Source organism: Watersipora subatra, chromosome 7 (genome assembly GCF_963576615.1).
Source record: "Watersipora subatra chromosome 7, tzWatSuba1.1, whole genome shotgun sequence".
Classification (NCBI taxonomy): Eukaryota; Metazoa; Bryozoa; class Gymnolaemata; order Cheilostomatida; family Watersiporidae; genus Watersipora; species Watersipora subatra.
Window position 1 is genome coordinate 64,233,338 of NC_088714.1, and position 144,179 is coordinate 64,377,516.

Here is a 144,179-nt window from a genome sequence, read left to right on the forward strand (position 1 = left end):
TAACTGACCGTAGATACTGAATTAATAAGGTTTATCACTTAACTTACAGTAGATACTGAATTAGTAAGGTTTATCACTTAACTTACAGTAGATACTGAATTAATAAGGTTTATCACTTAACTTACAGTAGATACTGAATTAATAAGGTTTATCACTTAACTGACCGTAGACACTGAATTAATAAGGTCTATGACTTAACTTACAGTAGATACTGAATTAATAAGGTTTACCATTTAACTGACAGTGAATAATGAATTAATAAGGTTTATCACTTAACTGACAGTAGATACTGAATTAATAAGGTTTATCACTTAACTGACGGTAGATACTGAATTAATAAGGTTTATCACTTACCTGACAGTAGATACTAAATTATTAAGGTTTATCACGTAACTGACCGTAGATACTGAATTAATAAGGTTTATCATTTAACTTACAGTAGATACTGAATTAATAAGGTTTATCACTTGACTTACAGTAGATACTGAATTAATAAGGTTTATCACTTGACTTACAGTAGATACTGAATTAATAAGGTTTATCACTTAACTGACAGTAGATACTGAATTAATAAGGTTTATCATGTAACTTACAGTAGATGCTGAATTAATAAGGTTCATCACTTAACTGACAGTAGATACTGAATTAATAAGGTTTATCACTTAACTGACAGTAAATAATAAATTAATAAGGTTTATCACTTAACTTACAGTAGAAACTGAATTAATAAGGTTTATTACTTAACTGACAGTAGATACTGAATTAATAAGGTTTGTAACTTAACTTACAGTAGATAATGAATTAATAAGTTTCATCACTTAACTGACAGTAAATACTGAATTAATAAGGTTTATCATGTAACTTACAGTAGATGCTGAATTAATAAGGTTCATCACTTAACTGACAGTAGATACTGAATTGATAAGGTTTATTACTTAACTGACAGTAGATACTGAATTAATAAGGTTTATCACTTAACTTTCAGTAGATACTGAATTAATAAGGTTTATCACTTAACTGACAGTAGATACTGAATTAATAAGGTTTATCACTTAACTGACAGTAGATACTGAATTAATAAGGTTTATCACTTAACTGACAGTAGATACTGAATTAATTAGGTTTATCACTTAACTGACAGTAGATACTGAATCAATAAGGTTTATCACTTGACTTACAGTAGATACTGAATTAATAAGGAATATCACTTAACTGACAGTAGATACTGAATTGATAAGGTTTATTACTTAACTGACAGTAGATACTGAATTAATAAGGTTTATCACTTAACTTTCAGTAGATACTGAATTAATAAGGTTTATCACTTAACTGACAGTAGATACTGAATTAATAAGGTTTATCACTTAACTGACAGTAGATACTGAATTAATAAGGTTTATCACTTAACTTACAGTAGATACTGAATTAATAAGGTTTATCACTTAACTGACAGTAAATACTGAATTAATAAGGTTTATCATGTAACTTACAGTAGATACTGAATTAATAAGGTTTATCCCTTAACTTAGAGTAGATACTGAATTAATAAGGTTTATTACTTAACTGACAGTAGATACTGAATTAATAAGGGTTATCACTTAACTGACAGTAGATACTGAATTAATAAGGTTTATCATTTAACTGACAGTAGATACTGAATCAATAAGGTTTATCACTTAACTGACAGTAGATACTGAATTAATAAGGTTTATCACTTAACTTACAGTAGATACTAAATAATAAGGTTTATCCCTTAACTTAGAGTAGATACTGAATTAATAAGGTTTATTACTTAACTTACAGTAGATAATGAAATAATAAGGTTCATCACTTAACTGACAGTAAATACTGAATTAATAAGGTTTATCACTTAACTTACAGTAGATACTAAATAATAAGGTTTACCTCTTAACTTAGAGTAGATACTGAATTAATAAGGTTTATTACTTAACTGACAGTAGATACTGAATTAATAAGGGTTATCACTTAACTGACAGTAGATACTGAATTAATAAGGTTTATCATTTAACTGACAGTAGATACTGAATCAATAAGGTTTATCACTTAACTGACAGTAGATACTGAATTAATAAGGTTTATCACTTAACTGACAGTATATACTGAATTAATAAGGTTTATCACTTAACTGACAGTAGATACTGAATTAATAAGGCTTATCACTTAACTGACAGTAGATACTGAATTGATTAAGGTTTATTACTTATTTGACAGCAGATACTGAACTAATAAGGTTTATCACTTAACTGACAGTAGATACTGAATTAATAAGGTTTATTACTTAACTGACAGTAGATACTGAATTAATAAGGTTTATCACTTAACTTACAGTAGATACTGAATTAATAAGGGTTATCACTTAACTGACAGTAGATACTGAATTAATAAGGTTTATTACTTAACTGACAGTAGATACTGAATTAATAAGGTTTACCACTTAACTGGCAGTAGATACTGAATCAATAAGGTTTATCACTTAACTTACAGTAGATACTGAATTAATAAGGTTTATAATGAAGTTTCCTCAACTACCTTACCATGTTAATAAAGTGTTGGAATTGCAGGGCAATATCCTATTTCTACCACTGGCATACGCTGCACAGCGACCAGCGTATTTTTACCAACATGACCGTTGAACAAATGAATGCCAAGTTTATGGATGGATTATTACGGCGGCTGCTCAAAGACCTAAAAGACTGTATCGCTGAACGAGGAGATTTTTACTGCGCTTTTAGGACCACAGGCCGTGATGGTGATTTAGATGTATGTGTTAGTTTAAAACAAATACTATTAGAATGTAAAGATGCAAAATAGGTTTGTCTTTTTAGGTATATGTAGAGTTGTTTTAAAGCTTTAAAAATGGATTCATTTCACCTCGTTTTAAAAAGGTAACTATTTCATTCCTAATTTTTTTGGCATCATCAATCATGTAAGCATTGATTAAATTCAATATTTCAGCACAAAACATTACAATTTAGTTCCTAATTCTTTAGCTATTTTAATTTCAATGAATCTGCTCAATTCAATTTATCTAAATAAATGAAATCAATTCTTTATCAATTTTACCAAAGAATTGACTTATGACAATCTATCCAAATAACAATCAACCGCAATCACTTAACTACCCGTATTAGCTCAGCCACTAGACTGTTTGACACATATACACACATTTGACACTTCTTGACACATATACACATGTTTGACACTCCTTGACACATACGCACACATTTGACACTCCTTGACACATATATACACACTTAACATTCCTTGACACATATACACACATTTGACACTCCTTGACACATATACACACATTTGACACTCCTTGACACATATACACACATTTGACACTCCTTGACACATATACACACATTTGACACTCCTTGACACACATACAGTATATGTGAAAGAACTACAGAAGAAATGAGTTCAGTGTATACAATTCTAATAATTAACAATCTAGTGGGAGACTAAATGATATGGTTTTTTCCTAACTTATTTTAGATCGATAAGTTTTCATCAAAGCTGATAGGCAGCGAAATGGCTGAAGTCTTTGATTTAGCTAGTAATATTCAGCATTTCTAATGCGTCGAACATTTGCGTAATAGTATAAGCATACCATAGACATCAACTGCAGGGCAAGTGGTCAGTTCCCCAAATGAATACAACGTATGCTGTGACCTTTTCAGTACAAACAACTATCTCTTTACTACTTGGAAACTTTTACCATACAAAGTCTTGACAGCATTGCAAAGCTTTAAAGAGCTTTCAGTGCAGTCATGATGTAGTTATATTTAAATGCATATATATTTGTTGATTATTGTGTTGAGCTACTGAAATTAACATAGGTGTATTGGTATGTGTTTGGCTAGTGTACATTCTGATATGTTGCCATACATATAGAAATGTTGTTGTACACACAGATGTGTATATTTAGATAGATTTAGATATTTAAGTCTGTAATAAATGAAGATATGTTATTTGTTGTAAGACAGATTTTTGTGTACCTTTGTGTATTTATGTATGCATGCAGGTATTTGCGTTTGCATGCAGGTATCTTGGTTTATCTGTAGGCATCTTGGTTTACACATAGGGTGTCAGGGTAGTGCAGTGGTAGCACCTTTGACTTCAACCATGGGATGGGTGGTTCAAGTCCTGCTTAATGCCGATCTGACAAAAAGCTCTCAGCAAGCTTTCAACCCTAAATTGCTGGGCCTTTCGGATCTAGACCATATCTAGGCCCGTCAAACTAACAATGTGGGCACATTCAAGATTCACCTCTGTCTTTCACACACTGGGCAAGTGAAATGGCTACCCGGCTTTGTCAGACTCAACGTGTTGCCCTGGCATCCCTTCAGATTAATCTGACAATTTCGGAACTGGTAGATACTGAGAACTGGGCCACCTTTTCTCTACCATGCTGCTCGACACAAGCATGCATCGCTAAGAAGCAAGTCATTGTCGATTTCTGACAGACAGTGATACTATTATCGTATGGTTTTAACATAAACATATTGTAATGAATGTATGTATTTTGTTCATGTAATTATAATGAATATTTTTGCAGTGTCTGCTTCCCCACAGCATGTACTCAGTTTACATCAAAGAAGCCTTCAAGTTCATTCCGCGGAGTCAGTTCAGGTTTAACACAACAGATGAGTATAGTGTAGACCCAGTGAGTTGGTACACAGATGTATTACTAGGTGTACATATATAACACAACAGATGAGTATAGTGTAGACACAGTGAGTTAGTACATAGATGTATTACTAGGTGTACATATATAACACAACAGATAAGTATAGTGTAGACCCTGCACTATACTTACAGTTACAGATGTACTGTTATATATATTTTGTTATACATGGGCATTAAAATATTGCTTCCTCACTTCTGTTTACCCAATCAGGTGGCAATGTCTACTTAAGTCAGAGAGGTCTCCTGCTAGAGATTTGAGAGTTGGAGAACTCATTGCTTCAATATATTTAAGCTATATATTTCTCAAAGTATGTTTTATGTCTGCATGTCGTTTGTCTGCATTCCGACTATACCTATTAAAATCTTGGAATAAAGAATCCGTACTGAAGAAGATTAGATCTCAGACCCTAATGTTCACCAGTTCAACACCCTACCCAATTGGCCACAGAGAATATAGTCACTATATCAGAGCACATACCCAACGGCTTTGCATACCAAGCAGGGTGATTTCGTAACTAAGTGATTGTCATTATGTAATTATTTTACTAAAATTTTCCATTGGCAATCTGCCAGGCTATTAGCAAGTGTAAGGCAACTCCCATTACTTCTCATTGTTTATAAGCTGTTTTTTGATACTCGATCAACGCCGGGTAGCACAGCTATTTACATTTATAACGTATAGGCAAACTGTTATGTGAGTTCATGTATATATGCATACATGTGAATCTTTGCGTGTGCATGCGGTGAACATTCTTGCAATTGTGTGTAATTCATACATAATATTAAAAATCTGTTTTAGGCTGGTTTTGCCAGACAATTTGCTCAAAAGTACTTTCATGTCGGTATCCCGGAGAAACTCACACAAGAAACATATTCCAAAAAAAAAACGGGAAAAGGAACGTGTTGTGGATATCAACTCTGAAATTGCTTGATGACTTCTATGAACCATACAGCCGAGAACTCGCTCAGCTATTGGGAGATAGCAAATACCTTTTTCCTGTCGATAGGGACGCACAATCATAGTCAACTTGAGTCGAGAATCAACTTACGCCCGCTCCTGATCAATCTAGATTGCAAGATTGCTGCTATACGAAGATATGTATTTTGCGTGATAAGCATTTGTTAAGCACTTGATAAGCATTTTTTACTAGTTGTTTGGGCAAAAGGCAGAAGCTCGCAAAAACTTAAGGGATAGTTCACATTTGAGAGGTTAGAGAGGTTTGAGAGAGTGAGCTAACACTGCCAGGCTGTCTACTTTTATCTCACATCAGAAATTGCTTGTTATGTGTGATGTACAGCGGTGATGAAAGTGCATGTCTGATGCTTCAATGCTTATTCAATATTAACATGTTTACACCTGGTTGGTTATAATTATTTTTTGAATGAAGTATAACATAAAAAACGTGTTTTCCATTCTGTTCAATAATAGTACCATTTCTGATTATCACTGTCAACCACAGTTATAAAATAGGGCCAGATCAAAAAATTGTTCATATGTTTGGTTTCCGTCACTGATGACTGCTGACTACCGTGTGACTATTTCTATTGTCAGGTTCTTACGCATTCTAACAGGCATTAGAGTTGTCTGCCCTCAGAATTATGCAGCTGTCAGTAAAAACCGTAAGTGAGTTGTGGAGTTGTAACATTCACCAACACGGGCAGTTTCAATACAAGGAATACATGATTCGCAGGGTGAAGCTTCTCAGATTTTTTCTCACAGCGTTGACACAAGTCGTAACTTAGACAAATTCTAAAACATAATATGGATAGGGGATTGTTAGCTGTCCTTCCTAGCAAGGATGTGTGCATATACATGTATTTTGGGCTAAATAATTGCATTTATAGTGTCCAATATTTACATGTAGAAGTGTTCTAAATGTACTTTATTAGTGTTTGTAGCCTTTCTAATGGTGCTTACTACAGGATTTTATTCAATTTTCAATTAAATTTAATTTTTTCAAATATCAAATTAATTTCATTTCAATTTAAGTTAAAACCTTTGTAAGGGTGTTTGCTAAAAAGTTTAATTTATTATAATTATTAAATTATTTTCAATTTAATATTTTATTTTCAATGTTTCTAATGGTTCTTACTAAAGAGTCTAAGTTAAGTTATAATTCAATTTTTAATTTAATTTTTGCTTTTATTTAATTTCTCATTTAATTTTCAATTTAACTCTAACAAGGTGCTTAGGTACAATTTAACTTTTCAAGGAACTTGCAAAAGGTTTTCATTCAATTGCTTTGAAAGGATTACAAATCTGAAATAATGAAACCTGAATGTTCACAAAACCAAACACCATGATATTTTTTAGACTGGCGTATTAGCAAGCAATGCATTAAATGGAGCAACAAAAGACCAAAATACATGTGTTAAATTGTATCAAATAAATAGCAGATAGGCAGTTTTGCATTATAATGATATGTAAAGTTTTATTTCAACAGTACCGTCTAAATTTAAAAAAAATAAAATTAGCGGTACATAGTGTACAATGGTATGTTGAAACTTTCTATTTAACTTCATGGTTTATCCATCATGAATAAAACAAGCAACCATTTTGGTAGCAAAACGGAACAAAAGAGAACTTCTTGTGAATAAACTACTTGACCAAGTTTTAATAGCCACTATGGTTAAAGACATAACAAGAGCACACAACTACGCAATACTAATAGTTGCTATTCTCAGTAGACTACATTAGGCCTGTGAAACAGGATAAGGTTACTCACCCACACTTATACCTTGTACCTTTTATTGGATTTTTACCACACGCATCACAGGCGAATGATATTGTGTACTTTTTTTTCTGGTGAGGGATGATATGAGTGGTTTCTGCTAACATCTGGTTGTGGCCCATCACAGTTGACTCCTGCATTCAAACATATCGTAATTCAAGTTTATCAGCATTGATCTGTGGTAGTTGTTGTGATCATTTATATTCCACAGTCATAAACACACACAATAATGACATAAATATAAGATAATAAAAATAATAAATATAATATGTAATTGTTTCTATTCATTGTATTATTTATTATATTATATTATTTATTATATTTGATTATATAAAATATAATAATTCCAAAGGAAATGTAGTGCTGTAATTATAATATTTATGCATATGAGTATACCTACAAATAATTTGTATCAGTGTAATTAATTAGTTTCTGTTGTGTGCAGTTAGAATCTTTATAAGATGCAATGCAGGTCTTTTTTGCAAGTTATTACTATACGTGTAATTATATAAATACATACATATATATATATATATATATATATATATATATATATATATATATATATAGGTGCCAGCACATTGACTTTCTTAAAGTCTGCGAGGCAACTTAGTTGTTTCGTGGCAGGAAGTCAACTCTCATGGGTAATGGGATTTGTGTCCCTTGCCTAAGCTCTGAGCTGCACTGATGAGACTTCAATAGCCGAAACAGTACTGTCTGTAGCATGAGTATATGCTCCCTCACTTCGGTTTGGTTGAGCACTCTGTGAGAGGTGCGGCACTATTAGCCTTTGTGCAAAGCTCATCACTTTTGTGATTTGAGCACTCTGATGCCAGCACATTGACTTTCTTAAAGTCTGCGAGGCAACTTAGTTGTTTCGTGGCAGGAAGTCAACTCTCATGGGTAATGGGATTTGTGTCCTTTGCCTAAGCTCTGAGCTGCACTGATGAGGCTTCAATAGCTGAAACAGTACTGTCTGTAGCATGAGTATATATATATATATAAAATTTATTCATGTAAAACCTTAGATAAAAAACAACTTCATTACTATTAGTTTCATGTCTGTTACACAGACAATCATCAGATAAAATTGTTTTGGTCCAACTGAGTTATATATGTAAGAGAGGTGTAATTACTATAACGACTGATAGCTATGTAATTGCATTTCGTAGTGTTTATTTAGCAGAATGTCGGCATGTGGAAGCTAGCTCGTTACGCTTGTTGAGTGAGCTCATTTCTGGCTTTGTGAGGATGATGTACTTTTCTGATAAGCACAGGTTACAACGCTTGGTGGCTGGGTCGTATGGCCTTGCGTGTTGAACGATTTTCCATTTAATTGTATACGGTGTGTTCAGGCCTTTTAGCTGCCAGATGTAGTTACTAAGCTCTGTGGCAGATTGCTTGTCCTGGTGCCTGAAAGATGATATGTGGCCGCTGAATCGTGTCTTAAAGGTATTTTCTGTGAGGCCAATATAACTTTCTATAGGTTTGCTACCGTCGTCTGCGGTGACTACAGCTTGGTAGATGAGCGACTTGCTAAGACAGTTTCCTTCGAGAGGGCATTCATTTAGTGCGCGACAGTTGCATGTATTGTTGTTTGCTGGGTGCGTCGAGGCGTTGTTCAAAAGCTTCTTATTGTGATTGTTGATGGTTTGTTTGATGTTAGGCATGCAGCTGTAGCCAATCTTTGTGTTGTTTCTATTAAATAGCTTCACAAAGATTGGCTACAGCTGCATGCTTAACATCAAACAAACCATCAACAATCACAATAAGAAGCTTTTGAACAACGCCTCGACGCACCCAGCAAACAACAATACATGCAACTGTCGCGCACCAAATGAATGCCCTCTCGAAGGAAACTGCCTTAGCAAGTCGCTCATCTACCAAGCTGTAGTCACCGCAGACGACGGTAGCAAACTTACAGAAAGTTATATTGGCCTCACAGAAAATACCTTTAAGACACGATTCAGCGGCCACATATCATCTTTCAGGCACCAGGACAAGCAATCTGCCACAGAGCTTAGTAACTACATCTGGCAGCTAAAAGGCCTGAACACACTGTATACAATTAAATGGAAAATCGTTCAACACGCAAGGCCATACGACCCAGCCACCAAGCGTTGCAACCTGTGCATATCAGAAAAGTACATCATCCTCACAAAGCCAGAAATGAGCTCACTCAACAAGCGTAACGAGCTAGCTTCCACATGCCGACATTCTGCTAAATACACACTACGAAATGCAATTACATAGCTATCAGTCGTTATAGTAATTACACCTCTCTTACATATATAACTCAGTTGGACCAAAACAATTTTATCTGATGATTGTCTGCGTAACAGACATGAAACTAATAGTAATGAAGTTGTTTTTTATCTAAGGTTTTACATGAATAAATTTTATATTTAAGCTCTGATCACTCATTGAGCACTATTTGGCAGCTTTAACACACTACTTTGGAATATATATATATATATATATATATATATATATATATATATATATATATATATATATATATATATATATATATATATATAGATCATTCTATGCTCACAGATGGCCTAAAAATGCCAAATGGTACAATCAAAGACATAGAAGAAGGGTACAAGTACTTAGGTATTATGCAAAGCAACATCAACGACGAAGCCGAGGTACATCACATAGCCATAACCGAATACAAGAAACACCTCTGGCAGGTCCTACAGAGCCAGCTTAATGCCAGGAATCAAGTCATGGCAATAAATACCTACGCACTGCCAGTAATAAGATATTCAGCAGGCATAATAAAATGGACCGAGGACGCCATCAAGGAAACAGATATAGCAACTCTTAAACTGCTGACTATGCATGGAGCACTCCACCCAAAATCTGATACTACTAGGTTGTATCTCGATAGGAAAGATGGCGGTTGGGGACTCAAAAGTGTACAGCAGACAGTGAAAGAGGAAGAACAAAGCATCAAAGCCTATGCAGCTTCCATGGCCACTTCAGATAAGTTGCTAGTTGAATTTCAATCGGCTGCTCTGACATTGGACCTTCGCCCTGATGATGAGGAAATTGACTGGCACATGAAACCTATTCATGGTGCTTACCACCAACAAGTATCTAAGGTTGGTGATCTTCACCAGACATATATGTGGCTAAACAAAGGAAACCTAATGACCAATACAGAGTCGCTACTCATGGCAGCCCAGGAGCAAGTGCTCCCAACAAGGCAACTCTAAACAAAAATCTATCACACTAGAGACGGCATAATCATGTGTATAGAAGTCTATGTAATGAATATGGCCTTAATAAACCACAACACTGGTGGGAAGCTCCTGGAAAGGTCAATGAAAATGACCGCGCTAAGATCCTCTGGGACTTCTACATCCAAACTGACAAGCATGTCCTAGCAAACCAACCAGATATAGTGGTGGTGGTCAAGGAGAACAAGAGATCTACTATAATAGATATAGCAGTACCCAATGACTACAATATAGCCAGCAAAGAAAAAGAAAAAGTAGAGAAATATCTCCCTCTTGGAGAAGAAATTGAAAAATGCTGGAATGTAAGAACAACTGTAATCCCAGTAGTCATTGGGGCACTGGGCGCAATAACACCGGCGCATAAAATGTGGCTTGCCCAAATACCAACAACAATCAACTCAGGTGAGTTGCAGAAAAGTACGTTATTGGGAACAGCTAAGATCTTAAGGCGAGTGCTCAAACTCCCAGGTCTCTGGTAGGAGATCTGAGTTAGAGCAGAATTTACCACCCATACGGGGTATCCGGGGTGAGGAAACAATTTATATATATATATATACTAATATATCTAGTGGAAATCTTCTGACTAAAAAGTTCTCAATGCCATAAAGGCAGTGCATATAGAATAATTTAAAAGAAGATAAAAATTTTGACTATTATATTTACACTACTAATAGTTGCGTGTTAAAAAGATCTGATGAGTGTTTTTAACACGAAACTATTAGTAGTGTAAATACAATAGTCAAAATTTTTATCTTCTTTTAAATTATTCTATATATATACTATATATATATACTCATGCTACAGACAGTACTGTTTCGGCTATTGAAGCCTCATCAGTGCAGCTCAGAGCTTAGGCAAGGGACACAAATCCCATTACCAATGAGAGTTGACTTCCTGCCATGAAACAACAAAGTTGCCTCACAGACTTTAAGAAAGTCAATGTGTACAAATTTAATTGACTTTAAGAAAGTCAATTAAATACAAATCAAGCTTCTGTCCAAAGACTTTTCTATATATATATATAAATATATATATATAAATATATATATTTATATATATACATATATTTATATATATATACATGTATATATATATATATATAAATATATATATATATATTTATATATGTATATATATATATATATATATATATATATATATATATATATAGTCAAATTAGATTGAATAGGAGGCCACTTTGAAAAATATATCCACGATATAGGGCTTTCGGATAATAGGAGGCTTCTGATAGGAGGCTTCGCTAGAAACATGCTTAAACAACTCTACTCGTCATGCTGATCGCATACGTATCTATTTTGCATTTTGCATAAATTTTGCCGGAGAGTTCAACATTTTAGAAAATTTTGCAGGTTAGGAGGCTCTGTAGTTTGAAATGGAAGACCTCCCATTAGCGTAAAATTTGAAAATTTTTATACAAAATTCTGAGTTGTCTTCTCTTTTGCAAGAGAAGTTATCTTCTCATTAAATTCAGGGCCTCCTATTATGTTTTTATATCTTGAATTAGATAGTCCTAGTTCCAAGCTCTACTTCTTCTTTTTATATAAATTTAGCTAACTATGATATTTAGTTTGGTTCTTTTTACTTGTAATGAACCTTTATTGCATCATTTAATTTTCTATCAATTGGTTAAAAAGGCAAACTAATCCCTGAAACCCCATTTCAGGGATTTTGCCAACAGAATCTAAGAAAACCGATTTGCAGGCACATCTGTGTGTGCTTTGATCTAAAGTTTATCATACGTATTATTCATAAAATTGAAAACTTATGCTTTCCCTTAATACCTTGTTAGTGGGCATGCATGGCAAAAACAAGCACTTTGTCCATTTAAAAAAAGTTGTAATAAGTTGCAATAAACGCTAGGATGGTATTGACATCAAGTAATTGGTATTGAACCCATCCTAGTTGTCAAATAGAAAACTTTTAAAACGTATATTAATTAAAACAGTGCATATATTCATGCTGCCAAATATGCCTGGTAGAGTCAGAGACACCCAATTTTTAAAACATAAATGTCAAGCATGGGAGATTTGCATACCTGTGGCCACATTTATTACTTATAAAATTTGATTTAGTCAATTCATTGCTACTGAGGCAAAACTGGGAAATATAGCATATGTGGGGCCCTTTGGATTATAAAAGGTTTCAGATAAGAGCTTTCGATGAAACCATGCAGTAACATTGAACACACTGTGCAGATTGCATGCATGTATATCTAACTCGCATTTATCAACATTGGTCAGCATATTTCTTTAAAAAAGCCCAAACTTACTCAAAAGGAAAAAAATTGACTCTTTAAGCAACCCCGTCAAGGAGTTGAGTTTACAGAAAAGGAAAGCTCAATATAAGTACGTCAAACAAATTGCTCAAGTGAGTGCAACGGTGACAAATAAAATATTCTTAAAACACAATGAGTTTGTATAAATCTAAAAGTCTTTAGTGCAAATGGAGCAACCTATCAAAAGTAGGCCAAACAGCTGTTACATTACCAAAAGATTAAAAATCAAAGCATTCACAAGAATACCATAAAACATTTATCAACGAAAGTGGACTATTTTATTTCTGTCAAATAAAGCTGTAGAGCTTCAAAACACTGAGCTCTATAATTGTCTTGCAAATTGTGCGACCATCTCCTGGCACCTCGAGTATAATGTGTGAAGTTGTGGTAGCTGTAACTAATGGCTCTGCACAACGTTTAAAATATGATTTTAGCTAGAGATCTTAGAAGCGATTCGCAAGAGAACTTTGTTGATTGTAGACACGCCCAGCTACAGAAAGAACTTTAAGGTTGGATGTCATTCCAGTCACTTGATGCCTTTTTGGAAATTGAACATCAACTTGTTGTTTGAAGGTTAGGTAATCTAGACCACTTTGCCTCCACTGGTAAATATGCTGCTCTACCTGCAAAGAAACCAGTTATTAACCTGTTAGTATAGTTAAAAATTAGGAGAATGTTGAACACTACTCATTTTACAGACTTTCCCAAGATATCAAACCAGCTTTAAAACAATACTGACTAAAAAGTGTGCTCCATCATGTTGTTTTAGAACGCTTAGGAGATTGGCCAGAAACTTGAAGAGTAGGCTTTTGCAGCTAGCTATATTGGTGGCTGTACTAAATGTAGGTCACACAGAAGATGCTTTCCTACTGAAACTCTGCATAATTATGTTTGCCCTAAAGAGATTGCAGTTCTCACTATGTTGATGTTATGCCTAAAAAAAAATTAACCTAGTAAGCCTTAAAAAATTCTTGTTTCGATGTTGTTAACACAAGTTAACTCAATAAAAGTAAAAAACAACAAACATTATCATTAATGCTTTCTTTTAAGCTAAAGCTTTTTTGTCAAACTATTAGGTAAGAATGGTATCTTTTAAATATAAAATGTAATGAATAGTTGGGTTAAGAAAAGCTTTATTTTACAAACTAATAATTACAGCGTTACCATTCCTCTTATTTTTAAGCAAAATGCACCAAAATCTACAAAATTTTACACATTCAGCCTGTACTGTGATGAGAACCGTGTCTGTCCATATAAAGCCACCGTTGGATAATGGAAAAATATTGCATCCCGCTGGATTTGAACTTGCAACATTTACCTTGCTAGACTGACACTACAAAAACTATGCTAATTAACCTTGTAATAATTTGCAATATTTGAATGCATAATTATTGCAACTGATAATCTTTTACAGCACTCTACACTGCCAGGGTATTTGTTGGTACAAGCCAAGTTGATTCAAAATCTTGAGCTGAGTAAAATTCCTAACTGTCTACACGGTCAATTTTTTCCATGCACAGATTGACTATGAATTGTATAAAAGTCCCTTTTTATTCAGTTGGCCTTTAACACTGTAAGGTTGGTGTGTATGAATATGCCTTTCACTGCAATGCATACATGTACAAATTAAGCATAGGGTTACTGCCAGGTTACTCTGCAAAGCAGAGTTGTCCTCTCGTGCACTCCAAACAAATCCTAAATATTTAGGATTATACATTAATCATTAATTATATAGACATTATTGAAATTCTTTAAATAGTTTAGAAGTTTCTATTAAAACAGATTTTCAGCTTTTGTTTACACCATTTAGTCTCTGCTTATATGATAAAGCTACTCTTTGCCATTAGCATGTCTGTGCAAATGCACTCGTTTATAACAGTTCATCTTCGTAGACTATTTGAGATGACCAAAATAAATTCTAGGTCAGCAAAAAATTTAACTCTGATGCTCATATCAACTGATTTGACAATTAAAAAACATTCAGTTTTGAAGGTAGTAAACATGAATTTGGAGATCAAACAGAAGGTGAGGTGAATAAAAGCCACAAAAGACAGGCTGATACTTGTTGCGGCTAGCTAACAAAGTAAAATCAGTGTCTGTATGACTTATCATTTATCCATCGTCGGGAAGAGCTTGGGAGCAAGATAGATTTTGATGAGACTAGATATCATGACATTCAGCTTGGTATACAGACGGTCTCCAACCTACGAACGAGTTACGTTCCGAACAATTGTTTGTACAGTGAATTTGGTCGTAAGTTGCTTCAGTGCTATATTTTGTATTATACCTTATGCTTAAAGCCTACATGTATATAAGTATGTTGAAGGTTTATATTAGTATGTTTAAGGCTTGTATAAGTAACCTGTAAATTGGTTTGTACTAAAAAAACTTTTTAATAAAATGGAGAGAATACTGTGGTGGACGCCAGGCTATGACACAGCATTTCTTATTGATCGTATGTGTTGTCCTTTTTTATTATATCGTTGTTTTAATCGTTATGCTAGAACTTATCTTTGTTGTCCTTTTTTATGTGTCGTCCTTTTATTATACCGTTGTTTCACTCGTTATGCTATTGTTATATCTGATATCATGTTATAACACTATCATTTATCGTCACTTCTATTGTTGTCATACCAACTCGCTAGCGATCCTATTTATTCACCTTGTTAGCCGGTGTTCTCACCGTTTGCCGTTAGGACGGAACAGTTGATATTACTGAATATAACGGAGCGCTCTCATTTATTTGAGCAGAGCAGATAGATGTACGCTCCTCGAATAGTGAAATTTCCTTCGCTAATAAAAAAGCTGAATGAAACTACACACACTCTCTTCTTTTTATTTATTAGTCTAGATCGTGCCAAGTAAAGGTCGGCAAACTCCTTTACAATACATACAGGAAAAATAAAAAAGTTCTTTACGCACTGGAGATACGTTCACACACTAATGCCCTGCAACGAACTGGGCAGAGGAAGGTGGATGCTGGGTGATGCTTCTATGTAGCGCCTCTTTCTGCCGCTAATAAGTCGGTAATACCGTCGGTATTATCGATGAATATACGCGCAGACCTGTTCGTATGTACCGTTGTGTGTAACTCGAATGTTCGTAAGTAGGAAACTGTCTGTATTAACACTCCAAAGCTTTCACTGATAGATCCCCTTCAAATATTTCTGATTTCTTGCGAGGCGAATCATTTTACATATTTTTGACAAAAATGACAATCTCTAATGACAAACTAGTTTAACAATGTATTGGTATCTATAATAGCGAACCCTATGCATCTCCCATGCCAAATGTAAGCGATATTTTTAAGGACAACTATGAAAATTTTGTTAATAATTTTGGGAACTTTCACCAACTTGACACTTTACCCTATATGGCATTACTTATGTTGGTCAAACAAAAGCTTTACATAAATTATTTACATTGAGAGGAATTTGCGTTATAATAGGTATACATGTACATTATAGCAAAATTTGCTGTACAGCTATTCCAACCAGATAAAAATCTGACCTATGCCCATACTACAAAAAATTCATAATTTGAGTTAAAATACTTGGATTTAAGTTAGAATATGACCTAAAAGTCAATGAAAGGAACTTAAGTTTACTTTTCACATAGGAAACAAATACATTATGCTTATGAAACAATGCAAGTGTTTTGGCCTTAAAGTTTGGCTTATTAATGTATATACTTAAAAACATTACTTTTTATTTTGTGGGTTTTCACTGTCCACAAAAGACCCTGGTCCCCGTTAATCCCGAAAATTGAATGGTGACTGCAAAAACAGCTATGACAGGCCAAACAGGATTTGGAACAAAAGGTACATTTCTCACAAACAGAGATTGTAAATGGTACAAAAATGCAAGTTAAGCAATACGAGTGTCATTCAGAGTTAAAAAAAGCTATAGCTTGTTGCATACTATTAGATACATCGTCCAAATACATATTATTGAAATTTTCGGACTAGCACAAAATTTTTCATCTCAATATTTGTAAAATACATCTAAAAAAATATTGTTTTTCACCAAGGTTCATTCTATGTCACTCAATATTTTGGTGTTTTGACACTCTAATTTACCTTCACTAAGTTCCTTTGTCCGCTCTCCTCTGACCAGAAACCTCCCCAAATATGTAAGCTTTTGTAACCTTGAATCGCCAATTCTTTAGATAACTTGTCTAGCACCAGAGTGGGTGCAGAACATGTTATAGCAACACCCTGCAATTAGTAATAACAAAATAGAAATATCACATTTTTTGAATGAATGATTTTCCGATTTAAATTAAACTCTTTTCATAGCTAATCAATTGAAAGCTCATTGCTTGCTGCAAAAAACGGAAAAAACTGAGCAAGCAGAAGTGCATCTGATATTTTAGCTTATGACTCTCAATCCCAGCTTTGATATTTGTCACCATTGTGATTTGTAGGCAATAGAAGAACGCGAGTTAAGCAATGTAAAAACTTATTCATATTCTATTAAAAAAAAAGGACTTCAAATATTGAAGTGGTATTTCAAAAGCAATTACTCATTCGTAAAATTGATAGTCAGTAGTCTGACCCTGATCTGGACTTGGCTTTTAGATATTATTGCAAAGTAAAGTTTAGAGCTGGTCACCATAGGTTTTAACTGTGAGTTTCAGTTCCTATCCCAGACACTATGCTTACATATAGTCTGTACAAGTGCTATCATCAGTGGACAGGCAACCAGAATGCAAGAACATGACAACTATAAACATGCAATAATACTTAGACAATACTAAAAATGATTATGAAGTTTAAGAATATTAATCAAAATTACGTACAGTGGCACTCGCATACCGTTGTTGCTTGAAAGGTATGTTTCCAAAAGAAAATCTTGTCATTTTTCTAAAAGATTACTAATGCTTAAAGGTTGACTTGCAACAAAATTCACGCTACAGTTATTTGGTATCAAAAGATTCACCATGTCTTACTCTGTTGTTTTGCATGTGCAATATATGTAGAAATGTGATAACATACTCTTAAAAGCTCAAAAGCGAAAAGTTAATCGCCGCCATCACGAAATTGCCGAAGATTAGAATCCCGTTCCAAACATGGGTCAAATGGAACGTAGCTCAACAAGATGGCTTCTGTTTACACTTTCATGCAACCTCATTCATTCAAATATTTTCACAATTACACTTCACGCATTCAATGAAACGATGTCTATTGTCCTCAAGCATCTGTTTCCTCATCACTGTATTGATGTCACTTTGAGCACTGATATCTCAAAACCTACCGTAAAAAATGGTTTAATTTTTAACCTTAGCTCGAAGGAATGCATATCATCATCTGATAAGCATGACAAGCCTGTTGGTCACCTGTGATAGTCAAAAAATGCTGCGGAAATTATGCGCGCTGTTTGGCAGGAAGCATGGGTCACATGATCAGATTGCGACTAGACGATTAGATCAACCCAAAACAAAATTGTAAACTAGCGAGCATCTATATTTGGTAAGAGCTCTTTGGCAAAACCCAAAGTTTATGTCATAAATTAGTGCTACAAGAAGTTTTATATTGAGCCTTTTACGGAACTTACAATTCATGTGAGAAGATCACGTGTCAAAACAATAACCAAATCATTTTACTATGTCAGAGAAATGAATTGATTCCAATCTACGGCGGTTTAGGGATCGCGGAGATTAACTGTTTCTTTTTTAGCTTTTAAGAGCTTGTAATCACAGTTCTCCATATTTTGCACACACAACACAGCAGAGTAAGCCATGGTGAATCTTTTGAAACCAAATAACCGTAATGAAATTTTGTTGCAAGTCAACCTTCAACAAGCAAAATGATAACAAGCTCCAGTACCATGCATTGACAACTTGGGCAGCTAAGTCGTACATGCAAATCAGATGAGTATTTTACGGTATTTTGGAAAGGCCAATAATTAACCAATATTTGAGTTTTCATCAAATTAAAGTACATTTAATGGGCCATTTTAGCAGCGCAAAGAAAGCACATTTCTGATGACCATTTGCACCAATTTAGGGCAGGTAGTAGGAGTGAAACAAATTGGTTCGACTTATTTTAGTCAAAAATGGATACAAGTATTAGCCAAATGAAAGTTTGTTACGGAAAGTTCTATCATAAGAACATAATTTGAAATAAATTCTATAATAAACCTCTTGCAGTTGCTTCATTTTGTCCTGCAAACACATTAAAATCTGTAATAGAAAACAAGACACCTATACAAAATCAAAACTGGTAGTTAATTTCTGTTAGTGATGACATATTTTTTATTGTAGTTCTACAATAGCACTATAAGTTCAAAACAGTGCATTAACTATTAATATGTGTCATGATCACAGAATTCATGGTAAGTCGGGATTACAAGATTTAGCAAACACAATTTTGATTCTAGCCTAATTGCAGCAGATTATATGGTCAAAAAACTGAAGCACGTTTACCATTAGTGCAAAAACATAGTTCCAAGAAAACTGGTATTAAAGTTTGAGAAACGAAAACCAATGTAAAGTTTTGTTTACATTTCAAAACGACATAGCAACCAATATCAAGATATTGTGATATTTATCTAGATTTCTGTACTTGGATCCAAAAAACTATGCTGAGTTTAAAAATCTAAACAGATTTTAGCTGGTTGTCAAAGAAATAGCTGTATATTTATAAGAAAGTGTATTACTTATTTTTGCAGATATTAAAAACAGCTTGATTGTATCGCGATATTGGGCACACCCAAATCATCAACCAAATCTTTAGAAAATTAACAACAGTAACATATTGCACACCATCGGTCACTATATACTTCGACCTTGCAAACTCGAATAATTATTCTCATAACTAAATCTGATTATAATTTTATAAAAATTGAATAATTATTCTTATTATTAAATATTGTAGTAATCTTGTAAGAATCGTTAGGAAAATATCACCACAACTCCCTTTACTTTCACTGCTTTTGACATCAGTTAGAATACCAAAGTACTCATTACAAGCATCCAAAATGTCAAAGTTACCTTTAAAATCGGCAAAAAAGAAACAATTATTTTTAGCGGACACCATTTTTCAGTACTTTTTGTTTAGCATAGCAACGGTTTTAAGTTTTTTTTCGATGGTAAAATACTTTTATTGGCTAAACTGACTTCAGATTCAGAAAGATCATTATTTGATTGGTCCAGACCTACAGGTTACAAAATTTGTTACCAATATTATAAGTTCAGTTGGTGCAACTTCAAAGTCGAATAACTCAACTTCGTGATTTGCGACTTAACCATGTTTTCTGTGACCGCAACCCATATGATCTACCTGCTGATAACTTCAACTCCTTTACTACCAAATGAATCTCTCTACCGCGACATAAGTGTTTCGTGAAACTTAATTTCTAAAAGAGTGTATAAATGGTTATAACTTTACACCCCAATTGTTTATTAACAATATTTTTATAGCAAGTTTGTCAGCATAAGTTTTTATGTTAGTTCATGCCCCCAAAAATATTACAAACGAGTTGTCGAGTGAGAGGGACCACTTTTCGTCCATTTTGAAATTACTGTGAGGTAAGCACAAAACTCTAGTCGGATGATTTATGAATATTATTAGTTTACATGTTAATTAATCTGATGAACATAATTACTCTCATTAGTACTATTGCTCAATAAAGTTGCTCAGTCTATAGATCTGAAGTTAGTAACCATTTATGGATGTATTGCTTCTGAAATTACTGGTCATCAGTAAGAAGATTTCATAAAACAAGTTTTTGCAAAGCAAAATTATGCTCAGGTTGTAAACGCATTCTTATTTGCTCAACATATGCAAATAATAGCTTTTTTCAATCAGGTATAGATGTAATAAGATAATTTACTAATTAATCAGTAATCGGAAACAATTTGTACAAAAGCTTGCTAAAGCCGCATCATGCAGCACTTGGCCATACAGAAACACATTGCCAAACGAGCTGTACTATTGGTAGTTTAAGAGTTCACACTGAAACAGCTTCAACATAAAAATAAGACATAAGAAATCAGTGCAAAAACTGCTTCGTATTACATTTACTTCATGCCTTGTTGTAATTGAGCATCATACTGTGTGCACAATTAGGCAAAATGGCTGCAAGATCAAAATTTACCAAGTCTTTAATTTGTTAATGAAGCCGTAATAAAAAACAATTTAGACAATTTATGCAGAACTTAAATGCAACTGCATTTCATCAGCATTTTTATAAGCAGGCTTAGTGTAAAAAAACAGAGTAAGAGCCATACTACAAGTTCATGAAGTTTTGAACAAATTGTTACTTTACCCTTCAATATGTTGTAAAATCCTAAGACAAGGTTAAAAAATTATGGACGCTGTTGGAAGAGAGAACGTTTCAAATGCCTCTAGATTTCATAAAAAAACAGCTAAAAATGATGGCCAGGGTTCTTGAGGACACTTTTATTTGTATGAAAGATTGGTAGATAGAACATTATTACACAGACAATTCCAGAATTAAAGCGCAAACATTGTGGCCATAAAGGGTAAATAAAAATTGTTTCAAAGTAAAAGCTAAAAGGCTATTGTGCCTGGTAGTAGTAGCATCATTACCATATCATTTTTCTATTGAATAACGTAATACACTTTTTATTAGAATAGAACAGACTTTGGTACATTAATTTGTCCTACATGTGATGGCTCTTATTAAAGACCTAATTTTCACCAATGAAGTGTGCCCTCAGATTAAGGTGACCCTATTTATGAACCACACCGCCTATCAGAGTTTTTTAACATACACATTAATCAGCAGAAGGTTTTACGCCTAATGTTACCGACAAAAAATCTAAAAAGTGTGTTGCAGTATGAGCTTGGTCAGGTTCTCATCCTCTTTTGCTGATACAATAGGTAGCAATCAGTAGTCCATTTTCCAAAGGTTTATTTATTGCCCATTTCTAAAACCTTGGTAGCTGTAAAGGTCTAACACAGCTGTTTATTGCAATAATAAACTGTAAAAACAAAAATAATGATTCTCAAAAAACTTTGGTCGCTGTTGGCTGTTAACATGTTTTCTATTAGTTAGATGCAGGATGGCGATTGGTTTTTTCCTATTAGGTACACATATGACCGGCTAACTAATTGCCTACTCACTAATAAGAAATGTTTTGTACAAATATTTTTTAGCGCATTGCTCTTGGTTATAAGCGTACATTGTGCTGAGCTGCACTGCGCAGCCTGTTGTACGCACTCAGTTAATGGACTAGACCAAAATCTGATTGTGTTTTATACTTTTTCCATTCGGAAAACCCAGGCTACACTCATTAAGAAATACATTCAATCTTTAAAAAATGGTTAATATTTTAATACTTTGATATTGTATTTGTACAATTTAAATATCAATTGTACATGCCACTCCATACATGGTTATTTTGCTTCATAACTATTGTTTTACTGTTTTTGCGGATTGTCAGTGCTATAGTATTTTAGTGTAGCCAACTACCCAATGTAATGACTGCAGTCTCCAGAGCTCACTTTAGTCATCAAAGCCCAATTTAATTATCAGAAGATTAGGACTACAAAAAGTAGAGGACTCATCAACTTACCCTTCAGTTTTTCAAAACACTTGTAGGCCAATATGATTAGTTCTGTGAGAACATGATTAAAGAACAATAGTTCTGCGTGGTGAGCTCATCTTCGTTCTCCAGATTAAACAACTTCTACAAAAGAACAAAGATTTTAACATTGTATAAAAAAATAAGTTGATGAGGACTTTATGCACAGAGTCTATGACCACCTTCAATTTGGTATTGGAAAAAATGTTGAAAGTGAGCTACCGTTAAACCTATATTTGAATGCACCTTGATTTAATTGGCACCGCTATTTGGGACCACATCAGGAGATTGCTTTGAAAATCGAGCGCCATCTTTTTAATGAACGCCAACTCTATTTGAGGAGGTAAGTTACCTTATCAGTATATGTATAGGTTTAGGTATATTCGCCTTTTGTGAAAATATAGCAAGGAGCTTTTAAGGTCCAAACACACTAGGCGATTTTATTGCAAGCGTCATGAGGGCGAAGATATCGCTGGTGCGTGCATAAACACACTCGAGCGATTTACTAGCAAAATGATATAATGGGCACGCTCACAAACTGCCAATAAAAATCCGTATCATTAGTTTTTTCGGAGTTGTTGATACATTTAGGCCAGTCAAAATGTCGTCGTCTAGGCTACAACATAAACAACCTCCACATTTGTTATTAAACCTATCTCCCTTTCAAAGAGTGTACACTGCCTACACTACAAGAAGACAAAAGAAAAACGATTCTTGTATTTTTAGCTGTATTGTTTTTACAATTTTTTATACATATTTTATTTTGTAGTGGTTTTTCATATTTAATATATTAAATATTTACCATTCTCAAGATGGGCAACCGGCGCAACGATTGACTCCGGATGTTGGTTTTCAACTCGTTTTTTTTTTAATTTTGTTATGATGGACATAACTGGGAGTGCTATTATTAAATTCATGAACAATTGAGTATTCGTTCTGAAGATGTTTCGTAACAAAATAGAAAATTGGAGCTGATGTACGTTGTTGAACATCGGTAAGAAATAATTACCTGCCGTAAAATTACATTCTGGTAAGAACTAACCAATCGAAATGCATCTCGTTAGCAATAAAGTTGTGTAGAGAAATTCTAGCTTTATCGCTCTGCATGAACACGCTGAGTGAATTTTAACGCAGATTAGCTCTAACGCAATATCGCTCTAATTATCGCCTAATTTGTTTTCACCTTAAGAGAATGCTTCAGCGATAACACTTGTTCTATTGAGTCAAATATGCTACAAAGCAAAAAATTACTCTGAATTTGTTGTCGGGGTTTTATAAAAACACCATTATCAGCTTTTCAAATGTCTTAACCGCCAGTACATCAGCAGCCATAATTAAACATTGTCCCAAAAACAAGCGGCCTCAAACTGCCTAAAATATCGTACTAATCAAACATTCCATGTTAAGTGGAAAGAAAATGGGATAAACTACAGCATTGAAATTAAAGCACTCTCACACTCACTTCATGAACAGTTCTGTCAAAATCTTTACTGATAACTCAGCTTGCACTTTTATTCCATAAGTGCCAGAGTCACATCTAGGAGCAATAGGTCGGCTTTGCGCTAGAGGACAAGCAAGGCTAAAAGTGATAAAAATTAGATAATACACAATAAACTTTCAAGTTCAATTAATGATGAGGGAGCAAAGTATCCTACATGGGAGCTATTGCACACTTTAAACATGATATTTGTACCTCACAAACTCACATGGTCTTTTAGAGTAAAGTAGATGCTCCTATAACGTATACCTCCTATAGCATAAATTCTAGAAAAAGTCGGGCAATTTTGTGAAGTTTTTGCTTCGTACCGCGTAAAAAACTCCATATAACTCAAAGTGTATCATCGGGCGAGTTCTAAAGTTTGATTTGAGTGTTAGTCTGTCTCGCCACACCTGCGAGAAAAGAAAGCGACATACAGCAGTGTCAAAAAGTATTTGTCCACCTCAAACCTCACTGCCCATTTTAGGTAAATTTGTTGTAGTAGTCATGTAGAGGGATTAAACCCTGACAAACCATGCATCATTTAAAAGTAAATTAACATTAGATCTTGTTGACACCATCAGTAATAAAATTACGGTTAATCAGGGATCAATTATCATTTATAGGCCAATCAATGTGAATCAGTGCTTATTAACTCATTTTCAAACGCAATATGACATTATTAATTTTCAAGTGGAATATTATCACAACAATAAAGATCCTGTTGGACAGCATGTGCAGCAAAGTTTTACAGTTTTGCTTGTTAAAAGAGGAACAGCTAGAGATCCCAGAATTCATACCAGCGTCAACATCAACCATGAATAAGAAATGTGTCAACGACCTCATCATTCGCCTGCATACGATGGGCAATCTGAGCAATAGAAAAATAGTGAAGAAGCTTAGAGTATTTCAATCTAAAGAAAATTAAGTGGTAAAGAAATGAATGCAGCATCAAACCACCAAAGATCTACCACGATCAAGGCGTTTGAAAAAACCAGCTGTCCAACATGATTGCTGGTTTCAGATTATGAACACTCAAGCGCTCGTGAGGCTTGTTCACAGCATGCCTAAGGCTGCAGAATGGTTATAGTCTGCAAAGGCTACCAGATAAAATATTAAAATGCAAAACAACCCCAATGACTTTTTTCTGGGCCCATAACAGTACAAGACTGTTATTTTCAATTTAGAAAATAATTAAAGAAGAGATAATAACGAAATTTGCGATGACATATTTTCTGGTATGCAGTGTGAATTAGTAGGCAGCGGTTGATACAATAGAAGATATTTGGCAATTTTAAAATCTAGTTATTTCTATTTTTCAGCTCATTAGGATTGTTTTGATACAGGGTTTTATGTATGCGGTGCAAAATATTTCAAATTATGATGAATTTATTGCAGTGCTACACTTACTTAAACAGGCAGACAAAGATTTTTTCCCAACACTGTACATAAAGCATTATACATATAATACATACAATTTCCATGACATTCTGACTCTTGTGATAATTTGTCTGAAGTGACAACGGAACAGAGAATAGGTACATATAGCAGTGCAATTGTTGATAAATACTTTAAGGCTATTGGTCGGTGCATCTGAATGTCACGAGTTGGAGTTGCAATCTTGAGCTCTTAAGGAACGAATAGGTGACGAAAAGGTACTATCGCTTTTTTAAAGTGAAAATATTTTTTCTTAGTCAATTGTTGTAAGTCGCTGTCGCGTCAAACTATGCGCTCTTCATCAAATTATTGTTAAATTACCACAATCATGGTCTATTAAACCAATGAGGTTGATCATGAAAAGTTGTCGATAAAAACCAATAATACAGTTAAGGCACCGCCAATACATTCAAAAGAATTTAAGTCGGATTCTCACATGAGCGAGTTTGGAAAGGTCCTGAAATGGTTTAGACAATTTACATGTATGTTAACATTCTTATAATGAAAAATCCTTATCATGTAAACGTTCCTAGAACTGATCATCTCATTTTAGCAGCGCCTACTGTACAGTCATGTCTGATATCAGAGCAAAATGCATTCTGGGACAAAAGCTCGCAAGTTAATTTTCTTAAAGTCCTATCTCAAAAATGTTTTTTATATAAATTAACTAAAGATAAATTATTGTGTTGCCATCCTCTAAAAAACTACCAATAAGAGATATTACAATGAAAAAATACATGATTTTATCTATTCATGCTCTATATCCATGCCCCCAAGGCTACAAATACCTATGTAAAGGTTATGGTCTGCATTAAAATGTAGCAGTATTATGTACAACATAATTTTGAGTAGTGGCAGTATGCAGCAGTCCATACAGTAGCATACCGTATGGAGTTCTTACCTTTCAGAGAATCATAGCACTAATGATTGTGAGAGAGAGAGACCTGATGCAACACGCTTGGTATGCTACACTTTTGTGGCATCGCATAAACAAACTTAAAGTATAAATTTAATATAACTGAATTCAGCTTAATAAAACATTCTTGAAAAAAACGTTCTGATCTTATATTAGAGCTAATTCTATTTTTTCTTCATTTTAATTTTTAAATCATCTCTTCCTGGCTGGAAACTTCTCGATTTGCTTATACTCTCATTTTCAGCCAACCTTTTTAAAACAAATCTGAAGCAGACCTGACGGGAAAACCGAGTGATGTAGTTTCCGTAACTGGCCTTTCGCATCTCTGGGCATTTAGTGATACATCAAAAACCACCTTGCAAGCTCGCATCTCTAATTTTCTAGAATTTCAAGGCGAAAGTGGGTAGTGAGATAGTGAATGGTACAGAATTTGTGTAAACATAAATTGCTTGAATTCTTAAATCTATTTATTGGTTATTGTTATATATATTTATATATCAATATATTTATTTTGAAGGTTTGGGGTAGACTGACGCAATCTTCTGAAGAATCAATTGATTTCCTATAGCCGGTTTGTGTATTGACTCGTGTTCGCTTCAAATTCTGTATCATTTACGATTTTGCTACCCATGAAAGTTTATTATAAGTTATGACTAATGTGTTGAGAGTATATGGGAGGTCATTAAGTACAAAGCCCATCAAGTCAAGTAGTCAATGATGACTTACCAGCTGTTCAAAATTAGGTTGGGTACGTGTCTAATGACAGGGAAGAAGCGTTCAACTGACATTTATGATCTACTCATCGCCAAAATCTTCCGGAAGACAATGCAAGGAAGAGGACCTTGATGACCGCCCAGGCCTATATAGATGAAAGAACCGTGAGTCACCACCAGTTTGTATGTCAATGAATTTGATATAGAAATACATAAAGTGTTGGTCAAATGAAAAGCAATACACGAGATGTTATGGATGAATAGCTATGCAAATGGCTTTGTGCTAACCCTTGGTATGAAATATTACCCAAGCCTGTGTCATTAGACAGCAACCACATTTGCTAGTTAAAGCTCTAATTTTCAAATAAATTAGACAATGCTATGTAAATACATGTAAGATAATATCATAGTTGTTAAATATAAATACAAACTTGTAAAAATCCATGATACGAAACCGAGTTTTAACCCGTTGATCCTTGCTCGATCTAATCAATGCGTGTCAGTAAACCTAGACAATATGTCCAGCAATCCGAAGTTATTAATTTTTTACCAAATATAGCTAAACGTGCTAACAATGCAATGATATTTGGTGAAACAGCAGTACAAAACGTCGGACAACCTACAGCAGATGTCATCAAACAGAAAAAAACAGTATGTCACCATTATTCGGGCTAAAACTATAAAAGTTCGCATGATTTTAAACACTCATTAAACATTTACAGATAATATTCATCCATAGCACACTCATCATCCTTTCATGACTCAAAATATACTGGAAATTTATATTTATTATCATAAAATTCTACATTTGTATCACAGTCATTTATGACCTAACAACGAATGAGTCATATTGATTGTTTCGCGATATCATTCTAATAAAATGTGTTATTATAATGAAGGAAGTAGATAAAGATAAGTGAAAAATGTTACAAATGAAAGTGAAATTTAGAATCTAACATCCTGCAAAAGAATTAATTTTATTAGTTTTTGCTGTTGCTTAAAAACATATTTTGTAAACAAAACCATATGGAAGCCTGTATTCCGCCATTAAGGTTTCTGCCACAGCCTACGCAATTCCGTAATACCAGCTGTGAGGGTTCAGAGGGCTAACATTGATGAGATACTGCATTATTTACTGTTTTGGTTAGTATTGTTCCTTATACCTAAATTGTAAAAACAAATGAAAAATAATTTTCTTTTGTTTTGCAGGTACAACTACAAAAACATTGACAACAAGCGTGATAATCTCAAATCAGAAGATTGGAGACTAAAATTATAAAAACACTACACCATTCTATGTCATTTTAATTGAACAAGTTGAACTGACTGAAACATGCTACATCTCCGGTGTTTTTTTGTGTAAAACCTAACTTAATACATGACACCAGCATAGTCAGCGTGATATTTAAATGCAACTATAATTATTTCCCGAGTTGCATTAGTCCATAGCAAGCATAGTTGCTGAATATTGCACATCTTTCAAGTGGAGTAAACCCAGCACTTATACATTCTGCTCAAAGAGTTCTTGTGCCAAATCTCAAACTCAGCAGTCAAAATTCTAGCCAACAAGATAAAAATACTCAAACTTTTAAATATCAAGATTTGAGAGAAGATAATTCCCGAATTTCCAGTGAGTATAATACTACTTTTTACTAACAAAAGTCAACCAAAATACCATGAGAACAGTAATACACAGTGTGGGTAAAGTTAGTCGGCTAGGCTATTAAAAACTAGATGAAATCATAATTGTTATATACAGGGTTTAGCTTTATAAGAGGGTCAGTATGGTGTAATCTCAAGAGTTCAAAACTTTCAAGTTGGAAACATTTGAAAACATTGAAATCAATATTCAGACTCTAAGCATGACACTAAACCACAAAAATTTTCATTTTAATGTCATGACCAGAGCTATATTGATTGCTAATTATGATTTTTGTTATGTGGGTCTACAGAAAAAGCTATCTTAAATAGTACTCCACCCTTTCCTATTATAATTAGTTAAAACAATATGATTTTTAAATTTCTTGTTGGCATGAGTAACAGTAACAAAATAACAAGAAAAGAGGGCGTTCAGCTAAAGACTAAGACACAGTTGTTATCAAAATTATAGACCATATAATTAAACCCTGAAAATAAAATTGAAAAAGGAGTCACACTGTTTTATCTTGTCAGTACATACCTGCAACCAAAAGCAAGTCAGGCATCATAGCATCATTACGAAACACGATTGCAGAATCTACAGAAAAAAAAGACAATTGATGGTGAGCATGCATTTATGTTGACCAAGATAAGTTAGTCAGTACATCACAAGTTAGACAAAGACACACGAGTAACGCATGTAAACAAGTGCCAGCGAGGTGTTGACAGTGGCTGATGGGATTAGCCATTTCTCTGAACTAAACAATCACCAGCCACGCTATTACATAATGCCATACACTCAGCTATACACAAATGGATGTTTAAATAATGCTAGCTACTAGATTATGACCTTCAGTTCTTGAACTGGGTAATGTCTGGCTCTGAAAGCTAAAGCTTGCAAGATACAAAAGGTGTCCCACAGCACATTGGAGAACTATCAAGCAAATTTAGTCATTGATTTTGCTAATGCTGCACACAAATTTGTTGCTAACTAGCATATTAATGTGTATACAGAGAGCTTAATTATTTTGCATGTATCTGTATCATGGTTCAAAAGCTAAGCTTGCTGAAAAATTATTTAGTAATTCATATCTACCAAAGCATTATGAATTATAGCAACTCTCGACTACTGCCAATCGCTTGACATTTCTACAGTTTCTTCGGCTTTTATGACTACAGAGGTTTTCTTGGTTTGCGATTAGGTTATCTGGAGTGTTCTTGTCCCTGCATGCACATATATCTTTTTTGATCACTCAAACCTTATCTCTATCTCTTCTTCGAGTACATAGAACAGTTTAAGTATTGTTCAATATATATACTTAAATTGTAATTTTACAGGTGAAAATAACTTTTTATCATTTTGCAGGTAGAACTACAAAAAACATTGGCGACAAGCGTCAGAATCTCAAATAAGAAGAATGGAGACTAAAATTATAAAAACACTACACGACTCCATGTCATATTTAATTGTACTAGTAGAACTGACTGAAACATGCTATATCTATGGTGTTTTATGTGTACAACCTAAATTATTACAAGACACCAGCTTAGTCATCATGATATTGAAATGCAATTATAATTATTTTCATAGTTGCATTAGTTCGTAGCAAGCCTGGTTGTTGAATATCACACATCTTTCAGTCCCAGTAAACCCAACATTAATCCATTCTGTTCAAATAATTCAAGCACCAAATTTCACACGCAGCAGTCTAAATTCTAGCCAACAAGATAAAAATACTCAAACTTTCTAATTACAAGATTTGAGAGAAGATAACCCCATGAATTTTCAGTGAGTTTCAGTGCTAGTGCCAAACCCTAATTTGTACTAACAAAAATCAGCCACAATACAATCAGGACAGTACTACACAGTGTGGGTAAGGTTATTCGGCTAGGCTATTAAGAAGGTTAAGTTAGGTTAAGCTTTATAAGAGGGTCAGTATGGTGTAATCTCAAGAGTTCAAAACTTTCAAGTTAGAAACATTGGAAAACATTGAAATCAATGTTCAGAGGCTAAGCATGACACTAAACCACAAAAATGTTAATTTTAATGTCATGACCAGAGCTATATTGATTGCTAATTATGATTTTTGTAATGTGGGTCTACAGAAAAACGCTATCTTAAATAGTACTCCACCCTTTCCTATTATAATTAGTTAAAACAATATGATTTTTAAATTTCTTGTTGGCATGAGTAACAGTAACAAAATAACAAGAAAAGAGGGCGTTCAGCTAAAGACTAAGTCACAGTTGTTATCAAAATTGTAGACCATATAATTAAACCCTGAAAATAAAATTGAAAAAAGAGTCTCACTGTTTTATCTTGTCAGTACATACCTGCAACCAAAAGCAAGTCAGGCATCATAGCATCATTACGAAACACGATTGCAGAATCTACAGAAAAAAAGACAATTGATGGTGAGCATGCATTCATGTTGACCAAGACCAGTTAGACAGTACATCACAAGTTATGGTGTGTTTACACTGGCCAGGACCGACTCCGATTAGGTGCCAATACTCTGACTCAGACCGGTACCTCAGACATTTCACGTATGGGTGCCGACACCGACTCCCCTTTACATTGCAACGATCGAACCATTTTTTTCGGTACCAACAGCCAATCACAGCGCTTCGCCGTTCTGACCTTCACCCAACCACGCAAAGACGAGTACACATAAAAATCAACGCGTTTGATGTGGAAAATTATATACTAGTACTACACTATTACTACTGCTCCTGCTACTACCGCTAGAAGCAACTACTGAATGCCGAATGGAATCTTCCGATGACGATTAGATTTTGTTGATGGCAGGATCAGCTGCGGGAGCTCTGACAGTCTGTATTATATGTAATTATATGTTTGTATATATTTTATGTCTATAAATATTTTATTATATGTGTTTTCCTTTTTATTATAGCCTTGTTACTCGTTAGGCTATCAATTGTCGTCGTTTATGTTGTCATATCAACGCACTAGCGGGCCTAATTATTGGCCATTTAAACATTGTTACCTGGTGTTCCTACTCGGTTCCGTTAGCCGGAACGGACAATTTTATTGTATATAAGGGCGCAACGCTCACTTAGTAGACAGAGCGAATGGCCGTACGCTCCTCGGCTAGTAAATTTCCTTCGCTAATAAAACCTTGAATAAAATCACACTCAATTTATTTCTGTATGAAATAATTTAGATCGTGCCAAGTAAGGGCCGGCAAATTCCTTTAAAGTAGTACATGTAGTTGAACTAGTAGTAGTACTAGTAGTAGTCATACAACTGGCTATTCACTTTTAATTAATTTAAATAAAAGCTCACTATCAGAAAGAGCACTAGGGAAAGTTTAATGACAGTCTCCTAGCCTCTCATTAAACCTAGCCCTTTCGTTTCATAAACTTAGAACTACCATTAAAGCTTAGGCTCATTTAATCAGAGGCTCCTAGCTTATGATTGGCTGATGAGCTGCTGGGATTCACCGGACACCGACTTTCAAATCAGCACCAACACCGATCTCTCTGCTCACACCTACCGATGCCGACACCGACTCATCAAATTGGTCTGTGCTCGACAAAATGGGTGACAAAATCGGCCAGTGTACACGCACCATTAGACAAAGAAGCATGAGTAATGCGTGTAACAAGTGCCAGCGAGGTGTTGACAGTATCCGATGGGATTAGCCTGAACTAAACAACCCCCAGCCATGCTATTACATAATGCCATACCCTCAGCTATATACAAATGGATGGTTAAATAATGCTAGCTACTAGATTATGACCTTCAGTTCTTGAACTGGGTAATGTCTGGCTCTGAAAGCTAAAGCTCACAAGAGACAAAAAGGGTCCTGCAGCACACTGGAAAACTATAAAGCAAATTTTAGTCATTGATTTTGCTAATGCTACACACAAATTTGTTGCTAACTAGCATATTAATGTGTATACAGAGAGCTTAATTATTTTGCATGTATCTGTATCATGGTTGATTAGCCAATCAAAAAAATGTTCAAAAGCTAAGCTTATGGCAAAATAGTCATTTTCTCTTAAGTAATATCTGCAACTGGGAATATTAATAATATCATTCAATAATATAAACATCCATGGTAAAAGATTTTTCTCATGTCATGCGTATCTAATATCCTTCACAAAGCCTTGTTAGCAAAGCTGATGCTACATGTAGTTCTAGCATTATACAATGTTGCTCATTTTACATCCATTTTTCGTCCTAAATTTCTATACTGAAAAATGAACTACTGCTAACTTTTGCCTTGCAATGGAAGCTTTGATAAGCATATGGTACGGAAATAATTTTTGTATGAATATTACAATATAAATTACAGTCAAACATGGATAACTCGGCCACGGATAGCTCAAAAACGTGGTTAATTCGAACAGTTTCTTTGGTCCGTTCCCACGTAATGATAAATCGCTATAGATAACTCGAACTCAACACTGTTAATTCGAACTGTTTTTTTGCCCAACAGCTACCGAAACGGCCTATTCAAAGCCATAGAGGTAAACTTCATCTTTTCATAATTCATAAGCGTCATTATTACCACCATCGGCAAAATATTTTTGTCAACGACTTTTCTAAAAGTTTGGTGAAATTTGATTTATACTGCGATACGATGAATAGCACGGGCTAGCCGGGTCACGCGCGCAAGAATTTTCGCCACGCACATACAAAACAAAAATCGCATGTTGTTTTGTATGTGCGTGGCGAAAATCCTTGAGTGCGTGACTCGGCTAGCCCGTGATGAATAGTTTTCCGACGTTGATTCCGTGTTGAATCAACGTCGGAATGTTGAATGTTTAAAACGTCTTAAAAAATGTTGTAATTAAACGTATACGTTGTCTGAGCTACAAAAAACTATTCATCGTTTGACCTAAACACAGAATACGTGTGTACATTCAATAAGTATCTATTAAAAAAGCGTGAGTGATATAGAATGTACCGTAAAATCTCGTAAAACTTCTAATTGAACTGCCTCGGAGTGTTGCTCTTAACGAATCCCAGGTAAAGTAAGGTAATCTGCATAAACTTCAAGAAAAAACGGCAAAATTGATCGTGGGTAAAACCCCAAAAGAAAAAAATGTCTTTTCTTTTGAGCATTTCAACAACGATCAAGTTTTGCCAATGTCAATCTGAAAAACGTCCTGGCAATAACATCACCTCAAACAACAAACCAATCTCAAGTGATAGAAAAATCTCTATACTTTTTCATGAAAACGTTTTAAACTTTACATTAGAAGCATTTAATTTGAAACAAACCATTTGTGCTTTTGATTTATATTATAGTTTGTATATATACATGTATCTACTAATAAATAAGTAAATATATGGACTTGTGACAGTGCTCTGATAACTTGAATGCTCTGATAATTCGAACACTTTTGCTCGGTCCCTTGAAGTTCGAGTTATCCATGTTTGACTGTATATACCATTTCACTATTCAGTTCTTAAACATCCTTCTGTAAACCATATTATTGAAACAGTTGCTGTACATTTTTGAATCCCTTGAAATCTTTGAAAAGTTGAAAAACTTATCATTCGCGACCTTGAAGCTTTAATGTAAAGCATGCATCTAGCAACCAGTTAGCAAGACAACATTTTTCTGTAATCCATATCTACGGAAACATTACCAAGGATAGCGACTCTCAATTCTTGCAAATCACTTGACATTTCTACAGTTATCTTCAGCTTTTAAAACTACATATGTTGTCTTGGCCTGCGCGGTCAGGTGAGTTTTTGTACCTGCATATTTTTTGCTCCCTATAACTTTATATCTAAGCATTCATAACAGCCTTTCTCTTCTTTGATTTTCTGCTTTTCAGTTGTTATACGACTAACACATATATAAAGTCAGAATGACTGCGTTAAAAACATGAACATGAAATAAATGTTAGGCTACAATCATTCAGGCTTCTAATAAAAGTCCTAATTTTTTGTTACTTTGGATGAGTGACAACCACAAATTCTTTAGTTCAATGTAATCCCCAAGGTACATGGTAAGCCAGAGCTAAAGCATAAGCACACATACCTGCTACCTCCACTATCTGTCCTACTTCTTAAATAGAGTTTTAGCCTATCCTTGTTTGTCTAAATCAGAAACTAAAGCTAAAAGCCTGACTGTAACGAGATGGAATGAGGTAGATTTACAGCCTTACTTAGGCCTGGTTCAAACCAATATGGCATCTAAGACACGTGTGACAGAGTACCTGTTATGCAAGCGATCGCTCATGGACTACAAGCTCAGAATGCGCGACTATTATGTCCTACAGAAAGAAATGTCGTCATTTGCGCAATTAAATTAATTTGATGCCCATACGCAGCTACACAATTTGTTTGCTTTCCAGCTGTTGGATACATAATGAGTCGAGATTACGCAGCTGTCCCCAGGTCTGAACCCGGCCTCACCTTAGCATGCGCAGACAAAGGAGTGCCACACTGATAATTTCAAGATAAGATAAACTTCACTACAGGATTTGTAAATTTTTGATGGTTTTAATTTATACGCTACCACGTGCACAATAATATATATATATACAATATATCATTATATTTTTAAAACAACAACTGCAAGAGACTTGCCAAATCATTAGTTCAAAAGGCAATGATGAAAGCGGGGATGAATTTGAGCACAAATTTAAAAAACAATATATGCATAGTGCATAAAATGCTTTAGAAAAAAATATATTTGAAGCATATAGGTGTCTTTTAATGCTTTTTAAATGCTTTCTGGAAGGCTCACCTATCTGGTATGTCTATGAAATTTATTTTAAGACTGCAGGGCTTTCTGCAATGCTTTAAAACAGTATACAGTTCACAAGCTATCGGCATGCTTAATCCATCATGGCTAACTGATTGTCAATGACAGTAGTTTAAAAACACTGCTACATTAGGCAGCAATAAAAAATTTTGTTAAATCTTTTCTTTTTCAGTTTAATATATATGATATCTGAGTAAATACAACATCTTTAAAATTTATTGAAAGCCTTTTACTAAAAGCATTGGAGTAAGTAAGAACGTCAAAGTTCAGAATGACAGTGAAATGGCATTGCCTTAATTAGTGTGTCTCTATCAAAGCCGGGCACTGCTACACTTTTGCTGCGTCATTTGCTGTTAATTTCTCTCATCCTTTGTCCAGCTGGAGACACTCCATAGGTATTACGTAATTACTCTTGCATTGAGGGTCTGCTGCGCCAAATTGGACATTCACTGATCCCCATAGCTCGTTGCTCTGGAGTGATTATTTCTAATCACAATCATTCTAAACATAGATGTTTGGATTCATCAAATTGAAAAACATTTAAAATCCCTAATTGGAAATTATGCAACTCCTATTAAAACATACATGATAATAATTGAAAACTACCGTATGATAGGACAATCTTGTGCCAACACAATCTGTTTGAACTATTATAGCAATAACAAGTAACAGTTATTAGCGGAGAACATTGGCTAACAGAACATTTCAGGGGTTGATGTAGATCTGGCCATCCATAGGAGCTTATTTGAGAATTTAACAATGAACCACAGTTTGAATGCCAGGAGTTCTAATTGAACAGGCAACGGCTGTCTAAAAAGATAATGAAACTTATGAAAGGTTGGGAAGTTAAAAAGGAGCCTAGCTTAATCATTCTCCAAGTTTGTGATGACAGCTCACACCTAAAAAACAGAAGAACATTGTTTGGTTTAATCCAAACTTGTAAATACTAATGATTGGATCCGATAAGCGCCCCTAGCCCATATAGGTTGCTGTTTTTTTTAGGTTTGGCTAACAGCTGAAGCCAAATAAGTAACTAATGTATTATTATTATTGTACCAGAAAATGTGGCCAATATCTTATTATTGGGTTATATAACATCTATAATAGATGTTATATAACTCAATTATAAGATATTGGCCAAATTTTATGGCAAAAATTTCATTAAGAGTTGAAAAACATGTTTTCTTGAGTTGTTTGTGATAGATAGCCAAGCTACTTAATTGCAACGCAAATAAATGGCATTTTGTGCATTTCAAAAGCATAGTAGCCAGAGCTAATGCTTTCACTTCTACATATACAGTTAGGTAGTTGGTATAATGAATCAATTTGGGAGTGGCTACCGGTTTCTGTCTAGATTGCGTAATAGCAAATGTGCTGAGGTTCTACCGTTCTGCTATGTCATACTCTGAACGTTTGCTGAGCCCTAGGTTTGTTGTTGATCTGTATTTCATTTTCATAACAATAATTTTATGAGCCTATAAATCTGGAATATTTGATATAAAAAAATTTCATAAAAGGCTTTTATAAATAGACTTGGAAACAATATTTCAGTTTGTTTTTATAACTTTTTTGTGCATTGATAAAGCGATGTAAAGTACAATCACTACAAAGCTAAAACAATCCTCCTCAATATTTCTTACTCTTACAAAAATATTACTTTCACTACCATCAGAGTCAGTGCTGCTATTTTTTGTCGGTTTAATGAAAAAAAAAGTAAATCTGAATTAGCTATAATATCATCAACATAAGTAATTATCTGTTGTCTAATGTAAGTTATGTATCTTGGTCTACTAAAATTCACTAAATGCCTCTCATCTTCAGCTCTGTTGTGATACTCTCCTTTACTGTTAAAGCATACGTAGCTCACTGACTCCAGCAAAACAATGCTACTAGCATAACTCATCAACGACAAAAACAGATACAAAAACCACAGCATAATTGCTTTATAATAGCATACCATAACATACCTTAGGCAAGACTAACTAATGACGAAAAACATCATGAATACTTTAACAGATGATTGAATGTGAGCCAGTGCTAAAACTAATATTAATGACATATTTAATGACAGACTTAATCCTACTCTGCTTATGATAGGTAATCCAATTCACATGTATCTCGGAAGGTTCTTACATAAAACTTACACAATAATGTTGGTTTTTTCGGTTGGAAATTTCCAAACAAAAATTTAAAATTATCTTGTGATTCAATGCTAATTTTATACAACAAATTTTGGACAACATTGTCAATACCATAAAAGTCCTAAATATCACTGGTTATGTTGTCAACGGATAATAAAATCAGGCTACTACGCAATTACTGGGAAGTTCGCGAAAATGCGCAGTCGACCATATATTTCACATAACTGAGCATACGGCAGTGAAAGCGTATACGACACTGTATATTGTTAGTCATATGTATATTTAGTGATCGAATCTTAGGGAAACCAGAAACATGAGTGTACCAGGACCTTTGAAATTGAAATTGAAAATTGAAAATTGAAATCCATTGAAAACTACCAACTAAAAATGTATAATGGTAAAAATTAGATTTAAAAAAAACAAAACACCAAAGGTAATATCAATTAGCTACCTATAGGAAGTGCAACTTTGGCTTTTCCAATCATTGAAAGAATATACAGTAGGCCTACATTACGAGCTCCTGCAGCATAAATAATATTTTCCAGTGAAGTTTACAATATTTTGATTGTACAATATAAGAACAGTAAAATACATGTGAATTGCACAACCCATTCAAAGACCTTTCCAAACTGACCTTTCGGGCATACAAAGAGGAAAAACTTGACGTAATTTTTTTTAAATATGTGGGGTGTACTGTAACTGCAGTAATATTAGGGTGCATTGACAACTTTTCACTGTTTTTGATCAACCTCATTTGTTTTTTACCATTTTTCAGTACTTCCACAATAACTTGGGGAGCGTACATCTTTGACATTCATTTACAACAATTTACTAATTTTTCTAAACAGCAATGTATAATCTGCAAAGGAAAACTAATAACAAATATTTTATGTCTACAAGAAAACAAAACAACAAAATATTTTACAAAAGCTGTTCTGCCTGCTCATCACCTATCTGTATTCAGAGGTCAAGGTTAGGAAAAAATAGAACTAGTGATGATACTCCCACTCGTTACATTCACATTGGTGGACTTACGCTGTAACACCTGCGCCAATCAATCGCCTTTATATTTATGAACATTGCACAATTACCCTATTCTCTGTTTTGTCGGTACATCTGGCAATCTGTCACAACCAACTAGATTGCTACGAAAATTATATACATAATATGTATAATGCTATATTCACATAGTCTTCTCTCTTACATGTAAAGCAATCAATATAAACTAACGTTTAAATCAAAGTTGAGAACTCACTCGACTTAGCATGTAATATGGAATTTTTTTGGTAGTCGGAAGCAAAAACTTTACAGAAATGTATGTCGTCTAGACTTTAGTTCTAAGAGGTATAGGCCTACGTTATAGGAGCGTTTACTGTATATGGTAAGAGTGATGGGAGTGATAAGAATGGCTTAGCCTTGTGGTTAGTCACTCTTGTTAGTAGACTTGCGGTCTGAATGTCATGAGTCCAATATACTGCAAGGCGATTTTCTCATTGCTAAGGCTTTATCGCTATAATTTGGTGAATGAATGACAGACAGACAAACATTGAGATTCGTGTATATATATATATATATATCTGGATTTAACCCTGCATTTATTTATTCTAGCTTGTTCAAACTGCCATTGTGTTATCTTAAAAATTCTAGCAGCAAGGCCAAACGGCTAACATAAATAATATACAAGCTAGGGCCCAGACAGTTCTATTTTCCAAACAGCTTTCTGTAAACTGCATCATCTGATTTGCTCTAAGGTCAGCATTTAGCATGCATGCATATACCGTAACAAAAATAGGTATTTTTAATGTTTTATGTTTGAATGTACATGTTGGTTCTAGTAAGTGTTACAGAGCAGGCTTTATTATTCACATGTGTGTTCTACCACTCTTTAACTAGCTTTGCCTTACAAACCTGGCCCTTCAGGCTGAGAGCCACATAATGCGTATATAACGAGTATGTAATAATATTGCAAAATACTAGATAAGCAGCTGTAATAACATTGGCCTTGCTTTGACTGCAGCAGCCGTAAATAACATCTCTGTCACATCTAGAAATACTGTGACGATTAGTGTTAGTCTTGCTTCATAAATAGGTGTATTTATAGGCCCACAGGATAAACCCGGCAATCAGCTGAAACTTGACCACTCCGACCCATATTTCTCAGTCCATTGGTCACCTGCACCTAAATTAGGCAGGGCTAAGAATAAAGGGAGTAACAGACAGAAATTTGTGCCTGTGCCAGCAACTATAGGCAATGAATTGGTACACCACAATTAGCTCTAAAGGTTAGCTCTGAGGTTGATTAGGTAACATTGTTTTATGGACTGGCTTGATGATCTGGCCAAATACAGAGCTGAATGCAAGCTGATTATATTAATTAATCTTGGCTTCACTCACATTTCCATTGCTACATCATCCAATACGACTAATGTTGAAGTATAATCAAAATAACTATATTATAGCATTTGTAGACTCCTCCCCTCCTGATACATGGAGTTTTTAAAGAAGGTGCAAACCAACGGTGAAGGCCTCAACATCGCTTCAAAATCTTATAAATCGCACCGTCAAATACTTCAAAACCACTCCTGTCTCTTAAATAACCCATCTAAGAACTGTGGTAACTGAAGGCCAAAACTTCATGCTGGTTGCTTTCATGACATCAAGGCCAACCTTGCGGGTTTTCAAAAAGGGCACCTGGCTACATAGATGTTAATTAATATTGAGGTCAAGCCTTTTTACTTGTGGCTGCTACATGCCAACAGACAGCGTGTGTAATAAGAAAATTGTGATAATAATTGAATTTTCGCATCTGGTTGCATTTTTTCGACAATTCATCTCAACAACTATTAGACATGGTCATGATAAAAACACTCTAAAATAATTTGAGTTATGACATACTAAACTTTGAAGTATAAAGAATTTATTGTATTATAAACATTTCCAAGTTTTCCAAATATTTTTCAGATATATGGTAAAAGTGAGAATCTTTTTGTCCCCTTGTTAATAGATGTTTGTGTGAATCCCTGTTGCTATCTTCGTTCAAATGTCATTCATGGACAAATTAAAAGTATGTTGGAAACTCATTAAATAAAAATGAGACTGTAAAAATCAACCATTTCAGTTAAGCACACATGTTTTGGCTTTATTTTAAAAATTGTAGTTTTGCAAAAATATATTTGGCATATAATTTACCAAGTTTAACTAAAAAAACCTCATAGTCTCAGATTTTGATGATTTTTTTAATATGTTGTTGCCCATATTGAAAAGCGCTTATATCCCAAATTTTGATATTCTAGGGTCATTGGTTCAGGTGCTAAGAAGATTTCAACATTGACCATTTGTAGCCCGAGTTTGAGGGCATAGCACATCTACATGTAGCTGAATTTAGACTCATATGATCTGAAGAATATACAAGTTAAATATCTAGATTTTTGTGTCTACACAAAGTTTCTATATTTACACAAACAAATAGGTTTGAAATTTTTTGGATAAATAATGGGGGAGATAACTTAAACCAAAAAGGAACGAAAATGCTATTTTAGCGACTATTCAAAAACAATTATCCCTCCTATCATATAATTTGCCTTTGTTTCTGTTATTATTTCTGAATTTCTCCATGCCTCAGCTATCCAAAACTAGTCTCATCTTCTCTGTAGATGTATCAGGTCAGCGTCTGGAAGCCATACAAGAATAAGGTCTTTGTCAAATTACTGCAAAAGGAGAGGTCAAGGTCAACCTGCGGTTTCAACAGTCGCACATTTTTCTCATGTTTTACACCAATTAGCATATGCAGATTTCATTAAAACTATCACAAGTTTGTGTTTCAGCCTGTAAAATGCTGAAAATTGAGTTACAAATGCCCTCCAAACTCCTTTAAAACTTGCCTCAATCAAATGAGGTTATCCCCCCTTGTCAAGCTTTAACTTGGCTGATTATTAGAATATTATCCTATCAAGTTCAAATATGCCGTGTAATTTTGATTTGTGATTGTGATAGTAATGAGCCTAAAATATTTTCTTAACTTACATTCCTCAATGTTATCAATTGTTGTAGCTTCAAATGCATATGCTTTGCCTGAGTTGGTGGTAGATGGCAGCGCCACAGCTAATAGAACATGCTCTTGTGGTACCCAGCAGATGTCATCTTGCTGTGGCCATGTGAAATTGTTTGTTGAGCCTTTGCACATGAATCTCACATTAACACAAACGTTCTCTCGATCATAGCCAATTGCCATCCTCATATACCATCGACCATCATATATACAGGCCAGATATTGTCCAGGTTGAGGTGTTAAGGTATTGCTGGTAACATGTGAGTCATCAGTCTTCCCAACTTTGTATTCTTGTAGCATACATTTTTCATCAACCAGTGGTGAAAGTTTGCAAACTTCAATGGCTGTTCTACTGAGCGGCTTGAAACAGTGCAAGTTCTGAAAACCAATGACTCGTTGTGCTGCCTTGAACCTTGGTTTTTAATTCGCTGCTTGTTCTGCGACTTCTTCAGTGAGTACATAAAACACCTCCACCCCAGCAATGTTTTCTCTAGCATACTTGCACAGTGGTTTAGCACTGAGCAGTCTTTCTTTTCCTGACTTAACTAACTGCTTGGAGTGACGGGTGGCCAGTCTCTTGACCACCTCGCGAATCCCATCTCACGGACCTTTTTCATGTGAGATGGCAAAGAAGCTCCAAGATGCTGTAAGATTGAAATCAAGCTCATGTTAACATAAGTTGGCAAAGTTCTTGTAATTCTTGTATTGGGCGCCAGATCCATCACTGAAATAATTCACATGAGTCACTTGAGGTAGGTTTTTTTAATGAATCTGATGAGCGTTCTCTGGAATGTATGTATACAATCTAAAATGCGTTATCCGGATTTTACGCTTTGGATTGTAACCGAAAAGTGCTGCAGAAATTGTTTGCGATGTATTGGGTCACATAATCAGATTACGACTTGCCGATTAGACCAAACCAAAAGAAAACGGTAAAGTAGCAAGCATCTATATTTGATACGGTGTCTTCGGTAAAACCCAAAGTGTTTGTCATAAACCAGTTCTATGATAAGTTTTACATTGAGCTTTTTATTGGCATTTTAATTCACATGAGAACATCACGTGACAAGACAATAACCAAATATCATGTCTACGTCCAAGAAATAGAGAGATTCGAACCTACGGCAGCTTTTCGTTTTTGAGCTTTTAAGAGCTTGTAATTACATTTTCACACATTTGGCACCTACACCACAACAGAGTAAGACATGGTGAATCTTCTGATACCAAATAACTGTAATGGGAATTTTGTTGCAGGTCAACCTTTAAGTCAGGAAAAGAAAGACTGCTCAGTACTGAGCAACTGTACAAGTATGCTAGGGAAAACATTGCTGGGGTGGAGGTGTTTTATGTACCCACTGATGAAGCCGCAGATTAGGCAGCGATTTTGGAGCCAAGGCTCAAATCAACACAACGAGTCATTGGTTGTCGGGAACAGCACTGGTTCAAGCCACTCAGTAGGAAAGCCATTGAAGTTTGAAAACTTTCACCACTTGTTGAAAAAAATGTATGCTACAAAGATATAAAGTTGAGAAGACTGATGACTCACATGTTACCAGCAATACCTTAACACCTCAACCTGGACAATATCTGGCCTGTATATATGATGGTCGGTAGTATATGGGGATGGCAATTGGCTATGATCAAGAGAACAATGATGTTAATGTGAGATTCATGTGCAAAGGCTCAACAAACAATTTCACATGATCAAAGCGAGAAGACATCTGCTGGGTACCACAAGAGCGGTTTTTTATTAGCAGTGGTGCCACCACCTACGACCAACTCAGGCAAAACATATGCATTTGAAGCTACAACAATTGATAACATTTAGGAATATATGTTAATAAAATAATTCAAGCTTCATTACTATCACAATCACAAACCAAAAGAAAACAGAAAATTTGATAATGAAAGGATAATAATCAGCCAAGTTAAAGCTTGACAAGCGGGATCATCTCATTTAATTAAGGCGATTTAAAAAGGTGTTTGGAGGCCATTTGAAACTCAATTTTAAGCGGTTTACAGTATGAAACACAAACTTTAGATGGTTTTAATAAAATCTGCATATGTGAATTGGTGTAAACATGAGAAAAATGTGTGACTTTGTTGAAACCACAAGTTGACCTGGACCTCTACTATTGCAGTATTTCGACTAAGACGTTAATCTTGCAGGCTTATGGCTTCTAAACGCAGACCCGATGCATCTACAGAGAAGACGAGACTAGTGTTAGATAGCTGAGCCTTGGGGAAATTTAGAAATAATAACAGAAACAAAGGCAAATTATATGTTAGGAGCAATAATTGTTTTTGAATAGTCGCTAAAAAAGCATTTTTGGTCATTTTCGGTCGGAGTTATCTCCCACATTATTCTTCTGAAATTTTTCATTCGTTTGCTTGTGTAAATATACAAATTGTGTGTAAACACAAAAGAATCTATACCTCTGACTGGTATATTCTTGAATTTATAAGAGTCTAAAGTCAGCTAAATATGCTATGCCCTCAAACTCAGGCGAAAAATGGTTCAAGTTCCCCAAGTTTCATGATCAGATAACGACTAGATGATTAGACCAAGCCGAAACAAAGCTGTAAAGTAGCGAGCATCTGTATTTGATATGGGTTTCTCGATAAAACCCGAAGTGTTTGTCATAGACTAATGCTACGAGAACTTTTCTATTGAGCCTTGTATTGGCCTTCAATTTCACGTGAGAACATCAGTTGTCAAAACAATAACCAAAAATGCTGGACTAGCCTACGTCAGTAAAATAAATTGATTCCAACCGGCGGCGATTAACTGTTCGATTTAGAGCTTTTAAAAATTGCAATTACATTTGCACATATTTTGCACCAACAACACAGCAGAGTAAGACATGGTCAATCTTTTGATACTATACACCTGTAATGTGAATTTATTTTGTGCAAGTCAACCTTTACAGCTTTTGATTAAAAGCTCTTAAATTAAAAATTAGATTAAAATTCTTGTTATATATGTTGGATGAAATGTGGTGTACTCTTGCATGTGTGACACAATAGTTATGATATAGTTAACTAAAAAATTCACACACGTCTAAAACCACCACTTTTTGTGAGATTTGCAATGTAGCTCTCTGTTTCAAAGTTCAATGTATTACACGAGCTAATTATATTTATCAAAGCGTTTTCATAAAAAGATTAAAATGTTGATATCATCGAAAATGTTGCAACTCTTACTCACTATTTATTGAGTAGGACGTACAACTAATATTGATGTCATTATTTGGCAAATACTTCCTATAAACCTTTTAAACCAATATTTTGAAATTGTCCATTGCATAAAGTTTTAAAAATCGTTATATAATCGTTGTATTTTCCTTCTTTTGACTTTCTGCATGTTGTTTTATTTGATTTGGCTGCAGGGATGTTTCAAAATTAAAATTGAGAATTTTTGATTGCATTGATAAAGTTCAGAAGGAAATGTTTACTCCAAAAAGATGTCAATCGTTGCACTTCCTGTTCTCCATCCAGTGATGTCATCGGCTATTGCAGCCAAGTTGGGTATTATGCATATTTATTGACGTACATATTATTTGTGTTTGCTTATGAGTGTTTAGATGCAAATTAGAATGTAAGCCTATCCTTAGATACACCGCTATAGCCAGTTTCAAATATTATAAAGATAGTTTGATTAGAATTAGTCCCACTGGTTTGCTTTAAATACTGTATGAACACATGAGTATCCATTGATAACGTGACAGTATGTCTATTTTTATAAACAACTAGCATGACTATGGATGTAATTTTTGGAGAGGTCTGAGCACTTTTTTTGTGTGAGCATTGTAACTGGAATTGAGTTTTGCTAATTTTAATCTTAAAACATCCTGTCTGTCAGAACACCAAAAACAACCAACAAAATTTCAAATGATGGAAAAACTTCAATACTTTTTGACCAACTATTTTTGAATTTGACAGGAAAAGAGGCCGTTAAGACATCGAAGCAAATGAACTATGTATTAAAATTGAGACTAAAATGTCACAAGCATCTTAATTACTGTTTAAACCGTATAATAATTGCTGACATTTCCAGAAGCGCAGCAAGCGTTATATTAAAGTGTAACAGACAGCAAGGAGAACCACACGTTTTTAAAAAGCTTGCGAAAAATCATGGCAGCTTTGACTATCCATCATCAGTGGCCTCTAAGCACAAGTTGTCTTATCCTGCATATATGCACAGCTACAAGCAAGGTGCCTGGATGATTGTATTGGTAGTTCATTAGTACAGCCTTTTCATTAGCCTGTTCTCCATCAAATACAAACTCCAAGCAGTTCTACTTGTAAATGTATGAGAGTGTAAACTGATCAGTTCTTTAAAATATTTTTTACAAATGTTTGTTTGCATCTCCTTGCTGATTTTCTACTCATAGTACAAGATTGCTGGGACTGTTCTTGATCAGTGTGAAAACCTAATTTTCTCAGCTGTCGCTATCCTTGTGCTTTTCCTCTAGCTGTCTCTGGCAGTGATGTTTCATGAACGGGCTGAATTCTAAAAACTTTACCTCGGGAAATTATCAAAGCAGCAATTTATTTGTAAAAAATAATTTTTTCGTTGCAACTTTTCAATATTTACCCAGTATGAAACCTTACCTATTACGCAACGTTTTTCCCAAACCTCCAACCATGGCTTAGAGCAGAAGGAGGCCCAGAATTCTTATTACAGAAAAACTGGTACCCTGTCAGTCTGGCAAGCTGAATTTGTAAAATTATTACACATAGGCTATGGGCCGAGCAGGCAAAACAGTTCTAGAAATGATGTTCCTTTGGCACCCCATTTTGGTGGCATTTTCTGCAGTGATTTAGACTAATTTTGGTATGGAGAGCTCAAAACTGAAGAGTTGCCACAACTGCTATTCCCACTTCTATGATAAATTTGATAAAAAGAATATATTAGGAATTATCTCCCCTATAAATTAAATTATTTCCATAGAAGCGTCAGATTTGCAACTTTTTATCATAATTATTTTGCTGTAATTTAGGATGTCATTGGTGAAGTCGAAATTTATCTTCTATCTATTTTCGAACATTCCATATCGTACTATTGTTACACCCACATGTAAACTATATACATGTATAAATGAATATGTACATATATGTATGTAAATAATTGTATGGTTTAATAGCTTTATTTTACAAAAACTATTCAAAACACTATAATTATGTTTTATAACCTGACACAGATTAGTTATGTTTTATTACCTGACACAGATGAATAATAGAAAATAATAAGATACAAGATAAGTGCATTCACTGTTTGAGCTTTGACATGATTTGTGTAGCTCACATACATGACTCTCAAAAAATTAACTTAATAAACATTGACTAGTCACTGTCTAGAAAGCTGGAAAACACTTTTAAAGAGCCTGAATGGTCTGTTTCAAATAGTGTACGCTTCAAGTTGTCTGCAATCGCTACTAGATTCACAGAACATATGCCATCAGAGACAAATAACAGCAAAATTGAGCTTGTTATGAGAAAACACTGTGAAGTGAGTGAGTATTTCAGAAGTCGACCTTCAGCAGGTAATGAAAGGACTCTGGGAATCATTTAAGTTTCAAAGCGACTTTATTCTCTCTGTGAAACCTACACACGCAGACTCTATGGCCAAGGAGATAGCACCCAGGAAAATGGTACAGACTTCAACTGACTAACAGACCGGCTGTTTGTGTCTAGGTCTAAACCAGTCAGTCCCTCCCTTCAATCGCTGAAAACCATGTGCATTGTGTCAATTATGTAGCAGCTATACATACATGTATATGGAAAGGGTCAACAACACAACTTGCCAAAGCACAATTTCCTTCTTTACATTGGTGGATACTGGGTAAGGAAAATGATGAGTATGCAGTAAAGTGTCATACCAGAATTATCGCCCCACCTGAAATTCTACAAGCTGTTCTATGGGAGTGTCAAAATCCAGGTCCCGAGAGAACTGATGTGCCAGTATCATGGCAGAGCTGCCTTACACAGAGCTTTACACATGCATGCACTGAAACAAAACTGTAGCAGGAGTAGCAGAAGATGCCGATAGTGAGAAAAATGATTAAGAACTAAACATATTGAACAAATAGTTAGGATATGCGATATTTTGAAATATCCCAGCTCGTTTTGTAAGACTGCTGATATTAGCTGTTAATAATACCACTAATAATAATGCTAATAATAATCACCAATTATTATATTCCATGATTCATCAGTTTCAGGTTATAAAACATAATTAAAGAGGTTTTGAATTTTTTGTGTAAAATAAAGCTAATAAACCATACAACTATACACACATTTACATTTACATATACGTATATAGATGTATATAGTTTACATGTGGTTGTAACAGTCGTAAGATATAGAAAGTTAGAAAGTAGATAGAAGATGAATTTTGACTTCACCAATGACATCCTAAATTGCAGCAAAATAAATATTATAAAAAGTTGCAAATCTGATGGTTCTATGGAAAGAATCTTATTTACAGGGGTGATAAATCCTAAACAAAATTTTATCAAATTTTTTTCAGAATTGGGAATGACAGCTGTGGCAACTGTTCAGTTTGAATTATCCATACCAAAATTAGTCTGAATCACTGCAGAAATTGCCACTGAAAGGGGTGCCAACGGAGATGCAAGAATAAACTGCCTTGGCCCACTGCCCAACATAGCTGCAAGGTGGTTAAGCTGAGCCGTTTTCAGTGTTAGTTGTTAGTGTGCACAGCTGCTCAGCCAAAGATTTGAGTTCAATTTCCCATGCAATGTTTTTCCTAACCTCTATATCTAGCTTTAGACATATGGACAGACACTGCTATTATTTATATTATTAGTGTCATTCTAAAAACTGTCTTCACAACCGGGTGGCTGGTAGGAGGTGAGCCAAAGCCTTAGCCTGATGATTTTTACTTTAACGAGTCATTTTACTGAATAGTCTTCCTTAAAATCTGACCAGCTCCTAGCAGCACTGTTTTCTGAGTTGTTTGAAAGACTGTTGAGCACTGACCTCAATGAGATATGACACAAGCTGGCTGAATAATGTATCAATCACTCCAACCACTACATACATTATATTACTTTCGGTTGAAAATTCTACAGCCTTCGATGCTCAAATCTTGCACTTTGTACATCTCCTTTATATATTTCCTTCTTCTTTTTACTCTGGCATCACATATGATGGTTATACAACTAATCTGACAATCTGTTGTTTCTTTTTTGATCAGTACTAAACCTTTCACTTTGTCATTCTCAGACACTGGCTCTACCCTATGATTATACTATTATGCTGTGTGTGGTATGTTATGCTTCTTACAGATACTCCAGTAATCTGCTGAGGCCACTTGATCAAGTCAGAGATTGTATTCAGTTTGTGCAATCTTTGAGCACTTGTTTACAATATGGCTGTTTCACCCTTTGTCTTACACAACCTGCACTTAGTTACCATTCCTGGAATTGGTTTGCAGTGCTTAGTCTTGTGCTGCTGTTATTAGACACCCTGCCTCTTTCTTAAGGCCTCTTTTTGTCATCCACTTATGTGTCCCCTACTGTCTGATTGCTTGTTTTCATTTGTTATAGTTCATTCATTAGTCTTGGTGTTCATTATCTAGCATAGCACCTTCTAGTTTTTTTTTTCTAAAATCTATCTTACATGTCTTATTCATTGTTAGTTATCAGTTTATTTAAAATATGTATATGTATGTAATATGTATTTTTTCAGACTGCGGCTTTCATACTTTACAATTATCATTGTATTGTTATTACTAATACCCATGGCAGTCCGCTGTACTTTGAGGGATGGTCATGCGTGTTGATAAAGTGCAGAGAATAATTACATCCACAATTATTCTACCCTTAAAGAAGACAGCTCATTATTGCATGTGTTAGGGTAGTCGACTCTTAAGCTGTATGCCACCAGTAGCCAAACCAATAAAAATAGTTTTTTTAATCTCTGCCCCTAGCTTCAGAGGCACAGACAAAATTGTTGCGTACTATAGAAATTATTGACTACTGTCTGCTCTGTTTGATGTTTGCCTATTAAAACCGGTAAAAAAGGAAAGCCTGAACCTGTTGTTCATTAGATGAAGTAATTCGCTTAACCACTCTCCGCTTGGTGAGGTAGCATTTTATTGACAAACAGCAACGCTTTATTCAATACAAATATACAAATATAAAGTGCTAGTAGAAGCAAAAAAATGTTCTTTGTAACTATTGATGCATTGTTGTAATGATAGCCAATGAACTAAGATAAAATAACTGAATTTTTGCTGCCTTCATCAGAAAACTAGCTGCAAGCGATTCTTACAGTATGTTTGTAATAATGTAGCCAGAACAGTGTAAGCTTTTTAATTAGTGGCTTGCCTAATGGCCTGTTCATGGTTTTCCAAACACTTGTTATGAAGTCAATTAACACTTTGATGCCGTATAGGCCGTGGGCCAAGACAGTTTATCTTGCGTTTCCATTGGCACCGTTTTTCAGTGGAAATTTCTGCAGTGATTTAGACTAATTATTGTATGGATAATTCAAAGCTGAAAAAGTGCCGTAGCTGTCATTTCCACTTCTATGAGAGATCTGGCGAAAATGACATTTTAGGATTTATCTCCCCTGTAAATACAATTTCTTCCATAGAAGCATCAAATTTGCTATTTTTATCTAAATTATCTTGCAGTGATTTAGAATACCAGGGGAAAAGTCAAAATTAACATTCTATCTATTTTTGAACATTCCATATCCTTCGATTGTTACATGCGCACTAAAACTATATACATGTACATATGTATATGTACATGAATATATAACTGTATAGTTTAATAGCGTCATTTTACAATACGAAATAAAACATAATAATATTTTGTTTTATAAACTGACACTGATGAATCATAACAAATAATAAAAACACATTGTGAATACTTTGTATGTGTTTAAATAATAATGTCTCTACTTTTGTAGAATATATCTTTTAAATTTATTTGGTATTATATCGTTTTTGTAATTAAGTATCAATATTTTGTTGATTTCTTAACATTAATATCAAGAGATGATTTTTTAGCGTAGTTCTGCATGATCATACTATGTTTGCATAAATGTGTTGCTGTTTGCTATTTATTTTTAGCACTGTTGTGAAGTAATAAAATACAAACTATTTTAATTGGTTTTAATGCATTTACAACTTTTTGGATAAAAATGTTAGGTAAAACAGCTGTTTTAGTACCTACCATTCAGTCCCTTCTTGCCATGACAATAACCAGTCAGCCAACATCCACATTTGCAAACTATATTTGTTGTACAATAAATAAAATGCTATGAGTTTTTTATATTGAGGAAAAGAAGCCAATTTACACATAAGTTCAAAAGATAGACCACAATCATCAAAATCAAACCATCAGTTTTAAAGGTTTACATTCAAAAAATAACTTCTTGCTAATTCAATTCATAATTGGTTTGTTTATTATTCACATCACATAACACTTTGATTTCATGCCTGATAAAAACCTGCCTATAAAAGCTCAGCTGGCAGCCATCAGTTGTGCATTTTATTGCAAAATTTGTGGTAAGGAGACTTAACTCTTAAGTGTGTAAAAATTTTACCTATGAATTCATTAATTTTGGACACATATCCTTGAGGAGACAACTCCAAGTTCAAAACTACCTCTAACGAATTTAAAAATATATCCTCGATAAGAGGCAAAAATGTTCCGCCTCCTATTATCAATTTGCTATACACATTTTAGATAATTTATATATATACGAAGGCCTCTTATTAGGGGGCCTCCCATCCTACATATTTTGAGTATATATATATATATATATATATATATATAGAAAAGTCTTTGGACAGAAAATTGATTTGTATTTAACATATTACAACATTTGCCATTCGAACTTTCAAACTACTGTACATATCATGAGAAAAGTGTTTTGTCTTATAAACAATGAGAAGTAGTGAGAGTTGCTCATTATTAGCCTGCGTGCTATTAGCCAGTACGTTTAATAATGTGAGCGAACAGCTTCTTGTAACGTTATGCGATAACCCGTGTTGTACGCAAAGCCGTTAGGTATTTCACTCATATAATGACTTATATTGGCAAGCTAGCAATTCAGTTTCTGTAGTCTAGTGGGTAGGGTGTCCGACTGGTGAATGGCAGAGTCCGAGATCAAATCTTTTTCGGTATGGAATCTTTATTGCAAGATCTTAAGATCTATAGCCGGAATGCGTACCAACATACAGACATACTTTGAGATATATATACAATAAAGCATAGGCTAAAAGTCAGCATAAATTTCTGATACTAAAGTAGAACTTTACTGCAAATTTGGAAAGAAATTTACTAAAACTTGACTAAGCATAAAAACTACTGAAATTTTCATATTACACAAAAGGTGTGTAACAAATAAAATAAAATCCTTAATGAGGACTACACATAAAATTTATTGTATATATATATACATAAAGGCCGGTATATATATATATATATATATTTTTTTTTTTCTAGGGTACTCCACAATCATTTTTAAAGTAAAAATGTTTTGAAGAGATTACTTGTTTAATTCATGTTTACCTCTCGTAGAGCTCTCTTCTTAGAAGATGGTACGGAACTGGGGAACTTGAGTTTGACAAATATGTGCGTAGGCTTGTGAATAACTTTGCATTGCTGTTCACATTTCTCACACAGGTTATAATCATAACACATTCTGTCAAAGAGACCCAAAAATCCTATTAGCTTAGCCTTTGTGTCCAAAAGTAAAACTGCTGACACGAGTCAAAATCAAAAATCAGCTATGGGTAGGCATTGCTTAATTGTCAGCCACGTGTTTTTAGTTGCTTGCCGTTAATTGCTCCTTGTTTACTACTAGTTGTTTACTACTAGTTGTCTACTACTAGTTGTCTACTCCTAGTTGTCTACTACTAGTTGTCTACTAGTAGTTGTCTACTACTAGTTGTCTACTACTAGTTGTCTACTACTAGTTGTCTACTACTAGTTGTCTACTACTAGTTGTCTACTACTAGTTGTCTACTACTAGTTGTCTACTACTAGTTGTCTACTACTAGTTGTCTACTACTAGTTGTCTACTACTAGTTGTCTACTACTAGTTGTCTACTACTAGTTGTCTACTACTAGTTGTCTACTACTAGTTGTCTACTACTAGTCAATAGATAGTTGTCAGTTACAAGTTCTCAACTGCCAGTTGTAACTTGCTAGTTATTAAATTTTCTTTGTCAACTGCCAGTTCACATTAGTTAATTGTCAATTGCTAATTGTCAACTCCCATTTGTAAATTGCTAGTTGTAAATTGATAGTTGTTAATCGTTCTTTTCAACTGTCAGTTGCCAATAAATAATTATCAATTACCTGCTGCCAATTGCTTGTCGCTTGGCAATCATTGGCTAGCTGCAGTTAGCCAATGAATGGTGAAAACTTCATTTTAACTGAGATAGGTTTCATCTGGTTGGGTGAGCATTGAGCTTTGCAAAAATTAATAAAAAAATTTCAGGTTTTGACCAGCTGTTAATCAATAGTTCAACTATCTTCTTAGAAACTTAACCTAGTTTCATAAATAACAGTAAAGTGAATACATGACCTATATTGACCACATGACCTAGTTTTCTCATATTTGCCTGTTAAGGCTGGCTCACACTATATCACCGTAACTCGCCGTTGATGCCAAAATAATTCAATGATCGTTGATGATAACGATGTTCACACTGTCATCAACACACTCCGTTGCTCGCTTCAATTTTTTTAATTTTCCCCAAAGAAACCTTTTTTTTGCCAGAAACAGAATCACAAACAGAAATATATAAATAAAGCTTTCCGCATCATCGCCGAATTGGTGCACATTTTACAGGCTTGCGTAGATACTCAGCAAACTGTCAAGATCGTTTGACAGCTGCAAGTTTTTCTGACGCATCCGCGTTGTTTCGTAAATGCCATCAATTCATGGTGCACATAGTCTATGATGAACGTCAAAAAACCAACAGTGTGAACTAGCCTTTAGTGTCAGACACAGAGGCTATGCACATATTGTCTAATGACTCACCCACACTTGAATCTCGCACCAACAACCAGTTGCTTGCAGTTGCTACAATTGACTCCGGTATGTGCCATCTGATTTGTCTGATCTTTGTAGAAATCAAACATCAGTTGAGTAGAACTAGGAGCTATTGTAACAGGATGCCTCAGAACCAGGAAAACATGCTCAGCCTTATGAATAACTTCAGACATAAGTTCACATTTTTCGCATAAGTCAAAGTCAAAGCAATTCCTGTGAAAAATCAATAAAGGAGATAGCCATTATGCAATTTTTCTGACCTACTGAATAACATATAATGGAAAATTGAAGGAATAGCACACTTAAAAAAGAACTTTATTTATTTTAAGTTCTTTTGTGTAGTTTTGAATTACGATTTAGTCCTGGCATACCAATTACCAACCCAAGTAGAAATAACTATTGTACTTTCATTTCCTTTCTGATTTTTTCAATACTCTATGTATTCCTTTCCGGCTGCTTCATGTTCCCGCTGCCTCATGTTCTTTTACAATTCTAAAGCCTTTCTCTGTCGTTAGTCTTTGACAGCATATTTAAAAAATACAAAAATGGTTATGCATCATGTTCTCGCTGCCTCATGTTCTTTTACAATTCTAAAGCCTGTCTCTGTCGTTAGTCTTTGACAGCATATTTAAAAAATACAAAAATGGTTATGCATCATGTTCTCGCTGCCTCATGTTATTTTACAATTCTAAAGCCTGTCTCTGTCGTTAGTCTTTGACAGCATATTTAAACTAGAAATTCCACTGTCATACAGCCCACGACCAAAGTGATATTGGAAAAAAGAAAGGGTACTGATGGTTGAGAAATGCAATATTAGCAGTCAAATGGCACTGCAGTGCAATAGGATAACTGCAATGGTAGCTGTAATGTACTGGGTGGGGGTGTTATTATATACAACAAACAGCAATAATAAGATGAAAAGATTATATGTTTAAATCTCTCCCCCAGCAATAGGAGCAATGCAATATTGGCCAATATTAGAAGTAAAATGCACTGATATTATTAGAATAACCAATATTATTAATATAGTAATAGGATAAAACCAATGCACAATTTTGTTTACATTTCAAAACGTCATAGCTAACAATATCAAGAAGTGATATTTATATAGATTTTTAGAAAATCTATTAAAAAAAGTGTTTGATCATGACAAACAGCAATAATGAAAGGAAAAGATTATATGTTTATCTCTCCCGCTGCAATAGGAAAAATGCAATATTAGAAGTAAAATGCACTGATATTATTAGAATAACCAATATTATTAATATAGTAATACAGAAATAATAGAAAACCAATGAACAATTTTGTTTACATTTAAAAACGTCGTAGCTAACAATATCAAGAAGTATCAAAAAGAATATCCAAACTTAGTAAGAGTAATACAGTAATAATAGAAAACCAACGCACAATTTTGTTTACATTTCAAAACGTCATAGCTAACAATATCAAGAAGTATCAAGAATAATATCCAAACTTATAATTAAATATCGTAATCTTATAAGAATCATTAGAAAAAATATCATCGTCATTTCCTTTACTTACACTGCGTTGAACATCAGTTAGAATGCCAAAGTACTCGAATGTTTCTAAAAAGTCAGATACTTTGAAATCGGCAAAGATGAAACGATTTCAGTACTCCTACGTTAGTGACAGAAACCGTCGACAATGTCATAGACTGGTGAAATGTGCACATTATTTTTTTGCTAAATGCACACAATTTAATCGTTCTAATATCTGTCGCCCGGCGTTTCAATTTCCGGTCTTAGCTTTTATTAAACCAAGCTTTTCAAGCGTTTTGTGGCGATTTTCGTCCAAATAAATCTGTCTATTTGTGTATAATCCGATCAGATGGGTAAGTTTTTAGAGAATTTCGAGAATCTACAAAGACTTGGTAACATATTTAAATATGCCTATATGTGTTTTGTATCGTTATTATACTTTAACTAATCTACAAAATGATGGTTAAATTTGTTGATGAAATTTTAATACAAGGGTTCGTCTCATTGTTGATGAATAATTTTCGTAAGTTGTGTGCTCATACATTTATCATAAAAACTCCCAAACCTCGCATCCGCTCGTTTGGTCGTGGGAAAATACAAAAATGGTTATGCATCATGATCTCAAAGATTTTTAAATACGTGCCTGTTATTTGACCTTCACTGTGCTAGTTAGCTTAGCCTACTGATTTAATAGCACTTATCTACATTGTATATGGTTTTCTAGTGTGATCAAGAGAAGCTCATTCTGTCCTACAAATAGCTTACCACACAATGAAACACTAACAATTTTGTTGTGTTTTCAGCTAATATGAAAAACGAAATTTATTGCTTCTGATCTGCAATAGCTCCAAAAATATAACAATATTTTTTAGTCATGCTAAATAATTCTCATAATCGTACCATATTATTTGATACAATCAAGTCACAAAACATAATATTTACTTTTTTTCTTTCATCGTTTAATTTGCTTTGAATGGCCTTGACCAGTGGTATTAAAGTTTATATCCATTCTGAGAATTATGCTGTACATCAAAGCCATCGTGAGTTGAATCAAATAATCTTATAAAAACTTATGGCATTTCATTTAATTTGCTTCACATCATAAGAAATTCGTGATAGTTGCTTTAGGTATTTACTATATCTATTAGGTATTTACTAGGTAAATGGCCAGCGTCGCCCGGGTAATAAAAAAATCTTTGGACAGAAAGTTTAATTTTGATGTAAAACATATACAGCACCATTTCAACTTTTAAACTTCATATCATGAGAAAAGTGTTTTTGTGCAGTTCAAACGAATTAGAAGAAAAAATAAAACAACTGTAAAGGTTTTCAAAGTTTTTGAAATAGCTTTAACTTTCAAATTTCATATCATTGAAAGAAATGTTTTGTTGAAATAAATTAGAAGGAAAAATATAACTGTAAAGGTTTTTAAATGTAAATGTGAAATCATTAGCTAGTAAGGACTAAATATAGTCAGTTTTGCTACGATTACTATGAAAAACTATTTGGTGTACAATTGTATGATTTTAATTTGTTCCATGTTGGCATCATATAGCAATGGTATAGAATATGGTATAAAAAATATATAGACAGTATATAATGTAATATATAGAATATAATATATAATATAGACAATATGGTATAGAAAGCCGCAGTAATTATCTAATGCAATCACCTCCTGGTAAAAGCTAATATCACTAAAAATAGTAACAAAATAATATGTTAACCTTAGTAATTATTATAGCTACCTACAATAACTTTAGTACATTTTGTGGTTGTGATATGCAAGAAAATGTAACATTACAATTAGTAGAGCAGAAGGGCATCAAAAAGCTGTCAAAAAAAGTGATTTATTCCTTTTGAAGGTGGGCTATGTGATAAGCGTGGCATCTAGATCAGAATTTTGAGCTGATTTCAAATATCTGGTTTCTACACCTCTCAGATTGTTCATTTTTGAGCAATATAATTAATATTTTAATTAAATAAATGTTTGTAATGTTTCGTGTGCTTCTACCAACAATGTAATAATGAAAATGGCATATACATACTAAATAATTAGCAATAACCTAAGTTGAAATCAGTTCTGATAACATTAAAATATTTATTCTTCAAATATTATAATATTAGAATTGTATTATATAATATTATGTATTCCCATTTTGGTTGATATTGTGGCAGCTTTACAGTTTGTCCTTGTTATTCCGCAACTCATATATCATTACAGATCTACAAAATGAAAAGTATTTTTAAAGACTCAGACCATGTATATACATGTATAACATTTTAGTATACATATATTAATCATTAATGCTTATTATGTTGAACCGTTTACTTTATTATGCAAGTGAAATCGCAATTAGTCAGTCTTTTATACGGTAGGACACATATGTATTCTAATCGAACATGAAGTGCACCTTTGGTTACAATACCACTCGAATACTAACCTTCTAATTCACAGTCATCTGAGTCTTCTGCATCACTACTTTCATCTCCATTCTCTTTATTTCTATTGCTTCAGCAGTTGCTTCTGCACATGTCTGTACACTTGAGATCTGTATTGTTGCACTGACAGCGATGAGACTGGCACCCAGTTTTGCATTGACAAAACATGTCCACGAGCACATCAGGAGGTGCTGGTTGTTGGGTCATCTATCTAGCTTTAAGCTCTCCACCTTCCATAAAACATCCATGTTGCTGGGGGATGGGGCATTGATGAAGATTTGCTTGACTCTTCTCTATATCGCGGCCTGATAGGCAGCCTTAGATATATGGAGATTTAACTCATCTAGTGTGGGTGGTAGGTTTGGTTGTAATGTGCAAGACGGTGAGCAGAAGATCTTATACCGTGCTTCATTGATGGAATTTGTCTCTTCACCATATAATCTGCATATGAATGTCTCAATAGATTATCTTATTGCACCATCAACTTCAAAATCTGTTCGCAATGATTTCAGTGGGTTACAGAATTCAAGATTGTTCTTTAGCAGCTTGAAGAAAGTTATCTTCTCATTGGAATAGAATGCGCTTACACTGTCGCATCCACTTAGAGCATTAGCCCGAGCAGTGCTTTGTTTACATCTCTCAACTGCTTCTTACCACAGCAGTAAATGAGTTTTTGTGATGGCAGCTCATCCACTAGAAATAGACAGCTTAGGAAAGCATCTGTGTCCTGGCACTTGACTAAAACTTGTGAGCTGGGTTTGTCTTTCATTATCTTTGTGATATGTGATAACATGCGCGTATCTGCTTCCTCGCGGTCTGGTGTCAAACTATCTATTTGGCTTACAGCGATTGATTCATCAAGGTCATAGCTGATCATGAGGAATTCTTAAGAAAAAGCTGTTACAAGATCTAGTTTCTGCCTCACAGTTGACTTCCTCCAAGTATCCTTTAAAAATTTTACTGAAGCAGTCTTGTTTGAGCCATCTGCTAAAAATTCAGACCTTTTTGGCACTGATTAGTTCTGACTAAACACAGCAACCTTCTGCCTTCCTGTCACACTTCTTCAAGTTCTCTCATCTGCTTTAATGCTGGTATCAGGGTATGTGTCACAAACAAAATCCACACGACGTGTGATATACGTTTGCAATACTAGCTGCCCGTTGCAAAAGCTGACTTGCATTCGTGCCAAAAGTTGGAGGAGCTTTCAGGGTCTGAATTTCGACCATAGTATCAACCACAACAGCGTCAAAGACTGGTAGCTGATCCTGGTTAACATAGATTGATGGTTGATCATCAACATCTTCCTCAACAGCAGCCATCAGAGCCAACTTGGCAGTCTTCAATATAGAGCCATCAGAGTTAGCCAGGAACCAGCTGATGGTGCCAAAAGAGAATGATAACACTTTTCTCAAATCCAAGTTACGCTGTTGGCTGATCACTAACAAATTCTCAAACAGTCTGTGCAAACACTTTATGATTTCTTCTTTTGATTTTTTCTTAGCTGATGGTAATGTGGTAAAGGTTTTGAGCTTGTTTGACTTGATGGATGCATTGAAATCAATCTCTTGAGTACTTAATCTCTTCTGGACAAATTCTGAAAGCTGTTTCTCTCCTATCACATTTGCCATTTCAAGATCCTGCTTCACTTCAATGGAGGCTTTTGCACCACTGGTAATATGTACTAGCTTGGTGGTTTGAAACGCAAACGGATTTATTCTTGCTGTCATGAGTCTTTCATGACTTCCCTCATTTCCTCATCAGCCTTCCATGCCTTTTCACGTATCTCATAACTTGCTACATCCGAACCACCCGGCACTAGCATCTTCTTCATGTCTGTATGTACAGCTGCTTGTTCTGGGTGAGATAGAGTCAAGCATTGAGAGGCCGATGATTCTTGGTAAACCCTATGATTCCACCGTCAGACTTTGAGTCTCTTTTAACTGTTTGCTCAATAGATTGATCACAAGCGATAGAGCTGAATAGACAGTGATGTCGTCATTGATAAGTAAAATACCCCTTCTTCATAAGAGCCCCATACACCTTGCTACGCTATACTTTCAGATTAGTCATTTCTGCATAGTACAGCGTGCCATATCTAGTGTAGTTTGTGTGGTCATATATTCAAAAAACCAAAGAAGGATCATCCATGTAATTTATCTATAAATTTATGTCCAAATTGTAGGCTATAACACATCATGTAAACTGCAAAGAGTTAGTTTTGCTGCTTACAAAATGTGCAGACAAAATGAAAACGTTTTCTTTTTCTCCCATCAAAGTACCATCATTATGGTGTAATCATCATGAATTTGTAAAGTTATAAATATGTAATCTCACCTTTTCTGCTGTATCACATTTTTTCTGTCTCTTCTCATGTCTTTTCTCAGCTCTTTCCATAACTAGTTTGTTACAATACTTTTTATAACAGGCAAAATGACATAACAAGTCTGAACTCTCATCGAAGTTCTCAATGCTTAGCACTTTTTGAGCAATTTCACATTGAATGCTTTCTTTTTCTAATATCAACCATCTGTTTGAATACTGTTTGGCTGTCTCGTATTGAAGTTTAGTCACTCCGTCTAGGGTTTCATTCACAGACTAATCAAGACAGTGAAACAAGCGGTCTTGCTGCATTCTTGGCATGGGTCAAGGAATGCTGAGAATTGACTCACTTAATCTCGAATAAAAGCATTTATTAATTTTTGAGATTATAAAATAGTTTTCTTTGTCTGATATGTAAGGTTTTCCAACCAAACTTGGAGTTGCCCCCTCCCATTTCGAAAGTGCTCTCTAGCTCAGAAATGTGCAAACACATAGGTGTAGAAACATTATAATTGAATTCAGCATAGATTTCTGACAATAAAACATCTTTGTTTGAGTAGCCCACCCTCCGAAGAAAAAGGTTGAAAGATAAGTTTATGTTCCTGCTCTACTAAATGTATTGTTGTAGAGAGTTCTTACCTCAAAACAAATGTGCAACTTAAACGCTGAATCTAACTAAAATAAATTTAGTTTACCGAACACATACTTAAATAAAGTTCTAGTACGTAATGTATTAAACTTAAAACTTAAATTGTATTGCTTATCAGTTTGCGAATCCGTTTTTACCATAACGGATAATGTTGAACTCGCCATGGCGAGCAATGTATATATTTCTTAATAAGGTATATAATCAGTATACAAATTGCCAAATTTTAATTTTGAGAAAATGTTTGGTTGATATAGGATGGCGAGAAAATAACTTCTCTCTAGTATGGCAAAGAAAAAAAAGCATGATGTTTTATAGAGTAAAAGAGTTCATAGAATTTCGATTAATACGTCATTTAGCGTGGGCAATCGGGAAAAGGGTCTTTACAGTATATAATCACTAAATACACTAAAGTTTTTGTAGGTAACTATAGTTACTAATACTAACTTGTTTTTCTGTTACTAATTTTTAATATGTACAGTACATATACAAAGTTTTGATAGTTTTTACCAGGGGGTGTTTGCATTAAGTAATTTCTATGGGTTTCTATGCTACTCTATACAATATTTTGCTGAAACACTGAATGAAATTAAAATCATATAACTGTTTATTAAACAATTTTCAATTGGAATCATAGCAAAACATACTGTGTTTAGCCATTACTTGCTAATTATTTCACATTTAAATTTAAACACTTTTACTGTTTAATTTTTTCTCTCAATTTAATTCAACAAAATAGTTTTTTCATGATATGAAATTTAAAATTTACAATTGTTTTAAAATGTTTGAAAACCTTTACAATTGCTTCATTTTTTCTCTTAAATTATTTAAACTGCACAAAACACTTTTATCAGGATATAAAGTTGAAAGCTAGAATGGTAAAGGTTGGTATATGTTAAATAAAAATAAATCATTTATGCAAAAACTTTTTATTACCCGGGAAACGCCAGGCATTCAACTAGTATGTATGAAAAAAACTGATAGAGGGGAGTGGTAAAGGTAGTTACCAAAATAATTGGGTGCTAAAACTTTCCCAGTTTTCATTCGAGAAAAGGGTCTTTACAGTACATAATAAGAACTATGAATCATAAGAGCTTTTGTAGACTCATGGTTAGACAATTGAATAACCAACCTGCAGTTGGAATCTTTGTGGGTTCAAACCCAGCAGAATGTGAAGTTTTAATTCGAAGATTTTAATATCTATAACTCGACATACCAAACTACACACATACAGACAAACTTTGAGATTTATATATATAATTTAAAACAAACAAGCTAGTTCTATATTTTTTTAATTCATACAAAAAACTGAAAAAAAAGACAAAGGCATGAGTTGCTATAGCTACAGTAATAATTTATTATTATATTCTCCAACCTACTCTGATCTAATAATAGAGTATTTTTAAAGATTTAGAGTACATGTACTTGTATGCTATATTACCTGCCCAGTTCTGGTGTAAAATAATGTGAAAAATATTAAAAAGATCATTTTTTAGTTAGAATGAATTAAAATTAGTTACAGTAGTACACGGGCAGCCTCGCCATGCCGTGAGAGATTCTCATGTGTAATAACTATGTTCACAGTTATTCATAAATGTGAAACGGTAGTCAAGTGGTGCAAATAGTAGTGAACTTAGCTGTGAATCCAAATGTTCAGGTTTGATTTCTGTGCAGTGCAATGTTATTTTCTGCCACTCTTACCACACGAACAAACCAATGGACAAACCAACGAACAAACCAACGGACAAATGAACGAACAAACGAATGAACAGCCACTGCTCTTATTCTACTAAAGACTTGCTGTAATTCAGAAAAATCTTTTTAGAAGGAAAAGCAAATTGTGTTTATCAAGTTTCTAGGGTGGACTGCGGTTGAAGGAGGTTTGACTATACACTGTATATAGAATAAGGAGCTGTTTTGAATTGCAGTCTATATATAGCAATACATATACAGGTCTTACCCGCACTTGTATCTTGTGCCAACAATCGGGCTCACCGAGCAGTTGTCGCAATTGTAGGGAATCTCAGTTTTCCTAAATCGGTCTCTAATAATGTGTCTGTCTTCAGATAACACTTGGTTTTGTCCCATATCTATCGCACCCTGTATAATGCAATGCATACAAGAAAGCCTGAAATAATCTTTTTATTAACTAAAAGGACGTTTCTGAAGATACCTAGCTCGTGATATGAGATATGCCGCTGAACAAGTTGATAATTTAAAGCCAGAGGGTTGGAGAGGTAGAAAGCATCTTCATGTATATACATGTATATGTATATATATATATATAAATATATAGAAATAAAAATAATATATATACATATACATAAGTATATACCTATTTATTTATGAGTGGTATAAATACTTATAGTAATTATATAATGCACACACCCTCTGGTTAAGATTATCAAAATTTTATATACATATTAAAAATTATTACCAGAACAACGCGTTAATCTTACTAACTATAGTTATCTACAGTAACTTTAGTGTATTTAGTGGTTATGATCTGCAAAAAATGTAACATTGCAATGTACTACATGCAGTACGTACCATAGAGAGTAGGCCTACTTACTTTTAACACAGACGTATAACATAAACATTGAATTTAACTTATGTGAATTTAGCTTACTGAACACTTTTACTTACTGAACATTTTTACTTACTGAACACTTTCACTTACTGAACACTCTTACTTACTGAACACTTTTACTTACTGAACACTTTTACTTACTGAACACTTTTACTTACTGAACACTTTCACTTACTAAACACTTTTACTTACTGAACACTTTTACTTACTGAACACTTTCACTTACTGAACACTTTCACTTACTGAACACTTTTACTTACTGAACACTTTTACTTACTGAACACTTTTACTTACTGAACACTTTTACTTACTGAACACTTTCACTTACTGAACACTTTCACTTACTGAACACTTTTACTTACTGAACACTTTTACTTACTGAACACTTTTACTTACTGAACACTTTTACTTACTGAACACTTTTACTTACTGAACACTTTTACTTACTGAACACTTTTACTTACTGAACACTTTCACTTACTGAACACTTTCACTTACTAAACACTTTTACTTACGGAACACTTTTACTTACTGAACACTTTCACTTACTGAACACTTTTACTTACTGAACACTTTTACTTACTGAACACTTTTACTTACTGAACACTTTTACTTACTGAACACTTTTACTTACTGAACACTTTTACTTACTGAACACTTTTACTTACTGAACACTTTTACTTACTGAACACTTTTACTTACTGAACACTTTTACTTACTGAACAATCTTACTTACTGAACACTTTTACTTACTGAACACTTTCACTTACTGAACACTTTTACTTACTGAACACTTTCACTTACTAAACACTTTTTCTTACTGAACACTTTTACTTACTGAACACTTTTACTTACTGAACACTTTTACTTACTGAACACTTTTACTTACTGAACACTTTTACTTACTGAACACTTTTACTTACTGAACACTTTTACTTACTGAACACTTTTACTTACTGAACACTTTTACTTACTGAACACTTTTACTTACTGAACACTTTTACTTACTGAACACTTTTACTTACTGAACACTTTCACTTACTGAACACTTTCACTTACTGAACACTTTTACTTACTGAACACTTTTACTTACTGAACACTTTTACTTACTGAACACTTTTACTTACTGAACACTTTTACTTACTGAACACTTTTACTTACTGAACACTTTTACTTACTGAACACTTTCACTTACTGAACACTTTTACTTACTGAACACTTTTACTTACTGAACACTTTTACTTACGGAACACTTTTACTTACTGAACACTTTCACTTACTGAACACTTTTACTTACTGAACACTTTTACTTACTGAACACTTTTACTTACTGAACACTTTTACTTACTGAACACTTTTACTTACTGAACACTTTTACTTACTGAACACTTTTACTTACTGAACACTTTTACTTACTGAACACTTTTACTTACTGAACACTTTTACTTACTGAACACTTACTTACTGAACACTTTCACTTACTGAACACTTTTACTTACTGAACACTTTTACTTACTGAACACTTTTACTTACGGAACACTTTTACTTACTGAACACTTTTACTTACTGAACACTTACTTACTGAACACTTTCACTTACTGAACACTTTTACTTACTGAACACTTTTACTTACTGAACACTTTTACTTACTGAACACTTTTACTTACTGAACACTTTTACTTACTGAACACTTTTACTTACTGAACACTTTCACTTACTAAACACTTTTACTTACTGAACACTTTTACTTACTGAACACTTTTACTTACTGAACACTTTTACTTACTGAACACTTTTACTTACTGAACACTTACTTACTGAACACTTTTACTTACTGAACACTTTTACTTACTGAACACTTTTACTTACTGAACACTTTTACTTACTGAACACTTTTACTTACTGAACACTTTTACTTACTGAACACTTTTACTTACTGAACACTTTTACTTACTGAACACTTTTACTTAATGAACACTTACTTACTGAACACTTTTACTTAATGAACACTTTTACTTACTGAACACTTTTACTTACTGAACACTTTTACTTACTGAACACTTTTACTTACTGAACACTTTTACTTACTGAACACTTTTACTTACTGAACACTTACTTACTGAACACTTTCACTTACTGAACACTTTTACTTACTGAACACTTTTACTTACTGAACACTTTTACTCACGGAACACTTTTACTTACTGAACACTTTTACTTACTGAACACTTACTTACTGAACACTTTCACTTACTGAACACTTTCACTTACTGAACACTTTTACTTACTGAACACTTTTACTTACTGAACACTTTCACTTACCGAACACTTTTACTTACTGAACACTTTTACTTACTGAACACTTTTACTTACTGAACACTTTCACTTACCGAACACTTTTACTTACTGAACACTTTTACTTACTGAACACTTTTACTTACTGAACACTTTTACTTACTGAACACTTTTACTTACTGAACACTTTTACTTACTGAACACTTTTACTTACTGAACACTTTTACTTACCGAACACTTTTACTTACTGAACACTTTTACTTACTGAACACTTTTACTTACTGAACACTTTTACTTACTGAACACTTTTACTTACTGAACACTTTTACTTACTGAACACTTTTACTTACTGAACACTTTTACTTACTGAACACTTTTACTTACTGAACACTTTCACTTACTGAACACTTTTACTTACTGAACACTTTTACTTACTGAACACTTTTACTTACGGAACACTTTTACTTACTGAACACTTTCACTTACTGAACACTTTTACTTACTGAACACTTTTACTTACTGAACACTTTTACTTACTGAACACTTTTACTTACTGAACACTTTTACTTACTGAACACTTTTACTTACTGAACACTTTTACTTACTGAACACTTTTACTTACTGAACACTTTTACTTACTGAACACTTTTACTTACTGAACACTTACTTACTGAACACTTTCACTTACTGAACACTTTTACTTACTGAACACTTTTACTTACTGAACACTTTTACTTACGGAACACTTTTACTTACTGAACACTTTTACTTACTGAACACTTACTTACTGAACACTTTCACTTACTGAACACTTTTACTTACTGAACACTTTTACTTACTGAACACTTTTACTTACTGAACACTTTTACTTACTGAACACTTTTACTTACTGAACACTTTTACTTACTGAACACTTTTACTTACTGAACACTTTTACTTACTGAACACTTTTACTTACTGAACACTTTTACTTACTGAACACTTTTACTTACTGAACACTTTCACTTACTGAACACTTTCACTTACTGAACACTTTTACTTACTGAACACTTTTACTTACTGAACACTTTTACTTACTGAACACTTTTACTTACTGAACACTTTTACTTACTGAACACTTTTACTTACTGAACACTTTTACTTACTGAACACTTTTACTTACTGAACACTTTCACTTACTGAACACTTTTACTTACTGAACACTTTTACTTACTGAACACTTTTACTTACGGAACACTTTTACTTACTGAACACTTTCACTTACTGAACACTTTTACTTACTGAACACTTTTACTTACTGAACACTTTTACTTACTGAACACTTTTACTTACTGAACACTTTTACTTACTGAACACTTTTACTTACTGAACACTTTTACTTACTGAACACTTTTACTTACTGAACACTTTTACTTACTGAACACTTTTACTTACTGAACACTTACTTACTGAACACTTTTACTTACTGAACACTTTTACTTACTGAACACTTTTACTTACTGAACACTTTTACTTACTGAACACTTTCACTTACCGAACACCTTTACTTACTGAACACTTTTACTTACTGAACACTTTTACTTACTAAACACTTTTACTTACGGAACACTTTTACTTACTGAACACTTACTTAATGAACACTTTTATTTACTGAACACTTTTACTTACTGAACACTTTTACTTACTGAACACTTACTTACTGAACACTTTCACTTACTGAACACTTTTACTTACTGAACACTTTTACTTACTGAACACTTTTACTTACGGAACACTTTTACTTACTGAACACTTTTACTTACTGAACACTTACTTACTGAACACTTTCACTTACTGAACACTTTTACTTACTGAACACTTTTACTTACTGAACACTTTTACTTACTGAACACTTTTACTTACTGAACACTTTTACTTACTGAACACTTTTACTTACTGAACACTTTTACTTACTGAACACTTTTACTTACTGAACACTTTTACTTACTGAACACTTTTACTTACTGAACACTTTCACTTACTGAACACTTTCACTTACTAAACACTTTTACTTACGGAACACTTTTACTTACTGAACACTTTCACTTACTGAACACTTTTACTTACTGAACACTTTTACTTACTGAACACTTTTACTTACTGAACACTTTTACTTACTGAACACTTTTACTTACTGAACACTTTTACTTACTGAACACTTTTACTTACTGAACACTTTTACTTACTGAACACTTTTACTTACTGAACACTTTTACTTACTGAACAATCTTACTTACTGAACACTTTTACTTACTGAACACTTTCACTTACTGAACACTTTTACTTACTGAACACTTTCACTTACTAAACACTTTTTCTTACTGAACACTTTTACTTACTGAACACTTTTACTTACTGAACACTTTTACTTACTGAACACTTTTACTTACTGAACACTTTTACTTACTGAACACTTTTACTTACTGAACACTTTTACTTACTGAACACTTTTACTTACTGAACACTTTTACTTACTGAACACTTTTACTTACTGAACACTTTTACTTACTGAACACTTTTACTTACTGAACACTTTCACTTACTGAACACTTTCACTTACTGAACACTTTTACTTACTGAACACTTTTACTTACTGAACACTTTTACTTACTGAACACTTTTACTTACTGAACACTTTTACTTACTGAACACTTTTACTTACTGAACACTTTTACTTACTGAACACTTTCACTTACTGAACACTTTTACTTACTGAACACTTTTACTTACTGAACACTTTTACTTACGGAACACTTTTACTTACTGAACACTTTCACTTACTGAACACTTTTACTTACTGAACACTTTTACTTACTGAACACTTTTACTTACTGAACACTTTTACTTACTGAACACTTTTACTTACTGAACACTTTTACTTACTGAACACTTTTACTTACTGAACACTTTTACTTACTGAACACTTTTACTTACTGAACACTTTTACTTACTGAACACTTACTTACTGAACACTTTCACTTACTGAACACTTTTACTTACTGAACACTTTTACTTACTGAACACTTTTACTTACGGAACACTTTTACTTACTGAACACTTTTACTTACTGAACACTTACTTACTGAACACTTTCACTTACTGAACACTTTTACTTACTGAACACTTTTACTTACTGAACACTTTTACTTACTGAACACTTTTACTTACTGAACACTTTTACTTACTGAACACTTTTACTTACTGAACACTTTCACTTACTAAACACTTTTACTTACTGAACACTTTTACTTACTGAACACTTTTACTTACTGAACACTTTTACTTACTGAACACTTTTACTTACTGAACACTTACTTACTGAACACTTTTACTTACTGAACACTTTTACTTACTGAACACTTTTACTTACTGAACACTTTTACTTACTGAACACTTTTACTTACTGAACACTTTTACTTACTGAACACTTTTACTTACTGAACACTTTTACTTACTGAACACTTTTACTTAATGAACACTTACTTACTGAACACTTTTACTTAATGAACACTTTTACTTACTGAACACTTTTACTTACTGAACACTTTTACTTACTGAACACTTTTACTTACTGAACACTTTTACTTACTGAACACTTTTACTTACTGAACACTTTTACTTACTGAACACTTTTACTTACTGAACACTTTTACTTACTGAACACTTTTACTTACTGAACACTTTCACTTACTGAACACTTTTACTTACTGAACACTTTTACTTACTGAACACTTTTACTTACGGAACACTTTTACTTACTGAACACTTTCACTTACTGAACACTTTTACTTACTGAACACTTTTACTTACTGAACACTTTTACTTACTGAACACTTTTACTTACTGAACACTTTTACTTACTGAACACTTTTACTTACTGAACACTTTTACTTACTGAACACTTTTACTTACTGAACACTTTTACTTACTGAACACTTTTACTTACTAAACACTTACTTACTGAACACTTTTATTTACTGAACACTTTTACTTACTAAACACTTTTACTTACTGAACACTTTTACTTACTGAACACTTTCACATACCGAACACCTTTACTTACTGAACACTTTTACTTACTGAACACTTTTACTTACTAAACACTTTTACTTACGGAACACTTTTACTTACTGAACACTTACTTAATGAACACTTTTATTTACTGAACACTTTTACTTACTGAACACTTTTACTTACTGAACACTTACTTACTGAACACTTTCACTTACTGAACACTTTTACTTACTGAACACTTTTACTTACTGAACACTTTTACTTACGGAACACTTTTACTTACTGAACACTTTTACTTACTGAACACTTACTTACTGAACACTTTCACTTACTGAACACTTTTACTTACTGAACACTTTTACTTACTGAACACTTTTACTTACTGAACACTTTTACTTACTGAACACTTTTACTTACTGAACACTTTTACTTACTGAACACTTTTACTTACTGAACACTTTTACTTACTGAACACTTTTACTTACTGAACACTTTTACTTACTGAACACTTTTACTTACTGAACACTTTCACTTACTGAACACTTTCACTTACTGAACACTTTTACTTACTGAACACTTTTACTTACTGAACACTTTTACTTACTGAACACTTTTACTTACTGAACACTTTTACTTACTGAACACTTTTACTTACTGAACACTTTTACTTACTGAACACTTTTACTTACTGAACACTTTTACTTACTGAACACTTTCACTTACTGAACACTTTTACTTACTGAACACTTTTACTTACTGAACACTTTTACTTACGGAACACTTTTACTTACTGAACACTTTCACTTACTGAACACTTTTACTTACTGAACACTTTTACTTACTGAACACTTTTACTTACTGAACACTTTTACTTACTGAACACTTTTACTTACTGAACACTTTTACTTACTGAACACTTTTACTTACTGAACACTTTTACTTACTGAACACTTTTACTTACTGAACACTTTTACTTACTGAACACTTTTACTTACTGAACACTTACTTAATGAACACTTTTATTTACTGAACACTTTTACTTACTGAACACTTTTACTTACTGAACACTTTTACTTACGGAACACTTTTACTTACTGAACACTTTCACTTACTGAACACTTTTACTTACTGAACACTTTCACTTACTGAACACTTTTACTTACTGAACACTTTTACTTACTGAACACTTTTACTTACTGAACACTTTTACTTACTGAACACTTTTACTTACTGAACACTTTTACTTACTGAACACTTTTACTTACTGAACACTTTTACTTACTGAACACTTTCACTTACCGAACACTTTTACTTACTGAACACTTTTACTTACTGAACACTTTTACTTACTGAACACTTTCACTTACTAAACACTTTTACTTACTGAACACTTTTACTTACTGAACACTTTTACTTACTGAACACTTTTACTTACTGAACACTTTTACTTACTGAACACTTACTTACTGAACACTTTTACTTACTGAACACTTTTACTTACTGAACACTTTTACTTACTGAACACTTTTACTTACTGAACACTTTTACTTACTGAACACTTTTACTTACTGAACACTTTTACTTACTGAACACTTTTACTTACTGAACACTTTTACTTAATGAACACTTACTTACTGAACACTTTTACTTAATGAACACTTTTACTTACTGAACACTTTTACTTACTGAACACTTTTACTTACTGAACACTTTTACTTACTGAACACTTTTACTTACTGAACACTTTTACTTACTGAACACTTACTTACTGAACACTTTCACTTACTGAACACTTTTACTTACTGAACACTTTTACTTACTGAACACTTTTACTCACGGAACACTTTTACTTACTGAACACTTTTACTTACTGAACACTTACTTACTGAACACTTTCACTTACTGAACACTTTCACTTACTGAACACTTTTACTTACTGAACACTTTTACTTACTGAACACTTTCACTTACCGAACACTTTTACTTACTGAACACTTTTACTTACTGAACACTTTTACTTACTGAACACTTTCACTTACCGAACACTTTTACTTACTGAACACTTTTACTTACTGAACACTTTTACTTACTGAACACTTTTACTTACTGAACACTTTTACTTACTGAACACTTTTACTTACTGAACACTTTTACTTACTGAACACTTTTACTTACCGAACACTTTTACTTACTGAACACTTTTACTTACTGAACACTTTTACTTACTGAACACTTTTACTTACTGAACACTTTTACTTACTGAACACTTTTACTTACTGAACACTTTTACTTACTGAACACTTTTACTTACTGAACACTTTTACTTACTGAACACTTTCACTTACTGAACACTTTTACTTACTGAACACTTTTACTTACTGAACACTTTTACTTACGGAACACTTTTACTTACTGAACACTTTCACTTACTGAACACTTTTACTTACTGAACACTTTTACTTACTGAACACTTTTACTTACTGAACACTTTTACTTACTGAACACTTTTACTTACTGAACACTTTTACTTACTGAACACTTTTACTTACTGAACACTTTTACTTACTGAACACTTTTACTTACTGAACACTTTTACTTACTGAACACTTACTTACTGAACACTTTCACTTACTGAACACTTTTACTTACTGAACACTTTTACTTACTGAACACTTTTACTTACGGAACACTTTTACTTACTGAACACTTTTACTTACTGAACACTTACTTACTGAACACTTTCACTTACTGAACACTTTTACTTACTGAACACTTTTACTTACTGAACACTTTTACTTACTGAACACTTTTACTTACTGAACACTTTTACTTACTGAACACTTTTACTTACTGAACACTTTTACTTACTGAACACTTTTACTTACTGAACACTTTTACTTACTGAACACTTTTACTTACTGAACACTTTTACTTACTGAACACTTTCACTTACTGAACACTTTCACTTACTGAACACTTTTACTTACTGAACACTTTTACTTACTGAACACTTTTACTTACTGAACACTTTTACTTACTGAACACTTTTACTTACTGAACACTTTTACTTACTGAACACTTTTACTTACTGAACACTTTTACTTACTGAACACTTTCACTTACTGAACACTTTTACTTACTGAACACTTTTACTTACTGAACACTTTTACTTACGGAACACTTTTACTTACTGAACACTTTCACTTACTGAACACTTTTACTTACTGAACACTTTTACTTACTGAACACTTTTACTTACTGAACACTTTTACTTACTGAACACTTTTACTTACTGAACACTTTTACTTACTGAACACTTTTACTTACTGAACACTTTTACTTACTGAACACTTTTACTTACTGAACACTTTTACTTACTGAACACTTACTTACTGAACACTTTTACTTACTGAACACTTTTACTTACTAAACACTTTTACTTACTGAACACTTTTACTTACTGAACACTTTCACTTACCGAACACCTTTACTTACTGAACACTTTTACTTACTGAACACTTTTACTTACTAAACACTTTTACTTACGGAACACTTTTACTTACTGAACACTTACTTAATGAACACTTTTATTTACTGAACACTTTTACTTACTGAACACTTTTACTTACTGAACACTTACTTACTGAACACTTTCACTTACTGAACACTTTTACTTACTGAACACTTTTACTTACTGAACACTTTCACTTACCGAACACTTTTACTTACTGAACACTTTTACTCACGGAACACTTTTACTTACTGAACACTTTTACTTACTGAACACTTACTTACTGAACACTTTCACTTACTGAACACTTTCACTTACTGAACACTTTTACTTACTGAACACTTTTACTTACTGAACACTTTTACTTACTGAACACTTTTACTTACTGAACACTTTTACTTACTGAACACTTTCACTTACTAAACACTTTTACTTACTGAACACTTTTACTTACTGAACACTTTTACTTACTGAACACTTTTACTTACTGAACACTTTTACTTACTGAACACTTACTTACTGAACACTTTTACTTACTGAACACTTTTACTTACTGAACACTTTTACTTACTGAACACTTTTACTTACTGAACACTTTTACTTACTGAACACTTTTACTTACTGAACACTTTTACTTACTGAACACTTTTACTTACTGAACACTTTTACTTAATGAACACTTACTTACTGAACACTTTTACTTAATGAACACTTTTACTTACTGAACACTTTTACTTACTGAACACTTTTACTTACTGAACACTTTTACTTACTGAACACTTTTACTTACTGAACACTTTTACTTACTGAACACTTACTTACTGAACACTTTCACTTACTGAACACTTTTACTTACTGAACACTTTTACTTACTGAACACTTTTACTCACGGAACACTTTTACTTACTGAACACTTTTACTTACTGAACACTTACTTACTGAACACTTTCACTTACTGAACACTTTCACTTACTGAACACTTTTACTTACTGAACACTTTTACTTACTGAACACTTTTACTTACTGAACACTTTTACTTACTGAACACTTTTACTTACTGAACACTTTCACTTACTGAACACTTTCACTTACTGAACACTTTTACTTACTGAACACTTTTACTTACTGAACACTTTTACTTACTGAACACTTTTACTTACTGAACACTTTTACTTACTGAACACTTTTACTTACTGAACACTTTTACTTACTGAACACTTTTACTTACTGAACACTTTCACTTACTGAACACTTTTACTTACTGAACACTTTTACTTACTGAACACTTTTACTTACGGAACACTTTTACTTACTGAACACTTTCACTTACTGAACACTTTTACTTACTGAACACTTTTACTTACTGAACACTTTTACTTACTGAACACTTTTACTTACTGAACACTTTTACTTACTGAACACTTTTACTTACTGAACACTTTTACTTACTGAACACTTTTACTTACTGAACACTTTTACTTACTGAACACTTTTACTTACTGAACACTTACTTACTGAACACTTTTACTTACTGAACACTTTTACTTACTAAACACTTTTACTTACTGAACACTTTTACTTACTGAACACTTTCACTTACCGAACACCTTTACTTACTGAACACTTTTACTTACTGAACACTTTTACTTACTAAACACTTTTACTTACGGAACACTTTTACTTACTGAACACTTACTTAATGAACACTTTTATTTACTGAACACTTTTACTTACTGAACACTTTTACTTACTGAACACTTACTTACTGAACACTTTCACTTACTGAACACTTTTACTTACTGAACACTTTTACTTACTGAACACTTTTACTTACGGAACACTTTTACTTACTGAACACTTTTACTTACTGAACACTTACTTACTGAACACTTTCACTTACTGAACACTTTTACTTACTGAACACTTTTACTTACTGAACACTTTTACTTACTGAACACTTTTACTTACTGAACACTTTTACTTACTGAACACTTTTACTTACTGAACACTTTTACTTACTGAACACTTTTACTTACTGAACACTTTTACTTACTGAACACTTTTACTTACTGAACACTTTTACTTACTGAACACTTTCACTTACTGAACACTTTCACTTACTGAACACTTTTACTTACTGAACACTTTTACTTACTGAACACTTTTACTTACTGAACACTTTTACTTACTGAACACTTTTACTTACTGAACACTTTTACTTACTGAACACTTTTACTTACTGAACACTTTTACTTACTGAACACTTTTACTTACTGAACACTTTCACTTACTGAACACTTTTACTTACTGAACACTTTTACTTACTGAACACTTTTACTTACGGAACACTTTTACTTACTGAACACTTTCACTTATTGAACACTTTTACTTACTGAACACTTTTACTTACTGAACACTTTTACTTACTGAACACTTTTACTTACTGAACACTTTTACTTACTGAACACTTTTACTTACTGAACACTTTTACTTACTGAACACTTTTACTTACTGAACACTTTTACTTACTGAACACTTTTACTTACTGAACACTTTTACTTACTGAACACTTACTTAATGAACACTTTTATTTACTGAACACTTTTACTTACTGAACACTTTTACTTACTGAACACTTTTACTTACGGAACACTTTTACTTACTGAACACTTTCACTTACTGAACACTTTTACTTACTGAACACTTTCACTTACTGAACACTTTTACTTACTGAACACTTTTACTTACTGAACACTTTTACTTACTGAACACTTTTACTTACTGAACACTTTTACTTACTGAACACTTTTACTTACTGAACACTTTTACTTACTGAACACTTTTACTTACTGAACACTTTCACTTACCGAACACTTTTACTTACTGAACACTTTTACTTACTGAACACTTTTACTTACTGAACACTTTCACTTACCGAACACTTTTACTTACTGAACACTTTTACTTACTGAACACTTTTACTTACTGAACACTTTTACTTACTGAACACTTTTACTTACTGAACACTTTTACTTACTGAACACTTTTACTTACTGAACACTTTTACTTACTGAACACTTTTACTTACTGAACACTTTTACTTACTGAACACTTTCACTTACCGAACACTTTTACTTACTGAACACTTTTACTTACTGAACACTTTTACTTACTGAACACTTTCACTTACCGAACACTTTTACTTACTGAACACTTTTACTTACTGAACACTTTTACTTACTGAACACTTTCACTTACCGAACACTTTTACTTACTGAACACTTTTACTTACTGAACACTTTTACTTACTGAACACTTTTACTTACTGAACACTTTTACTTACTGAACACTTTGACTTACTGAACACTTTTACTTAATGAACACTTACTTACTGAACACTTTTACTTACTGAACACTTTTACTTACTGAACACTTTTACTTACTGAACACTTTTACTTAATGAACACTTTTACTTACTGAACACTTTTACTTACTGAACACTTTCACTTACTGAACACTTTTACTTACTGAACACTTTCACTTACTAAACACTTTTACTTACTGAACACTTTTACTTACTGAACACTTTTACTTACTGAACACTTTTACTTACTGAACACTTTTACTTACTGAACACTTACTTACTGAACACTTTTACTTACTGAACACTTTTACTTACTGAACACTTTTACTTACTGAACACTTTTACTTACTGAACACTTTTACTTACTGAACACTTTTACTTACTGAACACTTTTACTTACTGAACACTTTTACTTACTGAACACTTTTACTTAATGAACACTTACTTACTGAACACTTTTACTTACTGAACACTTTTACTTACTGAACACTTTTACTTACTGAACACTTTTACTTACTGAACACTTTTACTCACGGAACACTTTTACTTACTGAACACTTTTACTTACTGAACACTTACTTACTGAACACTTTCACTTACTGAACACTTTCACTTACTGAACACTTTTACTTACTGAACACTTTTACTTACTGAACACTTTCACTTACCGAACACTTTTACTTACTGAACACTTTTACTTACTGAACACTTTTACTTACTGAACACTTTCACTTTCCGAACACTTTTACTTACTGAACACTTTTACTTACTGAACACTTTTACTTACTGAACACTTTTACTTACTGAACACTTTTACTTACTGAACACTTTTACTTACTGAACACTTTTACTTACTGAACACTTTTACTTACCGAACACTTTTACTTACTGAACACTTTTACTTACTGAACACTTTTACTTACTGAACACTTTTACTTACTGAACACTTTTACTTACTGAACACTTTTACTTACTGAACACTTTTACTTACTGAACACTTTTACTTACTGAACACTTTTACTTACAGAACACTTTTACTTACTGAACACTTACTTACTGAACACTTTTACTTACTGAACACTTTTACTTACTGAACACTTTTACTTACTGAACACTTTTACTTACTGAACACTTTTACTTACTGAACACTTTTACTTACTGAACACTTTTACTTACTGAACACTTACTTACTGAACACTTTTACTTACTGAACACTTTTACTTACTGAACACTTTTACTTACTGAACACTTTTACTTACTGAACCCTTTTACTTACTGAACACTTTTACTTACTGAACACTTTTACTTACTGAACACTTTTACTTACTGAACACTTTTACTTACTGAACACTTTTACTTACTGAACACTTTTACTTACTGAACACTCTTACTTACTGAACACCTTTACTTACTGAACACTTTTACTTACTGAACACTTTTACTTACGGAACACTTTTACTTACTGAACACTTTTACTTACTGAACACTTTTACTTACTGAACACTTTTACTTACTAAACACTTTTACTTACTGAACACTTTTACTTACTGAACACTTTTACTTACTGAACACTTTTACTTACTGAACACTTTTACTTACTGAACACTTTTACTTACTGAACACTTTTACTTACTGAACACTTTTACTTACTGAACACTTTCACTTACTGAACACTTTTACTTACTGAACACTTTTACTTACTAAACACTTTTACTTACTGAACACTTTTACTTACTGAACACTTTTACTTACTGAACACTTTTACTTACTGAACACTTTTACTTACTGAACACTTTTACTTACTGAACACTTTTACTTACTGAACACTTTTACTTACTGAACACTTTCACTTACTGAACACTTTCACTTACTGAACACTTTTACTTACTGAACACTTTCACTTACTGAACACTTTTACTTACTGAACCCTTTTACTTACTGAACACTTTTACTTACTGAACACTTTTACTTACCTAACACTTTTACTTACTGAACACTTTTACTTACTGAACACTTTTACTTACTGAACACTTTTACTTACTGAACACTCTTACTTACTGAACACTTTTACTTACTGAACACTTTTACTTACTGAACACTTTTACTTACGGAACACTTTTACTTACTGAACACTTTTACTTACTGAACACTTTTACTTACTGAACACTTTTACTTACTAAACACTTTTACTTACTGAACACTTTTACTTACTGAACACTTTTACTTACTGAACACTTTTACTTACTGAACACTTTTACTTACTGAACACTTTTACTTACTGAACACTTTTACTTACTGAACACTTTTACTTACTGAACACTTTCACTTACTGAACACTTTTACTTACTGAACACTTTCACTTACTGAACACTTTTACTTACTGAACACTTTTACTTACTGAACACTTTTACTTACTGAACACTTTTACTTACTGAACACTTTTACTTACTGAACACTTTTACTTACTGAACACTTTCACTTACTGAACACTTTTACTTACTGAACACTTTTACTTACTGAACACTTTTACTTACTGAACACTTTTACTTACTGAACACTTTTACTTACTGAACACTTTTACTTACTGAACACTTTTACTTACTGAACACTTTTACTTACTGAACACTTTTACTTACTGAACACTTTCACTTACTGAACACTTTTACTTACTGAACACTTTCACTTACCGAACACTTTTACTTACTGAACACTTTTACTTACTGAACACTTTTACTTACTGAACACTTTTACTTACTAAACACTTTTACTTACTGAACACTTTTACTTACTGAACACTTTTACTTAATGAACACTTTTACTTACTGAACACTTTTACTTACTGAACACTTTTACTTACTGAACACTTTTACTTACCGAACACTTTCACTTACTGAACACTTTTACTTACTGAACACTTTTACTTACTGAACACTCTTACTTACTGAACACTTTTACTTACTGAACACTTTTACTTACTGAACACTTTTACTTACTGAACACTTTTACTTACTGAACACTTTCACTTACTGAACACTTTTACTTACTGAACACTTTCACTTACTGAACACTTTTACTTACTGAACACTTTTACTTACTGAACACTTTTACTTACTGAACACTTTTACTTACTGAACACTTTTACTTACTGAACACTTTTACTTACTGAACACTTTCACTTACTGAACACTTTTACTTACTGAACACTTTTACTTACTGAACACTTTTACTTACTGAACACTTTTACTTACTGAACACTTTTACTTACTAAACACTTTTACTTACGGAACACTTTTACTTACTGAACACTTACTTAATGAACACTTTTATTTACTGAACACTTTTACTTACTGAACACTTTTACTTACTGAACACTTTTACTTACTGAACACTTTTACTTACTGAACACTTTCACTTACTAAGCACTTTTACTTACGGAACACTTTTACTTACTGAACACTTTTACTTACAGAACACTTTCACTTACTAAACACTTTCACTTACTGAACACTTTTACTTACCGAACACTTTTACTTACTGAACACTTTTACTTAATGAACACTTACTTACTGAACACTTTTACTTACTGAACACTTTTACTTACTGAACACTTTTACTTACTGAACACTTTTACTTACTGAACACTTTTACTTACTGAACACTTTTACTTACTGAACACTTTTACTTACTGAACACTTACTTACTGAACACTTTTACTTATTGAACACTTTTACTTACAGAACACTTTTACTTACTGAATACTTTTACTTACTGAACACTTTTACTTACTGAACACTTTTACTTACTGAACACTTTTACTTACTGAACACTTTTACTTACTGAACACTTTTACTTACTGAACACTTTTACTTACCGAACACTTTCACTTACTGAACACTTTTACTTACTGAACACTTTCACTTACTGAACACTTTTACTTACTGAACACTTTCACTTACTGAACACTTTTACTTACTGAACACTTTCACTTACTGAACACTTTTACTTAATGAACACTTTCACTTACTGAACACTTTTACTTACTGAACACTTTTACTTACTGAACACTTTTACTTACTGAACACTTTTACTTACTGAACACTTTCACTTACTGAACACTTTTACTTACTGAACACTTTCACTTACTGAACACTTTTACTTACTGAACACTTTCACTTACTGAACACTTTTACTTACTGAACACTTTCACTTACTGAACACTTTTACTTAATGAACACTTTCACTTACTAAACACTTTTACTTACTGAACACTTTTACTTACTGAACACTTTTACTTACTGAACACTTTCACTTACTGAACACTTTTACTTACTGAACACTTTCACTTACTGAACACTCTTACTTACTGAACACTTTTACTTACTGAACACTTTTACTTACTGAACACTTTCACTTACTGAACACTTTTACTTACTGAACACTTTCATTTACTGAACACTCTTACTTACTGAACACTTTTACTTACTGAACACTCTTACTTACTGAACACTTTTACTTACTGAACACACTTACTTACTGAACACTTTTACTTACTGAACACTTTTACTTACTGAACACTCTTACTTACTGAACACTTTTACTTACTGAACACACTTACTTACTGAACACTTTCACTTACTGAACACTCTTACTTACTGAACACTTTTACTTACTGAACACTCTTACTTACTGAACACTTTTACTTACTGAACACACTTACTTACTGAACACTTTTACTTACTGAACACTTTTACTTACTGAACACTTTTACTTACTGAACACTTTTACTTACTGAACACTTTTACTTACTGAACACTTTTACTTACTGAACACTCTTACTTACTGAACACTCTTACTTATTGAACACTTTTACTTACTGAACACTTTTACTTACTGAACACTTTTACTTACTGAACACACTTACTTACTGAACACTTTTACTTACTGAACACTTTTACTTACTGAACACTTTTACTTACTGAACACTTTTACTTACTGAACACTTTTACTTACTGAACACTTACTTACTGAACACTTTTACTTACTGAACACTTTCACTTACTGAACACTTTTACTTACTGAACACTTTTACTTACTGAACACTTTTACTTACTGAACACTTTTACTTACTGAACACTTTCACTTACTGAACACTTTTACTTACTGAACACTTTCACTTACTGAACACTTTTACTTACTGAACACTTTCACTTACTGAACACTTTTACTTACTGAACACTTTCACTTACTGAACACTTTTACTTAATGAACACTTTCACTTACTGAACACTTTTACTTACTGAACACTTTTACTTACTGAACACTTTTACTTACTGAACACTTTTACTTACTGAACACTTTCACTTACTGAACACTTTTACTTACTGAACACTTTCACTTACTGAACACTTTTACTTACTGAACACTTTCACTTACTGAACACTTTTACTTACTGAACACTTTCACTTACTGAACACTTTTACTTACTGAACACTTTCACTTACTGAACACTTTTACTTACTGAACACTTTCACTTACTGAACACTTTTACTTACTGAACACTTTCACTTACTGAACACTTTTACTTACTGAACACTTTCACTTACTGAACACTTTTACTTAATGAACACTTTCACTTACTAAACACTTTTACTTACTGAACACTTTTACTTACTGAACACTTTTACTTAATGAACACTTTTACTTACTGAACACTTTTACTTACTGAACACTTTTACTTACTGAACACTTTCACTTACTGAACACTTTTACTTACTGAACACTTTCACTTACTGAACACTTTTACTTACTGAACACTTTTACTTACTGAACACTTTCACTTACTGAACACTTTTACTTACTGAACACTTTTACTTACTGAACACTTTTACTTACTGAACACTTTTACTTAATGAACACTTTCACTTACTAAACACTTTTACTTACTGAACACTTTTACTTACTGAACACTTTTACTTAATGAACACTTTTACTTACTGAACACTTTTACTTACTGAACACTTTTACTTACTGAACACTCTTACTTACTGAACACTTTTACTTACTGAACACACTTACTTACTGAACACTTTCACTTACTGAACACTCTTACTTACTGAACACTTTTACTTACTGAACACTCTTACTTACTGAACACTTTTACTTACTGAACACACTTACTTACTGAACACTTTTACTTACTGAACACTTTTACTTACTGAACACTTTTACTTACTGAACACTTTTACTTACTGAACACTTTTACTTACTGAACACTTTTACTTACTGAACACTCTTACTTACTGAACACTCTTACTTATTGAACACTTTTACTTACTGAACACTTTTACTTACTGAACACTTTTACTTACTGAACACACTTACTTACTGAACACTTTTACTTACTGAACACTTTTCCTTACTGAACACTTTTACTTACTGAACACTTTTACTTACTGAACACTTTTACTTACTGAACACTTACTTACTGAACACTTTTACTTACTGAACACTTTTACTTACTGAACACTTTTACTTACTGAACACTTTTACTTACTGAACACTTTTACTTACTGAACACTTTTACTTACTGAACACTTTCACTTACTGAACACTTTTACTTACTGAACACTTTCACTTACTGAACACTTTTACTTACTGAACACTTTCACTTACTGAACACTTTTACTTACTGAACACTTTCACTTACTGAACACTTTTACTTAATGAACACTTTCACTTACTGAACACTTTTACTTACTGAACACTTTTACTTACTGAACACTTTTACTTACTGAACACTTTTACTTACTGAACACTTTCACTTACGGAACACTTTTACTTACTGAACACTTTCACTTACTGAACACTTTTACTTACTGAACACTTTCACTTACTGAACACTTTTACTTACTGAACACTTTCACTTACTGAACACTTTTACTTAATGAACACTTTCACTTACTAAACACTTTTACTTACTGAACACTTTTACTTACTGAACACTTTTACTTAATGAACACTTTTACTTACTGAACACTTTTACTTACTGAACACTTTTACTTACTGAACACTTTTACTTACTGAACACTTTTACTTACTGAACACTTTTACTTACTGAACACTTTTACTTACTGAACACTTTTACTTACTGAACACTTTTACTTACTGAATACTTTCACTTACTGAACACTTTTACTTACTGAACACTTTTACTTAATGAACACTTACTTACTGAACACTTTTACTTACTGAACACGTTTACTTACTGAACACTTTTACTTACTGAACACTTTTACTTACTGAATACTTTTACTTACTGAACACTTTTACTTACTGAACACTTTTACTTAATGAACACTTACTTACTGAACACTTTTACTTACTGAACACTTTTACTTACTGAACACTTTTACTTACTGAATACTTTCACTTACTGAACACTTACTTACTGAACACTTTTACTTACTGAACACTTTTACTTACTGAACACTTTTACTTACTGAACACTTTTACTTACTGAACACTTTTACTTACTGAACACTTTTACTTACTGAACACTTTTACTTACTGAACACTTTTACTTACCGAACACTTTTACTTACTGAACACTTTTACTTACTGAACACTTTTACTTACTGAACACTTACTTACTGAACACTTTTACTTGCTGAACACTTTTACTTACTGAACACTTTTACTTACTGAACACTTTTACTTACTGAACACTCTTACTTATTGAACACTTTTACTTACTGAACACTTTTACTTACTGAACACTTTTACTTACTGAACACACTTACTTACTGAACACTTTTACTTACTGAACACTTTTCCTTACTGAACACTTTTACTTACTGAACACTTTTACTTACTGAACACTTTTACTTACTGAACACTTACTTACTGAACACTTTTACTTACTGAACACTTTCACTTACTGAACACTTTTACTCACTGAACACTTTTACTTACTGAACACTTTTACTTACTGAACACTTTTACTTACTGAACACTTTCACTTACTGAACACTTTTACTTACTGAACACTTTCACTTACTGAACACTTTTACTTACTGAACACTTTCACTTACTGAACACTTTTACTTACTGAACACTTTCACTTACTGAACACTTTTACTTAATGAACACTTTCACTTACTGAACACTTTTACTTACTGAACACTTTTACTTACTGAACACTTTTACTTACTGAACACTTTTACTTACTGAACACTTTCACTTACGGAACACTTTTACTTACTGAACACTTTCACTTACTGAACACTTTTACTTACTGAACACTTTCACTTACTGAACACTTTTACTTACTGAACACTTTCACTTACTGAACACTTTTACTTAATGAACACTTTCACTTACTAAACACTTTTACTTACTGAACACTTTTACTTACTGAACACTTTTACTTAATGAACACTTTTACTTACTGAACACTTTTACTTACTGAACACTTTTACTTACTGAACACTTTTACTTACTGAACACTTTTACTTACTGAACACTTTTACTTACTGAACACTTTTACTTACTGAACACTTTTACTTACTGAACACTTTTACTTACTGAATACTTTCACTTACTGAACACTTTTACTTACTGAACACTTTTACTTAATGAACACTTACTTACTGAACACTTTTACTTACTGAACACTTTTACTTACTGAACACTTTTACTTACTGAACACTTTTACTTACTGAATACTTTTACTTACTGAACACTTTTACTTACTGAACACTTTTACTTAATGAACACTTACTTACTGAACACTTTTACTTACTGAACACTTTTACTTACTGAACACTTTTACTTACTGAACACTTTCACTTACTGAACACTTACTTACTGAACACTTTTACTTACTGAACACTTTTACTTACTGAACACTTTTACTTACTGAACACTTTTACTTACTGAACACTTTTACTTACTGAACACTTTTACTTACTGAACACTTTTACTTACTGAACACTTTTACTTACTGAACTCTTTTACTTACTGAACACTTTCACTTACTGAACACTTTTACTTACTGAACACTTACTTACTGAACACTTTTACTTACTGAACACTTTTACTTACTGAACACTTTTACTTACTGAACACTTTTACTTACTGAACACTTTTACTTACTGAACACTTAGTTACTGAACACTTTTACTTACTGAACACTTTCACTTACTGAACACTTTTACTTACTGAACACTTTTACTTACTGAACACTTTTACTTACTGAACACTTTTACTTACTGAACACTTTTACTTACTGAACACTTTTACTTAATGAACACTTACTTACTGAACACTTTCACTTACTGAACACTTTTACTTACTGAACACTTTTACTTACTGAACACTTTCACTTACTGAACACTTTTACTTACTGAACACTTTTACTTACTGAACACTTTTACTTACTGAACACTTTTACTTACTGAACACTTTTACTTACTGAACACTTTTACTTACTGAACACTTTTACTTACTGAACACTTTTACTTACTGAACACTTTTACTTACTGAACACCTTTACTTACTGAACACTTTTACTTACTGAATACTTTCACTTACTGAACACTTTTACTTACTGAACACTTTTACTTACTGAACACTTTTACTTACTGAACACTTTTACTTAATGAACACTTACTTACTGAACACTTTTACTTACTGAACACTTTTACTTAATGAACACTTACTTACTGAACACTTTTACTTACTGAACACCTTTACTTACTGAACACTTTTACTTACTGAATACTTTCACTTACTGAACACTTTTACTTACTGAACACTTTTACTTACTGAACACTTTTACTTACTGAACACTTTTACTTAATGAACACTTACTTACTGAACACTTTTACTTACTGAACACTTTTACTTACTGAACACTCTTACTTACTGAACACTTTTACTTACTGAACACTTTTACTTACTGAACACTTTTACTTACTGAACACTTTTACTTACTGAATACTTTTACTTACTGAACACTTTTACTTACTGAACACTTTTACTTAATGAACACTTACTTACTGAACACTTTTACTTACTGAACACTTTTACTTACTGAACACTTTTACTTACTGAACACTTTCACTTACTGAACACTTACTTACTGAACACTTTTACTTACTGAACACTTTTACTTACTGAACACTTTTACTTACTGAACACTTTTACTTACTGAACACTTTTACTTACTGAACACTTTTACTTACTGAACACTTTTACTTACTGAACACTTTTACTTACCGAACACTTTTACTTACTGAACACTTTTACTTACTGAACACTTTTACTTACTGAACACTTACTTACTGAACACTTTTACTTACTGAACACTTTTACTTACTGAACACTTTTACTTACTGAACACTTTTACTTACTGAACACTTTTACTTACTGAACACTTTTACTTACTGAACACTTTTACTTACTGAACACTTTTACTCACTGAACACTTTTACTTACTGAACACTCTTACTTACTGAACACTTTTACTTACTGAACACTCTTACTTACTGAACACTTTTACTTACTGAACACTTTTACTTACTGAACACTTTTACTTACTGAACACTTTTACTTACTGAACACTTTTACTTACTGAACACTTTTACTTACTGAACACTTTTACTTACTGAACACTTTTACTTACTGAACACTTTTACTTACTGAACACTTTTACTTACTGAACACTTTTACTTACTGAACACTTTTACTTACTGAACACTTTTACTTACTGAACACTTACTTACTGAACACTTTTACTTACTGAACACTTTTACTTACTGAACACTTACTTACTGAACACTTTTACTTACTGAACACTTTTACTTACTGAACACTTTCACTTACTGAACACTTTTACTTACTGAACACTTACTTACTGAACACTTTTACTTACTGAGCACTTTTACTTACTGAACACTTTTACTTACGGAACACTTTTACTTACTGAACACTTTTACTTACTGAACACTTCTACTTACTGAACACTTTTACTTACTGAACACTTTTACTTACTGAACACTTACTTACTGAACACTTTTACTTACTGAACACTTTTACTTACTGAACACTTACTTACTGAACACTTTTACTTACTGAACACTTTTACTTACTGAACACTTTCACTTACTGAACACTTTTACTTACTGAACACTTTTACTTACTAAACACTTTTACTTACTGAACACTTTTACTTACTGAACACTTTTACTTACTGAACACTTTCACTTACTGAACACTTTTACTTACTGAACACTTTTACTTACTGAACACTTTTACTTACTAAACACTTTTACTTACTGAACACTTTTACTTACTGAACACTTTTACTTACTGAACACTTTTACTTACTGAACACTTTTACTTACTGAACACTTTTACTTACTGAACACTTTTACTTACTGAACACTTTTACTTACTGAACACTTTTACTTACTGAACACTTTTACTTACGGAACACTTTTACTTACTGAACACTTTCACTTACTGAACACTTTTACTTACTGAACACTTTTACTTACTGAACACTTTTACTTACTGAACACTTTTACTTACTGAACACTTTTATTTACTCAACACTTTTACTTACTGAACACTTTTACTTACTGAACACTTTTACTTACGGAACACTTTTACTTACTGAACACTTTTACTTACTGAACACTTTTACTTACTGAACACTTACTTAATGAACACTTTTACTTACTGAACACTTTTACTTACTGAACACTTTTACTTACTGAACACTTTTACTTACTGAACACTTTTACTTACTGAACACTTTTACTTACTGAACACTCTTACTTACTGAACACTTTTACTTACTGAACACTCTTACTTACTGAACACTTTTACTTACTGAACACTTTTACTTACTGAACACTTTTACTTACTGAACACTTTTACTTACTGAACACTTTTACTTACTGAACACTTTTACTTACTGAACACTTTTACTTACTGAACACTTTTACTTACTGAACACTTTCACTTACCGAACACTTTTACTTACTGAACACTTTTACTTACTGAACACTTTTACTTACTGAACACTTTTACTTACTGAACACTTTTACTTACTAAACACTTTTACTTACCAAATACTTTCACTTACTAAACACTTTTACTTACTGAACACTTTTACTTACTGAACACTCTTACTTACTGAACACTTTTACTTACTGAACACTTTCACTTACTGAACACTTTCACTTACTGAACACTTTTACTTACTGAACACTTACTTACTGAACACTTTTACTTACTGAACACTTTTACTTACTGAACACTTTTACTTACTGAACACTTTTACTTACTGAACACTTTTACTTACTGAACACTTTTACTTACTAAACACTTTTACTTACCAAATACTTTCACTTACTAAACACTTTTACTTACTTAACACTTTTACTTACCGAACACTTTTACTTACCGAACACTTTTACTTACCGAACACTTTTACTTACTAAACACTTACTTACTGAACACTTTTACTCACTGAACACTTTTACTTACCGAACACTTTTACTTACTGAACACTTTTACTTACTAAACACTTTTACTTACTGAACACTTTTACTTACTGAACACTTTTACTTACTGAACACTTACTTACTGAACACTTTTACTTACTGAACACTTTTACTTACTGAACACTTTTACTTACTGAACACTTTTACTTACTGAACACTTTTACTTACTGAACACTTACTTACTGAACACTTTTACTTACTGAACACTTTTACTTACTGAACACTCTTACTTACTGAACACTTTTACTTATTGAACGCTCTTACTTACTGAACACTCTTACTTACTGAACACTCTTACTTACTGAACACTTTTACTTACTGAACACTCTTACTTACTGAACACTTTTACTTACTGAACACTTTTACTTACTGAACACTTACTTACTGAACACTTACTTACTGAACACTTTTACTTACTGAACACTTTTACTTACTGAACACTTTTACTTACTGAACACTTTTACTTACTGAACACTTTTACTTACTGAACACTTTTACTTACTGAACACTTTTACTTACTGAACACTTTTACTTACTGAACACTTTTACTTACTGAACACTTTTACTTACTGAACACTTTTACTTACTGAACACTTACTTACTGAACACTTTTACTTACTGAACACTTTCACTTACTGAACACTTTTACTTACTGAACACTTTTACTTACTGAACACTTTTACTTACTGAACACTTTTACTTACTGAACACTTTTACTTACTGAACACTTTTACTTACTGAACACTTTTACTTACTGAACACTTACTTACTGAACACTTTTACTTACTGAACACTTTTACTTACTGAACACTCTTACTTACTGAACACTTTTACTTATTGAACGCTCTTACTTACTGAACACTCTTACTTACTGAACACTCTTACTTACTGAACACTTTTACTTACTGAACACTCTTACTTACTGAACACTTTTACTTACTGAACACTTTTACTTACTGAACACTTTTACTTACGGAACACTTTTACTTACTGAACACTTTTACTTACTGAACACTTTCACTTACTGAACACTTTTACTTACTGAACACTTTTACTTACTGAACACTTTTACTTACTGAACACTTTTACTTACTGAACACTTTTACTTACTGAACACTTTTACTTACTGAACACTTACTTACTGAACACTTTTACTTACTGAACACTTTTACTTACTGAACACTCTTACTTACTGAACACTTTTACTTATTGAACGCTCTTACTTACTGAACACTCTTACTTACTGAACACTCTTACTTACTGAACACTTTTACTTACTGAACACTTTTACTTACTGAACACTTACTTACTGAACACTTACTTACTGAACACTTTTACTTACTGAACACTTTTACTTACTGAACACTTTTACTTACTGAACACTTTTACTTACTGAACACTTTTACTTACTGAACACTTTTACTTACTGAACACTTTTACTTACTGAACACTTTTACTTACTGAACACTTTTACTTACTGAACACTTTTACTTACTGAACACTTTTACTTACTGAACACTTACTTACTGAACACTTTTACTTACTGAACACTTTCACTTACTGAACACTTTTACTTACTGAACACTTTTACTTACTGAACACTTTTACTTACTGAACACTTTTACTTACTGAACACTTTTACTTACTGAACACTTTTACTTACTGAACACTTTTACTTACTGAACACTTACTTACTGAACACTTTTACTTACTGAACACTTTTACTTACTGAACACTTTTACTTACTGAACACTTTTACTTACTGAACACTTTTACTTACTGAACACTTTTACTTACTGAACACTTTTACTTACTGAACACTTTTACTTACTGAACACTTACTTACTGAACACTTTTACTTACTGAACACTTTTACTTACTGAACACTTTTACTTACTGAACACTTTTACTTACTGAACACTTTTACTTACTGAACACTTTTACTTACTGAACACTTTTACTTACTGAACACTTTTACTTACTGAACACTTTTACTTACTGAACACTTTTACTTACTGAACACTTTTACTTACTGAACACTTTTACTTACTGAACACTTACTTACTGAACACTTTTACTTACTGAACACTCTTACTTACTGAACACTTTTACTTACTGAACACTTTTACTTACTGAACACTTTTACTTACTGAACACTTACTTACTGAACACTTTTACTTACTGAACACTTTTACTTACTGAACACTTACTTACTGAACACTTTTACTTACTGAACACTTTTACTTACTGAACACTTTCACTTACTGAACACTTACTTACTGAACACTTTTACTTACTGAACACTTTTACTTACTGAACACTTTTACTTACTAAACACTTTCACTTACTGAACACTCTTACTTACTAAACACTTACTTAAAGTTTTAGTAAGTAGTTTACTAAACTTCAATTTTGTCGGAGACTAAAATTTCATTACATATTGTTTTCAAATTCATTTTTACGCTAAATTAAGATGGCGAGCATCAGGCGTTGTGGGAGGAGCATCAGGTGCTGTGGGAGGAGCATCAGGTGCTGCGGGAGGAGCATCACGTGCTGCGGGAGGAGCATCAGGTGCTGCGGGAGGAGCATCAGGTGCTGCGGGAGGAGCATCAGGTGCTGTGGGAGGAGCATCAGGTGCTGTGGGAGGAGCATCAGGTGTTGTGGGAGGAGCATCAGGTGTTGTGGGAGGAGCATCAGGTGTTGTGGGAGGAGCATCAGGTGTTGTGGGAGGGATTTCAGCAAATAGCATATTGGTATTTTTGTTTTTTTGCCATAATCAGTACATTGACTGCCAAATTTTAATTTCGAAAAAACTTTTGTTGATATCGTATAGCAGAAACAAATTGACAAAAATCAATCTATTATGGGAAGGATGAAAAAACATCGTGGTTCAGTAGTAAAGCAAAAGATTCTTACTACAGGGGATCATGACTTGAGGATGCACCGTATTAATTAAGAATTTAGCGCGCGCAATCACGAAAAGGGCATACAGTACGTATATGGTAAAAGCGATGGGAATGGCAAGAATGGTTTGGCTGTGTAGTTAGGTGGGCGTTTTTAAGAACTTGCGGTTGCAATCTTCCTGAGTTTAATCCTTCTACGAAGTGCAATTTTCATTCCTAGGTTTTAATCGCTGTAGCCGGACAGATGAATGACAGACAAACATTAACATTTATATAATTATTATATAAATGTTAATGTTTGTCTGTCATTCATCTGTCCGGCTACAGCGATTAAAACCTAGGAATGAAAATTGCACTTCGTAGAAGGATTAAACTCAGGAAGATTGCAACCGCAAGTTGAACAGAAGGAAGGATTTTTGATGATATATATTTTCTATATATTATATAGAAAATATATATCATCAAAAATTCTTCCTTCTGTTCATTCTAAATTTGCTTCCTACAAATTAAGACAAAGCACACAAGTTCTTTTTATACATCATGTAGTGGCAACCATACAACATGCTGACTGTACATTAACTGTACACTATGATGTACCAGTTGCTTTGCAACAAGATACATAGGTAACTGTACACTTTGATGCACTGGTAGCTCTACAACAAGATGTACTCACAGCTGTAAAATAAAGCAAACAATGTACAGCGACAATAATCATGTACCGTGTGTTATCATGAAGAGAACTACATGTACTCACAGCTTTAAGCAGTCTTCGTTTGGGGCTAGGTCTAGTTGCAGGAAACTTCAGTTTAAGGAACAAGTGGGTTGGATCATGGACCCGTTCTCTTGGTTGTGCTTCACATTTCTCACATAGATCATAGTTGCCACAAACTCTGTAATAACCAACATATAAACACCTTCAATAATTATTTCTGTTATTAATTATTCAATAGAAATTACTGCAATGCTAAGTGCAGTAATTTCCACTTTGCCTCAAATTGGCTGCTTAGTTTATATGAAAACGAGAAGGAAGGCGGGGCTTATAATCTTAAAGGTTGACATGCAACTAACTTCACATTACAGTTATTTGGTATCAAAAGATTCACCATGTCTTACTCTGTTGTTTTGTAGGTGCAAAATATGTGGAAATGTGAGTACAAGCTCTTCAAAGCTCAAAAACGAACAGTTAATCGCCGCCACACGAGACCGCCCTAGTTGGGAATCAGTTTGTCTCTGACATAGTCAATCCATTTGATTATTGTCTTGTCACGTGATGTTCTCGCGTGAATTGAAAGGCCAATAAAAGGCTCAATATAAAACTTCTCGCAGCACTAGTTTATGACAAACACTTTGGGTTTTACCAAAGAGCCCTTACCAAATATAGATGCTCGCTAGTTTACAGTTTTGTTTCGGCATGGTCTAATCGTCTAGTAGTAATCTGATCATGTGACCCATACTTCCTGCCAAACAGCGCAAATAATTTCTGCAAAATTTTTCTGCTCTCACACGTGACTAACAGGCTTGTCATGTTTATCAGAGGGTGATATGCACTTCTTTGAGCTAAGGTTAAAAAATTAAAAAAATTTTTACGGTAGGTGTTGAGATATCAGTGCTCAAAATGACAGCATTTCAATTATGATGAAATAGACACGTAAGAACAATAGACATGGTTTTATTGAATGCGTGAAGTATATTTGTGAAACTACATATTTTGACAAATGAAGTTGCATAAAAGTGTAAACAGAAGCCATCTTGTTCAACTTCATCCCATTTGAGCTGTTTTGGAAAGAGATTCTAATCTACGGCAGTTTCGTGATGGCTGCGATTAACAGTTCGCTTTTGAGCTTTTAAAAGCTTGTAATCACATTCCCACATATTTTGCCCCTACAACACAGCAGAGTAAGACATGGAGAATCCTTTGATACCAAATAACTGTAATGTGAATTTTGTTGCAAGTCAGCCTTTAAATTTTTTTTGGAAGGATACATCTTAAAAAGATCGATATAATGCAACTCATAATTGTTGAAATGATAAGATGTGACATCGTTAGCAGTGGGTAACTTAAAACTATTCGAAGCATGGAAACGCAATGTTTAATGGCGTAGTAATATTTAGAAGAGGCAGCAGTGCTCATTGGCTGGTCACTCACATGAATATGCATATGAAAGATTTTTATTATGGTTAAAATCTCTATAAATGGACCATAGGCTAAGGTTAACTTTAAAAATAATGCTGTTTTAAACTTTCTGCCAACTCGTGCAAGATAGCAAATCATAATTCATTTGTATGCTTTTTTAAGACGCTTTCAAGTTTTGCACCCGAGAAATGTGCATGTGACGGAATGTCAAAAAAAGTCAAGCATAGACTGGGGGGTACGCGATACACACTTGTTTAGTCATACACAGTCTATAGATTTGGAGTTACCTCCTCTACATGCCATTTCCGGAGCTATGCTCCTGAAATAGTTTTTAGTTTATTGGAGAGCTGCGAGTGAGTCCAGTAGTTTACTGCAAAAGGATTTGTTATCAAGAAAGCTTTTGGTTACCATAGCCCAAAAACGCTCAAACATTTCTAAAGTCTGAAGTAGTCGGTCTACTGCATTTAATGACCCAATGTCAAGCATGCTCTTACCTACTGTCAATGAATATTCCCAATCTCAGCTGTTATGTATAATCATGTACGCCTATCAAAGAAAAAACTACTCTTCGTTTATAAATATTTCTCTTAAAACTGTGATTAGAATCGTAACTCCTCCTGAGTATCCATCCCAATATCGCATCCTGTGCGCGTACACATACACGTAAAAGTACACGTACACCTACGTGTACCCGTACACCTCGGAGAACTTTGAGAGTTTGAAATTGCCATAGGTCAGCAAGGTCAATAGATCTGCTGCACAATAGCTAAAATCGATTTGATGTTCAATATTCATACTACTAAGATTATATAACCAAAGTAAGTTTCCCATGTATTTAGTTTCTTCAGTCATAAGGAGACAACTCCTAGAACATTTGGAATAATTAATATATTTATATTTTGATTGCAGTGGGTCTAATTAGTAAAATAATTTATGTTAAACCAAACACTTTTCTTGTTGTTATTCTTTTGAATGAGAATTTCTGATGTTACTCACCCACATATATATCTTGGGCCTACAATCGGGCTCATCTTGCAATAGCTGCACGCAACGTCTGCATGACTTACTCTTGGGCATGGCGCTGGCAATTGAGCTCCTTGAAAAGCTGGTTGCACTTGCTGCATTGTAGTATAGAGTGGCTGAGGCACTGCTCCACCCTGATAGCCTGAGGCCTGAATTATATCAGGCCTCAGGTCAAGGTTATTAGGGTAAGCAAAGCCAAACTGCTGAGGTAGCGCAACTGCTGGTTGGTTAGGATAATATTGTGGAGCAACTTGGTAGCTGTTGAAAACCGTTGGCTGGTTTGGATAATAAATGGGTGCTCTTGGTTGAATCAGATTACTAGGCAATGCCCCCGATTGAGCTCCATAGGGAGAGGGAACTCTTGGTTGGCTGTTGGGAGCAGCTGATGGTAGTTGGTAGCCAAGAGAAAAGAGTTCTGAATACGCTGGCGGAGGAGTCAAGCGCTTTCCATCTCCATCAACATTATTTTTTTGAGAAGTCTGTAAATCTGCTTTCTTTTTGGCCCAGGGTGGCACAGCAGCAGGTAATGTCTGACAGTCTGCTGATTGTTCATCAAAATCTTGAGAAGCCGCTGAAGCTCCAATTTCTTCCCCGTTTTCTTGCAGACTCAATGTCGAAAAATTTGTTAGACTTGAAGCTAGACCAATGTCAGTGGTACCTGAACTGCTTGTTTCAACAGGTGGTTCCCCTACAATCATAACAGTAATCGATGTTTGCCTAAAAGCCAGTTTGCGTCGACATGCCATCTACTCTTTAAATAGGAGTCTTAGTAACCATGGTTACGGTGAAAGGTATTTGACTCCCGAGTGAAAATGTCTTATCGCTCTATTTGTTTCTATCAATTCACTCTACCGTTAGCTTAAGCAGCGGTTTCTTTTAATAGCTGCATACAACTTCATAGCTGGTAAAACTTGAAAAACATTCTTATGGTGCATAGGTTGTTATGATGATGCGCCATCGTTCTTTTAGCAGCAAATAAAATTGGTTACTGTGATTTTCTGAAAATAAATATTTGTTAGAATAATTAGTGACTGTAACTTTATATTTACTAGTTTATGTATTCATTCTCAGTGTGGTGGTCTTACCAAGGACACAAAGGGCATGTAAAGTATAAAGAAAAGGAAAAAGTGGGTCCACCAGCGTGAAACCTATCAGAATAGTCTTGAATTCGTGAAGGATATAAATCAGAATCAAGGTCCTACATATGTACCTCAGCTGAGTATATCCTTATACATATGAAATACAAGAACAGCTTTATAGGTATTAACAAAATTGTACTCCGCATCATTTCAGATAAGTGAGGGAGCTTTAAAAAGTAGTTTGTTGTTTATAGTAAGAGAACTAAATTTGCTGTACGATTGTCTGTAGAATATGTACGGCTCATTATAAACCAGCTGATACTATATTTTTTCTATAAAGCCTATTTTCATGAGGAAAAGTACAGCTCAGCGCTGATACAATACAAAAGCGAGTTGAAGTTTCTTTTTTTATCACTATTATTAGTTTTGAATACATCCACAAACTAGACTTGTTGGTATCCGGCTGCGGTGTAGCTTACACTGAGGGCTTAGAGTTGTGTCATCTTGATTGACAGTTATATGTGTTGAACACATTCAATTTGAGAAAGACAATTGCCTAATAAACTAAAAAGGCTTAGATTGCTACTACTACTGCTACTACTACTACTATTACTACTATTATTACTACTAGTACTGCTACTACTACTACTACTGCTACTACTACTACTACTATTACTACTACTATTACTACTACTACTACTACTGCTACTACTACTAATACTGCTACTCTACTACTACTGCTGTTATTACTGCTACAGCTGTCAGTAACATTCTCATAGCATACTTTATCAATGCGATATCTGTAGTCAAAGATTCTCGGGATTACTAAATTTTTGTTAACTATCATCTTTTGTCTTGAAAAAAGAAAAAATTTCAGTTCAACAAGTGGGATAAAAGTGTTTGAGCAGAAAAAACCATTCAGGCGTTTTCTATATATTTTACTTTGTCCTTTTTATGCTCCCTAATCGCGTCATTCTGAAAGGCTTGTTTAGACAATTATCACTTCACATACAAAAATGTATCATAAACCACTGGAAGATTGACCAGCACATTGGAAGCTGACAAGTGTGACAGGTGCTTGTTTTTCTATACAATATCCTCATCTAGCAAAAACCTTGTCTAACTACCAACTATAGCCACTTGTTTAAAAATTGTTGACTCTCACTAGCCATGGCTTAGCCATCGGGAGTGTGTTAGCAATTTGGACTATCATTAGTAATAATACCAACTATTATCAGAACTTGGCTCATCTGGCTGCCTTTGCGCCGGTAACTTGTCTACAACTGCATTGTCAATGGCAGAAGGTGCTTGACATTTAGGGCAGTTTTGAGCTTCATCGATTGTGGAGTCTTTCAGGCAACTCAAGCAGATAGTATGTCTGCAGAGAAAAACTCGTGTAGCTTGTGCAATTGCCAGACAGCTCTGGCATATCACTTCCTGTTTCTTGTTCGGTACGATCGACGCCATAGCTCTACTAAAGATCATGCAGGCAAATGTACTAGACTGTGTTAAGAGATCAATATACAGAAGATCAGTGTTTCTCCAGTACAGGAAAAGTATGCAAAAACATGATAGTCATATATTTGAATGGTTCAGAAGGTCTCACCGAGTTTGGCTGACATAGAGACTTCAGAGCTTCATCGATGGTTATACATGACAGTTGGTTTGCTATCTCTTTTGAGTAAAAGTTTTTAATGTTCTACTGTCTCCGCTAATGTTGTCAGCATTATTTTTACCAGTTAGTTAGCAAGTATTAACCAAACAACCTATACAGGTTTGGTCAGCAGCAATACAGAAATGCCCCCCATATTGTCAGAGTTCATATTGTTTCATCTAATATGTGACCTGTAGTAAAGAAGTTCACACTTTTACTAATACTCTTCAAAAATGCCTCACTATGTACCCTGTTATTTAGCATGCTTGACAACGCTTACCCGGTGTGTTATTTTATAGAACACTGGCACTCAAGGTGCGGCTTGTAGTTGAGCTGAGTTAGTTGCTGAAGTGAGTGAAGATGTCTGAATGCTGTTTCGCTGTTATGTATCTCCACCTATTTCTCAACCAACAGATCAATTAATAATGCGCAAATGTTTCCTTGTATTTTCATAGCTCGGTATCATTCTAGTGTAAACAACAGCTAGCATCGCTACCATTCATCATCTTATCTCTACTCTAGTTTAATGTAGAGCTAACAGCCTGTGACCATGTGCAATGAACACATCAGTAATTTGTTCATGAATAGCTGCAACGACCAAAGATATTGGCTAATACAGGTGGCGCACAGATGTTGCGCAATGATAAATTACATTTAGGGTTTTTTCAGATTCCCTACACGTACTCTTTAGGGCTACATATGTCAACAGGTTGAAACAATCTCTATCATGGAATGAAGTTCGAGGTGAGCCTTCATTTAGCTCTATACATTTCCATACACATAAAGTTATTCTCTATATGCCACTGTCAATTATATGTGACCCACCTGGTAATCACTCTACCAATGACCCATAGTTGACCCCAAAGCAACGTTGTCAGCATACACTGAGAGTGGCTGCTATGAGTCAAACTTTCAGTTATCGTAGCATCTAAATATCAACATGTAGTTAAAGACCTATGAATATGACTTTCAATGTATTTATTGACTGTAAATACACCTCATTGGCTTAACTATTACCTCCCTGGTTACTGTACCGATCGACGCGTAAACGCTAAATCGTAAAAGGCTTGCATTTGAAATCCTTTATATTTCTATTAATTTGGACTTATCCTCCACCTGCCACTCAGCAATATGTAACCGACTCTGTCACAAATCCATTAAAACATGTTTGTTAAAAGGCAAGCGTGCTGTTATCACAGGCTGAAATTGCTGTAATATTTATACAAAACTCCCATCTCTCTCTGGCTGGTGATCATATCATTATTGAGGAAATTTGGAATGAAAATCCACTTAAACATGATTCACCATTTTGGTTTTCAGAACTGTCTTTACTCACCTTGATAGATAAGCAAGTGTTAGGGAAACTCTTAGTCTTGTAGAGAGAGTAACTCCCATTTATATATTACTTTATTGGTAATAATTTCATTTTAAACATAAGTTTTTTCCAAATTATGTCGTACAAAGATAATAAAAAATAAAAACAAAAGGCATCAGTTAGTCAACCAAATAAAATAAATGGTTTAACATATAGTGTTTAACATCTAGTGTGTAAAGTACCTTTGATTGCTAAGGAAAGGCATATTAGGTAAAAGATCATTAAAGCAGCTAGCAATGATATTTTCAAAATAATAGTTAGATGTTGTATGCAATTGGTTCATATCACGTAAAGTAAAATAGGTTGAAAACCTGTAATCGTCATTTAGGAAACAAAGACACAAACCATGAATGTTCTTAAATAAAATGAAATGTTCTTAAAATAAACATTTAGCATTGATAAAGTAAAAAGATGTAAAGATTTGAAAAGATCATTCATAGGAATAAGATATGTTGAAGTATGATGTATATTTGATATTATTCGGAATGCTCATTTCTACAACAAAAATTAAATATTTCATCTGTTCAGAGGGTGTACAACTCCTAGGAATTTCTCATTTATTTTTTTGTACGCGCTTGAAGGCAGCAGTTTTTCATTTTGTCTAGTTTTCCCATAACAGCAGACACACCCACCAGCATTAAGACACACCCACCAGCATTAAGACACACCCACCAGCATTAAGACACACCCACCAGCATTAAGACACACCCACCAGCATTAAGACACACCCACCAGCATTAAGTACACATAGTTTGAAATTGCTGTAAGGGTATAAAAAAGCAAGCCTAAAATATTTCATATTCCAGGCGGCCTTTTCCAAAGCAGATCATGTTAATTGCTTTTGGTTTGTTAAAATCAATCTTGGCATTACTTTTTCTACTGGCTCGTGAAACTTCTGCGCCGCTTGCGATCTTACATAGAAAGAGGAAGTCGCTTGAAATCTCTGCTTTTTATTTTTATCTTTGTCTGCACAGCTAGCAGTAAATCTTTATTTAGTAAAATACTAATTTCATTTTTGTTTCAGGTTTAGGTTTTGGACAAAATAAAAGCTTAATCAAAAGTATCAGCCTAAAAAGTGAAAATATGTTATAGACTCTTTGTTGCCATTTGAGTTGCTGAACACTGAAATCTTTGGCTGATTTTTACAATGAAATTTGTAAAATTTACATCAGCAGGATTATTGCTAACATATAGCATATAGCGTTTCCAAACCCTCAACCCCAAACCTGTTAGTCTCATACATGCAGACTAACAATTTTTATTTTTTTAATTTCATGGTCTCAGATAAAAAAGAATTTTAATTGAACTGCTGACATTTAGTACTTTATAAACATATCACTACACAAACTTAAATGGAATTTAAAACAAATTCAGACATATTAAAAGTTCGCAGTTGGCCATATATAGCCTGTGGTTTTAATATAGAATGTTACTTTCCATATAAAACACTTTCAAATAATTGTTACCAATTCTACTTTTATTTGTTGTTAGCATATATGTATATATATACATGTACATATATATATATATATATATATATATATATATATATATATATATATATATATATATATATACATATATATATACTGTGCAAAGATGCACCTGAGACCATCCAACACATCATCAGTGGATGCAAGCGGCTAGCAGGGAACGCATACACTGAGCGGCATAATCATGTCGCAGGTGTTGTGTATAGAAGTCTATGTGATGAGTATGGCCTTAATAAACCACGACACTGGTGAGAAGCTCCTCCTGGTAAGCTCAATGAAAATGACCGCGCTAAGATCCTCTGGGATTTCTACAACCGAACTGACAAGCATGTCTTAGCAAACCAACCAGATATAGTGGTGGTGGACAAGGAGAACAAGAGGGCTACTATAATAGATATAGCAGTACCCAATGACTACAATATAGCCAGCAAAGAAAAAGAAAAGGTAGAGAAATATCTCCCTCTTGGGGAAGAGATTGAAAAATGCTGGAAGGTAAGAACAACTGTAATCCCAGTAGTCATTGGGGCACTGGGCGCAATAACACCGGCGCATAAAATGTGGCTTGCCCAAATACCAACAACAATCAACTCAGGTGAGTTGCAGAAAAGTGCGCTATTGGGAACAGCTAAGATCTTAAGGCGAGTGCTCAAACTCCCAGGTCTCTGGTAAGAGACCCGAGTTAGAGTAGAATTTACCACCCATACAGGGTATCCGGGGTGAGGAAACAATTTATATATATATATATATATAAAACTATGTGTACTGAAAAACTACAAGTTTAGTTAAAACATTTTATTATTTAAAGTTTTGCGCGTTAGGCTTGCACTCTTCAGATAAAATGTTAAAAATAAATATTCTACTAGCAGTAATGTTGTATAAAAGCTAAAAGCCAGTGTCTTAAGTAATACTGTTTCTTAGCAGGTATTTACTGGCATGACGGTAACTGGATAGCATTTCGTTGCGCTTATTTAAGGTGGCTAATTGAGGCTTGCATATTATGTAATACTTCTCTCATATACAGAGTTCGCATTTCTTAGTGGTAGGGCTATAAAAACTGGCAGTTTTTAAGATTGACCGTTTGATGTTGTGGTCTAGTCCACTATCCTTTAGTTGCCATGTATATTTACTTAGCTCTGTGGCATTCCTTTTTGATGTATGGTTGAAGGAAGCCTTATGGTTGGTATATCTAGTCTTAAAAGTATTTTGTGTCAAGCCGACGTATGTCTCTTCTGTTCCATTGTTGGTAGTGACTGATGCTTGGTATATGACATTCTCTGTTAGGCACTTGCTTTCCACAGGGCAGCTGGCTCTATTTCTACAGTTACATGTCCTGGAGTTGTCATCACCACAAGTAGGTAATAACAAAGTTTTATTGTGAGCGTTGATATGGCTTTTAATATTGGACATGCATGTAGCTTAGTTTGATTGTATTGGCATTATATAATTTATGCAGTTTATGGCCAAGTGGGAATTCTGTTCTTATGATGTTCAGGAACTGCCTTTCTATGTTGGAGGCAACATTCTTGCTATATGGCGGGTTATACCATATTATATTCCGTCTTCGCTTTTGCTTGTTATTGGTGGTCTGGTCGGATTCTGGCAAATATGATAGCTTGTAGTCGTACCCACTTTGTTGGAGTGCTTGTTGGCATGTGGGAGCTATTCCAAAGAATAGCTATGAAACCAGACAAATCAGATTTGTTTTTTCACTGTTAATAGCTTGATGAGACAACTCCTTACATAATTTCATTTATATTATCACTTAATGCTAACTAAAGTGAACTATATCAAATGTCGTGAACTCTGCACGGATAAAAGAGTTTTTTGGAGTAAAATAATAATGATATGAGTAAAAGTAGAAAATACTTCGCTAAAGGTCACTACAAATCTGTTTCGCGCAACCACACTCTTCACTTGAAAAACTCTCTTAGTGGAAATTGATCGAATTGAAAGTGAATCAACAGATTCAACAGTCACTGACATCATCTATCAGCCAACCAATTGCAAACTTTGCTGCCTCTTTCCTCAAACACTCAGCTCAGAGTTATTTTTATTTTCTTAGCCACACCGCATGGGTAGCCAGCCCCAGTATCCTGCCCTGCAGGTTACTCCACAGCATTCATTCGGATATCCACCTGACTGAATACTTCGCATCACTTCCTCAACGGACAGCAATGCCTCACATGTTGTCAATGGCGTCACCACCCAGCAAGCAGTCATCCCCAAGGTTTCACAACTTGTCCATAACAAGTGCTATAACGCCAAAACAGTGTCTCTACACACCAACAACCACTCGACATCGGCCCTTTATGTCAGAAGCCTTACCATCCGTTGTCAACAGCGACTGGCTCGGCTTAAGCCGAGTCGAGCCTGTCAGGACGTGCGGACTTACCAGAGTACGTTAGTAATCTAAGCTAGAGTAGCTGTTAGAGTTGTCAGCTGTTAGAGTTGTCAGCTGTTACAGTTGTCAGCTGTTACAGTTGTCAGCTGTTACAGTTGTCAGCTGTTACAGTTGTCGGCTGTTACAGTTTTCGACTGTTACAGTTGTCGGCTGTTACAGTTGTCAGCTGTTACAGCTGTCACCTGTTACAGCTGTCACCTGTTACAGCTGTCAGTTATGACCGAGACACACTTACTCTAATTTTTATCTAACACAAAGTTTATAGAGCAAACAAAAATGTATTTTTCAGTTTCATTTGAATGCAAAAGGAAATGCTGGCAGAGTAAAAATACAACTCAAGAATATAACTTCATGTTGTGTTGAACACAGTTTCAAGCTGTGCTGAATTAACACAATTAACAAACTCGACTATATGCAAAGAGATTCGGTAAAGGCCTCCTTTCATATATGCAAGCAATAGTTAGAGATATATATTAAAACATATATATAAGTACTAGCTGTATTACCCGGCATTAATAAAAAAGGTAATAAAAAAGTCTCTGGTCAGAAAATTGATATGTATTTAACATATAACAACGTTTGCCATTCTAACTTTCAAACTACATACCATGAGAAAAGTGTTTGGTGTAATTGAAATAAATTAAGAGAGAAAATAAAAACAATTGTGAAGGTTTTCAAACTTTGTCAAACAACTTTTAAACTTCATATCATGAGGAAAATGTTTCGTGCAGGTCAAATAATTTAAAAAAAATTAACTGACTAAAAATGTTTAGGTGTAAATGTGAAAAATTTTAGCAAGTAATAGCTAAATTAAGTTGGTTTTGCTACAATTACAATAAAAGATGATTCGGTAATGATACAATTAATACGAACTGAGAAAACAAATTAAAAATCCTGAATATGTAGAATTAATAATAATAATTCTTGCATCGAAGTGTGTGTGTATAAAAAAAATTACTATTCCACCAGAAGCTATCCATCAAAACTTTGAATACGACAATACGGAGACAATATAATTGTCCGCGTTATAAGAATTGGCCTTGAACCCCAGATACAGTAATTGAACCTTACGAAAAATATTTCTTAACAGGGGCATTGTAACATGTGGCCGCATCGGTAAAATAATCAGCGTGCGCAATAGCTATAACGGGAATGACCGACAGATCCACAGATCTACAGACATATTTTGAAAAAAATATATATAGATGTATGTAGATATAGCATACATATATCTTGAAGTTTGTCGTTCGTCTGTCCATTTACAGCGATAAAGTTTTAAAACAAAAGGTTGCCTTGAACTGGATTTGAATTCACAAAGATTGCAACATTAAATTTGCAAACAATCGTGCACGTAATAACAAGGCTAAATCATTCATATCACATCCATTGCTCTTATGGTATACGGTATACCCTTTTCGGGATTGCACACGCTAAATTTTTAATTAATACAGTGCACCCTCGGGCTGCGATGCTCTCGTTTTAAGATTTTTTGCCTTACAATATGGAACACGATGTTTGTCTGTCCTTGCCATACAAGAAAAAAAATTTTTCAATTTTTTCTGCCATAATCTATCAACAAAAATTTATCTCGAAATTAAAATTTGCAGCCGGTGAACTGATTAAGTCGATATAACAAAAATGCTAATATGCTATCAAGTGAAATCAAGTTTTTTTTAATTTTTAAATAAAACTTTAGACGGTGATAAAATTTACAAAAATGACAATATTAAAGTTAGTCTAGAAAACACTTACTAAAACTTAGCTTCAAGTACGTTTTTAGTAAGCTTAATCCTTAATCCATGTAAGCTAAATTCAAGGTTTGTGTATGTCTTGAAGGTAAAACTCCCTACGGTACATAGTACTACACGGAGTACAGGGTAATGCTACATTTTATTGCACATCATAACCACTAAATACACTAAAGTTACTGTAGGTAACTATAGTTGCTAATATTAACTTGTTGTTCTGTTACTAACTTTTAATATGTACAGTATGTATACAAAACTTTTATAGTTTTTACTAGTTGGTGTTTGCTTTGGATAATTTCTATGGGTTTCTATGCTACTCTATACAGTATTTTCGCTGAAACACTAAATCAGATTAAAATCATATAACTGTTTACCAAATAATTTTTAACTGGAATCATAGCTGTAAGAATTGTACTTGTTGATAATAAACTATGGTTAGCACACTTGTTATCGTACGCCTTATAATAGCCATTATCTACAGCAAAATAATTGATTTGACAGAAGCAGCGGCTAATTGTCTTTAGGTATTAAGAATAGCTGTTTTTTGCTGCGTTCGCGGGCTTTCTTGCTGGCAGTTGTTGTGCTGTCTAGGTGTGATTGGACACGGGAGTAGTGTCATCACCTGTTGACCAATAGAGTTCGTGTCCAGCTTTGACCTTTTGGCCGGTCCTGCGTGTTCTGTCAGCCCTAGTTAGTAGGTTTTTTAGAGCCCATAATGGAAGGCTACAATTTATCTGTTTATTACCAATTTTAGTCAATAATATTACCTACTACATATGTTACATTTTATCCAAAGAAGAAGCAAAGGTTAATTACATAATATTATATACAACAGTTGTTTAATTCTGCTATCACATATTTGCTGTTTATTGTGCTATTTTTTGTACTTGCTGAGTTATTTCTTGTGCTTTTACTCATGCATTATATTATGGCACACTATACCATATTGTATCATTGCGCATTATTATCACGGTATATGTATGCATTTCAGATTTCACGGTGTTTAGCATCATGCAAATAAACAGCAGTGAACTTATAACTTCAAGTCTCTTTGGAAAATTATAACTTAACATACCACGGCATAAAGAAATTTGCTACAATAGCAAAACAGACTTTGTTTAGCAATTAATTGCTAATTATTTCACATCCATGTTTAAACACCTTTACAGTTGTTTTATGTTTTCTCCTAATTTATGTAAACAAAACACGTTTTTATTATATGAAATTTCAAAGGTTCAGTTGTTTGAAAATGTTTGAAAACATTTACAGTTGTTTTATTTTTTCCCGTATTTTATTTGAACTGCACAAAACACTTTTCTCATGATATGAAGTTTGAAAGCTAGAATGGTAAAAGTTGTTATGTTAAATAAAAATATTTTTCTATGCAAAGACTTTTTTATTACCCGAGTAACGCTAGGCATTCAGCTAGTATGTATAAAATAATCTAATAGAGGGAAGTAGTAAAGGTAGAGTTACCAAGAAAATCGGGTGATGAAAATCTCAGTTTTTATTGGAAAGCATGGACTTGGAACTATATGAACGGCGTTGTGTTAAACACTCTCAGATCAAAAGAGTTTAGCTTGAACCTGATTTTACTGATCATTTTCATTTCTCCATGGGCACTTTTAGAGATTGAAACGAATTATTTCTATTTTGCACCCAAATTAAATAAATAACACTGAAACCTGCTCAATGGTCAACTAAAGAGCAGCTATAAGTATTTCCCTATCTGACTGTAAACAGTCAAGATGAGAATCCTGTTCAGAGTTAGTTGGAGTTGGCTCTGCAGTGTGAACAAAAGCAGACAATTCCATAATCATGTCGCAGGTGTTGTGTATAGAAGTCTATGTGATGAGTCTATTTAAATCTGTGTGGTCTGCAAATACCAATGGAGTGATCGGTAGGTAAACAACAAAATGATGTAAGAATAGCAGCTCATTTGGGTGTGTGAAAATCAGCATTCCTTATAAGGCATGCATGTGAAAGTTGAACATTTTAGCTCATTTTTACAGCTTAAGCCTTAAGGTGAGGATGTGAAGTAATTTTAAGAGTTGTCTGCTAACAGCTCATGTTTCCAACTTCTAGTTCAGTTTGAGGACGTGACATTATTGCTATTGTTAACCAAGTTTCTCTGGTGAAAAACATGTAGACTTTATTTATCTAGGCAGAAATTAGTTTTAATTGTCTGACAACATCAATCAGTGCTTGCGGAACACTCCAACTTTTTTATTTTAGTAAAACTATTTTATTCGCAAAAATATGTTGAAATCAGAAAACATTATATTCAAAGGGTTAAGCAAAGCACTTGGCTACAATATCATTAGTTTAGCTAGTAAAGAAATCATAATGATGATACGGTAAAAACTGAAAGGTCATTATTTGGAGCCGTCACTTGTTAGTCGATTCACTAGTACAGGTGGAGATAATTCCTTGGCTGATTGAAGATGCCCAGTGGAATCCGTCTTCGAAACCCCCGACAAGCAGCACTTCTGTCTTTGTGGGTGGTCTGCATGGCACCATTACTGCCAGAGGTTTGGCTATACTCATGGGTGTTTTTGGAAAGATTGTCTATGCCAGAATAGACGTGGATAAGAATAAATATCCAATCGGTACGAGGCTATGACATTTCTTGAGATATCACATTTCACCTTTTGTACGATTTTAGCTATTTAAGGTTCAAGCTTGTATTTGTAAATAAGGTAATTTTGAGTTACCGTCTCGTCAGATATAGTTAGGACTTGACGCTAATTCGGTTGTACTACTATTACTACTATTATACTAACAGTACTACTATTGTACAAACAAAAGTAGACTACTTGTTTAGAAAATAGAATTGTAAAGTGTATAAACTAACCAATTATTTTGCTGTAGATTACTTTGTAATACTACTACATATGTTAAACTATTAGAGCTTGTCACCCAAACGAAGCTTGATAACTTGAAGCATAAGTAGGTTTGAGTCAGTTTTTTTAAAGGCTTAATTAAACTTGGAAAGTTAAACAAAGAATAACTTACTTATTATACTACAGCACAGTCTGATTATAAATGATTTCATTTCAGAGAGCAATATGTCTATTTGTATTTATGACAGTACAAGTTTTTCTTTTAATCTGTCACTATAACAACCACAGCAACATTCTAACTCGCAATTCTTTACATTTTTTATTTTGAGCTGTTCTGATTGAAAAGCAAAAATTATATTTGGTATCATTACAGAATTTTTAAAAGTAATAATGTAAAATCTTTCAACAATAAGAATATTTTTTAATGAAAATCTTAATCAGCCAAGTATTGACAATCTGTTTTATATCAAGCCATGTTTATCAACACTTGAATTGCTGCCAACCGGTAAGTATGCAAAAATCTCATGCATTTGGTTTGTCTGTAAGTGTGTGCAGTTTGTTAAACCAGCCCTTAATGATTTAGTCAGAGTATAAAGTGGTCCTACCTCACAAAAATTAGCCTAATTCTGGCAGTAGCTGTAAAACCAGTTTAAACCACATGTTTGACATGTAATATGTAAAAGAGAACACAACTGACATTTTGCTTGGTTAGTTAACTCTACCTACATGTAGTTGATTTGTATATTTTGAATTAAGACTTCAAAGCTAGCCAATGAACAATCTTTTAAGATTTTTAGAATGACTCGAAATGATTAAATAAACCTGCTTTCTCGATAGTTATTTCTTTTGTATTCTAACTTCAGCCATGCTCAACCAAGTGGCAAATTTAATAAAATAGCATCGCAAACTTTTAGCGTCTCTTTTTTGATGACTTTCAGCTTATTAACTAAAAACTTGAATGTTGTAATTTTAATGACAATTTTTTCATGTTCAACACTTGTGCATTGAATGCCATGAAATATGAAATGCAGCGAAGACTAGTATTATTGGACAAAGGTTGGAGGTTGATCGTGGGTGTTTTGCTTGTCCGTTCATGTCTGCTTCCTTTTAATTGGGCAGCACATTAAACTAAAAGATAAACGCGTGTTTGTGAGATAAATCACAAGGTCGAATAAACTGTTGCGCTCTCTCTATAATGTCTACAAATAAAAAACCTCGACTTATTGTCAAATAATGGTCATTCGAATATAATTTCTACTTGAATGTTTAGCAAGAAAGAATGCACCCTTAAATGATAAATAAGTATGAAACAGTCATCAGAGAGTTCGTTTTAAGAAAAGCATAAGACAACTCCATAAATAATATATTTCTAGATCATAGTAGTTAAAATAGGATGGGGAAACTTGCATCCCTTCCCACCGCACATACAATATTAACACCCTGAGCAAAAAAGCTGCAGAAATACTTTTCTTTCAATCAGTGCATTTAAAAATACCAATTTTTTGGCGGACTAGTGAGCTAGAAAATGAATGACAACATATTTTAGCTTCTGGGAGTGTAGCCTTTGAGGAAATTAAAGGTTTCAGAAAAGCTGTAGCTACGGAATTCTTTCAGTTACAACTCCTCAATTTGTAAAGCAAGTAAGTTAATAAAATTAGTTAACCTATTTTAGCATAGCTTCAAATATTGTATTATGAGTTTACACTTTTTTCTGTTTGTTTGTTTGTTTGTCTATTTTTTTGCCTGTTTGTGTGTCAGTTTTTCTGTTCATCTAGTTTTCTGTCTGTATGTTGATTTATCAGTTTGTTTGTCTGTTTGTCTGTTTGTCTGTTTGTTTGCTTGTCTGTCTGTTTGCTTGTTTGTTTGTCTGTTTGTTTGTGTGTTTGTCTTTTTGTTTGTTTGTATGTTTGTTTGTTTATTGGTCTGTTTGTCTGTTTATTTGTCTGTTTGTTTGTCTGTTTGTTTGTTTTATTTGTTTGTCTGTCTGCCGATCTGTTTGTCTGTCTGTTTGCCTGTCATCTTGTCAGTCAGTCTGCTTGTCTTGCCAGTATACCTATCCTTTCTCGGCTAAGCATATATATGACCTACAGATGGAGATTCTTCCATATTTGGAGCCTACACCTTGCTCGTGGTGTAAAAAGTATATCACTTCTTTGTACTGTCAACATCAGGCGTGCCTAAAAGTAAGTGCATGGCTTTTTGGGTTTTATTTATCAGGCAAAAAACAGCAACACATTTTACTCAAAAAAGAGCATTACCTCTAGGAAAGCAAAGTAAGCGTAAATATTAGTTACTCCAAAGCTGCACATATAGATACAAATTCAAACGACTGAGTTATACATTCTCTCATGCAATACCATTGCATCGACAGCAGAAACAAGTTCACTTTCGGTATGCAAATTGTATATAAAAGATTTGATCATATTTTAAGTCTTATATATGCATACGAGTGGCCAGCTGATAAGATGTGCATTTTGTGACAACTATGGTTATGTCTACACCAATAAAAATAGAATGGCATCAGACAGCCGCAGTAAGCTGTGCTGCGCTTTATTTCTTAAGACCGTATTAGTCTGACAGCCATAGTCAGCAAGGTAATGGTATTGCAAAACATTGGCTGTCCGTAGACCTTACCTTACATTGGCCTGCTTGCATACACAAACGAGGGGCTGCGCAGCTCGCAGCCGTGTTCTATAGCAAGTTTGATAATCAACATTTGGGTTATTATGGTGCAAACATGAATGAGCTAGTATCAGATTGCTCCGTGACGTTTCTCTGCAAACATACAGCTGAATCTATATGTTTGCATAAAGGTTTAGCTGTGCTTTCAAAATAACTTAAATAACTTAGTGGTTCCAAAATATGTGAAAATTGTGAAAATTGTGAATATGTGAAAATACTGCTAATATGTGAAAATTGTGAAAATGTCAAAATATGTGAAAACATCGACTTAATGCAATGGGAGTATATAAAAATTTGTATAATTGTTAAATTACTCCCAGTACTTAAAAAAGACTATGTTATTTTGAAAGCATCAAGTCATTCAAGTTATTTTGGAACCACTAAGTTATTCAAGTTATTTTGAAAGCACAGCTGAATCTTTATGCAAACATATAGATAGGCTCATAAAAATATGCACAACTGAGATTTAGTTGCTTGTAAAAAGTTTTGATTGTACATTGTGCATGGTTATACCGTGTTTTCTTGTTAATAAAGTTATCAATTTTAACAAAGATTAGATTTTCGAAATATTTTCCAGTTTAACTCACTGATTTCTTAAACACATCAGTAGATTAATTTAATTTTAACTAATGACCTCTGCCACTATTAGAGTTGTCTTCTCATTGTTAACTGTACTGAATTCTGTTCATATTATTATAGGCTGTTATCTGCTTGATGTTCACTTTTTATTGCAAAGCACAAAAAATAAAAAAAGTACATTTATTTTTAGGCTTCCTAAGGTGGCAGCCGATAAGCAAAATGTCATGGGTTCTAGTCCCATAGTGGCCAACATTTTGATTGTGTCATTAATTGCATGTACATACTTTTGAGACTGTACAAAAGTTAGTATATTTGAAACAGCTGCTATTGTAATACAAAAATAAAAGGCTTAGCCATCCATAATGCATTTGTCATTTTTGACAATTTAATTACAATTACAATGAAAATGGTATTCAAGTATACATAGTTTGTTTTTCATTCATAAATTACAAATTTTATTAATAGATAAAGAAAACATTAGCTATCATTTAAAATGGTGAATGGTAATAAAATAACCCTTAAAATAATCATTTTTTAATTTTACACAAGCTGTATAATAGGAGTATGACATATACCAGATAATGTGTGATTTATATTCTATAATATTCTAATTAAACATTATTATTTATTAATTAATCCCACGACCAAACATGACTGAAACGATTGTTTGGGAGATTTATGATAAATGCATATGTGCACACAACTCCCGAAAAATTATCCATTAACGGCCGTGACCAAACCCTTGTACCAAAATCTCATCAACAAATTTAACCAATTTGTGTAGAGTCGTTTAAGTATAATAATGATACAAAACACATATAAACATATTTATATATGTTACAAAGTCTTTGAAAAGTTGACGCAATATCCTAAAACTAACCCATCTGATTGGATTATACATAAACAGACAGAATAATTTGGTCTGAAATCGGCATAAAAGCTTGACAAGTTTTTTCTAATCAAAATTAAGAACGAAGCGCCAATAAGGACGTGCGACAAAGAGTAAAACCATTAAGTCAGGTGCATTTCACGAGAAAAACGTGCACATTTCACCAGCCTGTGACATTGTCCAATTGCCAAAGGTTTCTGTAATTAACGTAAAAGTACTGAAAAGCAATCGTTTCTTTTTTGCCGATTTTACCGGACTTTGACATTTTGGACACTTATAATGATTACTTTGGTATTCCAACTGATGTCCAAAGCAAAGAAAGTAAAGGAAATGACGACGATATTTTTCTAACGATTTCTATAAGATTATTACAGTATATAATTGTAAGAATAATTATTCTATTTTATAAGATTTAGTTATAAGAATAATCATTCAAATTTACAAGATCAAAGTATACAGTGACCGATAGTGTGCAATATGGTACTGTTATTATTTTTCTAAAGATTTTGTTGATGGTACTACGACTGTGCTCAATATTGCGGTACTGCCAAGCCGTTTTTAATATCTGCAAAATTAAGTAATTGGCCTACATTTTCTTATATATACATTTATTTCTATGACAACCAGCTAAAATTTGTTTAGATTTTTAAATTCAGCATAATTTTTTAGACATAAATACAGAAATCTAGATAAATATAACAACTTCTTGATATTTGATATTGGTTGCTATAACCAATGATATACAGCCCCCCCCCCCCCCCCTCCGCCTGTGTATATTACACAGCAGCTTGCCACTTTACTTATAATATTGCATTTCTCCTGCTGCAGGGAGACATAGAAACATATAATCTGTTCCTTTCATTATTGTTGTTTGTTGTACATAATAACACCCAGTACATTATGTTACATATTAGCTGTGCAGTCAGCTTTCTTTTAGCTGTGCTATAATCGCATAATTGTCTAATAACCCATAGCTATAGGCTTGCTAACTAAGTCAGTTCCTTTATGTGCTTCTTACCTGTTAGCTGTGTTTTCTGTGATACAAGACTTATCGTGATAATACAATACAACAACTACAATACAACAACTGGTGTCAGGAACGAACATTGTGGACTCACAGCCAGCATTTTTCTATTGTCTTGATATGGATCCTAACATAAAAGCTTTGATCGATGCTATGCAGAAACAGCAACAACAGTTCCAGCAGCAAAACGCTGATCTACAGAAGCAGTTTATCTCCTTGTTTGAAGCTACCAAGAATGATAGTGCTGCATCAATACCAGTAGCTGTCGCCATACCCAAGTTTGAAGCATACGACAGGGGTAAAAAAAAATGGAACCAGTACCTTCAACGTTTCAATCAGCACTTTAATGTGTATCGGGTGGTAGATGACAGTCAGAAACGAGCATGCTTACTATCTTGGGTAGGAGCTGAGACATACGACTTGTTGTCAAACTTATTTGGCGCAGAGGATATTACAAGCAAGTCATTTACTGAGTTATCGGAGAAACTTAATGAACACTTTGCAGATACCATACATGTTCAGGCAGCAAGATTTGAATTTTCTCAATGTAAGATGAAGCCTGGTCAGTCCTATGTTGATTGGGCTGCAGAACTTCGTGGACTCGCACGGCACTGTGCTTTCACGTGCAAAAGCACAGGCTGTGGCACTAGTTATGTTGATGAACAAATTTGTGACATAATCATTAAAGAGACGCCACATGCTGATGTACGTCGCCAGTGTCTACTTGATGCTGATCCCTCTCTTAATGATGTTCTTAAGAAGGCTACAGCATTCATCAAGACAACGGAGACCGATAAAATTCTCAAGGGGGAGACAACTTCTCCAGCTATTGAAGACACAGTAAACAAAATGTCAGGTCAGTACAAGCAAAGATCACGCCGAGGTCAACAAACCATTGGAAAGCAGCAAGCTAATGCACAGAACACAGGTATGTTGAAGTCTTGCCCTAGCTGTTACGTTAAACATGACAGAAAAAATTGTCCCTGCAGAGCATTTGTCTGCAGGAAATGTGAGGTCAAAGGTCACATTGAGGCTGTCTGTATGGCTAAGACAGCAGCACAAAGTCAGACAAAACAGTCTGCTAGGACAGTTGAAAACTCTGTGTTAAGTGTGCTCACTGATGCAAGTGAACCTTATCATTCAGTACATGCAGTTTCAGATAATCTTTTCCAACGAGTCAATAGAAAGGTTTGGATCAAAACTGTTGTCAATGGTCATGATGCAATGTTTCAATGGGACACAGGGGCTACTTGCTCTATAGTTGATTTGCAAGGCTACCAAAGTCTTGGATCACCTCCCCTCTTACCTGTCAGTACCCATCTTAAAGCGTATGGGCAGAGTGAGTTACAGATTAAAGGACAATGTTCAGTTAGTGTGAAGGTAGGAGATGTGGAAAAACAAAATCTTAAACTTCTTGTTGTAAACACAACACAAGGCTCAAACCTTTTTGGTCTAGATTGGAGTGACAAATTCGGTCTCTCGCAGCAGGGGCTAGCTATATTGACACAGGGTAGTTGTGATGTTACCTGTACTGTCACAGGAAGTAACCTTATTGGATTTAGGGACAAAATCGCTGCACTCTCCTCTAAGTACTCTGATGTCTTTAAGACAGGTCTTGGCCGATGTAAAAAGGTAAAAGTACCAGTACGCTTGAAACCAGGAAGCACACCAAGCTTTTCTAAACCTCGTGTAGTGCCATTCTCTAGACGCCAAGCTGTAAAAGAAGAGCTAGATCGATTAGTTAAAGCTGGTGTTTTGGAACATGTGGACTTTAGTGATTATGCTGCTCCAATAGTAGCAGTTTCCAAACCAAATGGAAGAGTGCGTATATGTGGGGATTTCAAGATGTTGAACCAACAAATATCAATTGATCAACACCCATTACCAAGCCTTGAAGAGTTGCTAGAGAAGTTGAGAGGCGGGGTACACTTTTCCAAGATAGACCTGGCAGATGCCTACTTGCAACTAGAGTTAGATGATAATGCAAAGAAGTTGTGTGTCATCAACACTCAATGTGGTTTGCTTCGCTACAACAGGATGTGTTTTGGATTGGCATCAAGCCCTGCACAGTTTCAGCGATGCATGGACTCAATGATTGCTGACTTACCTGGAGTTGCAGCATACTTAGATGATCTGATTGTCACTGGTAGCAGTGAGAGTGAGCACTGGTCTAATCTCGACAAACTCTTAGCTAGACTACAGGAGTATGGGCTCCGCATACAGAGAGAGAAATGCGAGTTCTTTAAGAACGCTGTTGAATGCCTAGGTCACATAATAGACAAGAACGGCAAGACTCCCTCGAATTCTGCAATAGAGGCTATTGAACAGCTTCCACGACCACAGAACTTACAACAGCTACAGGCGTTTTTGGGCAAGATCAACTACTATGGCTCATACATTGCTGACCTGTCTAGCAAAGCAGCCCCCCTCTACAAGTTTCTTCGTGAAAATGTCGAGTTTGACTGGACTGACGAGTGTGACAAGGCCTTCCATGTTCTTAAAGAAAGTGTCATCAAGGCTACCAAACTTACCCATTTTGACCAGAGTAAACCGCTGGTTCTAGCAACAGACGCATCTAACTATAGAATTGGGGCAGTACTCCTACAAGAGGAAAATGGAGCTGAAAGACCACTAGCACATGCATCAAAGACATTGAGCGTGCACCAAAAGAATTACTCACAGATAGAGAAAGAAGCGCTTTCTATCATCTATGGAGTGACTAAGTTTAGACAGTATCTATATGGGAGACGTTTTACGCTCATTACTGATCATAAACCCCTGGTTGCCATGTTTTCACCAAAAAAGAATATCCCCGTTTTAACAGCTTAGCGACTGCAGAGATAGGCCCTCACACTGATGGCTTATCAGTATGACATCAGGTACAAACCTACAGCACAGCACGGCAATGCAGATGGCTTGTCCAGGTTACCTATAGGGGCAGACCCGAAGTTTGACCATGATGAAGAGAAGGAGAGCATTGAGGTCTCACACACTATACAAGAGGAGCTCGATCATGGTCCCCTTGACGATGAGGCTGTTAAACAAGAAACCATGAAAGACACATCACTACAGATAGTGAAAAAGTGGATACTGAATGGCCTTTGGCCCAATAAGCTTACAGCTAGCTATGAACATTTGCGGCCATATTGGAATATGAGGGAGTCTCTTTTTGTTCATGGGGAGGCTGTGCTTTTGCAACGTGATGACACCACTAGAGTTGTCATTCCACAGGCTCTGAAGAGTAAAGTGTTAGACTTGCTGCATACATCACACCGGGGTGTAGAAAGAGTAAAACAGCTTGCTCGTCGATATGCATGGTGGCCTAGCATCAATGCAGACATAGAACAGCTAATCAAAGCTTGTGAACCTTGCCGAATCTGTGCTAATGACCCAGCCAAGACTTACCAAAGTTGGCCGTCCACCCAACTACCATGGGAACGAATTCATTTGGATTATGCAGGACCTTTTAAAGGTCAGATGTGGTTGGTTTGTGTAGATGCACATTCCCGATATCCGTACGTTGCTATGCTAGATGTAGGAAAAACTACTTCTAAGGACACAATTGGCGTGCTACGACAGATCTTTGTACATGAAGGTCTTCCTCGAACTATTGTTACGGATAACGGCCCACAATTCGTGTCAAATGAATTTGACCAGTTCTGCACCATGCATGGCATTAAACATATAACATCTCCCGCATTCCATCCTGCATCGAATGGAGAAGCGGAGAGATTTGTCCAGACTCTTAAGCAATCTGTAGAGAAGAATTGTGCAGGAGGGGAGAAAATCAAGACTGCCCTACAACTGTTTTTAACCACTTACAGATGCTTGCCTCATCCCTCTTTGAACTGGAAATTACCTGCTGAAGTTCTACATGGACGACAGCCGAGAAATACTCTGACCTTGCTGAAACCAATTCAGAACAAGAAAACTCTTTCACCAGGTCAAGCATCTTCTACATCATCACGTTATGAAGTAGACTCTTTGGTTTATGCAAGGAACTATAGCTCTGGACCTAAGTGGATACCTGGAACGATAATTAACAAGCTGGGTAACATACTGTATGCTGTGCGAACAGACCATGGTGTATGGAGACGACATGCCAATCAGCTACAAGCTAGACTTCAAGTTAATGATACATCGACCAATGAAAATATCATCACAGCTTCAAATGATCTTAACATCCAACCTGCCCAATCTGTACCTGATGAGAGGCCAGTACAAAGTCCCAGATATCCTACTCGTAATAGAAGACGACCTGATTTACTATGACAGTTCTAAGTTCTAACAAGGTCATGACTAACCATAAACTCAGAATAGTGAGGGAGATGTGTTACATATTAGCTGTGCAGTCAGCTTTCTTTTAGCTGTGCTATAATCGCATAATTGTCTAATAACCCATAGCTATGGGCTTGCTAACTAAGTCAGTTCCTTTATGTGCTTCTTACCTGTTAGCTGTGTTTTCTGTGATACAAGACTTATCGTGATAATACAATACAACAACTACAATACAACACATTACAGCTATTATTGCGTTCTCCTATTGCACTGCAGTGCCATTTGACTGCTAATATCGCATTTCTCAACCAGCAGTACTCTTTCTTTTTCCATTATCACTTTAGTCATGGGCTGTATGACAGGGGAATTTCTAGTTAGATAAGCTTTCTTCAAATAAAGTTTAATTTTGATAAGAATTTGAGTTGTAGCGTTTTATTAAACTTTAAACCAAATTTAAGATCTGAAATTGACTCGTTATAAAGACTCGTATAATATCACTTATAACTACGATAAAACCAGGTTACAGTATTTTTGTGTTTTTCTTCTTAATGATAGCAATTCTGTTAAAATTGTACTGTACTTTTAGTACTTGTGTGAAAGTTGCTGGAACATAGCGCATGGTGGAGCACCTTCTGCAGGATACTCATGGATTCAAAGAGGTCATACAAAACCAATTTATTAACTATATACTGCAATTTCTACAGCTCTTACTTCTTCTGGCGCCGTTTAAATTTATTGTTCTATTATAAAGAAATGGTTTCTAATTTGTTTTCGCTCAAGCTTAACATTCTTTGTGTCATTTTCCGTGTTTCTATGAGATTTTAAGTTATCATTTTATGGGAACATCTTAGGCCTTCGTATGTAAGCTGTGCTTGTTTCAAGGTTGAAACTATTCTACTCATCATTTTATGTTTACTAAAGAAGCGCTTTATAAAAAAAACATAATAAAAGCATATTTGGCAAAAGAAAATTAAAATAAACTAATACAAACGCAATTCAGTAAAATACAGTTTAAGCTTGCTTAGTACTGGATGTATGCACATGTTATGCACTTTACCCTATGTTTGCTTGTAGTCTAGCAATTTTACATTGTGTACTTTGGAGTTGCTTTTCCAATTGTTGCAACAACTTTATTATGAATATGGACTTGTTCAGTTAGGTGTGTTTAGCTTAAATATTTGAGGAATATTATTAATAATGTTTTTATAAATAATTGTATGAACATATGCAATTACATGAGATTGAAGCGAAGAAGGCCGCAGTCCTGTTTCCCCCCCCCCCCCCCCCCCCCGCTTATATACTGCTCTCTCAACTACCACGTCCTTGGCTTCTTGTAACCCCTCGTGACCTCTCGTAACTACCTGTAACTACCACAACTACAGACATTAGCGTAGCCCGAGGCCCACCAACCCGATTATACAACAATAAAACTTATCATAATGAGTATATATTTTTTGATTGGCTTTGATTGGGCAAACAACTCTCCATTTATTAGAGTTACAAGTTAACAATGCGCTTTGAGCCTACATATAACTGACTACTTATTTAAACCAGTGTGAAAATTGAAGTCATTGAATTAAAACATGCTAAACGTGCACAATGCCTTTTATAAGTTCTGCTGCTAACTTTGTCTTTAGCATTTCAAGGCCGTGATTTGTTTTTATCTTAACTTACTTTAGGTGTTACTAAGCCAGAAATGCTATGAGAAAAATCATTTTAAACTTTGTATTATATTCGCCAAAGGCTACTCGGGCTGCTTTTCAAAATAAGCTAACTCTTAGACAATTTCTATGATTGCTATAGATAACCAGAGTTATCAGTCATTGACCTAAGAGAGAACAATTCTCATCTTTATGGTCTGAGTAGCATTGGTTAGTGGCAATCATTTTACAAATAAAATTAATTCTCTGCCAGCTAAAATTTTACTAGTAAAGTTTAAGTTTGTGCCAACCAATAACCAAAATGGGTCATTTTATGCAAATTATTCTTTCTTGTATTTTGATTGGTTGGAAGACCAGGCAGCCTAAAGTAATAATTTTAGTACAAGTCAGTCATAAACCATACAGCTCTGCTTGAATGTTGTTGCAATACAACTAGGAAGTCACATGACATCTATAAACTTTGTTTGTAGTGTTAGTTGTTCCTACAAGTTAAAACTTTAACTTTGGTGTAGATATTTGCTCAAAGTACAGAGCTTAGACAGCTATAATTTTTGAATCTCAAAGATCTCCCCATTCAACACGATTGATTTTTAGCAATCGCTACATTTTAGAACATTTGTGATTTGTATCCATTCCACATTTTCTTAAGGAAAGAAAGAAACTAAGACCAACTCTACTAAACAGTCATACATGTGTACGTTGTATTGCATTAAAATGCTGAGTTGACCAATCAACAACCATTTGGGTCAACTTCCTGTAGCATTTACTGTACCCACAAAACTCTGTTATGAATAAAATATTTATAGCTTTAAACCACTTGTAATTGAAATGTTTTTGGCTGTTCCAAAATGCATGTAAAATAGAATTTGGTAATTTTGAATGATCAGATGAAATCTAGCTTGCAGAGTGCTTGAATCTTCCTGAGCAGTCATCTAAAAAATCAATATAAGTTCTATAAGTTTCCTTTTAACTGACGATAAAAAATATTTTGAGTGATCAGCAGGTCAAGGTTGATAATCAACTCGTGGACACGCTTGTTCAGAGTGGGAGATATACCCTTATTGTGACCAGAGTAACAAGTGCTTTGTCTAAAGATATACCCTTACTGTGACTAGAGTGGACAAGTGCTATGTCTAAAGATATACCTTTATTGTGACCAGAGTAGACAAATGCCATGTCTAAAGATATACCCTTATTGTGACCAGAGTAGACAAGTGCTATGTCTAAAGATATACCCGTACTGTGACCAGAGTAGCCAAGTGCTGTCTAAAGATATACTGTTACCGTGACCAGAATGGACAAGTGCTTTGTTTAAAGATATACCCTTATTGTGACCAGAGTAGACAAGTGCTATGTCTAAAGATATACCCGTACTGTGACCAGAGTAGCCAAGTGCTGTCTAAAGATATACCCTTACTGTGACCAGAGTAGACAAGTGCGTTGTTTAAAGATATACTCTTATTGTGACCAGAGTGGACAAGTGCTATGTTTAAAGATATACCCTTACTGTGACCAGAGTAGCCAAATGCTGTCTAAAGATATACTGTTACCGTGACCAGAATGGACAAGTGCTTTGTTTAAAGATATACCCTTATTGTGACCAGAGTAGACAAGTGCTATGTCTAAAGATATACCCGTACTGTGACCAGAGTAGCCAAGTGCTGTCTAAAGATATACCCTTACTGTGACCAGAGTAGACTAGTGCGTTGTTTAAAGATATACTCTTATTGTGACCAGAGTAGACAGGTGCTATGTTTAAAGATATACTCACACTAGACATTCATCTACATTAGTAACTAAGTTTTTCATAGTGTTTATGTGCTAGTGTGAGTAAAAACTATGCATTGGAACGTTTTTGGGCTGATTTCATCCAAACTTAACACCTTTATGCTCCAAGCCTTCTCCTAAATTGCTAAAATGTTTGGGTTTAGAATTCCATCTAGCTTGTGAGAACCAGCCTCCTAAACACCCACCTGTCTGCTTGAAAATGACTGAAATTCTGGGCATCGCCAGACCTACTACTAGTAATAAATATAGTTCTAGAACCTTGCTTACTTAATCATCAAAGCCTCTATAAAGCAAAACTTTTGTTGCTAAAAATTCATTGGCTATAACCAGACATAATGACAACAGATAAACAAAAAACGAACATACCCTCAGATTTATATACCTATAAAGATTAATCTAAATAAAAAATATTATTTGTAGCGGAGCTGTCAATATTGAGCTCATTAAAATTTAATAGCGTACTATGAGCTAGTATCCACAGTCATAGCTTAAAAGTTTAGGATCTGGCTCAAGACATAGAAACTCTGTAGCTTATCTCTTAGTGAGGGAGTTCCAAGTTTCCGTGACAGTCAATGAACTAAAGATTACACAAATCACCTGTTCCAACCTGCCAGCTATTAAAATAAGATTCAGCAGAAAATTGCTCACAAATTCTAGAAAAAACTGACAAGGGCTTTTTAACAATGCTTTGCCATCACATCATTTCCCTGCGCTCAAAACTAGGTTAGCATAACAAAGCGCACTGTTCTTTGTATAAGATTATGATAGCTAGATATCAACTTTTATGCAAAACCTACAACCAATGCTATTCATCTTGTCAGTTCAGTGAACACAGAGATTTGATTGATGGGCAAGCCACATTTTATGCGCCAGTGTTATTGCGCCCAGTGCCCCAATGACTACTGGGATTACAGTTGTTCTTACATTCCAGCATTTTTCAATTTCCTCTCCAAGAGGGAGATATTTCTCTACCTTTTCTTTTTCTTTGCTGGCTATATTGTAGTCATTGGGTACTGCTTTATCTATTATAGTAGCCCTCTTGTTCTCCTTGTCTACCACCACTATATCTGGTTGGTTTGCTAGGACATGCTTGTCAGTTTGGATGTAGAAGTCCCAGAGGATCTTAGCGCGGTCATTTTCATTCACTTTACCAGGAGCTTCCCACCAGTGTTGTGGTTTATTAAGGCCATACTCATCACATAGACTTCTATACACAATACCTGCGACATGATTATGCCGCTCAGTGTATGCGTTCCCTGCTAGCTGCCTGCATCCACTGATGATGTGTTGGATGGTCTCAGGTGCATCTTTGCACAGTCTGCATCTAGGATCGTCTCTAGTGTGATAGATTTTCGTTTGGAGTTGCCTTGTTGGGAGCACTTGCTCCTGGGCTGCCATGATCAGTGACTCTGTATTGGCCGTTAGGTTTCCTTTGCTCAGCCACATATATGTCTGGTGAAGATCGCCAACCTTAGATATTTGTTGGTGGTAAGCACCATGAAGAGGTTTCGTGTGCCAGTCAATTTCCTCATCATCAGGGCGTAGGTCTGTTGTAAGAGCAGCCGATTGAAATTCAGCTAGCAACTTATCTGAGATGGCCATGGAGGCTGCATATGCTTTGATGCTTTGCTCCTCCTCTTTCACTGTCTGCTGTACACTTTTGAGTCCCCTACCGCCATCTTTCTTATCAAGATACAATCTAGTAGTATCAGATTTTGGGTGGAGTGCTCCATGCATGGTCAGCAGTTTACGAGTTGCTATATCTGTTTCTTTGATGGCTTCCTCAGTCCACTTTATTATGCCTGCTGGATATCTTATTACTGGCAGTGCGTAGGTATTTATTGCCATGATTTGGTTCTTGGCATTGAGCTGGCTCCGTAAGACCTGCCGAAGGCGTTTCTTGTATTCGGTAATGGCTTTGTGACGTACCTCGGCTTCGTGGTTGATGTTGCTTTGCATAATCCCCAAGTACTTTTACCCTTCTTCTATATCTTTGATGGTACCATTTGGCATTCTTAGGCCATCTGTGAGCATAGAATGGCCTTTCTTAAGAATTAGCCTTCCACATTTCTCAATACCGAAGGTCATTCCGATGTCCTTGCTGTATACCTGAGTGAAGTGTATTAGCGAATCAATGTCCTTTCTTTGTTAGCGTACAGCTTGATGTCATCCATGTAGAAGAGGTGGTTTATCTTGGTGCCACTCTTAAACTGGTACCCATATTGAGTCTCCTCCAGCATATTGCTTAGAGGGTTTAGGCATATGCAGAAAAGCAGCGGTGATAAGGAGTCACCTTGATAGATGCCTCGCTTAATTTGTACACTCGCCAGCTTTTTGCCATTAGCCTCCAGTTCCGTCTTCCATTTGGTCATTGACATCTTGATGAATGCCACAAGAGCGGGGTGAACATTGTACATACTGAGGCACTCAAGTATCCAACTATGGGGAATTGAGTCATAGGCCTTTTTGTAGTCAATCCAAGCCATGGCAAGATTGGTTTGCCTTCTCCTGCTGTCTTGACAGACCGTCCGATCCACCAGTAACTGATGTTTAGCTCCTCGGGTGTTGCGCCCAATTCCTTTCTGAGCACTGGTCATATAGTGACTCATGTGCTCTTCCAGTTTGTCTGCAACTATTCCTGAGAGCAGTTTCCAAGTGGTGGGCAAGCACGTTGTTGGTCGATAGTTTTTGGGAATCGGCCCCTGCTTTGGATCTTTTATCAGAAGTACAGTTCGTCCTTTGGTCAGCCATTCTGGATGGTCACCTTGTTCTATTAGGCATTCCATCTGCTTAGCCATTCTAGTGTGAAGTGTTGTCAATTTCTTTAACCAGAAGGCTTGAATCATGTCATGGCCAGGTGCTGCCCAGTTTTTCATACGCTGCACTCTGCACTTGATGTCCTCTTTGCTGATGGTGAGTCCTTGCTGAGCCACAGTGTGTTGATGGTTCTCTTTAAGCCTCTTCAGCCAATTTGCATTGGTGTTATGAGCAGTCTCTTTCTCCCAGATGTCCTTCCAGAACTTTGAAGTGCTACATCGGGGAGCCTCAGACATTGGCCCCTGCAGTTCACCTTTGAACTGGGAATACACTCTAGATGGATTATTGATGAACAGTTTGTTCATTCTCTTGTTATCCCGCTCTTTGGTGTACCGCTTCAGTCGTGCCGAGAGTGCTACTAGCTGCTGTTTGGCAGATTCTAGAGCTTCTATTGTGGCTTCCCTTTTTGGACGCTTCAAACTGTGGTTAGATCTCTCCCTGAGCCTACTAACTTTCTTGCGCAAGTCCTTGATCTTATTTTGTAGCCTCAGCTGCCAGGATGGAATGGCTTGAAGCCTAGTTGGCATTGGCTTAATATCCATCTCCTCCAAGATGACGGGTGCTGTACTGTAGATTAAGGCATTAGTCTCACTGATTGATCCAGTTGAGATCGACTCCAGTGCCATGTTAATGTCTTCTAACAGCTTCTTAGGTATGGCCTTGCTAACTCTTCGTAGTGGTACCCTGCTTCCATAATCATTAGCAGCTGACATCTTGTTGATGATATTTTCCGCAAGCTCTCTCACCCTTGGGTCAAAGTCCAAGTGCATGTCTTCTTCAACCCGTGAGTCAACACATGATCGTGTATGCGTGACAGTGTGTGTTGATATGCAGTCCTCATTGGTTGAGGTTACTTGGGTGAACTGTTCCCTAATTTCGTCTACCTCAAGTTCCGATATGAGGTGCCGCTTGATTATGTTACTCCTCTGAGCTACAAGTTGCTTAGCGGTTAGTGGCAATTCAGGGCACATGTTTATCCACAGTTGCCGCATCCTTCCCATGTAGCCCCACTTTTGAGGTTCACTCATAAAGTAGCACTGCATGAGGTCCGTGTTATCAGTCCGAGTCCATTTCATCCGTTTTGAACCAGTAGCCCATTTTTCACTGCCTTGTCCTGTTTCAGCTACAGGCAGCGCGGACCTTGTTTGACCGGGCGACGTCCGAGCCGGCATGGCTTTGGTTATTGCACTCATCATAGAGGTTATAGACATTATACAAGCAAGGGTCTTGTCCAAGGACCACCAGAAAAGTGCAGTTGTTGGGGTTTGAACCGAGGACCTAATGATCACGGTCCCGATACCTTACCAACTGCGCTATCTGTCCTGTATATACATATATATGTGACATAAAATGTGGCTTGCCCAAATACCAACAACAATCAACTCAGGTGAGTTGCAGAAAAGTGCGCTATTGGGAACAGCTAAGATCTTGAGGCGAGTGCTCAAACTCCCAGGTCTCTGGTAGGAGACCCAAGTTAGAGCAGAGTTTACCACCCATATGGGGTATCTGGGGTGAGGAAGCGGTTATTATTTATTATATATATATATATATATATATATATATATATATATATATATATAGTAACTAAGAGCAGGTGCAAAAGCATATAAAAAGAGAACTCTACACTAAAAACCTCAAAGATAATTAGTAGAGTATGAAATATTTGAAAAACAAATATTTACACATGTATATATATATATATATATATATATATATATATATATATATATATATATATATAAACAAGTTATAGAGCGACTAAGATTTGTTGCACTACAATATTGTTTCGTATGGTTTACAGTAAAATCGAAAGCACAGCTTCAAATCTGAGCAAACAATAATGTTGCTTCTTTCCAAGTGAAGCATTTTATACATGAAGTCACCACAATCAGAATAACTATATATAGGCCTATATATTTGTATATATATCAATATATAGAAAAAATTGAAAAAAAAATTAAGAAGAAAGTAAACTTTTAGTAATTGCGCTACAAATTTGTTTCGTGTGATGCGCTCATCAGATGTGGTTGTACTAAAATGTTTTATTGTATATGTATAATAAAATATATTATATTATAGAGTATATTATATATACAGTCAAACATGGATAATTCGAACTTCACGGGACCGAGCAAAAGTGTTCGAATTATCAGAGCGTTCAAGTTATCAGAGCACTGTCACAAGTCCATATATTTACTTATTTATTAGTAGATACATGTACATATACAAACTATAATATAAATCAAAGCACAAATGGCTTGTTTCAAATTAAATGCTTCTAATGTAAAGTTTAAAACATTTTTATGAAAAAGTATAGAGATTTTTCTATCACTTGAGATTGGTTTGTTGTTTGAGGTGATGTTATTGCCAGGACGTTTTTCAGATTGACATTAGCAAAACTTGATCGTTGTTGAAATGCTCAAAAGAAAAGACATTTTTTTCTTTTGGGGTTTTACCCACGATCAATTTTGCCGTTTTTTCTTGAAGTTTATGCAAAGATTACCTTACTTTACCTGGGATTCGTTAAGAGCAACACTCCGAGGCAGTTCAATTAGAAGTTTTACGAGGTTTTACGCTACATTCTATATCACTCACGCTTTTTTAATAGATATTTATTGAATGTACACACATATTCTGTGTTTAGGTCAAACGATGAATAGTTTTTTGTAGCTCAGACAACGTATACGTTTAACTACAACAATTTTTAAGACGTTTTAAACATTCAACATTCCGACGTTGGTTCAACACGGAATCAACGTCGGAAAACTATCCATCACGGGCTAGCCGGGTCACGCACTCAAGGGTTTTCGCCACGCACATCCAAAACAAAAACAACATGCGGTTTTTGTTTTGTATGTGCGTGGCGAAAATCCTTGCGCGCGTGACCCGGCTAGCCCGTGCTATTCATCGTATAGCAGTATAAATCAAATTTCACCAAACCTTTAGAAAAGTCGTTGACAAACATATTTTGCCGATGGTGGTAATAACGACGCTTATGAATTACGAAAAGATGAAGTTTACCTCTATGGCTTTGAATAAAATGATTTTCTAAAGCGATAACAACCGTTTCGGTAGCCGTTGGGCAAAAAAACAGTTCGAATTAACAGTGTTGAGTTCGAGTTATCTATAGCAATTTATCATTACGTGGAAACAGACCAAAGAAACCGTTCGAATTAACCATGTGTTCGAGCTATCCGTGGACGAATTATCCATGTTTGACTGTATATATACGCACGTACGTATTTATACGTATGTGAGTGCGCGCATGTTTATGTGTACATATACAAAGTTTTGCGTAACGTCACTGTTGGTAAACCCCATTCTACAAACTTGTCATTTTACAGAGTTGTCTCATCTTTGTTCATTTTGCCTTAAAAATGAACTTACACAAAACTTTAGTAGTTTAATCAGAAATTGTCGGTAATTTTTTTTATCGTTTTTGATTGTTTTTGATGTTTGAGGTCATCTGACTGTCAGGATATTTCAAAATTAAAATCTACAAACCGCCCCACAAAAACAAATACAATTTTAACTTTTAACTAGAAGTCACTTTTTATCATAAAATTGACTTCTCTTAGCACATCATTTTAAGCCATGCAAAAGTGTAGCTGCTAAGTTGAATAGAGTTTATTAAATTAAAATAAAATAAATAATAATAAATGAATTAAATTAAATTTTTTTTTAGCAGAAATCTTTAAACAAACTAAAACGCCACATGGTACACTTAACAAGGGTAAATGTAGCTGTAATTAGACAGAAGTTATCGATCAATTTACTATTGTTCAGGAGAAGATAACTCACCATTTTAATAGACAATATTCATTTAAACATTTGAGTATTTTGCTTTTACTGTAGCTCTAGTTTTGACTTGGCAAAAAAAAGTTACCTTCTCTTTGCGTAACTTCGACTTTTTGCAAAAGTTTTCTTGCAAACAAAGCTCTTTCATGTTGATAGCATAATGATGGTTTGTTATAAAAGTCTACAGATCAAGTTTTAGTGTTTGCAAGTCAACCGTTGTAAAGTTGGACTCTAGCAGACTCTTTGCAGGCTTTTTGATGTCTTTAAAAGTATGTAAAATTCTCATCGCTTGCCAACATCTTACAAAATATTCAATTTTAATAACATGGAAATATTTTTACCGCAAAAACATTGCAGATTAATTCTCAGTAATCTTTTTCTCTCACATTTTGACAATATCTCTGCTTTCTTTATGTGTAAGCAAAATTGCCTTCTCGTTTTGAAAAGCAGCATTTTAATATTGGTCAAGCATCAGCCAAAAGGTATCTTTCTCAATATTTCAAGGACAGAGAAAATATGGGGACCAACATATTACAGACTAGATTTGGCCATATCTGGAACAAACCTATATCACTTTTAGCTAATTTTAGCTATAGATACCTCCACGTGGCTCCGTGAAATGTTGGATCGGTGTAGCACTGGTACATATCCCGCAATTGCAGGGTTAATGTGGTACATTTCAGTGCAGCTGCCTTGCTAGAGAATATTGGTGAAACCCTGGTCTCTGGTCTAATTTCTGGTCTCCTTCATCAGCCTTTCTACTAGCCTCTCTACTACCAGTGAAGCTAGTTTCAATCAATAGTCGTTGATTACAAGCAATAACAAAGAACACAATACTTGTATTGTCCAAATTTAAAGCTATGCACTAATGGATATTTAAACAGTCCAGTAGCAGCTAGTACATAGAGATATGCTCTTTGTAGAACAGTGAGGCTTTACGAGACGCTCAACGCACTCATAAACACTGACAATGCGAGACACTGGGAGGTATGATTTGTAGTGAGTAGCTGGTGAATGATCTAAGACTTCATCCGCTTCAGGCAGCGTTACACAATAATGTTTACAAACATTGATGACTTAATCTGCTGACGCTGCGTTTCGATGTACATGTAACTTTGCTCTGCCAGGGATTCAACTAGTAAGTCTTACTTTACTGAAGGGAACTGATGTCAAACTGCTGTTGGCTCAGCCTTGGTAGTCACCCGGTGATAATCTTTGGCTTTAGAAAATGAGTTTAAATCACTTTAAATATAAAAAATTATTTTGTGAAAGCGCATTATCGATAATTTATTGAGAATGCAATAGTTGATCAAAAGGTTTTAATAGAAAGTAAGAGCCAACAGGGCGTGTTTTGGGTGGAAACAAACTTTGCTAACTATCATAGTGCAGATATAGTAAGTTTTGCAAATCGATATGTTACTAAAGTTTAAAACTGCGTTGTTGTTCAAAGGAAAATGCATAAATTTAAATTGCTACTAGACCCTAGTGTTGAAAACCATCTTCGCTGCCTAGGGAATGCATTGTAATGTTGACAGCTGTTGGCAGCTTCACAATGTAGATACTCATTCTGCAATCACTTTGTTTAGAGTTGCAAAAATTAGACAAAACGTCGAATGTAATTTAACATTGGTTTAACAGTTTAACTATTCACTGATTGTTTTGGAGTTGATCGGAAATTACATTCCTTGACTGTAATCTGCTCAGCTGCACTCAATAGCTAGTCTGGCACTCAGGGCTATGAGCGATCATAGCTTTGTAAAGCTTTATAGCCTCAAACAATCAAGCTTCATAGGAAATGATGGCCTTGTTAATCAACTGCTGTCTCTGTTCTTATACCAGCTGCTGTCTCTGTCTTTATACCAACTGTTGTCTCTGTTCTCATACCAACTGCTGTCTCTGATCTTATATCCACTGCTGTTTTTGTTGTTATATTAACTGTTGTCTCTGTTCTTATACCACTGCTCTTTCTATTCTAATATCAACTGTTGTCTCTGTTCTTATACCAGCTGCTGTCTCTGTCTTTATACCAACTGCTGTCTCTGTTCTTATACCAGCTGCTGTCTCTGTCTTTATACCAACTGTTGTCTCTGTTCTTATACCAACTGCTGTCTCTGATCTTATATCCACTGCTGTTTCTGCTGTTATACCAGCTGCAGTCTCTGTTCTTATATCAATGGCAGTTTCTGTTGTTATACCAGCTGCAGTCTCTGTTCTTATATCAATGGCAGTTTCTGTTGTTATATCAACTGCTGTCTCTGTTCTTATACCACTGCTCTTTCTATTCTAATATCAACTGTTGTCTCTGTTCTTATACCAGCTGCTGTCTCTGTCTTTATACCAACTGCTGTCTCTGTTCTTATACCAGCTGCTGTCTCTGTTCTTATATCAACTGCTGTCTCTGTTCTTATACCAGCTGCTGTCTCTGTTCTTATATCAACTGCTGTCTCTGTTCTTATACCAACTGCTGTTTCTGTTCTTATATTAACTGCGGTCTCTGTTTTTATATCGACTGCGGTTGCTATTACTTCTATCTTTATTTTTAAACAACGGCAAGCGCTAATTTTATATCAGCTGCTATTTCCATTTTCAGTTATAATATTTTCATAACATGTGTTATTATTATTCTAATAACAAGTGTGTCTTACACATACTTTGCATTTTTAGAATAATAACCTGAAGCTGTAGCCGACAGGTCTCAAAACTCCCTGACCTAAACAAGCAACCTGTGGAGCCTGCAACTCTGCCATTTCATCATTCAGAGTAAGTATTTGGAAAAACTTCTACAAATTACGTCGAAAAGCAAATGATGGAAGCTGTGAGAAAAATGGCGCAGCTATGTTTAGCCAAGAAAATAGGATTCATGCTTGTATTTTACTTTCAGCTGCTTAGGTATGTACGCTTTTTTTCCATGCTTTTCTCCATTCCATGGAATAAAGTTACAGATATAATAATGGACGTTTGAGAAGTTGTCTCGTTATACTTTTTTGCATATCTCTTTTTGCAATACTTAGCCTGTTTATCTTATTGTCGAAGCTGTTTAAAGCTCAAAGAGTCGGCCATTTTCTTCGCAAAAACACTCACTAGACATCCCTTTATTCTCTCTATTATTTTCTCTGACTCTCATCTGTAAGCCCATAAATGTCTATCAACCAGTCACTCCTTCAGTATGTTCACTTCATTTATCTTTGAATGTTGCATTAATTGTATTACTGAATGTTTAGTTTCTATCGGGTTCAGATTCCCGCAACATCTATCAATATGACAACTTTATCAGAGTAAAACACACCATCTTGCTTGTACTTTGTATACGAGCCTGGTGACACTTTGTGACATTTTCTATATGCTTGGGCACCTGTGTCATATTGATCAGGTTTGCCACTCTATTAGATATACCAGATTATCTGTGTCCTATATATTACTTTCACTACTCCATCATATACCCTAGTTTCACTGTTTCATAATTTTGCCGCACATATGCATATTTTGCTAAGCGCATCATGCCTTATTCTGTGTGCCTTTTCAAGAACTTCTTTACAGTTTGAGCTCTTCCATGTCATTTCACATTTTGCATAGTTCTTTTTCATTATAATTGTTATTTCCTGTTATATAATAACTAGTGTTGATCAGTGCACAAAAAAGTTAAGGTTGGCCTGATAAAACGGAATGTGAAACTGACAATTAAAATTGATATCTATAGATGAGCTGATTTGTTTTATCGTTGATTTGCAATCTCACTGGTCCCTTCGCCTTCTTTGCTTGTACTCATGTCAGCACCTTGTCTGGCAATACTTCAAAACCTCTTTAGTAATGTCACAAATTTACAAATTTATAAACTTATAGGATCCTAAAAGTTTTACCACCATTGCATCTCATTAACAATTATGTTAAGGAGCTTTTTAATGACGGCTTTTTTCTCTTTGTGGAGTTTGTTTCCATAATGCTAAGTAGGGGCATAGAGCGACTTGTTGTCTGTCATTTTTTTTACTATGGAATTGTCTGTTCATACATAATAAGTTTTGCAGCAAGCACTTGATTGGGGCAGATATAAGAATGCAGCTTATCAGAAAACCAACCATCGCAGCTTTAGCTTGTACTGTAGCCCTCACCGTCTTTATACTACCACATATTCTTCCTATCAAGCCAAAGAAATTCCCTGCTTCAACTCCAACAGCTGCAGCTGTTAATGGCAGGAAAGAGGTTAGCTGCCATTTTATGTATTTGTTATGTGATTTTTCTACTGTCATACCATGTGATCTATCGCTTTCATACTATCTAATACATCGCTTTCATACGGAGTGATCTATTGATTAATCTATCTTTTTCTTACCATGTGATTTACTAATTTCATATCATGTGATCTCTGGCTGGAAGCTTATTGGTTGTCAAAGATTAATGGGCTGCTCATAGAGGCTAAAATAGATATGTAATGCCTATATGGCAATATAAAAACATGTTTAATGTGTTTGCAATACATATGTGTGTATATACATATATATATATATACACATACATATATTATAATTGTATATACATATATGTATATATACATAAGATGTTGGCAACATTTAGTAGAGGTTGTACACAAAAATTTCACCATATATATACATATATTTTCTATATGTATATATACATCTATATAACGTGTATACACATATATACTATACATAAGTACATGTATATATACATATATATGTTTATATATAATTTGCATGTATATGGTATATCTATTTATATATAATATATATGTATAATATATGTGTATTTTTTTAAAGTATATTTGAATAAGGCTTTATAAAAAGTGTTATCTCATTGGTATTATTTAACAAGCCAAAGGGTGTCACCTTCTTTTTTCTTCTGTATTTTAGATAGTGTACAGAGATATATCGCACTGCCTCCCCAAACCAGAGTATTTTCCAATGTATAAAGGACACTGTTGGGGTCGTTGCAAGGAACAGCAAGTGTGTAATGTACCAGCTTCACAGACAGACGTCATTGCTGGCAGGTAACAGTCTAGATGTCACATGCTATTATTGTGTCATTTTTTATTAATGAGGCAGAATAATGGGGTACAAAAGGCTATAAGTTTAATATGTAAACTAGAGCATCTCTTACCTCTTTAACACATATCGGTGATATCATCGTCAAGCAGCAATCATTAGCCATTTAAAGGTGAGTAAAAATACAAAAACGAATCTTTTGCGCCATATGTAATTAGACAAATCAACCAATCAGCATTTATAGACCAATGTCTTAATAATAGCCATCTAGTAGACAATATTTGCTATAAGCAAATATTGTTACTTCTATGTTGACAATATTTGCTATAAGCAAATATTGTCAACAGAAAAGTAACAGAAATCTCTGAGTTACCTGCACTCTATGACTACCAAACAGTACTGACTACTGACTATGCAGCTATGCTATAAAACTCATAAATTCGCTATTAGATGTTTCGATGAGTTGTCTTTCCTACCCTGAACTATTTGGGAAAAAGGATAACTCTGAAAGTTGAGCAATGCTCAAACAGCAAAGTCAATAGCCATCTGCTGTTAGCTATTATTATTTAGCTTTAGGTAACAGGCCAACTGAGCTCTCAAAGCTTATATCAAACTATCTAAATTTAACGGATTAACTGGGTTAAATTGACTAATGGTCGGTTTTTATGAATTACTTGAAAGAATTTTCAGTTGTTGGTATGAGTGCTGAGAGCAAAGCGTGTAAAACTTAAAATCTCATCTGAGTGACGGATACCTCCTACCTTGTTTCATGTAAAATACAGATAAAAGATCTCAGTTATCACCAAACTAATACTAACTATTTGCTATAAGCAAATAATGTGTATTATTACAATTCGCATAGCAAGTGAGAAAATCCTGCATTCTAGAGTGCTGAAAAAAGACTTGCTTGTAGCGGTTGAATATTAGTTAACAAAATAATTTAAGAGATCAAGACTGGTGTGACGAAAGGTTAACAAATTTTGATGAGTTTTTTCAGTTTAATCATGAGTCATACAGTTTACATATATAACTATAGTGAATAGGTAGTTATTATCTGTTAGCGTATTCTGATCCGCTATGTCTTGCATAAGTGAAGAAAGTTGTTTACCGCAACATGGCCTATTTCTGTACCAACATTTACTTTTTTTATCCGTAGTTGTCTTTTTGAACTACATGTATTTTATATTAGTACAGTGGCAGGCCCATGCGCCATGAGAGATTGTCAATAATACATGTCGATATGTGTCATCGTACACATAATTATTTTACAATGAAGCAAGGTGATCGGATGTCACAAAGGTAGTGCGCCCGGTTTTGAACCCAACTACCAGGGTTTTATTCCCTTTTCGTGTAATCTTTTTAACTAATAATTTCAAACAGGCAGGCACGGCTTTTACTATGAGAAAGATTTCATTGCCAAAACTCGTTTATATTAGCCCATTGATTACATTTTAGAGCGACTCTGCACTGCATTGCAAATGTACATCTGGTGGGAGTTCGCAAATGTGCAACAACCGACTTTACAAAGTGGTTAAAGCATAATGAAGAAATTGCTTATCATCTCCGGGTAAGGATGAATGCTTAACTAGTACTCTATCTTTAGTTAGTAATAGTTTTCATATAACTAGTACTCTATCTAAAGTTAGTAGTAGTGTTCATCTAACTAGTACTCTATCTTTAGTTAGTAATAGTGTTCATATAACTAGTACTCTATCTTTAATTAGTAATAGTGTTCATATAACTAGCTCTCTATCTTTAGTTAGTAATAGTGTTCATATTACTAGTACTCTGTCTATAGTTAGTAATAATGTTCATCTAGCTAGTACTCTATATTTAGTTAGTAATAGTGTTCATATAACTAGTACTCTATCTATAGTCGGTAATAGTATTCATCTAACTAGTACTCTATCTTTAGTTAGTAATAGTGTTCATATAACTAGTACTCTATCTAAAGTTGGTAATAGTGTTCATAAAACTAGTACTCTATCTATAGTTAGTAATAGTGTTCTGTTATGTTTCTGCACAGAAGCAATTAAATAGAGTATTAAATTAGAGGAATGGTTTATTGCACACTCCAGAGACAACTGATTTGATAACAGAAAACCCAAGTATTTATATGTTTGGTCATAGAAAAGCTTTGTAAAAAGCTACAAGCATTATTAATAGCTATAATGAGACAGTACTATATAATATTAGCTTGTATAAAGCTTTAGCTAAAAAGCATAATGTTTGTTGGCAAAGTACCAGTAATACTTGGCACTTGCATGACATGTTCATAAAACTAGTAATCTATCTTCAGTTAGTAATAGTGTTCATATAACTAGTACTCTATCTATAGTTAGTAATAGTGTTCATCTAACTAGTACTCTATCTATAGTTAGTAATAGTGTTCATATAACTAGTACTCTATCTATAGTTAGTAATAGTGTTCATATAACTAGTACTCTATCTATAGTTAGTAATAGTGTTCATCTAACTAGTACTCTATCTATAGTTAGTAATAGTGTTCATATAACTAGTACTCTATCTATAGTTAGTAATAGTGTTCATTTAACTAGTACTTTATCTATAGTTAGTAATAGTGCTCATCTAACGAGCACTCTATCTTTAGTTAATAATAGTGTTCATCTAACTAGTACTATATCTTTAGTTAGTAATAGTCTTCATCTAACTAGTGGTCCATGTTTATCCATTCTTCAATGACTCAACTTCTCTTGTTTAGTTTCGCATGCTCATTGACCTTTTGCCCCCAATATTTGTTATTCATGTGCTTAAATTTAAAAAAAATGTGTTTAAAGTTGATTTCACTCACTCAATTTTTATTATTCAAAAACATTCTTTGTAGGGATTTTTGTTCTAAAATATTTCTTCACAGTTTCTGATTCTTGTTAACTTTAAATTGAAAGGCGCTCTAATCTATTGTTTATAAATTAAAAATTTCCAAGTAATTTGTTTTTAAAATGTTAAACACTTTCTATTTTGATGTTGAATTATTGTCAAATTTAACAGTTTTGCTAAGTGTCTTCAGGAGTATTACAACACATAAATATTTTAATCCGTATAGCATCAATTTCATCACTTTTTTCTTCTGTTGCATTTATTGTGCTGACATTAGCTGGTAGCAAGTAGTACTTCCTTCACATCTTGCGGCATTAGAGTTTTTTGAGTATTTCATACATACTACACTGATATCCACTTTTAGTCGCCTTTGCTTTCTATTGTTTTTGTACAAGTCTAATGAATAGTTGCTGTGTTAAGTAGACTTTAGTTTGGTGATAGCTGAGATCTTTTATCTGTAGTCTACATGAAAATGGCGGAAGGTATTTGCTACTCAAACGAGATTTTTAAGTTTTACAGGCTATGCTCTCAGCACTCATCACAACAACTAAAAGTTATCTCAAGTAATTCATTAGAACCGACCATTAGTCAATTTAACCCAGTTAATCAGTTAAATTTGGCTAACTTGATATAAGCTTTGAGAGATTGGTTGGCCTGTTACCTACAGCTAAAAATTAATAGCTAAGAGCAAATGGCTATCAACTGTACTGTTTCAGCATTGTTCGGTTTTCAGAGTTATTCTCTTTTTCTAAATAGTTCAGGGCTAGGAAGACAACTATACGATGCATCTAATAGCGAATTTATGAGTTTTATAGCGTGGTTAGTACTGTTCAGTAGTCATAAAAAGCAGATAACTTAGAGATTTCTGTTACTTTCTTGTTAGCTCAGGCAAGTACATGTAGGTTGTGCATGTGATAAAATACAACGGCTTTTTCTTATTGTTAGTTATTTCTTAGGTGCTGGAATTTAGTTTAACAGTTGATTTCATAATATTTAGTATATTTCATGAGAATTTTTGTATCTGAAAACTGAAATGGTTGCAATCGAGCAAATTTAGGGCAGCAAGAGAGAGACTTGTAGCAGCTCAATAACTATTTTACCACATCCTTTATTTCAAGTGACTAAAGCTTCTTGTTTCAGGATTTTAGAGTTCTAAATGAAGATTGTCCAATAGAGTGGTTTGAAAACTGTAAAAATACAAAGTTCTGTGACGAAAGATATAAACCTAAAACTTTGAAAGTGGGTTTCTTTCAGAGCTCTCCAGGTAAATATACATAAACTTATTTATTAATAAAACATTTCTAAAGCGTTTATATCAGCTTAAAAGGCTTGTTGACAGAACAGGGATTACTTGAAAAATCAAATTCAAAGATGCCTAATTGCAAATGCAGTAATTATAGCCAATATTTAGTGTAACGCAAAAGTCTCTCTGTCTATTTTAATATGATTACAGGTAATATCCTAATTAATGGGCAAGTGAAAGAGAACTCGACCCATATTACAATAGCTACAGCAATGCAGTACCTGGGGCACATGGCTACACCAGAAACCATCTTTTATGTACAGCTAAGAAACCCGACTGACAGGTACTTCATCTGTCAAACTTATGGAATATAACAGCACACCGGCACTTTGTTGTCTTCTCGTGATAAGTTTAAATAAGCATAAGATTATCTGTGTCTGGATTCATCAGAGTATAATTGTATGACTTCGCTTAATTATGTTTCTATATATTAGACGCATAACTATTTAATATACTGTATGTATAGTATATAAATATATATTATATATAGAATATGCAATACATAAATTACATAAAAGTTCTTATCTTTTTATATGTTGAATATATAATATAGTTATTTTTACAAGTACACTGGCAGTTCAGCGCACTGTGAGAATTTGTAAGGTGTACCGCTAAAGTACAGAGAATAGCTATGCGCACAATTATTTGGTAATGTCCAATGCAGCCAAGTGAGGCAGATGTTAACATGATGGGCTACTAAGTGGTAGGCTGTGAGTTTGAATCCCACACAGCACAATTCTTTTCACAAACTCAAACTGTGGGTTCAGACAGATGAATTAGCGGGCAAGGCTACTATTATAGTAAATTTTGATCAAGTCCACTGTGTCATTGTGTGCAAAGTGTGTGTTAGTCCGGATAAACATACTTTTTCATAGTTTTTGTTGATTTCATCTAAACACCACACACAAACTTTCCAGAATGCTCTGTGTTGTCTGTTTGATCAGTAACAATATTTGGTTTCAACACTCTGTCTGGTTCCTGAGAGTCGGCTTCCTAAACACTCACCAGCGAGATATCTTACCAAAAGAAATCTCCAGGCACATGGCTTACTGTCAATTGATATTCATTTATGAAGTACACTGTATTTACTCTGAAATAGCCAGACACAGCTGATACTGTATCTAGAATGTTTTCCCACCAAGAAGATAAATTTATTTTCAAACACTTTGAATTTTTGATGTTTCTTTTAAACATAATGCTAGTGATGGTTTCACATACACCAAAAACCTGTAAACTAAACTGGTGCATCTGTGCTTTTCAAGCAGAACCAACCCTTTGGATTATACTGGTACTTGGTACAATCTAGTTTATTGTTGCTTCTTATCTTTGATAACTCTGTAAGCAAGTTTAATTGGCTGGTTTTAGATGTGCCAACACTAAACTTACAGTAGATACTGAATTAATAAGGTTTATCACTTAACTGACAATAGATACCGAATTAATAAGGTTTATCACTTAACTGACAGTAGATACTGAATTAATAAGGGTTATCACTTAACTTACAGTAGATACTGAATTAATAAGGTTTATCACTTAACTGACAGTAGACACTGAGTTAATAAGGTTTATTACTTAACTGACAGTAGATACTGAATTAATAAGGTTTATCACTTAACTTACAGTAGATACTGAATTAATATGGTTTATCACTTAACTGACAGTAGATACTGAATTAATAAGGTTTATACCTTGTAACTCACAGTAAATACTGAATTAATAAGGTTTATCATTTAACTTACAGTGGATACTGAATTAATAAGGTTTATCACTTGACAGTAGATACTGAATTAATAAGGTTTATCACTTAACTGACAGTAGATACTGAATTAATATGGTTTATCATTTAACTTACAGTAGATACTGAATTAATAAGGTTTATCACTTAACTGACAGTAGATACTGAATTAATAAGGTTTGTCACTTAACTTACAGTAGATACTGAATTAATAAGGTTTATCACTTAACTTACAGTAGATACTAAATCAATAAGGTTTATCACTTTACTTACAGTAGATACTAAATTAATAACGTTTATCACTTAACTTACAGTAGATACTAATATAATAAAGTTTATCACTTAACTTACAGTAGATACTGAATTAATAAGGTTTATCACTTAACTGACAGTAGTTACTGAATTAATAAGGTTTATCACTTAACTGACAGTAGATACTGAATTAATAAGGTTTATCACCTAACTTACAGTAGATACTGAATTAATAAGGTTTATCACTTAACTTACAGTAGATACTAAATTAATAAGGTTTATCACTTAACTTACAGTAGATACTGAATTAATAAGGTTTATCACTTAACTGACAGTAGATACTGAATTAATAAGGTTTATCACTTGACAGTAGATACTGAATTAATAAGGTTTATCACTTAACTGACAGTAGATACTGAATTAATATGGTTTATCATTTAACTTACAGTAGATACTGAATTAGTAAGGTTTATCACTTAACTGACAGTAGTTACTGAATTAATAAGGTTTATCACTTAACTGACAGTAGATACTGAATTAATAAGGTTTATCATTTAACTGACAGTAGATACTGAATTAATAAGGTTTATCACTTAACTTACAGTAGATACTGAATTAATATCGTTTATCATTTAACTTACAGTAGATACTGAATTAGTAAGGTTTATTACTTAACTGACAGTAGATACTGAATTAATAAAGTTTATCACTTAACTGACAGTAGATACTGAATTAATAAGGTTTATCATTTAACTGACAGTAGATACTGAATTAATAAGATTTATCACTTAACTGACAGTAGATACTGAATTAATATGGTTTATCATTTAACTTACAGTAGATACTGAATTAATAAGGTTTATCACTTAACTGACAGTAGATACTGAATTAATATGGTTTATCATTTAACTTACAGTAGATACTGAATTAATAAGGTTTATCACTTAACTGACAGTAGATACTGAATTAATATAGTTTATCATTTAACTTACAGTAGATACTGAATTAATAAGGTTTATCACTTAACTGACAGTAGATACTGAATTAATATGGTTTATCATTTAACTTACAGTAGATACTGAATTAATAAGGTTTATCACTTAACTGACAGTAGATACTGAATTAATAAGGTTTATCACTTAACTTACAGTAGATACTGAATTATTAAGGTTTATCACTTAACTGACAGTAGATACTGAATTAAGGTTTATCACTTAACTTACAGTAGATACTGAATTAATAAGCTTTATCACTTACCTGACAGTAGATACTGAATTAATAAGGTTTATTACCTAACTTACAGCAGATACCGAATTAATAAAGTTTATCATTTAACTTACAGTAGATATTAAATTAATAAGGTTTATCACTTAACTTACAGTAGATACTGAACTAATAAGGTTTATCATTTAACTTACAGTAGATACTGAATTAATAAGGTTTATCACTTAACTTACAGTAGATACTGAATCAATAAGGTTTATCACGTAACTGACAGTAGATACTGAATTAATAAGGTTTATCACTTAACTGACAGTAGATACTGAATTAATAAGGTTTATCATTTAACTGACAGTAGATACTGAATTAATAAGGTTGATCACTTAACTTACATTAGATACTAAATTAATATGGTTTATCATTTAACTTACAGTAGATACTGAATTAATAAGGTTTATCACTTAACTGACAGTAGATACTGAATTAATAAGGGTTATCACTTAACTTACAGTAGATACTGAATTAATAAGGTTTATCACTTAACTGACAGTAGACACTGAGTTAATAAGGTTTATTACTTAACTGACAGTAGATACTGAATTAATAAGGTTTATCACTTAACTTACAGTAGATACTGAATTAATATGGTTTATCACTTAACTGACAGTAGATACTGAATTAATAAGGTTTATACCTTGTAACTCACAGTAAATACTGAATTAATAAGGTTTATCATTTAACTTACAGTGGATACTGAATTAATAAGGTTTATCACTTGACAGTAGATACTGAATTAATAAGGTTTATCACTTAACTGACAGTAGATACTGAATTAATATGGTTTATCATTTAACTTACAGTAGATACTGAATTAATAAGGTTTATCACTTAACTGACAGTAGATACTGAATTAATAAGGTTTGTCACTTAACTTACAGTAGATACTGAATTAATAAGGTTTATCACTTAACTTACAGTAGATACTAAATCAATAAGGTTTATCACTTTACTTACAGTAGATACTAAATTAATAACGTTTATCACTTAACTTACAGTAGATACTAATATAATAAAGTTTATCACTTAACTTACAGTAGATACTGAATTAATAAGGTTTATCACTTAACTGACAGTAGTTACTGAATTAATAAGGTTTATCACTTAACTGACAGTAGATACTGAATTAATAAGGTTTATCACCTAACTTACAGTAGATACTGAATTAATAAGGTTTATCACTTAACTTACAGTAGATACTAAATTAATAAGGTTTATCACTTAACTTACAGTAGATACTGAATTAATAAGGTTTATCACTTAACTGACAGTAGATACTGAATTAATAAGGTTTATCACTTGACAGTAGATACTGAATTAATAAGGTTTATCACTTAACTGACAGTAGATACTGAATTAATATGGTTTATCATTTAACTTACAGTAGATACTGAATTAGTAAGGTTTATCACTTAACTGACAGTAGTTACTGAATTAATAAGGTTTATCACTTAACTGACAGTAGATACTGAATTAATAAGGTTTATCATTTAACTGACAGTAGATACTGAATTAATAAGGTTTATCACTTAACTTACAGTAGATACTGAATTAATATCGTTTATCATTTAACTTACAGTAGATACTGAATTAGTAAGGTTTATTACTTAACTGACAGTAGATACTGAATTAATAAAGTTTATCACTTAACTGACAGTAGATACTGAATTAATAAGGTTTATCATTTAACTGACAGTAGATACTGAATTAATAAGATTTATCACTTAACTGACAGTAGATACTGAATTAATATGGTTTATCATTTAACTTACAGTAGATACTGAATTAATAAGGTTTATCACTTAACTGACAGTAGATACTGAATTAATATGGTTTATCATTTAACTTACAGTAGATACTGAATTAATAAGGTTTATCACTTAACTGACAGTAGATACTGAATTAATATAGTTTATCATTTAACTTACAGTAGATACTGAATTAATAAGGTTTATCACTTAACTGACAGTAGATACTGAATTAATATGGTTTATCATTTAACTTACAGTAGATACTGAATTAATAAGGTTTATCACTTAACTGACAGTAGATACTGAATTAATAAGGTTTATCACTTAACTTACAGTAGATACTGAATTATTAAGGTTTATCACTTAACTGACAGTAGATACTGAATTAAGGTTTATCACTTAACTTACAGTAGATACTGAATTAATAAGCTTTATCACTTACCTGACAGTAGATACTGAATTAATAAGGTTTATTACCTAACTTACAGCAGATACCGAATTAATAAAGTTTATCATTTAACTTACAGTAGATATTAAATTAATAAGGTTTATCACTTAACTTACAGTAGATACTGAACTAATAAGGTTTATCATTTAACTTACAGTAGATACTGAATTAATAAGGTTTATCACTTAACTTACAGTAGATACTGAATCAATAAGGTTTATCACGTAACTGACAGTAGATACTGAATTAATAAGGTTTATCACTTAACTGACAGTAGATACTGAATTAATAAGGTTTATCATTTAACTGACAGTAGATACTGAATTAATAAGGTTGATCACTTAACTTACATTAGATACTAAATTAATATGGTTTATCATTTAACTTACAGTAGATACTGAATTAATAAGGTTTATCACTTAACTGACAGTAGATACTAAATTAATATGGTTTATCATTTAACTTACAGTAGATACTAAATTAGTAAGGTTTATTACTTAACTGACAGTAGATACTGAATTAATAAGGTTTATCACTTAACTGACAGTAGATACTGAATTAATAAGGTTTATCATTTAACTTACAGTAGAAACTGAATTAATAAGGTTTATCACTTAACTTACAGTAGATACTGAAACATAAGGTTTATCACGTAACTGACAGTAGATACTGAATCAATAAGGTTTATCACTTAACTGACAGTAGATACTGAATTAATAAGGTTTATCATTTAACTGACAGTAGATACTGAATTAATAAGGTTTATCACTTAACTTACAGTAGATACTGAATTAATATCGTTTATCATTTAACTTACAGTAGATACTGAATTAGTAAGGTTTATTACTTAACTGACAGTAGATACTGAATTAATAAAGTTTATCACTTAACTGACAGTAGATACTGAATTAATAAGGTTTATCATTTAACTGACAGTAGATACTGAATTAATAAGGTTTTTCACTTAACTGACAGTAGATACTGAATTAATATGGTTTATCATTTAACTTACAGTAGATACTGAATTAATAAGGTTTATCACTTAACTGACAGTAGATACTGAATTAATATGGTTTATCATTTAACTTACAGTGGATACTGGATTAATAAGGTTTATCACTTAACTGACAGTAGATACTGAATTAATATAGTTTATCATTTAACTTACAGTAGATACTGAATTAATAAGGTTTATCACTTAACTGACAGTAGATACTGAATTAATATGGTTTATCATTTACCTTACAGTAGATACTGAATTAATAAGGTTTATCACTTAACTGACAGTAGATACTGAATTAATAAGGTTTATCACTTAACTTACAGTAGATACTGAATTAATAAGGTTTATCACTTAACTGACAGTAGATACTGAATTAATAAGGTTTATCACTTAACTTACAGTAGATACTGAATTAATAAGGTTTAACACTTAACTTACAGTAGATACTGAATTAATTAGGTTTATTACTTAACTGACAGTAGATACCGAATTAATAAGGTTTATCATTTAACTTACAGTAGATACTGAATTAATAAGGTTTATCACTTAACTTCTAGTAGATACTAAATTAATAAGGTTTATCACTTAACTTACAGTAGATACTGAACTATTAAGGTTTATCATTCAACTCACAGTAGATACTGAATTAATAAGGTTTTTCACTTAACTGACAGTAGATACTGAATTAATAAGGTTTATCATTTAACTTACAGTGGATACTGAATTAATAAGGTTTATCACTTGACAGTAGATACTGAATTAATAAGGTTTATCTCTTAACTGACAGTAGATACTGAATTAATAAGGTTTATCACTTGACAGTAGATACTGAATTAATAAGGTTTATCTCCTAACTGACAGTAGATACTGAATTAATAAGGTTTATGATGAGGTTTCCTCAGCAACCTAACCAAGTTGATAAAGTATTGGAATTGCAGGGCAATCTCCTATTTCTACCACTGGCATAGACTGCACAGCAACCAGCGTATTTTCACCAACATGACTGTTCAACAAATGGATGCCAAGTTTATGGATGGATTATTACGGCGGCTGCTCAAAGACCTAAAAGACTGTATCGCTGAACGAGGAGATTTTTACTGCGCTTTTAGGAGCACAGGCCGTGATGGTGATTTAAATGTACGCGTTGGTTTAAAAAAGAAATACTATTAGAATGTAAACATGCAAGATACGTTTCTCTTTTTAGTTACATGTAGAGATGTTTAAAAGCTTTAAAAATTGATTCATTTCAACTCGCTTTAAAAGATTAGCAATTCCATTCTTAATTTTTTTGCATCATAAATCATGTAAGCATTGATTAAATTTAATACTCAAGCGCAAGACATTACAATTTAATTTTTAATTTTTTAGCTATTTTAACTCCAATAGATCTGCTCAAT

General features: G+C 33.8%; 2 protein-coding genes and 2 long non-coding RNA genes across 5 annotated transcripts in view; 2 read left to right on the forward strand and 2 right to left on the reverse strand.

Annotated features, from left to right (window-relative positions):
• The first annotated feature begins 2,723 nt into the window (after nt 1-2,723).
• Nucleotides 2,724-5,650, forward strand: LOC137399370 (uncharacterized). Its single transcript, XR_010979152.1, has 3 exons — nt 2,724-2,781; nt 4,586-4,693; nt 5,516-5,650. It is a non-coding gene; the product is annotated as an uncharacterized lncRNA (long non-coding RNA).
• A 544-nt stretch (nt 5,651-6,194) lies between these two features.
• Nucleotides 6,195-97,614, reverse strand: LOC137400992 (uncharacterized). The gene is made up of 8 exons (XM_068087332.1): nt 97,377-97,614; nt 95,042-95,756; nt 92,666-92,801; nt 62,584-62,723; nt 53,706-53,930; nt 52,226-52,358; nt 7,443-7,582; nt 6,195-6,466 (listed from the first exon to the last, which is right to left on the reverse strand). Exons 1-8 carry the CDS (start codon nt 97,612-97,614, stop codon nt 6,325-6,327), a joined length of 1,869 nt encoding a protein of 622 aa, XP_067943433.1. The 3' UTR covers nt 6,195-6,324.
• LOC137399568 (uncharacterized) lies at nt 12,747-34,775 on the reverse strand. 2 transcript variants are annotated; one of them, XR_010979164.1, is made up of 8 exons: nt 34,752-34,775; nt 31,063-31,119; nt 29,270-29,326; nt 27,104-27,236; nt 24,010-24,126; nt 22,539-22,652; nt 17,074-17,211; nt 12,747-13,618 (listed from the first exon to the last, which is right to left on the reverse strand). It is a non-coding gene; the product is annotated as an uncharacterized lncRNA (long non-coding RNA). The 2 variants fall into 2 exon arrangements; XR_010979163.1 differs by lacking the exon at nt 34,752-34,775 and having other exon boundaries at nt 31,063-31,370.
• A 30,537-nt stretch (nt 97,615-128,151) lies between the features above and the next one.
• Nucleotides 128,152-144,179, forward strand: part of LOC137400202 (uncharacterized) — a 20,266-nt gene continuing 4,238 nt past the window's right edge. The window contains exons 1-8 of the mRNA XM_068086524.1: nt 128,152-128,286; nt 129,842-129,937; nt 131,200-131,374; nt 132,043-132,179; nt 133,630-133,741; nt 136,153-136,276; nt 136,466-136,598; nt 143,721-143,919. Coding sequence (XP_067942625.1) covers nt 131,228-131,374; nt 132,043-132,179; nt 133,630-133,741; nt 136,153-136,276; nt 136,466-136,598; nt 143,721-143,919 — 852 coding nt within the window. The 5' untranslated portion in view covers nt 128,152-128,286; nt 129,842-129,937; nt 131,200-131,227. The remainder of the gene's footprint in view (nt 128,287-129,841; nt 129,938-131,199; nt 131,375-132,042; nt 132,180-133,629; nt 133,742-136,152; nt 136,277-136,465; nt 136,599-143,720; nt 143,920-144,179) is intronic.

Bases quoted from the DNA above. Each gene is read 5' to 3' on its own strand.
- LOC137400992 (XM_068087332.1), bottom strand. From the start codon at position 97,614: ATGGCGTCGATCGTACCGAACAAGAAACAGGAAGTGATATGCCAGAGC. The intron at 92,802-95,041 runs GTGAGTAACATC...TGGTTATTACAG, and splicing joins GGCCCAAGATATATATGTGG to AGTTTGTGGCAACTATGATC. The intron at 6,467-7,442 runs GTGAGTAACCTT...ATTATGTTTTAG, and splicing joins GGTACAAGGTATAAGTGTGG to AATTTGTCTAAGTTACGACT.